General features: G+C 43.7%; 1 protein-coding gene across 1 annotated transcript; it reads right to left on the bottom strand.

Moving 5' to 3' along the window:
* Nucleotides 1–27,321: 27,321 nt before the first annotated feature.
* pcdh7b (protocadherin 7b) lies at nt 27,322–128,634 on the bottom strand. Its single transcript, XM_070930215.1, has 3 exons — nt 125,560–128,634; nt 79,444–79,639; nt 27,322–27,794 (listed from the first exon to the last, which is right to left on the bottom strand). Exons 1-3 carry the CDS (start codon nt 128,632–128,634, stop codon nt 27,322–27,324), a joined length of 3,744 nt encoding a protein of 1,247 aa, XP_070786316.1.
* Between the last annotated feature and the right edge of the window lie 15,545 nt (nt 128,635–144,179).

Below are 144,179 nucleotides of genomic sequence, written 5' to 3'. Positions count from 1 at the left end.
CAAATGTGAGCCTCATGGCGGTGCTAGAGGAAGTCAGGGGATCATCAAAGACAGTCTGGGCACCATGACTGACTTTACAAGATTTCATAGCAATACATCCACTAGTCAGGTCAAGACAATTTTATTTATATAGCCAAAAATACAAATCAGGCTACAATCTGTACTGCATATGGCACCTTCAGTAGTTGATGTCATTAGTAGTACTTATTATTTATATGTTATATTTGAGTCAAAGTGGTGGACCGACCAAGTGACCAACCAACATCGCCACCCAATGAACCATGCCACAAGCATAGCTTATAATTGTAGTGCACAAATATGACAAGCAGGTGTTGTGATGAAAAAACAAAACCATTACTGTGAAGATTGGCAATCTTAATTATATTTTAGACTTTTGGTTTGAAATAATTTCTGATAGTAAATGACTGAACCACTTACTAAACATGAAAAACATCAAAGCACAAGGCAGGGGCAGACCTATGCTCTCCACTCACTTCTCTCATCTGTTGCCTTGTAGCATGTATGAAGCCTCAGAGATATATTTGGGAGGACTTAAAGAAAATGTGGGTCGTGTATTACTGGCCAAAAAAATCTGGAGCTCTATCTTGGGTCTTCCTCTCTCTGCCCCCGCTCTTTCCCCTCATCTGCTCTCTCTTTCTAATTAGCTTCTACAGCGAGTGCAGACTGGACAGGGGCCTATAATGGAGCCAGATGTTCGAGGAGATTTCACCCCGCAGGGGAATGTTTTGTTTACTACAAGATGAAAACAACTCTCTTGCCCTCACTTTCCTTTTGGGGTTGTTTATATGTAAAACCACATTTCCCCTCCTGCTCTGGTTGAGTTTCAGATGCCAAGAAACCAGTTGACATAGAAGTTTTATTTTTTAATATTACTAGGTTGTTATTTAGTTAATTGAATGACTTGTCTGACTGAAGTGCTATTTCTACTTTAAAACATCAGAAAATTGCGTCCCATATTCTTTTGGATAAATAACACAGTGCACAATCTATACAATTGAATTCCATATTTGTCGTATCAGCAGAAAAGTCATCCCTTACCTTCTCTGTTTTCTCCTCATCCAACATAGCGTGACAACCATTATCCAGCTCAACACTTATCACCACAAAATTGACATGTAACCCATTTCTGGGATGATTAATTTAGCTTTGGTGTGGCCTGCTGGAGGATCAGTCTTAATCAGGTGAGAGAGAGAAAGCGGAGAGAGAGAGCCTGGGTCTATACATCAGCCACTGCAGAAAAACAAATGAAGACACTTTGAATCAACTCCATCTGCATCTCAGACTGATTCTTGGAGCGGGATTAGGAGGCCGGGTCGATGAGTCCGATGCAGAGTGTCACTGCTGGGTGTGTGATTGGACAGTAATACCCTCACACTCGTCAGCATCTTGAGATCCACTGAGGTTGTAATTGGGTAGTGCTGAAGACTCAAACAACTGATAAGGTTGATTAGTCCAATAGCATTGGAGGGCTTTATAAGAATCCGGCAGAAATGAGATGAACTCCTCAAGGGGATCCAAAGTTCACAGAAAATAGGATAATTATCATTTGAACAACAACATCTTGCATGTAGGCATTTGAAGAAGAGTGAGTAGGTTGCTCAGTCGTGCAGTATATATACTACTGTATTTTTCTTTTTTTTTTTTAAATGGTTTTGAAAGACACTCTTAATGAAAACAAAATCCAAAACCAAAAGACGAAAGCCATTGTTTTTAAAAGTAAGCACATCTGTCCTCAAGAAAAAAACTTTTCTCAGCAGAATACCACATGCTTGCTTTCTTTCGAATCTCACCCACCTCATTCGGGTTTCTGAGCATAGAGAGAGAAAAAGCACAATCACATTAGCATGAAGTCAAATCTGCCTTTTGTGAAATGCCAATCCAATTAGCACGTTCTCGTTTAGCTCCCTCTTCCTAAATAGAGCTTTTTGCATCTTTTACAAGGATGATGTGCAGTAAAAGGCACATTTAGTAAACAGTGCGGCCCCAGGCTTTCCTCTGGGACAATTCGAGCTAGGTGGCTAATGAAACAGATCCATAAAAACAGCAGGGGGCCGTGAGAGAGGCCATGTGGAACACAAGCACACAGTGGCATGGGGTCTCCTGGGAAGGGGAACAGAAAGAAAGGATGATTCTTGTCAATGGGCAAAGGTGTTGCCTTAAAGTTCCAACAGTATTGATTGTTGATTATTACCCCAGTGTGTGGTACTGAAATGGAGACCCCCAAATAAACTATTCTCCCTATTTTGTCTCTAAGTATGCAGCTAAAGAGTGGATTTGTTTAACATTTCATGGAATAGATGCATCTATATAATAACGCTTGAGGTCCCAATGTGACTTGGAGATTGTAAAACTAACTGCAGTGTTAAAAATGGAGTGAGGGTTAGGGTTACATTACATTTACCAAAAGGAAATGTTGAGATCTGGCAACACACTGAAGTCACTGAAGAACAAATTAGCCAGATTATCTCAACCATTTTATTTGGAGGTAAAACCAAAAGTGAGTGCACCCAAATTATCTGCAATAAAATCCCTAATGCACATTTTATTACGCACACAAGTAAGTAAGTATGGTAGGTCAGAGTTAATCCAGGAAGTCCAAAAACTCTGGTGAATGATTATAATGGACAGTTTGGAGTATGAGTATGAGCTTATTTAAAATCTATTTGACCATTCTTGTTTCTTGCCTCGTTTTACATCTTTTTAGCGCCATCACCGGTATTCAAACAGTGGTCATAAACAAAGCAGTAGAGGCCAAGATATCCTGACTTTTAGTCCCTTGTATTGGTCAAGCTCCAAAAACACAGGATTTCCCAACATGCAACCTGATATCAGTTTCATTAAGCCCTCCCTGCCCGCCCATGTCTTTCAAACTCCACATCCTTAGTTGATTATACAGGATTTTTTGATAAAAATAGGTAGTTTCTAAGGCCAAAGTGAGATAACACCACATGACATCGTCAGGGTTATTTTTTCTGATTTCCACCGAAGGTACTTCAGATCTTCATGTGTAACTTGATGAGCACAATCTTTTTTTAATACAGATAGAAATGATGACCAAACACCATGGAAGAACTGGGGGTAAAGGTATTAATATTCAGCACATTTTTAATCTTCCAAAAGTGTATGTGGTATATGTTTGGTGTGAACCTCCCACTAATGAGAAGCTTTACCGTGTCTGACTCTTGCTAAAGGCTCCTGGTCATTCATGTTGAACTTTGAGTTTTTTTACCACAAAGTTTCTGGAGTATATATGGCTGGGAGGAAACCCAGCAGACCTTTTTCAGGGTCTTTTCATCATTTCAGCTCTCTTGCACACCATTCCTTTACTCTTGGACATTTTACCCACAGTTATATCTGTTCTCGCTTGCACATTATTTTCTTGCTTTCTTCTTCTCTCCTTGCTCCGGTCCCTGCTTCTGCCAATTTCATGCCAGGCCAGTCCTTGGAGAATCACCAAGGGCATTGGAAACAATCAGACGACTCTTCCCTCTCCCCAAAAACAGACCTGAGTTCTTCATAATCAACCATTTACTTTCCTCTCTGTCACAATTAAAAAGAGCTGGATGGAAATTATTTTTAGACATGGCGCTCGTTTCCTATTTCGCATTTCACAGTTCAAGATTATTTATCTAAACACAGCACTGTGCAAGTGTGCATTCTGTGGCCCGCAGCTATTTTCCACATGGGCAACCGTGAAGTCATATTGACACTAAACATATGGTTGGCCCTGTTTTGAGATACACTTGCAGACTCCCAACGTTTCACTTGTCTTAATGAATAATACCATGGTGGATTCCGGCGTCTGGAATCAGTGGAATTTTTCAACAGCACCAACAGTGCTTTCATGCATGAATTAACGCTGTGCATTTCCATTTTTTCATGGTGCTGGGGAAACACAACGGTTTGTAATTTCATTTGCAATATTATGAGGGAGGGACTAAAAAAGAGACCCATCCCGCTTGTAATAAGTGGCCCATTTTATGTTGATTTCCATTCCAGTTCAGTTGAGTACATCCCGGCACAGTAAAAAGATTGAAGCATTTGAGCAAAATCAATGATATTTTACGGTACTAAACCGCCAATCCTTAGTGATATATCCCTTTGTTATTGAAATGCTTCTCTTTCAGAGGACCCTGGCTTCGTATCAAGACTGGAGCTATTCCTGTGTGCACTGAACGGAAGAAACCTAATACTAAGTGACAGGATGGGAAATGAAAATAATGAGATCTCATAAATATAGTTTGGAAGACAAACCGTCCACTGCTGCTCAGACAAACAGAGATATTTCTGTCCACAGGCCTAATTTCAGTGACCTCTGAGGTGTAGGGGTAGCTAGAGAAAGAGGGGCACGAGGATTTGTGTATTTGTGCGTGAGTACAAAAGACAAAAGTGTAGAGGCTTTCTTGTTTATGTTTTTGAAGGTCATATTGAGGAGCAGAACTACGTGGTTATTTCCATCCCAAGCTGTGGCTCTCAAAAACTCCCAACAGCCAAACAGGAAGTTTGCTCAAAGTCCAGTGCTTCTAATGAGGGACCATCAACAGTATTGGACTGAGCAGAAAAACAAGCCGAATGGTGCCAGCACACCATGTCAGAACTGCTTGTCGGGCTGTTGAAAATCTTTAAAACCCCCTCTCCCCCCTACACCTGTCCAATGGCAGATTTGGTAGGCTGTTTTCGAGAAATTGTGTAACTTTCTGAAACCAACAATCCAACATTCACACCCACTTCACAACATGACTGGCCATGCGTTAACTATGTTTGCCATCTTAGTTTAGCATGCTTACCATTGCTGATTAGAGCTAAGTGTAAAGAATTGGTCAAATTAAAATTTTGGCATGATGATGACTCGAGATGAAGTTGTTACAATTCATTTTTTGGGGGACATGAATGTGTGAATCAAATCTATCAAAATGAGACATTTCACATTCACTTAAAATGTCAACGTCATGGTAGCACTAGAGTAAAAGTTAGTGGATCATTAAAGTTATTAGGAGTTATACAATAAATGTCTGCAAATGCCACAGCAATCCGCCTGAGAGTAATTGAGATATTTTAGTCTGAATCAAAGTGGTGGTCCAACCAACATTACCACTCCACTCACCCCCACTCAAAAAGTCACACTGATTTTTATCTGTATGTTATTGAGTGCATGCTTGCATGTTTATATGAAATGAAAGACACGATTTAATACAAAATAATAGCTACAAATGTTTATGTGTCAAGTTGAATGTTTGAGATCTGGTGGGAGGTAAATTATAAATTCATGCAAATGTTTTTGTTTTCAATCTACTATGCATTATTGTTTTCAGACACTCCACAAACATGTTGACTTTTTGACAGGCTTCATAAAATATAGTCAAATTAGCAGCTAATTTGGTGTTGGCAATTTCAGTTAAGCTTGTATGTGACAAGAGTCTAAACAATGGAGGTTGTCAGTTTTTTTTTCACCAAATTTAAAATAATAAAAAAAATAGTTATTTTTGCCTCCATTTAACAAACACCTGCCCTTCTTGATGACTTTCGGTGTTTAATGACTGTTCAACAAACTTTCTTTTAGCCAGCCCAGCCAATAAAATTTGATGATGTCAGTGGATTGTGTTTTCCTTGATCTTGACGACTCATAAGTCCGAAACCTTATTAAGGTTGATTAGCGGTTTGTTGAGCTCATGCTTTTGTGTGCATTTCTGTCACACATAAATCTTGACAAATGGCCTCTTGGCTCACCACAATATGCATGATGTAGTACACACACATTTCACAGCTCTGCGGCCTCAGAGCTCGCTGATTAGCTTGCTGTGCCTGACTTTGGTAAACTTGAATGTTGCCTGACTAGCTCGCAAAACAAGAGTAGGAAAGTACAAACTGGAGATGCTAATCAATGAAAAGAAAAACCACTGTGGCAACTGCTCATTAGCTATTAAAAGCAAGTGAAATTACATTATTTCTGTCACATCTGACAAAATGTCATATTCATATACACCAAATGGTCTCTATGTTTGCAGAAACCAATCACCAAAAGCAATTTGTCATAAATACCTCACTATCTCTATTCCCAAATCACTACATCCGCAACCACAGTGCAAAAGTCGAGACATGCAGCTGACATTCACAGTTTAATTTCAACCCAGAAATTAACTGTCCAATGGGAGAAGTTTGATTTGCTGACAGGTTTTGAAATTAAGATTAGATTTACTAGATACAATAAATATAACAGAACATACACCAAAGGGAAAAGCACCAACTGATAGAATTAGAAAAGGTCAATAAAGGCTTAATACAGGCATAAAATAATACATCTTTTGATGCATTTATTAATCCAATAAATTATCTATTTGACTCTAGACTCGAAATCAGAATGCAAAAGGCGTCAGCTTAGCTCGCCCTCTATAAGTAAACAACCCAAAGACTTTGGAATGGCATCGGCCTTGCTCACCATATGCTTCTCAAAAGTTTCCAGTCACTCGTACCTGGCTCGACAACTCCAATGCCAACCGCAACTCCATCTTGAAATCTACTTCCGCTAATTAAGAGAGGATGACAGTGTTACAGTAAAGGTTCGAGGGACAAGGAGCAAACATAAAGGTGCAGGTTAAGTGACAGGCCAGATGGTCTGAGTTTCGAACCAAAGTCACTTTAGCTAGTTGCACTCTTTTCACCTTCCTCTGCCTATACTGTACTGCAGCTGCTGAATAGGCAAATAAAGCAAATTCTGATTGGAAAATACTGGATTGTACACTTTTTAAGGTCAGTTTTGGTTTGTCTGAAAATAGTATTGTTGGAATTGGGCATTTTTTGTCCTGTATGTTAAAGCCACATGTAAGAGTATTGGAGCACTGTGTCTCTATTAGGGTGGGCTACATTTGCAGTGGTGGAAGAAGTGCACAGATTCTTCAGTCAAAGTACCAGTACAACAATGTAAAAATACTCCATTACAACTAAAAGTCCTTCATTTAAAATACAACTTAAGGGCTCCTGTGGCTGATATATTATTATAGAATACATCTTTACATTGTTAAAATTACGCATCAGTGTTAGCAACATTTTACTATTGTAGCTGGTGTAACTACTTTATATATAGGGTCACAAAATAAATCTGGGGGTGAAAAATTGGATAATCTGACCTCTCAACAGTTACTTGCTGAAATGTCTCTTTGGTGGAACTGGTAATAACTCACAGACATCTGACAACTTAAGTGGCCGACTAGACAGATTTTTGTGAAGGGTCACATTACACATTACATAGGGTTTATGTAAAATCCTAGTCTCAAAGGTACAGCAACTATAGCTGTCAGATAAATGTTGCAGAGTAAAAAGTACAATATTCATGAGTGAATCTACTAAGTAACTTTTCACCACTGTACAATAGGTCCTTTTTATATTAAAAAACACACAACCTGTCTTTTTATTGCAGTGCCTCATATGCACAATATGCCTGATTTACATTATTCTAAGCTATTTTCCAGCATGTCCTTTCGATTTGTTAACATTTATTTAATTTCCCAAGTTTTAGACACAAACATTAAGCTAATAACTGGATCCTAAACCCCCTGCAGGTTTAGCCAGCAGTGAAGCCACTGATTATGAATCATGGTTGCTTAGAACATAATAACGCCATCCTGTCCTCCAGGAATATTTCCGTGCAGATTTATTAGTGTTGTTTCTCTCTTCTGTTGTGTTTTGATTGACGTCTGAGAATGCAGTTATGAGAAGTAACTCTGACAAAAATAATCAAAGGCTTTGCGCTCACACTGATGGATTACCTAAACTAAAATTGATTAAGTTTCTGGAAGTTTCATGTTTGTACAGTGTGTTTTTCTTACTGCGGAGAAACGAAATGGCTTGAAAACAGAGTTGCCTAACTACGGGGAAACACACACCCACAAGCGATAATGCAGAGAAGGACAGTCTAGACAAGTTGCAAAAAAACCCATAATCATGTTGGCAAGGTGCTTAGGATGCAGTAAATGGGAGGGCAGTGTCTTTAAAGCAAATGGTCACAGTGAAAACTCACTGTGCATATCAGTATTGAACACTCTCACCCTTTCAAACAAGTTAAGTGCATTTTATTGGCAAAGTTTGCTTTAGAGATGAAATCATTCCACTGTGTTCCTGTGCAGTGCAAGCACTTCACTATCTGCCTGGTCAGAGTGATGCATTCAACAAATGCGCACTCACACATACACACTCTCATGCATATAGGCTAGCACAGATGGATATTGATGACAGTGCAATACCAATTGGTGTAATTAATGCCCAGGTTATATTGGAAGGACATGGACAACGATGTGGGCCATTTATCACCAGTGGGCTTGCTTATTCTCGCCCCATTGAGCCATTGGAGTAGGCTGGCTGAGCAGAATCTTAATTGCAGGCTCAACCCTACACCCCCCGCCACCCCCCCATGCCTGAAGACAGGGGGACAAGACTAGAAAGTCAAATAGTCAGCCAACCCTCTCTCCTCCTTCTTTTCCCGCTCAGTCGTCATCGCTTCACCTCCGCACAGTGTGCGACGAGGGAGAGGAGGAGAAATACATGTGTGACAGTGAGAAAAGCACACACACACACACACACACACACACACATCGGCTGCTGGATAAGTGAGTGACAGCGGGGGTGGGGGGGGGGGGCGTCACACACGCGGCAGGACTCGGAGTAGATTACAGAACTCCTGAGGAAATATTTCTTAGCCCTCAAACTGACAGTGGAAGAGGATTGACCACTGCCGAGCCCCAAAACAAACATTTACACTTCTCCCGCAACACACAACATTATGTAAAGAGACGGGAAACGAAGAGCAGATCGAGCCTGAACCGCCCAAAAAAGCCAAATGGAAAATCGACAGGGAGCTAGCGGTCTGTATTTACCCCAATTGGTGTGAATGTCAGAGTCATTTTGGAGAAGATGTGCCATTTAAAATGTGTTTCGGCAGGAGAGCTCCTCACTGCTTTAAATGCACGGACTCGCAGCCAACATCACCTGGCTGTTTCTCACAATATTTTGGAGGAATTCCCGGGAGGGTGTTCCGGTTAATGTATCTTTTTTTTCCCCGTCTTTTTAAGTTTTTTTGTTTAATATAGAGGGTTACGTGGAGGGGCACAGGGCTCGTCAGAGGAGTGCCTAATTGAAAACATAAATGTCAGAGAGGAAGCAAGGCAGAGCGCCGCAGCATAGCGGAGGAGCAGGCGCCGTGGGAATACCAACGAGCACTCATTATCATCACTGTGTTTTCCGGTGTTGGGCCAGGCAAAGGGGGAAAGGAACTGTGGGGAGGAGACGAGTAGAGGAAGGGGAGATAAGAGAAATGAGACGAGGAAGGAGGGAGAGGGTTGACATGCAAAATATTGTAAATACAGAGAGGGAGCGCCTGGGAAATGGCAAAGAAGCAAAACACAGTTGACAGGTGGGCGCGAAGGGGTACACGTAGAGACAGATATGTGCACAAACGGTTGTGGAATGTCTCCAGAAAGTCCTTCCTCTGTGCAACAGTGTGTATATCTGTGCAAACACAGAAGCATGAGGATTTTAGCCAAATGCATTTTAAGCCAGGAAGGCAAACAAAAACAGACTCATGCTCTTCGCCTCACTCCACAGTCCCTCCTCTCTTCATTGTTCTTGCACGTCGTCACCATCTCTCTGTGTTATTTTATCATTAGTTCACATCTCCAGTGACTAACTGTCACCTCGGCCAGCACTGAGTAAAAAATGCAAATATTTCAACTGCACTCCATTATGATATGCATCGCAAACAAGACACCAGCCCCCCCTTCTCCAAACCACTTGTGTCAATACAGGGGAGGGGGTGAGATATAATGCAATATGATAGACTGCCGACCTTTCTCTGTGATCAGAGGTGTCAATGGGATGACAAATAAACTGTTAAGTCAGACGAGAGCGCTGACGGCGAGCAATAGTGAGGCCCCAGAGTTTCCACTCGCCTCAATCACTCTTAAACATGCTGAAAGAAGTTCAGTCCAAACACATACTGCTACACATACTCTACTGGGTATACACGAACATACACAGAGTGGAGCAGAAGCATCCGGGTCAGGTTCTTTATAAACCTAAGAACCTAAATTTAACAAGTTGTGTAGGTCACTGGCCCAGGCAAGAAATATTGTACATTAGCACATTTTGTTTCATTCTTACATCTTGAATTGTGTTGTGTTGTTAAACGAACCAAATAAAACATGTTAATTAGTGAGCTTTAGAGCAGTGATTCCCAACCAGGGGTACCTGTACCCAAATGGCTTCTTCTGCAGTTGCCAGAAAACAGAGAAATTGAGTTTTTCGCCGAAACACAAATTTGTGGATATTCATTATCAACACACAAATACGATTACAAATTTGCGTGATGCTGATCTTTATTGTTATTGTCACAGTAACTTGTCTGACTACACAAGAAATGCCTCAGTTTTCCACCAACCAGAGTCAATTGTAAGTTGATTAAGACTGAAGAAAGACTAGTTTGAAAAACAGACAACACAACAAAAAGCTAAAAGTAAAGATAAAAAAAACAGTTTCTGTCACTCTTAATGGCAGTAGTACAAATGCAAACTTGGCCAAAACTACTAAAAATTACCATAAAGTCTACATAAAATGATTATGAAATATGAATGCTGTAAGTAATGTGGATATCCTGCAGCATGTTCACCATGTGCAGGCTGTTCTTATACCCTGATGGGCCACATACCCGAGCCCTGAATCAGTTAGCGAAATGCTTCTCCACACACGACCTGACTGACGGTGTGTAAAAGAAGTTCGTCTCTTACAGCACAGCAGATGGGTAGAGGAGACATCTGCAGTGTGTACTGTGTGCACAAAAGATCTCCCTAACTTTCTCCCTCTCGCTCCCCCCTCCCCCTTGCGTCTGTCCCCTCAACCCTCCGGCTAAACACACTCCATTGTATTCCTCATGTTGACTCGCAAGAAAAACTGTCACCAGCGCTCCAGTCCTGTGCCATCATCTGGCTCCTCAGAGGGGAGTGGTGGCTCTGTGTGTGTCGTTGTGGTGTTTGCATGTGTGTTTGTGGGTGGGCTGCCATCCCTCCGTCTCTGTTGAACTGATTGGCATGGCAGCAGCGGGAGCAGACACTAATCTCATGTGCCAGGTTGGAGGCATCGCACGGGCTGCTATCACTTCCACGGATAAACAAGTTACTCTCACAGAAGTAATGCTGCTGCAGCGAGTACACTCAATAAATGACACTGAGGGACTGAGGGTTTTATGCAGGGGCCTTACACAGAGGAGGCAGTGGTCTGACAGAAGACGAGGATGTCCAGAGGGTCACAAGTTCAACACCAAGTGAAAGGCTCAGTTTTGTCTTGAGCAAAACCAGGACAGTATCACAGGGAATTACATCCTTTTTTGGACGTTTCTGCAGCGTGAGCGCCTAAAAGTTATGTTCATCTACGACTAGACGAAACATAATTGCTGCCAGAATCATGTTCACTGGCAATGTTTTTTTCCAGTCCAGTAGGTATTAAATTCTTGTACAGCACGGAAATCGTAGAGAAGAAGCTACAGTGGATGGTGAGTGTACAAAGCATTAGACTGAGACACCCGGGACAGAGGTTTGCATCCTGAGTCTTGCACGTAAAGATTATGGTTTTGGTTAAATATTGCTCGTCCTTTCTCATCTATAAGTTAGCTTTGACTTTCCCTAGCCTTAACCAAGTGCTTTAAAGCGGCTGTAATCAATATTTTTACAATACAACAATGTATGAAATTACAGTGTGACAATGTGAAAGGGGTCACTCGTACTGATGAAGCTACAGAGAATAATAACCCAAATCTGCAGCTCCCCTCGGCTTTACGGAGCTTTGTTGCAAGTTTCAGCTCATTGTTTAGCTGTCCGGCCAGCAACTTCACTGTTTTGGCTCACTCTCACCGCTCTCATAGTGTCGTTTTCGGCTGCAACAGGCAGCTGTTTTCAGCTCAAAAGCTCTAAAAACCCACTTTACACTACCAGCTCAGCAAGACGGAAGACAGACACAATTAGCGACTATCTGGTGAACAAAGTGGAGCATTTAGCAGCTAAAGAGCCAGATATTTCCAGATTTGATGTAGATTGGACCTACATTCACCAGGTGGCCAAAAACACAACTCCTTGACTGCTGGATGTGTAAATAAGCAACTGTTTGCTAACAAGTTAGTCAAGTCGACTCGAAGGTGATGATATGTTTCCACTGGCCAAAGAATCTCGTGTTTTAAGTTTCCTAAACCATAAAAACCTTATCATTCTTTATTCCAGGATATTGTGGATATCGTAGGGAAAACAAATGAAAAGTGCAGATAGGTTTTGCAGATATGTTTAGTACGAACATATTGTTGTATGATGCAAATTAATTGTAAGTATAATTTCAGGGGTCTCATGTAACCTGTTCTGACTGTGGCCACCAGGGCCAAATCTTTCTCCTAACGTTTCAAACCTTCAAAGAGGAAATTGAGAGTAAGCCGGGGTTTTGCAGAATCGTCCAGTATCCACTGCTGCCAGTGGTTTTCCCTGCATGAGGGAAACACAGTTTGCACTTGTACTGCCTGGTAATACCGCAGTCACACATACTAGAAGGAGCCTGGTGATTTTCTGAGTTGCAAAATCGACACATGAATTAAATATTTTCCTCGGCTATTTTCAGCGCAACCACAGCACTTTGGTATCAACAGCCACAGTTCTTAAAGTCAATGTAGTCTCACTCACCCCAATCATGCACACCGCCCTCACCCCATCCCTCCCCCGAATCATAAGACACTTGTTATTTATTCAGGAAAGCTTTACTTAGAGTTATATATTCTTTTTTCTGCAGCACTGCTATGCTTTGAATTCAGTCAGTGCTTTACACTCACAGCTCAAACTCACAGTCTTATACTCCTGGTAATCAAGCAGCAGAGGGGGGTTAAAGGTCTTGCTCAAGGGCACAGTGGCAGCAGATGTCAAAGGAGTAGTAGATCCCGCTGCTATACGAACAGGCGTTTGAAATAGATGATGAAACCTGACAGCATAAATCCTGCACATCCCAGCGGTGACACAGGTGGTTTTATCGCACATTTTATCACACATGCCCCAATAGCACAGAGATGGAAACATTAAATCAAAACAGGAATCGAAGCCCGCATAGTAGAACCGTGTGATTAATAAAGAGGATAGGAGTGTGGCTGCTGACATTAGGGTGACATTGTGCACATAAACATCTGTTTTGTTTTGTCAAGACAGGCTGCTCCCTGGGGTTCCCACTGCTTAGCATCCTCAAATCCATGTGGATTTAACTTGTGTGTATATTTGTACATGTGTGTGTACCACACATGCAAGAATGAATTTGTATGCATGTTGTTGGCGCTTGTGTGTGTGTGTGTCCTTATGTGCAATGGGCTAATTAACTGTAACTCTTGCACAACACACACACACACACACATACATACACACATACATACACACACACACACACATTTTCTCCTTGAGGGAGGAAAGCAGCCGGCAGAGGTTTTAGCGAAGGGTCCAGACACATGGTCCCTCGTGGGATGCACACTGTAGCTTCAACCCCCCCCCCCCCCCCTTGCTCCCTTCATCCCATTGGGTGCAGCAAGAGAAGGAGAGGCAGGAAGTAAACAAGGTGGCCATAGGGACCACATGGTTCACACCTGGATTATGTGAGTGTGTGTGAGAAAGAGAGAGGAGGACAGGAATAGGATGCACAGTCAGATCTAGGGGGGAGAAGATGCTTGTTATTCAAAATCGGACCTCTTACATCCGACCTAAAATTACCACCCCATCATAAGAGTGAATTTGAGTTCACAATGCAGAAAATTAGCATGTACAGCGACACATTTCCAATGCATAGAAGTCCTGCAGCCCCAATGCATCAATCAAAAACAACCAACCAAGCTGTGATCCGTCACATACTAACATCCTTTGATGTAGCACATGCAAATACCGGTATTCTTCTTATACGTCGCAGCTTCTAACCTAAATACCTCAACAACAAAATCCACCCTGTTCACAGAGCCATCATATTTATGCAAATGAGTAAATAAAACATGCATGCGAACATGCTTGACTGATTACATTTCTCCCCCCCACAACTTTGCAGTGTCTTAGCACAATCAGATATGTGGGATAATTATGCAAAGACATGCATGCAAAATGTGCATACAAGGAACCCTATCTACCCTAAAACATAAAAGACAAAGCGCCGTCCTTGTCAGAATAATGCATGCATAAACAGATATTTTTCATACATCACAAGAGTATTTTGTTTGCTGGTGCAGCAGGGATGCACTAAGCAAAATAAGCAGCTAGCAAGAGGCCACTGTCCCTGGAGAATTAGCCTACAGATCTCAGTTTCTTCTCCCGACCCTCATTCTGTGAATAGTATTAGCCCACACGGAAAGCCGAATCCATTGATCTTGGCAGAGGCTGAAATTAGCTAATTAATTAGTGCGGGGGACAGAGCGCTGGATGCAAAAGTCATCCACAAAACAAAGTCCCATCCTGAAGTCGTTCCCATGCCGGTGAAGGTTTCAGGTTGAGGCTGGGCTCTGAGCCTTATGTAAATATACCTGATGAATTTTTCATGAGCAAGTGTCATGGGCAGTGTTACTTTGGTATGCAAATGAGATATGTAAATAGACAGCAGCAGTGTTGGACCAGTGGTCGGTTTAAGAGATCACTGCGGGATCAATAGTTGAATGGTTTAGAGTGAATGCGTTTGTTTATGTATGTACATATGTTCATGTCAGATACTGTGCGTGAGAGCATGAAGTCAGTGATGTGGACTGCAGTGGAATAAAAAAAACGTTGTTGATGGAAATGCCCACAGACATTTTGGCCAAATGCGTTATTAAAAATAATTTTCGGTTGTAAAAGATGAATGATGCACAAAGACAAAGAATTGGCTTTTCACAGTTAAAGCCCCTAAAAGTCCACCCACACAGGGGTTTTCTCTTAGGTTCCCTTATGAGACCTCCTCTCAGGACAGGGTGGGCATACTTGTCTTGATTGACTTCTCCCTGGCTCTCCTGTTGCCACCTGTTAGGGCGGAACAACTTACCTTGTTATCGATCACATTGATCAGATTTTTGGACTGATGATGACTAAGAGGTCAAATCAGCCAGAAAGATAGGAAACACCTTTGTGGATGCACTGAGCCTTAAAGGGTCATCCTAAAATATATAGCTATTTATGTTTTGTCACTCACCTCTAGTGGTATAGACATGGAGATAATGTTGCGATTTTTGGACAGATTTTTAAATCTTTGCCTGAGATTTCTGGCAAAGATTTAAACATGCACATGCAGCACTGATGGGTGTGGTTTGTTGCACCTGTAACCACACCCAACAGTGATGTAACAGGGCCCTGGAGTGCACCTGTACATCACTGCAGCAAGGTGAGAAGTTTGGGGGGTGTTAAGTTACTTTTTAAGTTAGTCAGTTACTTGGAGAAAGCCAGGGATATGAAGAAAAAAGCCCCTTATCAGGATAAAAGGTTTGTTGTAAGTTTGGTTGTTTCTTCTTTTGCTGATGTTGAGATTGAAAGTTAATACTTGACAAAACAATCTCACAAAGTCCATTTAGTAGCTGTTCTGGAGCTTTCTCTTCCTCAGCACATTTTGTTTTCCCATTTGTCATTGAATTGCAGATAATGAAATTTCTATTTCCGATGACTGAACAACTCCATCTGTAGAGGAGGAACATGTAATATAATTGAAAGCTCCAGAATACCTTCTAAACAGGCCTTGTGGTGAGATTGTTCAACTATGATGAATGTGCTTCTTTTGGCTTTGTATATGTGTTCCTAGAAGACATCTAGGTGGATTTTCAACGTTTGACATATAGATAACTAATGATTAAAAAGGGCTACATACTATATAGCATTTGGGAACAGCACGGCGTCTATACATCTCATTTTCCCAGTCTGTGTGCCAACTTAGTGATTTCCTTTGGTCTAACAGTAATGAGAAGTGCAGCAGAGTGGCAGAGCTAGCGGGGCACAGTGGGATGGAAATGGCCTGGTGTCTATCAAAGTGTCAAAATGGAATATAGCTGTGCTGCACTCTGGCCTTGAGCCACAGGGTGAGTGAGGGATTCAACACACACACACCTACACTATAAGGTCAATACAATCACTGCTGAGTCAACCCCTATATTCGTGATCTTGCATCGAAGTGTGAGCGAGTGTGTCCTGAAGAGAGAAAGCGAGAGATACAAACAGAAAGACAACAGAAACATCTTGAGAAAGGGTTAATTCTTGAGCTAGAGGGCTCCTAAGACACACAAGAGTGCGCTTGCATGTGTGTGTGTGTGTGTTCTGGGCCTCACACACAGCTGCTCCCTACATTATACATCTATCCACATGGGGAATAATGAGATCACTAAGATCATTCTCTTAGAAAAAGAAATCCGTTGCATTTTCATGGCTGGTGCCCTGTGCATGTTAACAGCATGAGGCGAGGGGCAAACCTCTCCCTCCACGCGCCGCTCTCTCTCTCTCTCTCTCTCTCTCTCTCTCTCTCTCTCCTTTTTTCTTTTCTTTTCTCAGTCACTCTCTCTTTTCCTCTGGCTTTGCTCGATGCAAAACTTAGAGCACGTGTAGGAAATGCATGAGAAGCCTGTCTGTGGACAGGGAATAAGGAATAACAAAACAGAGAAGAGTCAAAGAAAATGACCGGATGTGAATATTGTCTCACCACCAGACTTTAGGCGAAGCTAAATGTACAGTAGTCAAATTCAGCTGTGATAAAACATTTCCATAAGAAGAGGAGCTACTGTACGTGATGGTAATGTGTGAATCCTAAACATGAATGTGGCGCGCTGGATGTGGAAAAGGGCAAAGATGAGATATGACTCCCGCTGCCAAAGTGCAAACAGCGAAACATTATCACCCAGGCTAGGTTTGCATGATATCACCCCATGACTCATATGTCAAAGATGATCCTCCTCACGATGCCTGCCATAAGTGAAGCATTCTATGTGGTGGCCTTTCTGCAAACCAATCAGCACCACTTTTTGATCGAATATCGAGAATTGTAAGTGTGTATTGCGAATGACTAAAGGTTTTTTCATGTTCCCAATTTTTCATATAGATCGTAGCTTTTGTAAAACCAATGGAAGTCACTCCCATAATTTCCCTCCAAAAATGTTGTCAAGTGTGGATGTTGAAGTATTTTCTGTTTATGCAACAAAACATTCAACTGCTACCCCCCAAAAATCTTAACATACGGCCCTGAATCTGGCTTTCAAAAAAACACCATGGCCCATATTCTGCTGAGACCCCCAAGCCCACACAATACATTTCCATGCACCTGATTTTAGACTGTAACCTTCCTCTACATTAACACCCGAAATAAACAAAAATGCCATATTTCCATCAGGTTTTCTACATTCTTTTCCACCGTTTGAACTTTCACTGAGGCACTTTTAATGACATCATCTTGTTGCGCCGTCGTCTTCTGCAATAGTTTAATGACACCTGACTGAAGAAGTTGCACCACCAAATGTTAATCTCTCCTGACAGAAGTGGAAGGAAATGCGCTTTAATTTGCATTTTCTTTTGCTTATTTTCTGGAAAATCAGGTAAAATTTGCACTCAGTCTGAATGGAAACTTGCGTCTCAGTGACTTCTTGTCAGCTTCTTCACCAGTAACTGCCTACACCTTATACCTTAGAAATAACTGAGTTGATCACCAGGACTGTAAATCCCTCATGAGAGTTCAATGCAGAAGAACAAAACAGGCTTCAAGTCAGTCAACAGCAAACCATAAAAGTTAAAGTTTCCATTTTGTTTGTAGGGCACGCATTGATTACTCTATTTCACAAATGACAGTTGGTGGCTTTAACACGCCAAGAAATATAGCAATGCGCCAAAAAAAGGCAAGTAAGAAGAAGACTGCAAGCTAATAAACATGGCTGTTAACAATGGGGGTTAAAGAATATTTTTAAAGTGATCTTTGCAAATGTTTTATGAGGAAGGAAATGCATTCAGCATTGTTAGGCTGTATAAGTGAGAAAGACTGAATGTAAACCCTTTGTTTACCATAAAACTCCAAGGGTACCTTTTATGTTTGATTGTTACAATGGCATTTGATATGTTGAAGGTTAAGTAGGGTATAAATTCCCCTGAACTTGCTTTTAATCACATTTACATGGCAAATCCTGGGATTGCTCTGAACGAGAAAAAGGTCTGCATCTGCACAACAAGCTATTGTAACTGCACACCAGACCCCCATTCAAAGAGCTTACTCTTACCTTTGTTCCAAACAACACCAAAACATGAAATAGACATAATAAAGCTCTCAGGATTTTTTTGCAGTCAATCATTTCAATGTGACAGCCTGGATTGAAACGCCACTACTCTATGCAGGTTTGACCCTTCAGATTGGACACTCATTCACACTTCATTCAGTAACCTTGAATTTCAAATCATGACCAGCAGTCTCAAAACTTTTTTTTTTTTGCCACCACATTTTCAACTGAATGTTTCCCTTTATTTAACATACCTGACGGTCATGTTGAGCGCATTCATAATCACATAATACGGGTTTTTGGGGAAGGGCCTTAAACTCTGAGTGTTGTGCCACAAATGCCTTGACAGAGATGAAGCCACTACAAAAACTAAGTATTATGTTTTTGGGTGTAAATTGAGGAATTTGGGCTCTCTAATGATGCGTTTTCTTTTCCACAACTTCCAGTCAGCAACTTTTGAAGCTAGAGTTTTGGTTGCAATAAATAAATGTATTAGTCATTTGTCGAGGCTTATTTTTTTAGAACATAAAGTCTGGATGCAAGGTGTCAGGGGGCGGGGGGTGTCGGATAGTCAATCAAGTAGTCACCTTTTTCTCAATCCCTTTCCCCCCACAGTCTGCTGCCATCTATTTGTCATTTCTCTGCCTCCTCCAGCTCTGTCTCCCCTTTTCTTCTCACCCGCTCACTTTCTCTTATGTAAGTAGTTGTCATTAATCACGGCCCGGCTCCGGCTACTAAGGCTTGTATGGATTTTTGTCAAATTGCTTCTGCCACATAAATCTAGCACATATAAATTTGTGTGCATTCAACTCACAACTGATGTGTGATTAATGGGTGTGAGTATATTTGCCTTTTCCAGTGCAGATTTTGGCCTCATAACAAGTGGCATTCATACCTCATCTTTGGTGTGGGATCTTGTGAGGTGAGCTCTGTCGTGGCTGCAGGTCATTGTGGGAAATCTATCATGTGACAACAGGGGGTCAGGGAGAGTCTTGTGGGTAATAACTAGTGACCTGCACACACTGGAAACATATCACTCATACCTCCCCTCTGCCAGTCCAGTTCATGCCTTCTCTGTGTCCTAGTTTGCAGGTGGAAACTGTTTGTCATGTGCAAGAACTGGAGGGATGAGAGCAACAACAATGAATGATGGATTAAAAACTGCTGGGATATGCTCATGCTGCAATCTCTTCTTCAGTGCATGTATGTTACAGGAGGTTTCATGCAAGGATCCTTCAAACATTAAAAAAGAAAAATTTATCTGTATAGTTTAAATGAGCTCAAACAAATCTGCCCTACAAAGGCAAAACCCGGTAACTATTTCGTCAAAATTCAGTTGTAACCCGTATCTGTACTATTACTCTATGCCATAGAAAGACAGCTAACTGGACAGCTAAAGTAAGAGAGTAACATAAAGGGAAAGCTAGCTTGTGAGTGAGATAGCCGCGGCTAGCCTTAGCTAAAACAAAAGTTAAGCAACTAATTTTCCCCTTTTGTTATCCATAAACAAAAAAAAACATCCATTTTGATGAACTGACATTTTAGTTATTCCGTTTGTTATTCCACATAGAGGCATGCAGCTAAATCAATTTAAAATGAAGAAGGAGGAAAAACAGCTAACTCCTGCTAAAGGTAGCTAGCTTAGTAGATCTCAGTAGCTGCCATCTTATTTTTTGACTCTAGAGAATTGAATGTGATTAGGTTAAGCTGCCTTTAAATCATATATATTTTGGTATTTCAAGATAAATATTAATAATAGCCTGGCCTTCTCGGACAGAGTTCAAGTGGCTAAGAAAGATGAGAGCATCCTATTATCCAACAATTATCCAAAGTACATATATGGCAGTGATTTTTTGGGTGAAATAAAAAGCCGAGAAAAACATAAAATGAAAGCATTACAACCTTTTTATCCCTTTTACAGTTTGCCATCCAGCCTGGAAACCTTTTTCTCAACTTCACTGCTTCTTTTGTAGTGAATTGTTTAGGGAATAACAAGTCCACCATAAACGATACAAAGCAACTGCAACAAATTCACTCGAATGAAAAGATTTCCATCAGAAAACATTGACTTTAGCAGATTAAGTGTGATCATGGGGTGAGGCAATGACTGCACTTTCTCTGTGTGTGTCCATCTCCGCTGTGAAAGCAATAAAATTAACTGTAATGACATCATCCTCAGGGGTGTGATGGCCGGCAAAATAAACGCTGATAGAATTTATGTGATCACAATTAAATCTAAGTTATTGCAGGAGTTTCCTTATGAACTTGTTTATTTGTTCCATCCACAACACATAAAAAAGTTAGCCCTCAATCCCTCAGCGCGTTCGTAAAATAAATATGAAATAGAAATCAATTTAACAAAGCCCTAACTGCTATTCCTCGGATGCCATTTCCTGCGGTTGCGCTAGAAAAATAAAATCCAAAGACAATAAAAAAAGTCATAAATTGTGGATATCAAATAGCTTCCTCTAAGGTTTATGGTCGAATTCCCCTCGCTGATGTGATTTTGAGTCATTATTTTGCACCAGTGAGCATAAATGGGAATAGAATTTATATTAAAATGGCATATCTCATGTTTGATGTTGGAGAAGTGATCAATGATTTCATTAATTGGCTTTACATATTCGAGCTTGGGGGATAGTACTTTTGATATTCTCTACATCGCTCTCTTGCCCTATAGCATACTGAGGCTGCCCCACCCCCCTCTGCTCCTGCAGTTTTATCTGCCTGTCTGTCCCACACTATCTTCTCTCGTAGGCTGGTTGAACACGACACCACTGCAGAATGGACCTTTGATTCAAGTGAATGCCCGATTATTATCAAGGCTTCACCTAGGGCTCGTATTCTCACAGTGAAACCTGTGTGGGAGGTCAGCGCTTGGCCGGACCTTTTTTTTTTAAGTGTGGGAGCCTGTTTGCTACTTTGCATAGAGACGGTTGATAACAGGGCAATGTCAGCTATGATTGCGGGTGATGGCTGCCAGAGGGCGTTTGTTGCTGCCAAAGAAAAAGTATCAGGTGCTTGTGAACCTGTTGTGCAGCACTTTGTAGTGATACAATCAGAAAAACAATCACAACCACCTGATGATAACCTGACCTGATAAGAACTGTTCCACAATTAGCACCAACAAATTAATATTTTTAGGATTTTAGGATACCATTTTAGGAACTGTATTATGGATGGTTGCTCACACCTCCCACTATCCAGTGATTTGTGCATAATGGCTCGTTTTCTTATTTATGTTATTCATAGTATTCAGTAACAAACAGTAAAAAAAATAAAGTAAAAAATTCATAATGATTCATTGGTATGCAGCGCCTAAACTTACAAAATTACATTCAAATTAATTCTAATTTGTCTTAATTTCCCTCTCTCTCAACAGAAAAATTAATAGCAACCGCTGATTATTCCATGCCAGGCAATTGCGTCCAGAGAGGACAAGAAAACGATATCAACATGATTCAAACTAGTATTTCTTAGAAGTGGCATCTTTTGAAGACAAACATGCAGAACAAACAAATGGTCACATTTCTGAATTTCCAATTGAAATCATGCAGAAGGAAAACTTCCGAGCCTTGTGGAAAGACAATGTTTTTCTGCCGTTAATAATTCGGAGAATGATATGATACAACACTTCTGCGTGTTGTGTTCTTATCGCACGTCCTCTACTATTCCTGCGACTGTTGAAAGGAAAGCTTTCTCCAAATTCTTGAACTTTGGAGATGTAATTTTACAGTGCATTGTCGTTTTCTCCATTCGTGGTTTTTAGGGTGTTGGTGAGGCTGCGTTGTGCTGTTAATCAGAGCGCAGGAGTGGAATGGATCTCTAATCACATAGTCTGTAATCGCCTCATACATCACCAAGACATACAGGCAACATAGGAAACACACTCAAAAACATATGAATATCTACACGTCAACACACAATATACATACATACACATACAACTGACCTGGTAGGGGAAAAGGCCAGAGTGACATGTTTTGGACATGGTTGTCTCACATAAATGTCATGCATAGACACAAAACCCATCATTTCATTTTCTCTGAAGGGTATGATCGCCAGTTTGTACCTTCTAAAGTTATTTTTGTTTACATTGATTTGTACCTTAAAGCTGCACTAATGAATATTTGTTGTGTTATGTGAAAGTGTTGCTCATAGTGACAAACCAACAAAAAGTTATCACCTACCGAGCTTTTAAGCATTGGCAGCTAGCGAAAAAAAAAGCTCTGATAAACCCACTGTACGCTACCTGCCTAGCGAAAAATGGCAGACAAAGTTAGCGGCTAGCTTGTGAACATAGTGAAACATTTAAAAGCTAAAATGTCTAATATTGTTCACAGGAGTTGGTTGAGACCAAAACAGAGATAAAGAGGGAATTAATATCTGACTTACATTCATCAAGTGGGCAGAAATATGACTCAAAATGAATGTTGCTCCGTGTCTGCTATCTGTGAAAAGGCAACTGTTTGCTAACGTGTTAGCCATTACTAGCTAATAAAGCTATAATTTGTCTGATTTTTAACTTGCCTTGCAGCCCCCGAGTGGCCTAAAACTTAATTAATACAACTTTCAATAATAGTTAAAGGAGAAAATAGATTCATATACTTGAATATGGTTAGTGTACTTATTATTGGATATTTCATTTTGAAGTGAAACTACATTATTACACGGTTTGGTAAACATACTGAGATTAATGCTGCATGTAAGTGGTTGGAATACAGTGTTTACATATGTACAACAACAATATAACAAGCAGCTAATTTTTGAGTTCAGTCAGATGAGTGGTAATTACCGCCAGGGACTTTAAAAAGCAAGTAATTAGAGCTGTTTACATTACTGTTTTAATAAGGACATTATTGTATTATGGTGTTGCTCTTTGAGCAATTAAAGCCTCTTGAATTCATATTTTTTTATTCCAAAAACAAGCATAAAAACCATGAAACCAAATAGACTGGAAAGACAGAATTTGTTTTACCATGTTATATTTTAATTTCTGCAGAGACAAAAATGACAAGCAATTTATTTACACAAACCTGTACAAAAGCAAATTAAATTATGTAAAATATCTCATAAATAGAAGTGGACTTGCGTTCAATACACTTTGCCATGTTCAGCTAAGCTGCGTGCATAGTGACTCATATTAAAACGATGATAAATTTGTTCCTCAATTTCTATATCAACATCCAAGTCGCAGGACAAATAGTAATGGTTAATATTACAAATCTCGTTACACACTGTGAAGGCTATATGAATAAAGGAGAGCACAGGCTGAACACACACCTCGGGCAGCAAGATACAAACATGTTGATGGCAGGTACTTCATGTTTTCTGTCAAATGTTACGAAAAAGATTCCATCATAATGCCACCTGCTATCGTCCAGATTTCTGCAGCAGTTGCCCCAGCAAAAATCTGAAAAATAAAGTCAGAAAACGAACTAGTGTACACTGTATTCAGTGTAGTTGCCAATGTCTAGCATTTTTTCTTTCATGTCTTCTCTTTTTGTCTGAGGCTCACACTGCAGAGTCTTTTGTTTCCACTTCATCTGATCTAGAAATTCAAAGCCTCACCTTGCAATATCATAGCAAACATCACATGGCGCTTATTTGTAGGACAGGGTTTCATCACCTACTGATATGCATATACTGAAAATCTGCATACGAGTGTTGTGTTGCTCGGCACATCCTGAGGTGTGTGTTCTGTCAGCTCCACTCCCTTGCAGCTTTTTTTTCTCCCCCTCCACTTCCAGTCCTCCTAGTAAACCGTCACATTAGCATTTTTATCTCTAGGCTCAATCAACTCTCAGCAGTCAAATGTCTCCAAGCTTTTTTTTTTTTTTCTTTTTTCCCCTCCCTCTATCTCTCTATGATTCTATATCAGTCCTAGAGCTTGTTTCATGCACAAAGAAGGTTACTTAACCTCAGATGTCATACATGTACATGAGTGGAACACGACAAAAAAATCCATTATATCATTATTACTACTACCAACAAGCAACTTTTGAATGTACCTGTATTCATTCGGTAATGCACTATGCTAGGAATGGATATTTCAACAAGATAATTGAACCCAGTGAACAATAGCCATTTGAATATTAGACTTACAGGCTCACTGACATTTGACTGGTTGTCCTCCAAGAAGCCTTTGACATCATGGGATTTCATCTAAGATATGCAAATGTATTTCAGTCCATTCTTAAATGCCATCCCATCGACTTTTGTAAGCATGTCAACTTAATTATTTATGCACCATTCCAAACCAACATTTAATCATACCAATTGGTATAAAAAGGCACAATTGCATATTTGCATTCACTCTAGTATTTTTTATGGTTGTTTTTTTTCTTACTTTTTTCAGAAGCACTCTAAATATACAAAGTGGCACCAGATAAAGAAAAAAAGTAAAACACGTAGTACATTGTCATGATCATTTCCACGGTTTTGACTGTTATCGTGTAACAAATCGACGTATGGGATTACAAAGTAAAATACAAGATGAAGATAAAAAATTGCAAATCTCATGGTATAAAGTTGATATAAATGAAACATGAAAGATATGGATTTTTGTGGTGATAGAAGAGACAATGACGACATTTGATTAAGTATGAAAAATGGAAAAAAATAATCAACGGTATGGTCTTAAATCATGTACTAAGTTGTACTACATGTTTCTTTAGGTATAACAAAAGCAAGCAACAAGGTGGATTTCCATGTTTACAGGGAAAACATTTTTTTTGTACATTTTGTTTTACAGTTTTTTTCTTCTTCCTTCTCAGTAAGTGAAGTAAGTTCCCATTAAACGTGCAGTAAAAAGTAAATATTTATGTATACAGTTGATAAGTATAGGAGCACTTTCTTTCGAACAACGAGTAGTACTTACAGACTATAGATTGCCGGAATGCAGAAAAAGCAGCTCCGGTCAAACCAAAGGGGTTTTGCTAACATACAAAAAAGTTCCATTGCATCTGATATTCTTTTGCTTTATTACAGTCATGAGATTTTGCACCTCTGTAGCTGCGAAAAAGAAACATCACTGTAGACAGGGAGGCACAACATCTCAACATTGTCATGTGTCTGTGTGTAAGTGGTCATTAAGCGCCAGCTCTGAGGATGGTAATTAATGGATGTTTTATTGAGACATCACATTCTTATCGTTCAGTCTCAATCCTTCATTAAAAAATCCTTCATGTAATGTGTACTTAAAGCAAAGTTCTCCCAAAAAGCTATTTTTGTGTGTAATGGAGGGGGAATGCTTCATCCTGCTTGCAAAGCTTTGGTTTCACTTTGACACCATTTTTCTCTGCGTGTAATCCAAAAACTTCCTGGTATCTGTGCGTCTTACAGACGTTGCTTTTTGATTGATCTCCATTGAGCTGATTCTTACATTCGTGCTCAAAGATGCCATCGCCATGTACTATGGAAAGCAACATCTACTAGTGCTGAAAAGAAAAAAAAAGGACTCTGGGACAGCCATAGTGTGGCTTAATGTCACCTTGAAGGCTTGAGAAGAAGTGAAAAAGAAGTTGATGCTTGTTGGTCACGTGTACATTATGATATTTATTGCTCAGTCTATCACACACACAAAAAGGAATAACAGTAAAAAGCTGTCCTTGCAGCTGTTTTAGGACAAGCTTGGCCATGTTTACGCCCTCCTAAGCCTATTATCGGTGTACATCTACAGTATACACTAAATATAGCCAAAACACACACACTATATACTGCATATCTGGCCCATACACACATACAATTTCAATTGCACCTCCATAAATCTAATCTCAGCATGCCACACACTGTGCTTACCCAGGATTTTCAGTCAGTACAGCAGCGCCACTGGCATCAGTTAAATGAATCTGCTTTTCTGCTTCTGTGTATGTGTGTGTGTCTGATTGACGAAAACAGGGCAAGTATTACAACTTGATAGAAACAGTAGCATCCCACTGAGGTGATCCGAATATGCACAGACATGTACGCGCATGCTTCTCCAGCCGATGCGGTGATAGGTCATGGCTCTAAGATTTTGCATCTCGTCAGAGGGTTTGGTCTCACCAGTCAAAGACAAAGAACGAGAGACTGAGGAAAGGTAGCAAGACAAAAGGGAATGAGAGCAGTAAGCGTTGTTGCTGTGGTCCAATGTTTATGTACAATGAGTGACTTTTTCCACCTGTGAAGAGCATACGAACTGGTAAGTTAGTCAGTCATCATATGTTCATCATTGTGTACCAGTGGGGTTGTAGTCTGAAGCAAAGGTGTTGTTGCAGCAAATTCCATTGCCTCCGATTTCTGTCCAAGAATCTCCAGGACTGAGACCAGTGTTGTTGTCTGGGCTGAGTATTTAAAGCTTAGTCTTTCCTGTCCTTAATAGATTCGAATACAGTCAAGTTTTGGTCTGCTATTGAGCAACTTTTATCACAAACAGTCAAGATGACAGCTCAGTAGGATAGAGACCATTATGTCCAAATATATTGTTGCAGCCACTGAACGCCATGGCCACGGAGTTGCACTGTTCGGAGAAAAAAAAAAAAAAAAGGCATAACCAGACACACTGCGAAGTCAAAATAGTCCACATGTACAGCTTTGTTTCTAGAAAAAACATAAACCGAAAAAGAATTGGTCTCTTTTTGTACAGTGTCATCTTCAGGGAATGGGGCCTTCATGGGGGACAGGGGGTAATGCATGCATGTACTGTATATGTAAAATGAGTTGATTATTGTACAGATTGACTGTCAGGCAGCAGATCATGTCCCAAGAGCCCGACTCGCCAGTAGAACAGCCTCATCCCAAGTCCCAATAATTCCCTCAACAGTTCTTCCTCCTCCTCCTTTCTTCCAGGTCATGGCCGGAATTAGCACTTTAAAAATGGTACTATGTTTATATATCCACTTAGATTTTTCATTAAGGAGCTGTCGTATAAGTCTTTGGGGAAAATTTAGTCCTACCTTGCGTGGAACAAGGGTGGCTAAAGAACTTCTAGAGCTGTAACGGTGGTGGGTAAGCAACTATGCTTAGTTTTGTATTTTAATGCCATATGTTGTGGCACAGCAGGTGTGTCTAACCCTCCCTGCTCACAGGTACACCTCCCGTCGTGTCAGAGTACCACAGGACGTGGGCTTGTACTCCCCAGTTGGTGCCAGAGGGATCTCCTCCGTGGGGTGGCCCAGCGCCTCCTCCCCACTTCCTGGCGAGCCGTAGGAAGGCGAGCCAAAGGCCTCATAGGAGGAGGAGGAGGAAGCCATCTTCTTGTTGAGCAGGTTGCGATTGCGGTCGCCCATCATGTGAGCCGCGGTGGGGTCTCCATTGGCCATGGCGGCCATGGCGAGGGTCTCTTGGCTGCCGGGCTGCTCTGCGCTGCTGCTGCCGCTGCCGTTGCCGCTCATGAAAGTGGAAAGCTTTGGTTGTTGGGGGGTGGTGGTTGACTTGGATGGCCGTCGCTCAGGCGACGTGCGCACAGGCATCCAGCAGGAGTCCGAGTGGCCGTACTCGTCGCATTCCCGGGTGCACTTGCCAGTCATGGCTACGTCAGGCAAGGGCCGGGCGTCTAGAGGAAGCAGAAGGAGAAGAACAAAAGTCAGTGATACTGTTTGTTTCACTTAAGTGGGATATTTAATGATAAACTAACACTTTTGACTAAATACATTTCCTAGCACTGTGTGTTTGGTGTGGTATGTGTCACATGATTTGGCTGTTATGATTTCCCTCATTAGATGCGTGAATTTGTGTTTTCTCCCTAATGAGGTCATCAACGCATCTGAATGTTAATGGAGAAGGTGAAAAACAATCAAAACTGGTCACGATGGTTACCAGGCACCTGTTGTCACATCTAATGTAGGTTCTGAATTTTATCACCAGTGAACAGTATTAAGCTTGTACGGATAAAATTGCATGTTTTCATGCAGAACCCATACCACATGACAGAAACGGTAACAGAAAACAACAATGAAAAGAAGACTCCACTGGCTACGACAACAGCCTCAAACTAAAAAACAGTGGCGTGAATCAGAGTTGAAATAACGTCATGCTTCAAAACGTGTTTGTGCTGAGAGAACGGACGGGAGGGGGCAGCGATGGAGAGAGTAAGGAGGAGGTCAGTTTGTGTTTTTCAGTTTGCCCTGATCTAAAATTTAAGATGCACAATTAGGCCTGCTTCAGTGTGTGTGTGTGTGTGTGTGTGTGTCTGTAATGTGTGTGGGTGAGTATGTTTGTGAGATGGGAGCACCAACAACACCCTATTTTCTTATCTGGTGATTGACAGATGGCAATCACATTCTGATCTAAGTAGCTTAATAGCTTTGTGTGGCTAAAGCGCCCTGATATCCTCTTAAATCCACTAATAGGGATCTTAACCAATTACCTAGCTGGGAGCTGGCCTCAGATTAATGTACTGTATTATTGTGGAAAGCAAATTATGTGCTTACAATGCTACACAAGGACAACAGGTTTGACAGATACCCCACTGTCAATGGCTACTGTCAGACAGTGCAAGAGTTTATTCCAGTGCAATATGTGAAAGATAATTATCCCAAAATACAGCAAACCAAAGCCGAGTAGCTGGCTCAGTATAAGACAAGAACTGTAAGGAGTGAAGGAAGGAGTCTACTCCAAAGCCCTGACCGAATGCTTGGACGTTGCACAGTGCCCGAGTTAATTAGAGTGCCGATGTTATAGAGATGCTATGTTAGATGCAATTTACCCATGACCTGATGCGAAGTATGGAAAACCAAAATCAAGCAAAAGCGAGGGTGAGTGCAAACCAAGCCAAGCATGCCTTTGCCCATAGTAAAAAAGAAAAAACAAAAGAGTTTGGACCATCGCTTACTTTTAATGCTCTTTTTCTCCTGTAAAAGAAAAAAATAGAACAGAAATCACTCTTTATGTTTTGCACTTATGCAATAATATATATTTATATTTATATACTGTATGACAACCGTTGAGTAGCATTGAAACTGTAACTAAAAGACACCAAAACAGAGTTATGCAGAGCAGACACATGACTGAGGACACAATGCAGCCGGGACGAGGACAGCAAAGAAAGAGGAGACAGAAAAAACAGAATGAGAGTCCACTGTAGTCCTACTGATTAGAGTTTTTAATCAACACACGAATCCCTTGTTTCACTATGAATGCCTTTCAGCAGAACATTCGATATTACTTCAAGAGTGCCATTCCTGTGCTGCCAGAAATCCTTTTTTTTTACTAAATACCTATTAAAATCCATTTCCATGTCACAAATTACCTTTTGCAAGGTAATGATTGCCAGTCAATATATATAGCCAATGCCTCAGGGAGCAACTGCCACTTGATAGAAAAATCAAATAACTGTTTTTTGTCATTAGTGAGCCCAAACAACTGAGCAGTTCTGTTTTAATGAAATGTAAATAGCTAAATAAATGAGAAGAAATGCTAGGAAATAAAGCAAAATAGAGAGATGCGATGGCAATCACAAACAGTTAACATGCCAGCTTATGCGGTGGAAATGATAACAGTGGCTGTGGGTCATGGCATGGGAGAAGAGACGCCTCTCCCTCCTTTCCATCTGTCTCGGCTCGACAAACACAGCCATCAAAGAGACAAGCGGATACCAGGTACTGATTGTCTCGCTCATTTACACCTATTGAGCCGTCAGGCTGCCCACAATGCACAGCGGCTCTCGCGAGGGCATCCGCCGCCCTCCTCCTGGATGCTCATCCAATTGCCTCCTCGGCCCAGTCACATTTGAGACAAACTAGTGAAAAAAAGTCAGCGGGGAGGCCCTCTCGCTTCCTCCGGCTCTCGTGGGTGAGCAGCCAACCTGCCCTGCACGGTGAGCTGCTGCTGAGGTAGTTAGCCGGCGCTCTGTGTGTTGTGTGCGCTGAAAGGAGGCTGATTATTTCCTAGCCATGGTCCATTGACTCTGCAGGCTTGCTAAAAATGAAGACATTTCCCGCTGAGCTAATGAATTGAGCTGCTATATCAAAGCAGAAACGCTCTTGTTTTTTTTTCTCTTCCCTTCTTCAAAACTGTCATCCCCTCCCCGGAGGTTGGGCCATCAATATGAGTACTTTAAAACCACTTAAATCCATCTGTCCCGTAGCTCTGGACAAATAAGGACGCTAGAGTCGGATTCAGCCGGGACTTTTTACCTGATGGTTTAGAGGTAGGTAATCCTAAATACATTTTAATGTCCACTTAACATCTATCAGATTATTATTATTATTATTATAATTATTGTTATTGTATATAGTCTAGCAAGAATAGAAAGAAACACCACTCTTTCCATTATCTTGTAAACCCTTGCTGGGTTATTTGATTCAAACTTTGCTATGAATTTAAGTCGGCAGAATAAAAGCAAACGCATTACAATATGGCTGAAAAATAATCAATTGTAATTGTACTCTATGGAGAAGACACGCAACATTGCTTCCAAACATATCCATAGGCCTTTTCAAGACCCAATTCAGAAATCAGGACGTAGAAAATGTCTTCAAAAAAAAGCCCTTAGAGCACATGCAGCACTGTAGCAGGCTTTTGTTACATATTCACAAACATCCCGCGAGCCCACACTATCAACCACAACATAACACAATACAAGTGGGTCACTCTGCCGTGTTAAAAAGCCTTGCTGCAACACTGAGAGCCGAACAAGGAGGCCCTCCATCCCAGGTTACGTTCCCCGGGGCTCAGGCCTTGTTATTTGGGGATCCAGAGCCAGAAAACAGTGGCACGGTCTGGGTGCCACAGGCAGCTATCTTCCGTCGCTGGGAGAGAGGAGAGCTTTCAGCCAAGCGGGGGGGCTGGTCTACTCATAATGGCCCACAACGCAAGCCATTAGCCCTCTTTTACATTTGCTCAATAGAGAGACTTCCAGAAGAGAAGGAGAGGTGGATCAGGGAGTGATTGGCAGATGAGTTAGAGGGGCGATGGGCAAAACGGAAGAGCAGCAGCCTTTCCCTGAGATGTAATTCCATACGGACAAAAGTCGTGTGATGATTACCCAGTGAGACGCCACTCTAGAGCACTGCTCCGAGATTTTTGTGCCTCATGCTGTGTCTATAGTGGAGACTTTATTCATTTGTGCAAGAAAGCAGGCTAAAAGTGGGCCAGTGGCTGCACTGGTTGAGCTGTGGCTTTTCTTAGCTGGCTTTAGTCAGCCACCCTATCAGCTGACTAGCTTACACTGTGGGATATTTCAAAGAACCTCCACTGCTGGGGTACAGTAGCAATTTGACGCGGTGTCTTTAGCCCTCGCTAAGACGTTGCAGTGGTAGGGGGAAAAAAAACGGAGGGTTAGACTGTCATCGCTTCTGGGCATATGCGCGCTAATGTCTGTTGCGTGGGCATTTCTGGGCAATTACAGTTTAGTGTGTTTGTTTGTGTCATAGTACTGTACACTGTGTTTTCACTGTAGCAATGTCAGCAAAGTCCACTTGCCAGTCCGCAATCATCTACGTCACCAGCGCTTTCACTTTTGAGCTGTGCCGTCCCCCGCACTTCTTCCTCTCCGTCCTCTCTCTATATATATTCCGTTATGAACCACCGCTACACAGACTGAAGCTCCGTGACCTTTTGCCCTCTTTTCTTTCCGTCCGGCAGATTCAACCCAAACAGCTGAGACATTGGCAGGAAGGGGTGGAGGGAGAGATGGAAAAAAAAAAGACTGAGAAGGAAGAGGACAAAACAGGGGGGGGGGATGTCTGCATGCATTTTTTGTGTATGTGTGTCCACGCTGTGTCTTTGACAGACATTGCAGTTGGCTGGACAGCAGATAGGGGTCAGAGCAGGAAGGGAGGAGGAGGGCATGCGGGAGAGGACGAAGACAGGGATGATGAAGAGAGGGAGAGATAGATAGAAAGAGAATAAAGGAGAGAGAGAGAGAGAAGGAAGGAGAGTGTATGTGCTGAGTATAGCAGGGTCAGGGCCTGGGAGAAGGGAAACAGCAGATTGAGTGGAGAAGACAGCATGGCTGCCTCTGGGCCGTCACAGGCCAAACACACTGCCAAAGAGAGCAGTGGAGAGGAGAGCAGAGTCGGGGAGACAGGAGGAGAGGAGAAAGAATTGAGGACATTAGGAAAGACAGGAGGAGAAGGGAGGATAGGGAGAAAAGACAGAAGAGGATCACAGGAGGAGAAGGAGTGATGATGAGGGGGACTTTGACAACAGAAGATGTGCTGTAAATAAATCCTGGTAACATGTGCTCCCACACATGCACACATTAACTTATCATTCCAATTGATTTAGCCTGTTTAAGGCTCCAAATTATCTCTTACAATGACGTCCTGTGTGCAAGTAGAGGCCAGCCGCCCGCTCACCTCTCCACTAACTCAATCTAAGACACTTCCATCACATTCACCACATTAAGAAAGCTTAAAATAAACACTTTAACTCTAATGTCATCTGAGTTACCCGTCCACATCTTCTCAATCAAGACGGGGAAAAAGAAGATTTTCAGGGCTTGGCCGAAAAAGGCACGAGAGGGCGCCTGTGTGAGAACAGTGAGTCTATCTTTGGAAATGGGCTTGTGATTGCCTTGCACCCCTCATCAAAGGCCTCCCTGTACGGGCAGATCTATTTCGCACGGCAGAGCAATCAGCGTGAAGATGACAGTGTACATTGCTGGGTGTCATACAGATTACTCTGAGCGGCTGAGGGAGGGAAAAATGAAATATTTATCCTGAAAAACCAGCTGTTGGAAATAATCACAGGCCTTCATGACAAAATGAGAGAGGAGAAAGAAGGGAGACAAATGCAAAACGATACAAGGAGACGGCAACAAAACGAGACAAGAGATAGGAATGAAACTCAAACCAAAAACAATACCAAAGAGAGCTGGCGTTCTCTCCGCACTTGCTCTGCAGCCGTCTTTCTTGTTTCTCCCTTTCTGCTCATTCTCGCCTCTAATAGGGTCCCACTTAATTAGGTGAAACTTGCCGACTAATTATGGTGTAAGAGCGAGTCTCCCCGTCTTTGGCTGTCTCGCTTTGCAGGGCCCCTGTGGCATCGCCTCGCAGCTGAGAGGTCCTCAGTATCAAAGACAGACAGGCAGACAGACACTCGCTGAATAAGACACACACACACAGCTAAAGGTGGCTGTGGGGAACGAAAGGAAGGAAATGGATAGAAAGAGGGAGAAAAAGAAGAAAGAGGGAGAACGGCCTGAGAGAAAAAAATAAGGTGAGGGAGGAAGTGTTCCTGGGAGAAAGGAGCGGCAAGAAAAAGAATAGGTGCTGAATTATTAACGCTGTGACGGCGAGTTCAGACAGAACAATATCCACAGGAAAAAAGTGATATTTGTCTTTCTCTTGCTGAGATGTTTGCCAGACAATTAAGGAGGGATGGAAGGGAGAGAGATACGCAGTGGCGCAGGGGAAAGGGAGAACAAACGGGAGTCCTGGGGAGCGATGACCTTTTGAAAAACGCAAGTCATGGCGTGCACCGCGAGCGGTGGCATTAATTGATGACATTAACGTCAGCGGTGGAAGTTTTTTCAGAGGATCAGTGAGTTAAATCCAAACCTCAAACATGTAACCCGTTTGTCCAGTTAAGGTACTGTAAGCGGGAGGCCGATTTGATTTTCCGTTAAGAAATGACTCTTTATCCTTACTGCTTTTATACAAATCACAGCCAGCTCATGAGCCTACATGACCCACATTTGCCCTCCTCCAACATTATTTCCCCCTTTTCAACACCAGCATCTTTCCACGTAATCTTTTCGCTTTGGCGGTGCTGCATAGGCCGGCTGGAGGAATACTGTTGAAAGTGGCAGCAGGTCATCTATTCTCTGCCTCCCGAGCTTCTTGAAGTGTTTACTGCCTGGCAAGGGAGGTGCAGGAGGGGCGCAAAGAGAGAAAAAAACGGAAAGGAGAGGTTATACAGAGCTAGAGACACAGAGATACAGAGCCCTGATGGAGCTTTGTAATAACCTGTCACCTCCTTTTGCCTCACTTTTGCGAGACCTTTGTGTGGAACAAAGACTCAACATAAAAAATACACAAGGCCATCAAGTACTTATGGGAGATATTTGCAAAGGCTATATGTAGGTGGATGATGACATCATTTTTCCTTTTTTAGCTGCTGCTGCCTGTAATGCTAACTAGCATTACAACAACACTGCAGGAAGGCATTGTGGGTATAATATGGCTGCTTTTCTCTTCCAGCAGGGTCAATACTCTTTCTAGAATAATGAATGTACTGCGGCCTGCTCCTGAGGTAATTAATTGAGGAGAGATTAACTAGCATAATTTCATTCTGGTGACGATCTCTCAGCCAATTATCAAATGCGGCATGCACTCTCCCTCCCCTCTGCACACATCCTCTCTCTCTGGGTCTCTGCCTCTCTCTGCCCGTTCGAACAGTCAGCACTCGTGCCCATAAGCAAAGTGTCCCGGCATGTCGTGCTCCCTCATTCATCTTGCATGCATGTGCCTGCAAAGCCCCTCGTACAGCAGGTGGTCGTCATGTTCACCGGAGGCACTCTCTCTCTCTCTCTCACTCTCTCACTCTCTCTCTCTCAGGTATGCACATGTAAATGCAGACACCACAGACCCACAGTGTCCTCAGAGCACTTCTGACCCCCGACCTCATCTATAAGTGGAACAACAGCAGGATGATGTGGAGAGGAGAGAAACGGAGTGACTCATCCACTCTGCTAATAAGAATGATGGTGCTGGCTTCCTGCCACACACGCAAGACTGCTGAAACAACGGCTAACTCAAAAATACCTCCTAAATATGTTCTGAAATCCACAAAAAAAGGGATTTTCGCATCAGATTTTCTTTGAAGCTTAACACTTACATACTAGCTACAACAACTCACATCTTTATGTAATTCATTTATGCCTAAAAAAACACCCAATTACAGAATAGAATAAAGCACTGTGTCTTTTTTCTTCAGCATGGCACTCTTAGCTTACACAGAACACTCTGGAAGACCTGTAAGGATTAGCATTAGCCGCTCTGCTATGGTGCACACATGCAACACTGCTAGCCACCGATAAAACAATATGGCAGTCTCAGTTCATTTTCACACCGCGCACCGACACTGTGCGGTTGTAGCAAACCTTACATTAACCATGCAGCGTGTGTGTGTGTGTGTGTGTGTGTGTGTCTCGATGCTCAGCATTCCCAGCCACAGACAAGAAGAGAAGCAGACAACATTATTTGATAAGACAAACACAGAATACGGATGAAGGGGTGGTGGGTGTGTAGAAAATGGTAGGGCTTACTGAGCTACTGTGAGCGTGTGAGCGAGGGGTTAAATCAGTAAAAGAAATGTGTGTGTTTTTTTTATTGTTTATTACTCCTCTAAATTCTCTGTCTCTCACACACACATACATGACCCCCCCCCCCCCCCCCCCCCCCCTCTCCAGTCTTTAGAAAAAGAAGTGTCATTGCTTCTTCTCCACTGTTACTCTTATCGCACACTCCCAGGCACACTCACACAATAGCCAGTTAAATGGTTATTTGTCAAAATACAATTTCGATTAAATCCTCGCTAAAATTAAAAAAGAGAAATAAAGGAAGACAGAAAGAATCTGTGATTTGTGCTTTTTACAGATCGTACTAATAAGAGGAAACATCTAACTCGTGTTTAGGCATACTGTAGGTCCACATGGGGAAAGAGGTAAGAATTGTCTGAGACGCAGAGTTTCGGAGATGACTTGGGGTAGTTTAAAAAATATGATAGCAACAGGGGCTTTGGTGAGCTTTTTCATCAGATGCTATTAAAATGAATGGTGACTGAATAGAAGTTCAAGTCCAGCACATGTTCAGCCTAAAGCAGCATATGAAGCTTTAACTAGAAGTATTATACCACTTGGCAAAGACACTCTCTCTCATACACACACTAGCAGCACATTTGCATCAGAATTTCATTATGTGTCTTAAATTTAGTATGACCTACATATCACAAAAAATGTTGTATTCATGCATTGCATAATTTCTATTTCAAAATAAAAAAGAGCACCAAACCAAGTCCTTATTTTTGCATTTGCAATAAAAGAAAACATAACAAAATAAAAAGAAATAATCCAGCAGTCTGTCCTCTCAATACAAAATGCTCTCACAGCACCTGATGTCTAAAACAAAAGGTTCCACTTGTGATAAGTAGCTAGTAAGCAGTGGCGGGCTAGCTAGTTAGCTTGTGAGTCAGCCAAATAACACCCACTATCTACCATGCTTGTCATCCTGAGAGTAGCAATTAGCTCTCAGCTGCTAGCGCATTCTGGTCCAGAGCGAGCCAGACCTGGTGAGTCGAGACCTTAATGGAAAGCTAGTGGTGGAAATGTGGTGGGGGTAATTATGCTGACCTCATGGGACATGCTTTCAGTTTTTTCGGCATGTAGGCTCATAAACAGGCACTGCGAGCTCCACTCCAGGGCAGGAAAGGCAAATTATCCGGGGGCCTGTGTTTTCCAGAGGGATTAGTTTTCTGTGTTTCAGCAGGTTCACAAAACATGATGGACTCTCGTGTTCTGCCTCGAAACTCTGGGTGAAACTGAGCTGATCAAGTCCTGTTGATTTAGGCGGAGAAATGCTTTCTGTTTACTTAGCCAATTCCTTTTCATGCAATTTAACTTTTGTGGGAGTTGTCACTATTATGCTTTACAATACAGGACCAAAAGATGTAACAGTAATCTGGTTGGACTATGGATTTAAGATGGACAAGCTGCCTGTCACCCTTTACTTGGGTCTTTCGTTTATAGTCTTGGTCATCTTTCCTATCATGTCATGATGACTTTTCTCACAAGGTTAATTATAAAGATATAGGGGATGTGACAACACTCCTTGACACGGCTTTACATTGCAGTAACCAGGGTAAACAAAGAAGCGATCAGACAGGTTTTGGAGAATTTTCCCTTACGAACAAACAGAACACCTGGTGGGAAGGTTAAAAACAAACTGCATCAAATGGCTCTGCAGAGTGCATCCCCTTGATGAAAGTGCTAAAAGGATGTGCCAGTCAGTAAATAGGTTCTCCAGCACCTCTTTAATGTAATCTTGAGTCTGGCCAGGGTGTCTCTGCTGTATAAAACCCCCCACAGAGCCTTCAGAAATGGAAGCATAGGCTCCTGTGACAGCATGAATGCCTCATCCTACACAGCAGACATCTGGCGAAGGAATCTTGGTCACCTCAATTTGCATACTAGTCATATGTACAAAAACATGTCCAGATATACTGCGAGGTTACAGAATTTCATCATATGTTGGGCTTGTTCCCGCTAGAAAGAGGCTTGGGAGCTCGGTGAGACTCGTGATCTTTGATTTCTTGAGTGCCTTAAACACTATCCAGCCACTCTTGCTCAGGGAGAAGCTCAGAGCGATACAGCCTGATAACGCCAAGGTGTCCTGGATTATAGACTATCTCACAGATAGGCCACAGTTTGTTCCCTCCCGGAGCAGTATATTGGATTTGCCGCTGCAGAGAGAGGCACTGTGCTGTCACCTTTCTTATTCGCTCTCTATCTTTGACTTGAGACTCAACTGTGGGTCACGCCACCTCCAGATTTCCTCTGATGATTCCTCCATTATGGGATGCATCCGTGGGAGAGAGGAGGAGGTGAATATGAGTCTGGTGGGGAGATCTGCTGCGTGGTGCAAGGAGGACCATCTTCAGCTGAACATTTGTAAAATGAAAAGGCTTACAAAGAGGATTTCTGATGGATAAGATCTTGTGACACCTGTCGTCCTAGAGTTTTCACTCATCTCTGTTTGTACATTGTTTTTCTTTATAACCTTATTCATACTTTTCATGTCTCCATCAGTGTTTTGAAGTTGACAGCATTAATATATTTTCTATGTTACCCTTGTGTGTTTGTATGCATACAAGGACATTCAAGCTGTGTGTGCACTACCCACGTCCGCTCCCCATCTCTAAGAGGTTTCGCATGTTGGGTGAAATTATGCAGAGTGAAAAAGCAAAAAGCCCATCTGAACATTCTCACTATCTTTTCCTCCTCGCCCTGCTCCACCAGCTAAGGGGGTGTCAGCGACAGTGGCACACCACATCTTAAACATTCATCAGTGCATGATTCTGTTTCCAGCAACAAATGCCACAGGGAGACAACAAGTCTCTTTTCAGTCATCACTCAAAAGTCTCTTCCCGTCCTTGAAGCTCCAAAATCTAGATTTGAATACAAGTGGAGACCGGAAAGCAAGGTCCAAGTTAGCATTCACACGTATCACACGGATGAACACAAAAGGGAGACGATTAGAAGTGAAAAAGGCCCTGGATTGGAGTCACTAACCATGCCCCTCTTTCAACCCACAACGTACACACTTCTTAACAGGCCGGTTTAGCAATATAGGAGTACAGCACCATGGCTGGAGCCATGCACAGTGTATTATTTAAAGCACCAGGGGCCCAATTTGTCACTCTGGCGGGCTCATCACAGGCGAACATCCTTTATGAAATGCACTTTTCACGCTGCCTGTCGGAGGGATCAAAGCAGCAACAGCCTTGCCCGTTTCTCCCTCTTCAGTTTCCCTGCTCCGATTCCCCCTAACAAAATGAGTCAATTTAAACCAAATGGATCCCCTATCAAAATAACGAGAGTGACTGAGGGAGATGGACGGGGAGGAAGAGATTCATATCGTGGGTGGGTGAGGTTTGGACAGGTGGGCAGTAACTAGGGAATATGGACACTCAGCCTCTCTTGTGTTGACTGAAAATGGTTGGATATAGGACATAAATGCCATCACTGTATTAGAGTTGAAGTCAGTTTTCGGCTAAATGGAGTAGATGGTCAGACGTAGTGCGTACAAATTCAGCGTGTGCTCGAAATAGTTCAGGTTCTCTGCTGTTTCTATGAGAACTACATTACATATGTGGCTTGTCATTAAGCCATTGTCTGATATATAAGTATGTGCACTATTTCTGCTCCAATCTGGTCATTTTGTACTATGGTTTTTCTTAAACATACCTTAAAGGTGAATTTCAGTAAAACAAGACTCTTCAGTAACATCTAGTGGAAGCTGTAGGAAACTACAACAACATTGGAAATCACTTTTCCCTTTTGTGAGCAAAAAACAATATTTCAGGATTACAATGTTACAGAACTTCAAAGACAAGACAGAGGCCTTTAATTTTAGTGTATCTACTTGATGTATCCGCAAAGCACACACTGACTCGGATGAGGCGGCATCACAACATTCAAGCTAGCAGTAACTTGAGTTAGCGCGTCTCAGTTTCATCTCAGTCCAAAAACGGTGCAATGTGCTAAATGTTAGCAAATGCAGCGTTGTGAGTGGACGTTTGTTATGTTGCATCAACAGTAAACATTAGCTGTTCGCTCGTAAGACTAACATTGGTGACATCATTGTTTATGTAAAAAGAGGTTGATGAGTTGCTAGTTCAGAGGGCATTTGGTCATGGGCTGGAAGTGGAGAGCAGCTCCAGCACATACAAGGAGCCGGTTAAGATTACCTGTTTCAAGTTTCTCAGCTGTCAAAAGTTGTCACGCAGCCCTAACCTGGCATTGATCATCAATACTTGAAACCTGCTGCTCATATTTGTTGCAAATACTGTTTGCACTTTAAAGAGACTGTTGGAGATGGTAAATGAATGCTTGATGCGTTCAAAAGCCCCATGTTCGCCTCAGTGTTCTGTACATTATTTCTGGCTCATATGATACTCAAATTAATTTGACATTAGATGACACCGATCAGTATGTAACATAGCTTCACTGTGCCTTTCCTGCTTTGCCTTTGAAGCACAGAAAACATGCTTCATTATTCACCCAGCTTGACAGGCCTACCCCCCCCCCCCCCTTCCTTCTACCCCCTCTACCACCACCACCTCCCCACCCCCTTTTTAGCAAAGCTCTCGACCAATTGATTTTTCCTCTTTCCGCTGTCTGCTTTTTTTTTCTTCTTCTCCCCGTCCTTGATTCTAATGCTTCTGGGTTGTGGGAAATATTTATTCACATTGATCGACGACGGAGCTGATGGGTCTTTCATGAGCGTCAGAACTCAAAACTGTTTTTGTCCCACCGATGTCTCCAAATATCAATCACCAGTGGGAGAAGAGCAGGCTGGACTACAGATTAGGGCAATAAAGCCCCAAAGGCCAGACTCAAGACAATAGAGAACAGAAAAATATACACCAGACACCGATAGTCTACTCGTGATGGAGTGTTTGTGTATTCTGTGAAGCGTCCTGTGAGCTGTCGCTGCTCCGACACAGTGTTTTAAGAGACAAATAGAACTTTGCCACGAATTATTGAAATAGCAGCTCCAGACACGGACGAAGTTCGGCCTGGAGGTGCAAAGTCGTTTGGGTGCTGTGCATGACGCGGTGCTGAGGGCTAGAGTCCTGCATCTGCGTGGTCTCCATTAAAAATGCAGCGCCCGACAGGATATTTTCCCCATCAAATTTTCATAGCACCAAGCAGTCTCGACAGCCCCGTCTTACACACACTCACACGTAACAATGATTAAGTTCTTAAAGCCTGAATGCAGTATGGCTTATGTATGAGGGATGCAGACAGGGTATCGTGCCATGGTTCATAGACAGTGGTTTTCCTCAAGGGCCTATGTGTGTTATCCCCCCAGACGCACACCTTCAGCACTCACATGCGTGGACGAACACACAACTTCACTGTTTACTAGCTCTCCTTTCTGCACATACACATAAACACATTGAGACTGGACTATTATTTTCACAATATTGACAGAAAAAAAGATCTCGATGCTGCCCGGGTGCCCAGTGACAGGTTGTCATTTACGCCTAGAGAACAACATGTATGCTATATGTTAAATGAGCAACTCGTACTGTATGTACATTTAAATAGTCAGCAGCCCACACTTACAGTACTGTACAGTCCACTGACATAATATACAGTACAGTTGGCAGCCAAACTAGTAAACACATTATGTCTAATCCTCATGAATATCACGACCCGATCTGACTCAACTGCTCTTTTCATATTTTCATATTCATACTCTGCTGTCACATCCAAGATAAAAGCACATCATTCCCGCAAAATAAAACTCCATAGCCCCGTTCCACCAATTGCAGCATGCAAGGTCATATGTTAATAGGCTTCCCATGCAGCAAGGGAGACAGAGGCATCACCACCCGTGTCAGCATCATAAAAAATGGCAAAAGTTGCGTTTGATGAATGCGCCTGGTTGCACAGTCGCACCCATTCCCTTGGCCTGAGCAAATCGTCTATGAGCAAATGGAGAGCTCGGGAAGTTTCAGCTCCTACAAAGGGGCAATGAAGACGTACACCCAACACACGGTCACTTCACCCTCATTATCACCCTCACAGTACATACTCCTGTGTTCTCTTGTCATTTTGGGCCCCATTAAAACTCGTATTGCGGAGGAAGCTTTCAGGAAAGAAGTTGTAGTTGTTGTAAAATGATATTAAACTAATAGTGCTGGATTTATCACTTTCTATGCACAGAGCTAGAGCATAAAAAAAGACGCTAAAAATCCTTTTGATGACTCCCAACTTAATCCTAGCAAAGCTGACAGAGTATTTGCTTTCTATCCAGTTCACTGGTTGAAAGATTAGTATTATCTCTGTCCTTTTGATGAAAAAGAATTCACCAAGAATAGGACGGAACAGTTGAGACAACACTGTAACATATACAGCGAGTGAGTGAAGTCATATGAGGGTCTGGTGCTGTGGAAGGGCAATACCTGATGAGCGTCACTTGAAGAAAAAAAAAAGTAATAATATGTATTTACTTCCTTTGTTTCCTCTCGAGAGACAAATGGGAGGGGGCTCGCCGAGCTACGGTGGAGTGTGCGACCAAATTAAGAGAGAGAGAGAAACAATCAGTGAGGGGTAGAGAGAGGGCGAGAGATACAAGTGTGTATGAGAGAGAGAGAGACTGGTAATATGCTTGGGAATTTAATAAGGCTCAGCGCTCCTCAATAATATCACCCGCTTCACAGAGTCCTCTGGGAAACATGAAATGTGCCGATAAAGGATGATGCCTCCCTCTGACAAACGGGGTGTGCTAAAAGCGCTGTAGGAAAAAAATAAAAAAATAAATAAGCAAATGCAAAACCAGCCACGCGCCGCCGCCATAGCTAGCGCACATGCTAATGTGCCCCGGGCTACACTTTAAAGAATTATTCACTTTCTTCTCCTTATGCTGCGATTCTCCAAACCCCCCCCCCCCCCTTTAAGGTCACACACACTGCACACTTATTCAGAATAATGTCAGCTTTATTCACAGAATTGTTAGTGGACCTGGGCGGTACATTTAGGAGGTTTCCTGTTTGTGTTTTTGTGTGTGTATGTGAGCGTCTAAGCCTGTCCAGCCATGTTGAATATACAGAAGAAACTGCAGCAGGATTTGTCATGGCACCACAGCTTTGCCTCTATGAATGATAAACTTGACCAAAGAGCAAGAAGTACTTGAAAATAACTGTAGGTAAAAACACTATATGCCAAAAGTATGTGGACGGCAAACTCTTACACCCATATGTGTTTGTTGAACACCTTATTCCAAAACCACAGGGCATTAATAAGCTACTATAAGAACCTCCACTCTTTCTGCAAGATTTTGGAACCTTGCTGCAGGGGTTTGCTCCCCCAAGAGCCTTAGCGCAGTCGGCCACTAATGTTGAGCGATGCTGTCGATGCTCCAATTCATCACAAAAGATGTTTGATAGTGTTAAAGTCGGGCTCTGTACAGGTCGGCCAAGGTCTTCCACACCAAACTCAGAGAGAAAAAACAAAACATTCCTTCATGGTGCAACAGAGAAGGGCTTTCCCCTTGAAAACACAGTCTAAAATAACTTTGTATCTTGTGACACAAATATTTCCCTTAACTGGAACTAAAGAGCCTAATGTTAGTTTGAGTAGTAGTCTCATGTTATTAGGCTCACGTTATCACTTTCCTTCTTTCTTATTGGCTGGCTTAACTTAGAGGCCCAGGTGTGTTAAGTGACAGAGGGGTCCACATACTTTTACAATATCAAATATCAAAAACTATCAGTTACATTTGATTCTATATTAGTGAATTTCTCGTGCATTACTTTTCCTGAGTTTTCCTGAGTTGCATTTAAGTGCAACCCTTCTCATGTATGTCAAATCCAATGTGTTCGTGTTGACACCAACGCGGCCGAGGAATGCTCCCCCTGACCTGTCATGTCCTGTCTAACAAACAGTGGAGGACAGTCTCTCACTCTGTTGAGTCCTATGACATTTACATACCACACTGCCTGGTAGTGTAGGAATCACCCTTAGGCTGTACCAGACCTTGAATTTAGGACGGGCATTTTTTCAGCCCCCACCCCCCTCTCTCTTGTCACTACCTCACCAGGACCTGCTCACGCTTGACAAAAAGAACCCCAAACATGTACCTTGCTCCACTGCCGCCCAAAACGGGCTGCTGGCTTTCAGACGGGGGACACAAAGCGTGAAAGGGAAAAAAAAATGGCCCATTTCCCCCCCCTTCTTCCCTCCCTTTCCTATCTGAGCAGACATTGATGTTTGACTTTCTTTCATGGCAACTCTGTCTATCAAGGCTCACCTGCTCTTTTGTCTTCACTAATCTGTTCTCTCACGCTCGCTCAATCTTTCTCCATTTTTTCCCTTCAATACCTTTGAATATTTCCTCCTTGTTGTCCCCGTAGTCACCCCCCCCCCCTTCTCCCCTCCCTTACCCTCACCCCCCTCACCCCCCTCCCCCCATTTCTCTCATTATCTGCCTCTGTATCTGCTGATCGGCCAACGACTCCCTATTGGCAAATTCATGAGATTGATCATTTTTACACGGGTGGGTGGATTTACTAAAAGGGCCCCCTCTCCTCTCTTCCCCGATACACGGCTCCTACACAGCGCGCTATGTGGCACCCACACCCCTGCCGGTAAGACTCTGAAGCCCTATCACTTAACATGCACTGGGCTCAACTCCCGGGAGGAGAGAGAGAGGCTATGGGAGAGCAGGAGAGAAGGAGAAGAAAGCGGAGTCAACGTCTGAGTGGAATACTAATAAAGTGCAGCACTCAAGAAAAAAGGAGTAGGGAAAAGACAGTGGCGGTGTTCTGGTGCTACAAAATTACCACTTAATTTGATTCAATACTGTAGCATCTCCGTTTTCTATCCGACTCGTGTTTGTGCGCATGAATGTGTGCCCACAGGCATGCAAAGATTCAGAGTTATAGAATTCTCCGCTTAAGATATTCATATGCCTTAGGGGACTCTGGGCACTCCATTCTCTTTTTACTTTAATGTCTGTGCGCATGCAGAGTGTGTGTTCACGCCGATATATATATATGTGTGTGTGTGTGTGTGAGAACAGAAAGAGAGAGGTTGCATTAGCATGATTAAAAGGACTGTAACAAATGACTGCTGTCTCACAGAAGCCATGTGACTATCACAACAGGATATAGGCCAAGTATATCAAGGCGCACACTCCCTCATGATTTGGCGTTCCTTCTTAAAGAGAGACGAAGTGGCGGGAAATGGGCAATGAGGGATGTGAAGAAGAAGCACGACGCAACATCTTATATGTGACAACTATGAGAACTTCCTTGATTGTATATGTTGTGTATAGTATTTTAAGAGCCTGTGCATGAGTGTATCTGTGTTCAGATGCATCAAATATTAATGGGCACATGGTCGCTGGTGAAGCCTCATTATCACAATTTCTTTTGGGGGAGGAATACAGAAGAGAGAGTTTCTTTCATTGCTACAACTGCTGAGTTGCAGGCAAAGGGGGCCTCTAAAAATAGCCTCAAGGTTTCGTGTGCCGTAAACCCATTTCCTCTCATACTAGGTGGAAGAAGTGGAAAAGCATATTTATATACTGGTTTTGCTCATTGCTATTCAACCACTATGCAGACTATTTCTCTTCATTACAGCTTTTAATCATTTAGCCAAGAATGACTTGCCTGGTGCTGGGAGGTTCATTGGCACAGCTTTCAATAATAACCATCCTGAATGGATAAAGTCATTAATTCCTGCCTATCACTTGGCTAATGGTTACCCATGGCCCTGCAATAAACCTCTGCTAGCCAAATGCACTCTTTTCCAATTCCACTCAGAATAAGGAAGATGCTATAACCTTGTTCATGTTAGCATAGTGGAGAGAACATGTTTCTATCTTTGCCCATGGCAGCATTCGGCTGACATTCATTAATATTAGAGGCAGAGGAAGAGAGAGAGAGAGAGAGAGTGAAAGCAAAAGATTCTGCGGTACATTAGCGGCCAGATTTATTGACGTCTTTGCGCCGTGAATGTGGCAGGTGCTCTTAGGCTGCATGTGAACGGCGGAACTCCCCTCAACTCCTGCCTCTGGAGATAAGTTTGGGAGGGGGGAAAAAAACACACTCACACCGCATTCTGTCAAGGTTGCTGAGACGTTGCAGGAACTTTATGAATGTTCTCTGTCTTGTCAGGGCACAGCGTGTAGCCTCTCACTGACAGCGGGCACAAAATGATGGAGGGTGTGCGCGTGGCGTTGCCAACGGCTGAAAATCACCTGCTGGACCCGTGGCCAGACCTTGAAAACAGACTTAGACCATGTTCGCGGCCTCTAAGTCATATTTTAAATCTTTCAAACAACTGTGAACGCTCAACTATGAATAGCCGCTTTGGTACTGAGCTTTCAACACGAGGCCACATCATTCCAGCTAAGGGCGTGGGAAGGACAAAGAAGAAGAAACTACCTGTGCGATACCTTAAAAGCAACACTGTACCGTTAATATAACACTCTTTTCTCCTCTTTTGATGAGGGAAGCTCATTTTATCAGTAATAAATCAGTGCTGCATAGCATCTCTCTTTATTCATGTTGACATTTATTTTCTATTGTCTTGACAGCACAGTTGGTAGAGTGACAAATCCACACAAAATCAGTTTTATTTTCTATGATAACTGACGTTGTAGCTTGTTTATCAACCAAGAAGCCTTTATTTGGCACTCATTGCACATTACTTCTGCCTGTGTCTCCTTACCTCACTATCCATGTCTGCTCTAACATTGATGAGGCTTAATTCAAGTCTAAAGGCCCATAAACATACTATGTCTTTGCCATTCAACCCAACTACACAAGACAAAAGCCTGTTGGGTCTCTGTTGAGCCACAGCATGCAACTCATTTATTTGTTGCTTTATGAGACACTTTGGGTTTTATATGGTTTCACCAGATGAATCTGCGACATCAGTCCTGTTCGAATTACAAGAGCAGACATGAAAATATAGAATTGTTAGCAGCAGATGAATGTAATATATACAGGCTCTATAATAGTCTTGGGTTTCTTACATTGGAGCGCCACAAGATTCATTTCTTGGCCCTACCCCAAGCCACAATCATAACCTTTTCACCCCAGCTCATATGTCTCTCCCAGGCCTGCGGCAAACAGCGAGCTCCATCAGTCACTGGATGGGAACTGATGTATGGAGCTACGCATCGGTTCAATACCATTTAATTGTATTAGGCCTAAAGTATGAGATTAGTCTTCAAATCTGTCCAGAAGAAACAGGGATGCTATGTGAGCGCCGGCAGTGGCATACTAAATTGATGTGAATCCGACACAGTCTAACGGGGGGGTGGGGGGGGGGCGACTCTGGTCTCAGGAGATAATGACTGCCTGGTTTGTTTCTGCAGGTCAGCCTGGCCGTTTCAGGGCAAGGGAGGTGTAGTCATTGATGTGTCAAAACTACCCCCCCCCCACTCAACACTAAATATCCCATGCAACTTGATTTTCATCCCTGTACCTTGCTTAAAGCTCACAAGTTGTCTGGTATGACGCTTGTGAAATAAATTAGAAAAAGGAAGGGGAGAATAAATCACATTTTCATTGGATTCCGTTGTGCGGGAGCCTCGGCGAGAATCAAAGGAATGAGCTTAGGCTATGAAACGCCATCTATTCTTGGATTGTGTTCGTCCTATATTTTTGGGAGTTACTGTGTTGCAGCATAGCATAAATAAATGTGCTATAGTGTGCTTTTGAAATGGTTTTGTGTCATATGAAAGGCCTTGGTGTCCATGGTTAAAAAAAGACAGAAAGGAGGACAAGCATTTCTCCCCAGTAAGCACACACCAACTGTTAAGGATGCAAGCTACTGTACATACAGTACAAGCTCATTTATCTGCCTCTTTATTCTCTGTACATTTTATAGAGCATATTTTGTCATCCTTAAAATTGCCCAAAACAAAGCCCTTTTCTGTTTGTGTGTTTGCATGTGTGGGAGTGCGACGGTATACGAATGCGCCGACCAATCTTCAACACTATGCACAGATTTTGCAATTCAAACACAGAAGCATTCGGGATGCTAAATCTCCACCAATCGATTGGAGCTGTGGATATCATAGCAAGGCAGGAAAAAAACCCCACCAAATATTTAATACACAACAAACATATCAGCCGCTAACAGCTGAGTATGGATTAGGCCATCTTCCTGAAAGTGAGCGCATATTTACTGACACAAACAAGCTAGGGAGCATATTACCGAGATACACATTGCTCAGTGCCAGCATATGAATGTTAAATTAGACTATATGGAGGTTTGGAATGGCTGTGGCTGTGACATTTCTTGCTAAAAAGAAAAATAAACAATACTGTTGCATATAAAGCTGCTCGGTTAGAGGTTATGCTGAGAAGTAAGGTTGATTTAATGACAAATTTCATTCTTATATTTAGATAGTGACTGTTTTGGTTCATGCATTTCTTGACTAGCAGAATACATTGTTATGTTGGAGTTTTAATACCAGACATTAAAGCTTTGCCATCTGTGCACCGAACTCTTCCCAACAGATGCGGAAATAACAGCATTTTCTCTTCACATTTGTTTTTGTTTGGGTTTTTTTATCCCCCTCACACTTTTTTCTCCTCGCTGTTTGAAGGCATTTTGATAGAGTAGCACCCGCCACTGTTAAACAGGAAAAAACAAATGGGCGCTGAGCTCATGGATGTAGATGGGTATTGTTTTTTATTGATTTCCATTGGCTGAGGAGCCGGTGACAGGGAGTCTCCACTCATCTGGGCAGGGTTATTGATTAGCTCGGGGGGGGGCTGCTGGGGTGCACAAGGGGTCAAGCGTGCAAGAGAAAAGAGTCGGAATGCGGCCTGTTGGAGAAGCAAAGGCGCAGCCGTGATCCCTGACACCAGTAATTAACGTGTGAAACGCAGTTCATTTCTCTTCAGGTGGAAAAAGTCTGTTGCAAAGTCAACATTTTGCTTGTATAAGGGAATGGTTTCACATCCATGAGCACTTAAAGGATTAATGTATCCTGCAGAAGGTGTCAGTCTAGCAGCTAAGTTGCAGTGCAAAGTCAGATAGGTGGTCACACTTCCTGTTCTGGTGCCAGTCAGCAATTTAAGAAAAACAAAGTGCAGCTTTTGTTGTAGGTATTGCACTAGCTTGCTATCTCATTAACAGTGCTAATAATAGCATTATTATACCTCCCCTAAATAGTAATAAATCCCATGTACCCTTGTCCCTTCAAATAACCACTCCTATGTTGTAGAAGTCTGTACTTAGAGGACACCCGTACACTCAGAGGTAGGTGAGACAGATGACATTTTGAACCCCCGCAAGGACTGAATCATTACAAGCACCTCCCCACTGGAAGTGTGGTGGGATCAGCAATATTTCACACTGACAGAAGGACCTGACAGCAGGCGTCCACACACAAGCCCGACTCCTCTTCTCCCTTTTATTTATTTATTCCTGTGTCTCTTTCTTTACCCCTGCTATTTATTTGGTTGGTTGCCAGATTGGATCAAAAGCGCATCGACTTCAATGTACTCTTTTACTCTATCACAAACTTCCCCGTTTGAAGAGGTATGCTAACAAAAAAGTGTTTGATTAGAAATCTCAAACTCGACATTCGTCTTTATGTTTCTAATCAGCATCTGAATGTAAATGTGTCTTTGGCTCCAGCTGGAGTGATACGACCAGAATCAGTATGTGTCTGCTTAACACCAAAGTGTTTAAAATGCCCGCTGAGTGCCCCTCTATCTTTCTCCCTCTCTATTCCCTTTCGCTCCTCTGACTTTGTTGCTGCTGTATACGCAGAAGACACAACATTAGGCCTTCATCAGCTGATTGAACCCATTTTCTGCAGACTCTTCGCACCCATTAGATAATACCTTATCGCACAACAGTTTTCTTGTACCTCTCTTACATCTTGCAAAGAAGATGAGCTCATTTGATGTGAATACCCACTTCTTAATGCATTTCATTCCTTGTGCTATTTATTTCTATTTGGGCCAAAGCCTTTCTTCTCCTTTAGGACTCATGAATAGTGCATCATTCTTGGCTGTGAGCGCTTGAACAAAAAACACAAGGAGCCTTGGAAGTCTAAGTTTGACTCCAGGGCAAGTCTCTTTCCTTGTCCTCCCCCTTTCCCCCACCCTCTACCCATGTACCCCTGACTCTCACCTCTTTTTTTTGCACCACAGAAATGAAACGAGTTGGAAATAACAGCTCTGTCTTTGGCAGTGCATCTGAACATTGTAATTCTCCAAACAATCGTGGCGTATTAGCTTTGGAAGCTGCTGACATGGAATGATGTTTGCTGACAGACACCACACTAAATCACTTAGGAGGAGTTCTTCTTTTGTCTTGTGTCTTGCCAAGACGAGGACACCTCTGCTTGGGTGGCCTACGTCGCCCTTTGGGATTAAGATATTCATCACCAATTGTCTTTCAAGTGTTTCAAGTGTGTTTTCATCTGCTAATGAGATATCTCATCTTCTATGTCTTATAAAACTGAACTTTATCCAGTGTTTTACAGATTAATTTGAGGATTTGTTCCTCTGTGAGCAGTGATTGTGGCATACAAACTGGCAAGAAGTGGTTCCTTGGGGATGAGTCGCCAAATAAATAAGTTAATTAATAATGTCTCTGATTTCTTTTGGTATTAAATCATAATTTAAAAATTTGCCAACATTCTCAAACATTCGCATTCTTCCCAGCTACTTGAAATTAAATGTAAACTCTCCAAAATGATACCACTATCAGCAACCATGAGCGGTGACTAATGCCATTTGCTGGGATCAATTAGGCTGATTGGCTTAGGCTCTGTCTTGGCCAGCCCAGGGGGTTGGCAGTTGCAGACAAGTTGTCCAATTAAGTGAGCAGAAGTACTTGCCAATAATGGCTGAATAATGGGCCTTAAGGGGAGCGTGATTCATCTCCAGTGTTAGGCACCAGGGAGGCAGCCATTCAGTGTGTAAAAAACCATAGATTTCTCTTTTCAGATTACAATCAATATCACCCCCCATGGCTTTGACAATGGCCTCAATGAAGGATTAGACTGTAAAGATGTTGGTATCCTGGGTTGATGCCAATATTTATTTTCAGACCCACTCCCCCAGTGTACAGTGCACAAATGTCAACATCTGCTCTTCAGAAAAGGAGTTGGACTCGGGTTAGTATTTGCAAATCATTCTTCTTCACTTGCTCACAGTGCCAGATGAATGGGATTTAACGCATTGTGGCATTTCAGTATTGTTAAAGTTCTAAATTTGACAGATAAACTTAGCTGTAAACGTATGTGCAGAACAAGCACTGCTCTCTGTCACTGAAATGGGAAAGACTGTTGCCATTATTTCGTGCTGGATGGATAAATATAAATATAAAAGGCTGTTAATGACAACGTAAGAACCAAAAGCTGCCATGGCATTAAGCATGTATGTGCACTCCAAACAAAAGTTACTTTCTATGAAGAGGTCGGAAGCAGTCACTGTTTTAGCATTGTTTTCCATTGCCCCCTCTTTCTCCCGCTTCCCTCTCTGAGTCTAGAATAATGGCCAATAAGTAGTTGAAAGGCTTTAATTTCTTCTGACATCACATCCAGCGCCTATCTCCCTCCCCTCTCTTTCACTCTCAGCATCTCTTTTGTTGACATGTCTAATACTGGCAGGTTTCTTAATGTCACATGTAAGCGGCTGTAATTTCATGCGTCGGGTGTGGCGTCTGACAGTCGCGTGTTTAATCTCTCCCTGTCGAATGCTTGTTAGTGCCACCTGATCATAGGCCCGGAGTGGGAGATGCCACCGCACGCACAAAAGGACCATTTGAAATGAGAGAGAAAAGATGGAGATGAGCTGCAGAATGGCTGCCATCTTTGATGCATTCTTTTATCCCTCTTGTTTCCGGTCCCCATGGTTCTCATATATCTTATGTGATTATTCAAGATGTGACTATGTAATAATGAGCAGAAGAGGAAGAAGAAGTAGAGGCAAATAGGATTGGCACTTTGCTAGTCAGTAATATCACACCTTCACTTGTGCATTCATTTCAAATGCTCCCCTCTAACATACCCCTCACTCTGCTTATACAGTTCGGCGTTACTCTGTTGATCTCGAACGCTGTTCTTGTGAGTTGCTACTCGGTGCACCTTTCCGACTTATTTTTCCATTCCTTTGCTCTCCCCGTCTCTATCACAATCTCTCACTGCTTTGAGTCCCTCTGTGCGCATTGGCTGAAGGACCTGGATGTTCTCTTTCTAACATTTTCTTTCTACTCTCTCTCTTTCTCTCTCCCCCTCCCCTATTTCCTCTCCTCTCCCAGGTGGCTGTCTCTGGCCAACCATGCACACAGCACATAGGACGACATTAACAGGGGAATGCACACTTGCACATGTGTGCGAGCACACCCGTTCCCCCATGCACACATTCCCTCGCTGATACCAAAGCTGTCACTCATGATGGCCTGGGAAATGTGTTCTTCAGGACAGCAACAAGCTAGAAATAATACAAATCCTCTATGCTGTTGTAGGCGCCCCTTCTTCCCACTATCTCCTCTTCCTTCCCTCCATCGCTCTCCATCCTCTCTACTTTTTGCCTCTACCAGACACTCTGTCCCTCGTCCTTCTTCATCCTCCTTTCGGAACATAGTATAATCCCTCTATCACAAGAGGGTACTTGTAAGAAACAAGCACCTACTATATTGGTTGCCAGCAGATAATTGTTTGGAAGACACATTGCCGTTTTATTTAAGATTTAAAACTCCGACACAAGGGAGAGAGAGAGGCAAAGCAGTGACATGTGCAGCCTGAATCTCATTAGATATATTTGAACATCAGGGCTGCATGAGATTTCACAGACCATAATGCCATACAGTTACCAGCGGGGCATTATGGGAGAAAAAGCAATTTGCTGCGGCAAGGCTCAATGGCCTCATGAATCAAGCCAATATGGACAAGGCGAGAGCAGTTAAGAGACCAGTACATGCTGCCTGGAGATTTCACTTAATGCCGTTCTTCTAAAAAAAAAGGTGTCACACCTCGTAGTACCTCAACCCACAGGTTAATGTCCTTTTGTGTTGTCTCATTGTCACCTACAACAGTTTTTGTACATCAGGTTTTGGCGGTTTGCTGTGAAACTTTATTAAGGTACCTGCACGGGTCAAGGAGCTTGTAAATAGAAAGATGATCCGTAAATCCTAACTGTTCGGAGAAAACGTGACACAGCAAGAGAATGCGCTGGCTTGCTTCCAAACAACAACCTGTTGGCTTTGGGCTGTCAACAAGGGCTGAGTTAAAACACCTGTCATACCCCACTGCCAACCTCTTCCTGGTAGGTAGCTGCACTGCTCAAGCTGCTAATGATAATGATGGCAATCAAAACATTGGCACTAATGCTGTTAATAGCGATGATAGCGCTAATGAGGGCACTACCTGGGAGGCTGTTTGCTTAAGCTGTTTTCCTGGCTCACCCTGTGGGACCAGAGAAAGAGGACCTGATATCCTGTTGCAGCTGTCCCCCGGTGGTCTCCTGGATGTCCTGAAAGGCCCTCATCTGAGCCGGCTAACTGCTAATACGTGCTGCTAATTACAAACAGGGGAAATGAGGTAACAGCAAGAGAGCCTCGCGGGGCCTAGAGATACACCCGGACTCCGTTCCTTCCCTGCTACAACCTCCCTCACCCTCCTTCCTCCCTGGAGGGTCACGGTTTACAAGAAGTTTCTAAACAGCATTTTTTCAGTCCTCTGGCTGTTGTGAGGTGTAGTTAAAAACACACAAGGGTGAGCAAGTAGGAAGAAAATAGGCATGTTGTTATTCTCTCTAGCTCTCAACCTCTCTGTGCAGCAATTAAAACCTGAAATATTAGTCTGCAGAATGGCTGGATTAATGATCAATGTGGCAGAGGAGAGGCGAAAGCAAAAAAAAGAGACAGAAAAGAGCTCTTAAGCTTGTCTGTGTTGATGGAAGCTATTTATATGCTGTATTTTCTGTCTCCTAACAAAAGTATGAGGGAGGACAGGGGGTGGGGGATTATATTGTTGTGGGACCACCTTTGTAATGCTAAATCCCATTCCTAATCTGCCAGTATTGATTGGCCATCACAAGCATCCATTTACCAAACAGAGGATTGTTTGGGAATTAGGGATTGGGGGGGGGGGCATGGCAACACAAGGCACTCCCAAATGGCCGACACTGGATAAAACCAAAGCCAGCTTCACTGAGCCTGCGCAGAGAGAAACTAGAAAATCGAGGATAATGCTTTCCCTCTCATCTACTGTTTCCACCCGCCACAAGCACAAGGGAGAGCATAATCGCCGGAGCAAGACTGAGCTAAAAAAGAAAAAGAGAGGGAAAAGGGTAGAAATGAGCCCTCCTGCCTCCATTTTGGCTTGGATATCTGGCAGTTGCCCTTTAAGAGTCGTGAGAGTCTGCAGGGTCCAATTGGAGACGGGAGCCCAATCCCCTGTTCGGTCATTAAAAGCGGTTTCTAGAATGGCATCCATCTGCTGCTCCCTCATTACTGCTGTGAGTGATGGTGGTAATGTTCCTAAATACGGTACTGGCGAATTGTCATTGTGACCCTTGACTCAGGAAGTGGACACAAGCCGGCTAATGATGCCAGTGTGTGGACAGAAGTGAGCTCTGGGTTTCCAAGTTGGACTCGATGCAGGTGGTGCGCGCGGTTGCATCATTAAGCTTAAATGACTTGTCCTTTCAGTGACGCGGCTTTGCCTCCGCCACTGTGTTTGTGCCCCAGGTCGATTGCGCAGCCACCTGCATTAACGCGAAGGGGTTTGCCGGTGCTCAGCCGAGGATTGCTCATCACCGCTGAGTGTCAATCAATGTCGTCTGGTTTCTCTTCCCCCTGGACCTGATTCTTTTCTTTGCTGCCTTTTGACAGACGGAAAACTCAAATGTGTGAAATGAGTAATAAAGCGTTGCTAAAGAGCTAAGCTGTGACTCAGCAAACAGCACATTCACTGAGGATAAAAGCCTTTTCCACGGCAGCCATTTTGATTTCACATCCACAACGTCAAGTTGAGGCTGGCGTTATTTTCCTCCTCAATAGACTGAAAATCTCTCCACTGCTCGGGATTTTTTCTCAGCCTTCCTCTAAACTAGCCCCTCCCGCCTCTGCTCTCCATCCGTAGCTGCAGTGTTCACTCCCATTAATTACCTGCTTACAGAGGCTCTGCATTAGGCCTGCCAAGACACCAACAGAAATAGAGCAGGAGTAAGAGTGAGAGTCACCCATGTTCTTTGGGCTTGTGAAGAATGTCTTACCACCCCAGACACACACACACAATCCGCTTCTCGTTGTTTGCTTCAGACAAACACACACACACACACACGGTGCTGCTAACAAACAACTTCATATGCATGCATGCGGCTATGAATCTAAATATGCAAATAGATACAGTGAAATCGAAAAACAACACACACACACACACTTGTATGTGCATGCACACACACACACACACACATGGATATTACTCATCACTCCAAGGTGTGTGAGGAGGCACCCTCGTGTTGAGGTGTATTTACCTGGAAGAGAGATGGACTACACAGTTCTCTAAGGACTAATGAGCTCATTCTCTCTGCAGCCCAATCCCCCAAGCATAACACACACACACAAACACTCTCACACGTAAGTCCCCCCCCCCCTCGTCTCTGTTGCTTCCCCTTCTCCAACACCCCTTTTGTCATTTTTTGCAATTCCTCCCTGTGCGTCTCACTTCTCCTCCCTCTCTCCTCGTCCCGTTTTTCTTCTCTCCTCCCTACTTCCCCTTTTCCTCTCCCTCCCTGAGGCGTATCCCAGGGAGCCTGACTGATCCAGCGGCTGTTTGTTTGGAGTGCAGTTGATAGGGCACATGGGTACCTTGGGGGCACAAAGAAGGGAGGCAGAAAGAGGCATATGAAGCGAAGGGAAGAAGGAAATTGGGGCTGTGATGCTGCAGTAGGTGCACAGACTTGGAGGGAGGAAGTCGAGGAATGTCACAGGACTAAGCCGTGTGTGTTTACACCATGAGGTGGTGACTTTTTACCAAAGTTTTGGTGACAGGAGTGCAGCCAGAATCCTTGAATCCTCAGTTTTTGCCACAGTCTACCCTGGAGCTACACAAAAAAAGTATCAAAATTGGCTCACAGTCAAGGAGACCTAATGTCACTATCTCTACTGGAAAAATCCCACTTTTAGTGGATAGGACGTGGGAAGTTATTTAAATGTTGTAGCAGCAAGCAGCCTTCTATCACAATATCTTATCTCATATGGTAATACTGATATAAATTGTCATGAAGTGCATTTTCAGGGAAATCAATTCAGAAACTGTTTACTGGATAAAATAGCTGAATATGATTGTCTGTTTTTGGATAATCCAGCAATTGAAATACCTGACAAATCAAGCTACTTCATAACATTGATGCAAATCTATAAAAATCCAATATTGCTGTCAAACATTCCTGCTCATTGATTTGCAACATTGCCCACAATGGCTAAATACATCTCTGATGAGTTGGCAAATTCATATAATACCATTATATATATATATATATATATATATATATATATATATATATATATCACCATATTGCCAAACCCTTATGTAGTACATATCATAAGGTCCTTTTAGAAGTACGGTCAGTAAGTTTAAGATGACTTGATTTCATGTTTCAGTCTTGAAAACGACTTGCGGTGTGAGAATTAAGGGCAAGTAAACAAGTAAATAACAAGCAGTATTTACAGATATTTTACCTGACTGGCAAGCATCAACCAAGAGGCTCCATTTAAAAGCTTTTATTTATTCTCAGAATAAGCACACAACGACCAGAACATTGATTGACAAACAACAAAACTCCGTTGGACACTGATTTGTCACGTTGCTAAGGAAACCCAAACCCATACACACAAATGCACACTAGTTCCACATGACAGCGACACAATAAAAAGGACACTCTAATCCCATAAAAGGTGTCTTTGTGGTATATGAAGCTGCTGCACTGCAGTCTACTTCACTTTGCTGGTAATTATCACTGTCTGCCTGGAAGACAGAGACAGTAATGCTTCATTACAAAGTGCAGGAAAGACTGAGGACACTAAGGAGAAGAGAACAGACCAGGAGGAAAGTAGGAGATGAAGGGGTATCATTACTGGCCCATTTGTCTGAAAACACAGGGAACAGGAAGGAGAGGAGTTTGAGGAGGAGAAGGTGCACAAGATGACTAGATGTGTGAGAGAGAGACCCTTCAGAAACTGATCCAGTTCAGTCTCATGGGGCTACTGCCTGTCAGTGAGGACCAATTGGCGACCGCAAAATGAACCAAACCCAGTGTAAATGTAGTAGACTCTCCAATTCAATTTCATTATTCCAACTTTAATTACTTGCCCAATTTGGGGCTATAGCATGCCTTGATTAAAATGGACACCATTTAATAACCCCAGCCCCCTCAAAAAGGAACGCACCTTGAAGATGGAATAATTAAAGCAGCGGTGAGATAAGATTCATATCGTCCCTCTCTAACTCCCCGCAAATTGGATGTGCTCTGACGGGAGAGTAGAGTGAGCCAGCGAGGGGAGAGAGTAACAATGGTTGGGGGGGGTGGAGGTGGGGGTGAATGAGCGAGTGGCGGAAGGATTTGATGGACAAGTAGCAGGGTTTGGGAGACAAGTGAGAGGAGACGTGAGTGAGAGACATATGGTAAAAAAAGATGGTTTGTGGAAACAGAGAGCAGGTGCTGATGTAGTATTGATTTAGCCAATCTGAGGCATCAAACTTGCAATGTTTTACACTGCTAATACTAAAAGTGTCTCCCGTGTTGTGAAGGGTAAATGGGCTGGAGAATGTGGCTGGGTTAGCAGGGTTGACTTTGCATGTGTCCAATGGTGCCCCCCCAAGGGAAAGGCTATTTAAAGCAAGGGATGGACAGCAGAGTCTCCCTCTCCACTCTCACCAAGAAACGAGGGGAGAGAAGTGGGGCAGGACAATTTCAGCGTCCTCCACGCAAACACACACACACACACACACACACATTCAGACCGAATGTGCACAAGCAGCATCTGTAGTTCTCATTTTGTTTTTTAAGGGCTCTTTGCGTTCAGAGGGAACTAACCGGACATGTTCTTAGCTGTGCTTAATCATACCCAGTGGGCCTGAGGTTATGAGCCAAAACACTAACAAATGCGGGAGTTTTGCACTTCCTGTCGTTGCATTTTAGAGTTTGGAATCAACACGAATTTTGCATCCATACTTTATCAGGCGAGTCTTGGTCCTGAACCAGACAACAAATCTATTCTTGACATTACAAGCATGTCTGCGGGCTGTGTGTGTGTGTGTGTGTGTGTGTGTGTGTGTGTGTGTGTGCGCATGAGCGAGAAAGGTTGTACCCCCTGTGTGTTTTGTGTGCCACTGTAACAGCTACTCACCTGCATGCCCTCATGGCCTCACCTAGTGAGGGTGCCATGGCTCGTTAAGCTGGCAAGGATGATAGGGCCTGACATCTATTTACTGTAGCCACGCAAACACACACAGGCACACACAAACGGTCCACTTTGGCCAACAGCATCCCCTCCGGCCATTTTATGACTCTCACTCTTTGACTCTTTTCCTTCCATTACACCCCCGACCCCCCTCATGTCTCTTTTTCATCCCTTGCTGCTTCCATCTTGGTCTGAAACGATTAGTGTCATACCTGGCTATGAGGTTAAAACATGGGGGAAGTGTACTTTTCACTGCCCTACAATAGCATTTAAATACATACACTGTAATCTCACCTTGCGAGATGGCTTTATAGGAATAAAATATGGGGTGTCCAAAAATATTCAATGATTTATAAGGTGTGGCAGCTTCACAGACTGCATATGAGTCAAAAGAACACGCACTGCAATGCTAATATGCACCTCAACATGCTATCTTTTCCCGACCTGCCCAGGCCGACTTCACGACACTTCATCACATCACCAGTTGATACATGGGGCTCATCTTCGCGGATGTGTCTGTGTGTCAAGTGCTTGCATTCAAGACTTCACTTGAGCAAACACATACTTCTAACACTTGCAGAGGCCTTGCAGATCTAGCATGTGCAGGTACAGTAAGGCTTGCTCTGCTACAGAATACCCAATCTTCCCTGGAGATTTCTGCAAGAGCAGGATCCTGGGTCTTTGAAAGCAGCAAGTATACTTTTTTTAAAGCATGGTCCAGGATTTCAGGTTTTATTAATACTTTAAAAAGAGTTCTTATGTTTTTAAATGGGACTAAATGTGGAATCACAATCCAAATAATCAGATACATGTTCTGCATGTGTAAAGCCTGTGTTTGTATGCAGTATAATGTCCAAAGAAAAAATATACCTACATCTAAGCTAAAGATTTAAATTCCATACATGGAATTAAGCCAGCTTAAGCTTTTAAAAGGGCTGCTCTCAGAAAGTGATCTAAATGAATGAAGCAGGGAGAGAGACTAATGTAGAAAGATGGCCGGAGAGAGAGAGCGGGGGAAACCACGGCATGCTACTCTGGACTCAAGCAGATCAGTGCCGTCTAGGTCAGCACATTTGAAGTTAAAGTCAGTCTTAAATGGGTCTTCAGACACCCTCAAATAAAGCCGACAGACAGCGCTGACCTTTACAAACTACTGTCTGCAGTGAAGAGCGAGTAAGAGAGGGGGGAGGGGAGGAGATGGAGCGCAAAAACCCGCCACGGCTCAAACTCCATCTAATTGAAACTTTTCAACTCTTTTTCGGAGTTGAACTAAACTCTAGGGAAGGGAAATGAAAAGACGAGCAGGTTCTGTTTTGACTTGTTCTTTTTCAGCACAAGTAAAGGACCCCCCCCCCCCCCACCCCCACACTTCCCAATTTTTGCAATGTGTTTATGTTTGAATCTAGGTTGCTGCAAGTGCGGGAGCGGGAGTGAGGGTGTTATTTGGAGCTCACGTTTTTCCCCTGCACTGCGCAATTAAATTTAATGACACAAGCGCTTGTCTAAATCGTTTGAAGTGACTTTGCTTTTTTTGCTTTCTTTTTCAAATCAGAGCAGGAGAGGGGCAAGGTCGAAAGGCCCGAGATGTCATATTTCTCCCCGTGTTGCATAATTTAGTGACCCAGAGCGTCGGCTTGTTAATTCATTCATTCCAAGGGTTCGTGATTCAACTGAGACATGGAGCAGGAGGAGAGAGGAACCCGGAAGATGTTGGTGGAAAGAAAGTTTTATGGTTGCAGAGAGACTGTCCATCAGTGCTCACTTGTGCAAAACCAGGTGCTTCAAATTTGATTGTTTTGGCTGATTTGAGCAATGGCATGGCTTGCAATTTGCCAGAAACTATCCTTATGTGTCAAATTAGTTTTACCTCATTTGGATGAGGCGTTGCTTTGCTGTAACCTCAGCTCATCTCCCAGACTTTACTAAGCTATTAAAGGACCGGTTTCTGTGAGGGATGGGGCTCGATCGGTCCCCATAAATCTCACCCATTGTGCGTGAGTTATTTGTTTATGCGTGACATGTCTTGGCTGGGAAATGTGTGTCAAGTGAGCAGGTGGGGCGGTCATCAATGAAGACAATTAAACACCTCGGAGGCACTCAGCCAAATCTTCCCTCTGTCCCTTGTTTCTCTGTACCCTTCCTCCCGCCCTCCCCTCTTCCTCTCTCTGTCTCTGACAGATGATAATTCAGTGGGAGTAAGGGGTCACGGCCTGACAGAGAAGGGCATCATCAGCTGTGATAACCATCGCTGGACACAGACAGTCAACAACAAGTTGGCAGCTGAAAACAACAGACGTGGAGAGAACTTTTCAAAGGCACACACAGGCCCCGGCTTTAGTTACAACCTCAACCACTACGGCGCTCTTTGAAATGAGCGTGTGCTTGCATTAATGCTGAATCGGCGGGTTTAGATGAAGGGTGGTGCAGGTACACTTTGTGCTGTGGCGGAGGCACACTGCTTACTCATCCTAACTTGACTCCCCAGTGTATGCCGAGACCCAGAGACACACAAACACGCAGTGAGACACAAAGCGTATCACTGCTCTGCCCCCGTCGAGGTCAGAAGCGCTCTCAGTTTCTCTTGCATCATCTCAAATGCTCGCTAATTACAAGGAGTTGATGGGTATTATTGTAGCCTCTCTAATTGCTGGAATATTCTAGAAGGACAAAAAAATACTTCTGTCACTTGCACACCCTCAAAGGAGGGATTACAGTCCCAAACTAGAGTGGAGAAAAAAAAAAGATCTGTGTCACAAATGGGGATCGACTGTCAGCCCAGCTAATTATCCCCGTTGAAAAGAGCAAGCTTCATTTCCTGGACTTACGTCGAGGGGAATCATTTGTGGCGACCTCATCCCCGACTTTATGAAAAGAAACATTACATTCATAATATCACCAACCCCCCACACCACTCTGCCCCCCCCCCCCCATTCTTTCCAACTCTCTTCAGTGTGGCTCTCATTTTGACGGCTAATTCCGGTGTTTTCATTTCAGAGGCATGAGCTTAATTCTAATGCATATTAGCGCATTACAAGGGGGTATCCACGACAGCAGCCCACACACATCACACTGACACGTGGGATAAAACATGTAAGCTCTCGCAACTCTGCGGTCACAGCCGCAGTCAAATGCGCCAACAGTCTGCTTGAGTGATAGCTCCTACATGGTTTCCACATATTAGCGCTTCTTTAATGCACTGACACTGTTAGCCTTGCGCCTGTAACTGTTCTGTAAGAGGTGCAGCTTGGCTAATGCTACAGTGCACCTCAATCCAAGTTCAGAGTGAATGCAATGCAGCAAGGTCAAAGCCGGGGCACTCACATGATCGATGCTAACGTGATTAGCGACACGCCATAGCGTTCAACCAGAGGCTACGCTGGCGCTTGTGAAGGTGCTAGAAATGCGCTCTCTTTCCCATCACAGAGGCGCATGTGAACCCGGGAGAAGACATGTGTGCAGGCTAACATGGAGCTGCCCATGGACCATAATCCATTTATGACTGTAAACACAGAGGAGGGGGAAGACATTTACTGTCAGGCAGCACTTGCCACAGCCGGTATATCATCTCCCTGTCAGCAAAGCATACACCGCTGGCCTCCGTGAAATCACTGCAGCTACATTAGTGATATTAGTTATATAACCTTCAGGCTTCTACCTTATAATCAATTGTAATTAGAAGACTCATCATTTTTATTCTTGACATATTTTCACTGAACATACCAACATTTTTAAATCAGTTTAAACAGATGTTTCACCGACTCAAAGGAGAGTTCTCACCCACAATTTTGCCTTTTCAGTTTTTCTTTTTTTTAAATAATCAAAAGTAGTGGCATTTCTATCCATGAAAAAATATATCTTTCTTATACAATATACAGCATGTAACCACAGAAAGGACTGCAGACCAAGACTTAAAATAGCCATAGTGATACAGTGGGCTCTATTTTTTGTGATGTCCATAGCTCTGACAGTTCAGTGTTAATCTGCTGGCCTTATGTGAGGTGAATAAGGGCACAGTTTGGCAGCCAAGGTTAGAGACTTGTTCAAGAAAGGTTGACATTTACACACTAAGGTTCCTAAGCCTTTGGACTCGCAGCAAGTCATTCAGCAGCTTTGTGTCCTGCTGCTCGTGTCATGGCATATGGATGACACTTAAGCCAATGTGATATACAGTATGTGTGTGTGTGTGTGTGTGTGTGGGGAAAGGGTTTTAGATGTGACATAGACAGAAATAGAATGAGACAAAGAGTGTGTTTTCTATCTCCGTTTCTGATGTGCGCACACAGACAGACAATGACACACACTCTCTTTCCCATTATGCAAACACCTCTTCTCACATTCTGCCTTGCTCCCAGACCATAACTTCTATTATTAGAGAAGGGCTCTCCACGCTACCGGTACTTCCTTTTGATTTTCATTTGTGCCAGCTTCTCTGAGCAGGTGCAGCGGCCTTGCCTGCAGAATCCGCTGCTCTCGCAGGGAACACACAATTAACTAGCTCACAAACATTTAGACCAGAACAAGTATGTGTGTTTGCTCTGGCAGGAGAGAAAATACATCATTAATGATTTTTTTTTTCTGTGGCGGTTTGTCTATTCAGCCAGACTGAGACAACTTTAGGTCAACGTATAGCACAAATACCTGCCCTCCGACAGCCAAGGTTGTCTGCAACGTCTGGATCGATATTTCTCCTAGTACTAGCTGCTGGAACATGGGGTGCATTGGCTGCAGAGCAACATAAGCAGTGGAGCACACAACTCTCGGCATTCTACCTACGTTTCCAAAAGGAAAAGAAGATGAAGTGGATAGTCAAGGATGCGGAGAGACATGGGGTTTATGCACAATGTGAATTTTCAACGCTGGAAGTAAGAAGTGAAAAAATCTAAAACTATTTGGCTGCTTGTTTTTCTGCTGGATGAGATTCCATCACCAGTAAGAGCTTGATAAACAGAATAATAATTACCATTGGCTCTTCAGTTAGTGATTAAAGCAGAGGAACTAAACCAAGACATTGTGTTATTGGTTAAAAGCATATTTATATATGCTGGTGTAAATAATTTAAGATCATCCATGTAGCCTGAAATATGCACAGACACACATCTCAACCAAACACACTTGCAATAATAACCGAACTTTCCTACATTGCTGAACATCTCACGGCAACATAACACCGTTACCAGACATCGTCAGTTATTAGTCTATTATTAGCTGCAGTAGCGGCTGCCCTCCTCCTTCCCTCCCCTCCCTGCCGACGCAGCGCTGTCATCATAGATGACTGGCTTCTAATTGGATACAGAGGAGGCCGCATCCATGTTTCACACGCTGTGAACGGCCATCAAGTGGCGAGAGTCATATTTTCAATTAAATAAGCCCCAAAATGCCAGAAATAACATTTCTTGGGGAGGTGGCAAGCTGATTACTCCGTGAATCATACTGAGGCTTTTTTGCATAAACAGATGATTACAATGAGATGTCTGAGGAGAAGAGGGGGGGAGGGTGGACAGAGCAGAGACAACAAGGAGGGGGGGGGGGTTGTGGAACAAAGAAGGACCCTCTCTTCTCTGTCTCTCTGCGCCTCAAACAGTTGGCACCTACTTTTTGTTTTTCATTTCTGTTCACATTGGGTAAAAAGAGAAAAGATAGTATGCAAACACACACACACACACTCAGAGGCACTCACACACATACATATACACACACACACACAGTGGGAAGCGGGAGAAAAGCGAATGTGAGGCAGCTGTGAAAACATTGCTTCTCAGTATCAGAGAGACTTGAGAGGAAATATGGTGCAATTTTTTACAGCTCTCTGCCTGTCAGGGTGAGTAAAGAGAGCCCTGTCCAGTGGACCTTTACAGTCTGCACACGCATAAACACACACACAGACACATCACGCTCCAAAATCAAAACCCTGGTGTCACCGAGTGGGTTGTGAACATTTGCCTTTTGCCTGATTTGAAGCAACTCATTGTAGATTATTCTCGCATTCCTGCTGCCTATCTTTTTTCAGGGGAACACATTAGTCTGTGGCCTCGTTTTCACTACAACATAAACAAGTGGTTTCACGCGAGCAATAGTGGGAAACTTTGTGTTTTTTTTTGGCCTATTTTGGCAGCAGACGCTCCACAATTAACTTCCTGTTTTCAACATGCGGTGCCTACAGATTGATGTGTTGAATCCAATGTTCATACATACAGAATCTTCTGGTCCTGCTGAATTAGTTTCACAAACACAATTTATGAGAAACACAATTTAGCAAGAGAATGCAATTGATTTCTTTTATATTTTATCTGTAGCAGCTCCAGAGAATAAGGCTTAATTTAGTGTGTGTGTGTGTGTGTGTGTGCATGAAAATTACATTGCATTTCATTAGGGGAAGTGCTCTCCGGATCTTAACTGTGCATTCTTTGTTTCTCATTATTTTTGCCCTATTCACATCATCAGCACTTCAGATTAAACTGACACAATCTCCTGCCTGAGTGTGAGGGTGCACACACACACACACACACACACACACACACACACACACACACACACACACACACAATTAATCACAAGAAACGAGGAAGAGTCTGCTCGGGTTGCATAACACCTTGAACAGAATACAATCGCGTCTACACACTCCCACATTCGCTCTCTCTGTCTCTCGCTCCTTCCTTTCTCCCGTCATCACCTTTGTCAGAGGATAAACTCTTTGGCTTGCAGGCTTTCTATCAAAGCCCGAAACCACAAAAAGGAGCTCACTGTCTTTATTCTTGCAGTCTCTCTGCAAAAAAATCTGTTTATACACTGTATACACTTTCACCCCTCTGCAGCTGGCTCTTACATTTGCCTCCTCAAAGACCCCCCCCCCCCCCCCCCCCTTTGCTCCTCCTCCTCCTCCTCCGACGCTTTAGAAACAAATTGCTTTGTCCTCGCACAGAGTTCAGCCAAAGAACATGAGTGTTGACAGCTATGGTCTTTTCAAGAGGAGAGCTGGATTACTGCATGTATGTATTGAGGTGGATTAAGACTTGTTGACGCTATTGAAAGGTCCCGACAGGAGCACTTTTGGAATTGGTCAGCGAGTCTTAAACCCAGCTAATGCGTTCAAGACCCAGAATGAAATCACCAAAAAAAGCAGGGGTAGTAATAATCATAATAATAATAACACCAAAGGAGGGAGGGAGAAAAGAGCAAACAACAATCAAGAAATGTCTGGAAAAATGCAATTTTCACTCCGAAACCATCTGTTCTTGCTGCTCATAATCTGCGGTTGATTTTGATTAAGATTAAACCTTGCTCAAGCCCCGTGAGCTATTAAAGGAGTGCAGCCTCTTTCTTTTTTTTTTCTAATAAAGATGAGTGATTTGAATGGTGATTTGGGGAGCTCTCGAACAAGGTGAGGTGTGTGTGTGTGTGTGTTTATATGTGTGTTTATATATGCATAAACGTGTGTGTGTGTGTGTGTGTGTGTGTGCATGTGTGTGTCCTTGCGCCGTCTGCAATCGCTCAGGGATTAAGATGATTTATGCTGCCCTGGCGTGACTTCAGATTCACAACGTGTGGGGTGATGGAACCATCATTCATCTCTCCCTCTCTCTCTCGCCCTCTCTCTCTTCCGCTCTCACTGTCAGTAAAAATCTAACTCGTGGACCCGATTCCCCTGAAGCTCAACTGTCTAAAAGTTTCAATTCTTATTAAAATTCTTGCCATGTCTGGTATTTAGCGAACTGTATTCATCTTGAACACAAAATATATTTTTTTAATGCCTTAAAAGACTTAATGTTGCACTTCTGTAATGCTGTTGGACTCAAGATGGACAATCAAAATCAATGTGGCAGAACCAGAGATATTTACTCCACACATTCTTCTTCCATGTCAAAACATGGTGCCTACATTACCCACAATGCAACTCAACCGCTGCGCTGTTCAGTCTGAGATTCGGGTGTGTTATGCTAGTAATGGCAAACGCTGCTACAAGCCACTACAGAGGTCTAGTGAGCTCACTTCTTTCTAACTCCACACCCCCAGACCGTGTGTGTGTGTGTGTGTGTGGCATGCCTGATATGAGACAACTACCCAAAGAGTCGTTTGAGAGCGAGTTCATCATAACAGCTATAACTGGATAATGACTGTAACTTGTTTCCCTGCGCAGTGTGTGAACCCAATCTGTCACTTCCAGAAGATTTTCAAATCCAAGGCGTACATTGTGTGTGGGAGGCAGGCTAAACAGTGCCTCTCTGCATCCTACAGCCGCTGTGTACATGCAAAGCGAAGAACACAGTGGCCTGGTGCAACCAAAAAACACACACACTCCAGAACTGGTGTTGATTTGAAAACAGTCCAAACAGCATGCATTTTTCTATATTTCCCATTCGGCTTTTGCACTTTCAGCACAAAGGATTCCTTCTTGCCAGTGTACAAGCTCTTGGTTTGCCAGAGGTAAGCCTCTTCCCAGTAGCATCCCTCCAACGACTGCACAAACCCATTCACTCACAGTGAGATGAAGGCGATCTAATGTTTGCAGATGCTGCCAAAAGCTGATCTCAGGGCATTCACTTAAAGCGATAGAGGGAGATTATTACATGTGCTTAAATCTGGCCCTGAACATATGTATTCATGTGTGTGTTCTTATGAGTGTGTGCAGGCGTGTGTGTGTGTGTGTGTGTGTTATGTTTGCGGGCATTGTGAGCGGACTCTCAGGCACGTCATCTGGATTAGGATGCTCTGTTTTGTCAGCCCATCGGTGGCGGGGGCGCGTGCAGGGGCGTCTTTTTGACATCACGTCAGTCTTGTCCTGCTTCCTTCTCTCTTTCTCTCTCCTCATGCTTGATAACATTGGAAGGGTTCCTTGGTGCTTAGACAATGCGTAAAAAAAGTCACAAGAAGTTTACCAAAAGGAAATAGGAATAACAAGCAAAGTGCATCACTTGTGAAGCAGAAGGTCTTCAACTTTCCTTTACACAATGCCTCAGCTCTCTGTTGACCATTGCTCATTAGTTTTTCTCCACTTAGATCTAATCCTGTGTGCCCTGTGGAGGCACTTCTGTGACTAGTCCCACAACCTTTGCTAAAGTGACTGCCTGAGGGTCAGCTTGAGCCACAGACAAGATAAATGCTATTGTTTTAGCCTTCGAGGCAGCCATTAGTCTGCAGGCGAGACCGCAAACAAAAGGGCAGGAAGCAGACAAAGAGTCCCACACTTTGCCACAGATGCACAAAAACAGGTGTGCCCCTATTGCATTTGTTCAAAGGGTTAATCTTTTTTGTAAACCCCCCCCGGGGAAAGAAAAACAACTCACCTGGCTTTACCTCATCAAATCCCTACCGCATTTACCTCCATTGTTTGGTTTCAGTATCATGTTACTTCACTCTGATTGTGTCCGCTGATATGTTTTGGCTCTTGGGTGCTTTTCTATTGTGGTTTAAACGGGAGCTTTTGACTGCCACTTCTGGCTTTCCTCATCCGTCACAGGAAGTTGTGCTTAAGGCCTGAAGTCATCAGAGACGTGCATAGTTGAGCCGGAGCCTTGTGAGGTGATTGCTGCCTTTTTAAAAGGCTTGAAAAGACAGCTGCCATGGTGAATGGCACACAAAAGAGAGGGATAATTCTTTTTTTTGCTCCTTGCTTTGTGACCTTGAGGTGGAAAAAAAAAATCCACACCTGAGAGAAGGGAAAGGAAGGGAAGGGTGGGGGATCTGTGCGTTGCTGTATGTTTGGTTGCACGCTTCCTCGCCTTCACGACCAGGTGCGCAGAAATTACAAACAACACATGGAGAGAGAGGGAGCGCTACCGCGATGATGGAAGGAGACTCGGGTGAAATTTGTCAAGTCACGGGCTCAAGTTGATGCGGTACTTCAATTACTGGCTGCCGATGCATATTCATCCCAGCGTGAGGGGGAAATGGCGCGTGGTGCCCCAAAATCATTCCCGAGCTGTCAGCGTGTTGTTTTATTCCAGGACGAACCCCGGCAATGTATTCCCTGCTCCGGGTAAGGGTGATGGAGAGGAAGAAAGAAAGGAAGAGAAGGAGGGAGGTAATGTACTTGTGAAAAAAGAGGAGAGAAAAACTAAAATGGTATTTTCTTGTTAGAAAAAAAACATCTAAATACATTGAGTTTCTCCTTTATGTGGCTTCATGCAGGTGTAAACTGCTCACATTGTGAGCTAGGAGAGACAGCACAATAGCGAAAACGCTAAAGCCCTTAAATGGGTCAACAATGCATAAGCGAGCAGCTTCACACTCACAAGAGAAAAGCGGGGAGAGTGCAAATATTAGCAGCACACACCCATACATACATACATACATACATACACAACTTCCTCCTCTTAACGCACACGCATACACCACACCAATTTCACGGCCGCGTGAATGGTTCGCCGAGTGTTGGCCCTAAGTAGGGTGAGCTCTCGGCCTTCATAAAACATGCATGATGCTAATACTGACTGTTATGAGAGTTCCTTGCCTCGCAGTCGCCAGGGAAACCGGTTCGATAGACTAAATGGACAAGCCTTTGTAAAAAAAAAACTATCTCGGAAAAATGCATTAAGTCACTCAAAACGCTCTGTGACGGCTCGGACAAAGCCTTCCGTCTGTTCTCTCAAGACTTCTGAGAGAACCGCAGAAGGACTGTTCAGGGTTAGAAAAATAATGAGCATCCCCCCACACACACACACAAAATAGAAAAAAATAAAATAAAATAAAAAATATATATATATATCACACATCTACTTTGGGAGGGGATTTCTTTCACTAATGCATATATGACCCTGAATAATTGTGTCCATGAGCGTGGTTCCTTGAAAAACTGCGGCCAAAAGGAAATAAGAGAGAAAATAATGAAATTCCTCAGCTAGAGGAACTCAGGAGGATAATGTCCCTCCAGGTGAATGGATGGTGCACATGTGTGCAAGCATGCATACAGCTGTGTATAGAGTTTTTTTGTGAATGCTTTTGTGTGTGAAAGCCTTCTCATTGTGTGCCTTTCTGTTTGGAGAGATGTGTGTGTGGCATGTTATGAAACCCTCCGGCGTCCCCGGTGTCAAAGGTCGCAGTGTGTGCCGCTCGCAGACCTCTAACACGGCTTTGCCACAGGGAGGCCCGAGAGCCTCCTTCTGTAAACCGCGTTGGCTTTTCATTCCAGTGCTTACCCACCCTCCTCTTCATCTCCCCCACTGCTTCCTCCTGTCCCCACCCTTCCTCCATATGAGACACATTATGTGTCCTCAAAGAGAGGAGGCGAGAGAGAGAGAGGGAGAGAGGATAACCCCCTTCTTCCATTGTTACACGCTTTCATCTATTTTTATAAGGCGAAGGAGCGCGGTGGGCGGGGGAAAAATATGTTCTGGTGGGCCGCGGCAGTGTTGTTGCACCACTGAGAGTATGATGCATCTCCGCTTGGATACATGCATGCTCGAACAGCAGTCAGTATTGATCAACACCACTTTCTGTAAATTACCTGATAGCACAAGAAAACACTTTACTTTAATCCTCTATTTAGCATTTAGTATCTGTTTATAAACACTTCATTAATGGATTATAATAAACACATTTTATGAGTTGATTAATACAATGATATCTCCTCCAGCAAGCCAGCCCAGGAGTTCGTCGTGTCAACAGGTTGCTTTTTACACAGCTATAAAGTTACCTTCAATTGCCATGCCAACGTGTCCTGCTGTATTTTACGCCATTGTATCAGACTCCTTCTTCTGAACAGCCGTGCACGCTTATCTGCATTTGTAGAGGTAGGGTTAACAGCCAATAGGAACGCCCCCTCTCTCTGAAATGACCTGTGATTGGCCAAAATCTCCCGTCACGGGCTAGATTTTCTGAAGCCTGAAAACGGAGCCATGAGGAGGTGCAGAAGCCTAGTTTCCTCTCAGACCACTTGAGTTACAATATACTGAAAGCTTATTGTGTATTTATCATGTATATTGCCCAATGACGCCAAAATATGACTGCCTACCCCAGCTTTAAGGTGTCCTTATGTCTGTTTAAAACATCACAGTGCGTCATAGTGTATTTTAAATAGTTTATCACATGTGTAAATGCAAAAATTGAGGTTAAAATAAAGTTAAAAGAGATTGACACCTGCAGCTGGCCCCTCCCATTATTGTTAATACTATTAATATCACTATGATTGATATTAAAGCAAATGTATTTGATATGAGGACAGTGACTTTGAGCCTGTTGGGTTACACATCTGTAGTGCAGGAATGTGTACCTGAAGCTACTATGCCCCCCACGAAGCCCATGCACCCAACACACTGAGACCATCTCCTCACACTGCAACACACACACACACTGATTATCATTAGGTTTTTACTTAATGCCTGCAGCAAGCACGCATTTGTTTGCCTGTGTTTTGACAGTTTTACAGCATTTAGCGGTGTCTCTGAGTCATCAAACCACCCTGATTGAAGGCGAACATGATGTCAAATTCCTAAATAATACGAACTAATTGGTATCAATTAGTGGTAGCAGCCGAAGCTGCTGGCACAGTGAGGAGTTTCCTGACAAAATCCCTTCCCAGAAGGAACGCCAGTTTACAGCCATGCCTGCTGGAGATGTGGCACAGCAAGCTGTTCTGTAAATAGGCTCAAGTGGGTGAACCCAGACAGGGTGGCAAAAGAAAGTTACAAAAACAAGAAACTTTGTAGACTTCTATTTTGTATTGTTTATCGCTAGTTTAAATCTGTCTTGGGGACAGAGTTGTGGGCGGTCGAAGAGCACAATATGAAGAATCGGAATTGTCAAAGGTCAAGCTGCTGGCAAGCCAGATGCCACACATACATAATGTGTAAGATAAACAGAGAAAGGGCTAGAACACGTGTGCGTCAACTGATTCACAAACACAGCCAGAATTCTTTTTTACACAATTTGCAATTCCTACCTTAAAGGTCAAAAAGAGTGTCACTGCTTATATTCAAACTGCAACACACACACACACACACACACACATACACACTCAACATGAGGATATCTCTTACCAATTTTGGCAAACCTTCACTGAAATGAAGTCAGATTTATGTATATTGGCTGTAAGCAGGTTACATCTGGTTCCAGTTGGGTTTGGCAAAAACGACTTAATTTTTTGTGCTTTTCTCGGAAAAAAAGAGTCCTGTAATCAAATAAATGTGATGTGTTTTGTAATGAGCACAGCATTCCTTGTGTGCGAAATGAAATTTGCCAGCAAGTTTTTCAGACGCGTGGAAAGAATGTGTTGAGAAGGAGAAAAAGAGTTCCTGCAGAGTTATCAGGCATGAATATGTGTATGTGCCTTAACTGTGAGATATGAGGAGGGGGTAGTGAGAGACGGTGTTTGCACATAAAGTGTAGTATGTTTGCCGGCTGCATGAATGAATGCATGAGCGGGCCCGGCTTGGTGTCGGCCTACAGAATGTGTGAACACCTGAATGTGTTTTTCTGAATTCTGTTTGTTTGTCCTTTTTTTCTGACAAATTCCCCGAGGTGAGAAATAAATAAAAAGAATGCCTTCATTCTTTGGGCTTTCTCAGTGTTCCTCTCAGATATGCTGCAGGTGTGAAGTTGTCATGCTGCAACATATGCACATACATATACATACATACGCACACTTGTCCCTTGCAGTGGTCTTCTATGGATGCTCAGCCAACGTTCAAGGATCAGAAAATACACAAATAAATAAATAAGCACTTGCAGCGAGCGAGAGAGATTATTGGCAGCTAGCCCCTCCCATGCTATAGACCTCACACTGGGAAAGACATGGCACCTACTGTGTCCCAGTGCTGCACACCTGATGTTGCAGCAAATGTGATCGCTCGCTCTGCACAACCTGTTACAATCATGCACAGAATCCTAACGTGTGCTTGTGACAAAAGAGAGGGAAGTTAGAAGGAGAAGGGAGACCGGGAGGAGTCGGAGGAGGGGGGGAGATCCAGGGAGGAGGGAAAACAAGTAGAAGACAGAGTGCCTGGGAGGAAAGGGGGGGAGAGAGTGGAGGCTTTGGCTGAGTGCCTTGGAGGTGTTTAATTGTCTTCATTGAAGACCGCCCCACCAGCCCCCCTCTTCCCAAACGTTACACCTGACACACATACCCTAGCCAAGGAGTGATGATATCGTGAGAGAGGTGTGGGTAAGGAAAAAAAAAAAAAAAAGTGTATTCCAAATTAACAGCTGTCGGAGAAAGTGATTTTATTCCGAACATAACAAATGCCCGTGCCATTTGGAGACAAGCCAAATTGCTAGTCACCGCTTCGTTGCACCTAAAAAGGCACAAAATGCACATGTCGGCGTGTATGACTGTAGGCCCTCATTGAAAATACAGTCATGCCTCCGCAGTGCCATGAGAAACCATTCTGCTCTCCTTCTCCTACAAGTGCTGGCTTGTGCTTCATCAGCCGTGCATCCAGATTGCAGAAGACAATGCAGAAGTACAACGGACCCATCTTTTGAAGTGGAAATCGACGCACGTATTCCGTCCGATACAATATGGCCGCCTTACTTGAGTGGGGCTTTTATTGCAAGTGCTTGACATTAACGCCATTAAACCACATTAGCTGCCCTTTTTTTGTGTGAGTAAGAATGGCTGATATTCTGTACGTACACGGTCTTGAGCGAGATATAAAGTGGCTGCACTTTTTTATTTTTTCCTCTCTCAAATCAAATGGCCATCGTGGCTGTGTGATGCCTCTCTGCGTATCAGTGTTTGTAAGCTGGCTGAATGGCTTTTTTAATCTCTGTCAGGAGTGGGTGTCAGTCCGCCTCTAGCTACACAAAACACCACAGCAACAATTCCATTATCCACACTCGGACCTCCACAATATGTGTGTATGTGAGTGTGTGTGTGCGTGTGTGTGTCTCTGCACACCACATACATACATCAGCTCTTGTTTATTTCGCAGCGAGTGTAGTATTAGAAGCAACAACACATTTTCAACAATTCTATACCATCTCAATTGTCTTCTTCAAGTCTTCACAAAATTCCTCTTCAGCTTGTCTCCTCCCCTCCTTCTACATTATTACTTACTGATTTAAAGGGTCGGTTCATCCAAATTGCCAAAAATTTGTCCCTGAAATTGTGCTGCTTAAACATACACCTACAAATTGCTACCCTTACTCTAATTCAGTGGTTCCAAACCTTTTTAAGCATGTGAGACCTGAAGAAGGAGAAGTAGTAATTTTGGGAACCACAGCTCTGGATAATCCACAGACTAGGGACTATTTCCTCAGTAGAAAGTAGTTGCAATGAAAACTGTCCACAGTGAGGTCTGCGGATCATCCAGAGTTACCTGGACTGAATTTTAAGAAATGTATCTTCTGCAGTGCTGTGAGCATCTCCACTGTATTACTGCAGGATCTAAGAGTTGGCTATCTCCAGACCCGAATAAATACAACCAAAACTATATGCATGGCTGGATACCAATAGAGAAATAAAAAAAACAAAAAAAATAAGCAGTCAGTGCTTTCCCCACAGCTTCCTCAGGTCTCTGTGCTTCATGTTAAGAGCAGGTATCTCTCAAGCTTAATTCTGTCAGTGTGCTACGGGAGTTAAGACTGCACTGGGGGGGCTTTACTGTCCATGTGTGCCCATGTGGAGAGACAGAGAGGAAGACAGGACGGTGGATGTGACACTGGGATATGATTTGAATACCTGCCTGCTCTGGCTGAGCAGTGATCAATCATCTCTCTGTCAAGTGCCACTCCCTACTGGCAACTTCTCCATGCATGTAACCCCGCCCCTCACTTTTTTCCCTCTGTTTTTTTATTTCATTAATTTTTCTCTCCATCTCCTGGTCTCTCGCCAACCTCCCCGTCCTCTGATCCATCTCTGGGCTCCTGTGCAGTGTGTTACTCATTTACTCTGCCCTGCCACGCTTCCCTCTCTTTGCCTTCCCCTCTGTGCCTTCTCTCATATCGTCTCACCGGGTCCTCTTGTTCTTTCTATCTCCCTTTGCTGTCGCCTTGCCTGAGGATATCACGAAAAGAAATCAGGGGCGTGGGGTAAGGGACAGATGGAAATGAATGAGAGACACGAGGCAGAGGACTGCAGGCAACAGGCACAATACAAACCCTGCTGCAAAATGTACAAGCATCCCGACCTTTAACACACTCTTTAGATGTAGCTGATTATCATTTCTTTATTATTCTTTTTCTGTTCTGATTTACATTTTCAAATTAATGTTTTTAACTCGTGTGCACACATGGACTGTGACCTTGGGGAGGGCGATGAGGGGGAAAAGCGTGTGTAACATGCTGATTGATAGCGTGAGCGCCTTCCACTGGGTGATTTTTCACTACACCACTCTCCACCGAGTGGTGATGGACACACACACACACACACACACACACACACACACATACTCCCATCCCTCCACCAAGTTGGGGGAAATCAGACCTAAGACCAGTGCTGCTTCCACTCCGCTCTTGAAATATGAATGGTTTTAATTAAACAAACTCGCTTTGCCATCTGGCCCTACAATTGGGCTTGCCTAATGAACAGAGTTGCACACAAACACACGCACACACACACACATGCACATTATTAACCAGGCTAAGCAGCATTCCAACGGGCAAAGCTTCGTAAATAGAGAAACAACAACAATGAAGTGATCTAGTGAGGTGCTTCACAGAGCTGGAAAATGATGCAGTGCCTCATTGTGCTAAATGAGAAGTGTGTGTGTGTGTGTGTGTGTGTGTGTGTGTGAGAGAGAGAGAGAGAGATGGTTAGAGCTTATTTGTTTTCATGTGACTGAGCATGTGTGCACTTGCTTAACATGTGCATTTCCCTGTGTAAAATTGTGCATTTCAGTCCGTCTGTCTTGTGTGATTTTACACTTCGAGCGTGTGTGTGTGTGTTAGCACAGGCTCAGACAGTGTCTGTACTCGCCGACTACCTGTCCTCTCTATTTGGGCCGGCTAGCCAACACTAAACGGCGGTACCCCAAGATTTCTCAGCAGGAGAGACAGGAGAGAGATAGAGTCTGTTTTGTGTGTGTGTCTGTGTGTGTTTGTGTGTCTGTGTGTGTGTGTGTGTGTGGGGGGGGGGGGGGGGTGTCTGGCAGCCAAAGCACAGAAACGTGGGAGGCATGCTAACGTTAGCAGCCAGTAGGACGTGCTATTACTCTCTTAGAGGCTACAATAAATTTGCACTATTCATCTGTCTTTGCAGCCAGCATAAACGTAATCAGGCATCAGCCTCTGTGATGTAGTGGTAGATAAAAAGTTGAGTAAACTAATGCACATCCTCCTGTCTGTTGGTAATCATCATAAGGCACAAGTAAACCCTGCAATATGGAAAAAAAAACCTGTCCTTTTTCAGGAAAGTTTTTCTCCTTAAAGCTCATAGAAAGTGGATACTCTATTCTGACACACTCAAGTCTACATAGCATAAATTAGCTTTGCTTTCCTGTGTATAGCATTAGCCACAGGCAGCACAGCACATAGTGTTGTATTAATTGAATACAAGGAGATGAAGCTAAAGTAAAAGGTTAAAGTTACATACATTAGCATTTTCTTTGAAAAAAAGAGTCACTATATGATGATTCACGGATGAAGTAGGATAGATCATAGGCAGCGTGACCTACAGCAACAAGCACAGCGCACTGCACTGATGCACTGAACAATGATATTACATCTTTGGTGCCGGGAGCTGGAGCGCAGAGGTTTCACATGAAAACGCTTTGCACACCTCAGACACCTCGCTCATGATGAAAGGGCAATATGGAAGCATGTTAGTCTGAGGTGTACTTGAACTAACACGGAAAGAATTGAGAAATCCACCGCCCCACCGGCGATGTGGAGATCAATAATAGAGCACTAGTCTTTGACCCACCGATAGCACCGTAAATCTGGACGGGGGGCTCTTTGACATCCATAACGGTCTAATCGGGTGTTTGACTCCAAACACTCAGCGTTTATGAATATCGGATGAGCACCGGGGTAAGCTTATGAATAAGTGAGGGGCCCAGCTGTGCATCAAAAAGATCAAGACTTCATGAAAAGTGCCAAATGCTGTTGCTGAGCAGTATATGGAGCTGTTCAAGAATTATGGCAACATTGATATATTTCTTGAACCCTTTGTGCACTGTTCAACTGAACAAATTCAGAAACATCTGTAAAGATACAGCCGAATTCTCATAGGTTCCTGACATGCAGCTTTTGACTGTCTCTCACTCTGGTGAAACAAAGTCTATGAAGGCGAAAGCTACAGAGGAGGCTTGTCTGATACTTTGTAAAGAGTGGAATGGGTCAAGAATGTGTTCATATTCCCGCAGTGACCCCAATACTCCCTGTTTTAAGTCGGTTCTGGAAGAATCTGTCTTGGATGGAGAGGTTGTTTCTTTCTTTTTTTTATTTTTTTATTTGACACTCCCCATGGAAAGAAGTCAACCAATAGAAAATAATAAAGTTCGAAACTCGACCTTGATGAAGGAGATGAGGAAAAGAAAACACTGTCCCCCGGCACATCTGTGCAGGGTGGAAAGAAAGGAAGGATGAAGAGCGGGAGGCAGAGAGTGAAAAACACACTGTGTGTGTGTTGTCTTCACGTTTGTTCGTCTGGGTCCGTGTTAGTACGGATGCTTGCATATATGTGTGTGTGTGTGTGTGTGTGTGTTGTGGGGGGGGGTGCAGTCCTTGCGTGCGTGCAGTCGTTGCGTGCGTGCATTCATGTGTGTGAGACAGACGAGCAGCTGCCGTGGAGGACGATTGTTCCTGCACATTGTGTGAACATCGATCGACAACAAGCGAGTCCGAAGCTATAAAAAAAAAAGCACGGAATCAAAGAGGGACATTAGCCTTTGTCCGCGTTTCACCCGGACACAAAGCAATGGCAATCAAACGCGATGTGTCGCTAACGTGGTGAATGAAAGACAAAAATCAAATCCTCAGATTCAAAGTTTTCAAACTGACACTCGTGCTTCTAGCCCCAAGGTCGAGATTTCCGTCGTCTTGAATTCACTCCAACCGCCTTTTTCCTTTCATCTACACACACAGACACACGTCAAATGAAACCGACACACACACCGCCCGACAAAAAAAAGAAAAAAAAGCAGACTCTCGCCACGAATCACCGTCGCATTACGCACGTAAATGCCTGCAATTACCTGCCGCTAATGATGCCCATGCCAGCGCTGAGCACCACAGCAAGCCATCTGCTAACTTTTGTTCTCCCTCTTTTCTCATAACTCCCTAATTTCCTAAAAGGGGCCGGGGCTTCATATAGAGCAAATGCAGCGCTGATGGCGTCTGTGTGTGCTCTGGCTACAACACGACGGGGAGTGCTAATGACTGCAGTTAGCATCCCTCCAGAGGCCCGCAGCAGTTTGCCAATATTTGCCCTAACCTTAGATGATTGCATTTACTTTACGCTTAGGTGTTTAGCTGATGCCCTTTTCCAGAGTGACCTAGCATAAGTGAGCGAGCAGGGGCTCAGTGTCCTCCTCAATGACACTTTAACAGGAAACATATAGCTGCTTTTGTCTGTGATTGAATGACAGAACCTAGAACCTAATTACAGTCTCTCAGACCACAAGGCCACCCTGCAGCCTGATTATATCTCCTCATAGACTACCAGAGCACAAACTGTATTAACTCCGAATCGTATAAATGTGCTGCAAACGTGCGATTTAGAGGTTGATTTGAGATTGAAAACAATATGTTGAACAGAACGGGCAAATACTCACATGTACTCACTGACTTCCAATCTCTCTTGTGCAGCTGCCTTTCCATCTACACACACACACACACACACACAGACACACACCAGTTCAGCTGATCTCACTAAAGATAGCGAGCAGCAGCAGAGCATGTTGTTTCTCTTGGATGGAGACTGATTCATGAATTGACCTTGACTCTGTTCCTCCAGCAAATCTCCTCTAAAGCTCCAGTACACTTTGCAATAGTCCCCTCTGAAACCGTGGAAAAGGAGAATTAACAACATGTGTGCAGAAATTGATGAGGATTATATTACCACATATTTTGGGTCAACGTGCTAATTGTAAAATGTTTCAAATTGGGCCATATGTTATGAGCTGTTTGGTATTCAATATTCCGTTTTTGGATTCATTTGTTTCGATGTTTTGTTCTCAAAGTGAATTTGATTGACAAGCTGATCACACTTTTGATCTACCTGGGTTGTGTGCTATCGGCTATCCCCGTCCAATTACTTTAAACAGAGGGCAAATTGAAATGAGACTTTTAATTGGGTCTAATTTGGCCAGTAAATGGGTGCCTATTGTCTGCAAAAGAAGATTTTAAAATATCCACAAGGTAGCCCTATCAGCTCACATTAAAAGTGTTTCAAATCCTTTTTAATCTGCAGTCAAGCCAACATTCGAGAAGCTCACTGTGGACACCCGTGCAACTGCCCGTTTGATGTGCACACACATAACTAGATATTCCCTCAAGGTAAAGCCTTGTTGTCTTGTTGTCCAGGCTTCACCTTAGTGGAACACTGTATTGACTGCATTGATCTGACATAAGTTAAGACATCATCTACAAAACAACTCCATCTAAAAAGAAAGGATGTGAATCTTTAAGCCATTTGAATATCCTTATCCTAAGCTGCAGTGGGGGAGCCTCTGCACTTAGGCTTAGCACTCTCAAGACAGCTACTCCTTGTTAAGCATCGCCTCAGACTCCTAGACTATGAATGGGACCATTACCCCCATCTCTCACTGCACACCCAGATACACACACACTTGCACATATTTTAGCCTTGGTAGGAAACTAGCTCAGAGTAGCTGTGGGAAGGTTCTGCAAGGGAAGATACAGTACTGTATCAAGGGACTGCCTTTACAATAGGCTCCATTGCTTTCCATTGCTCCCACTCACTCTCTCTAGGCTGCAGTCTTTTCACATTACAACCTACAGAACATCAGTTCTATCTCCCAATTGTAGGAAAACGAACTCCTTCATAAGGCCCTCAAGCCAAACACACATTGCAGATCAGTACAACAGTTATCTGTATAGCTTCTAAACAATTCAAGTTGGGTATTAACCCCCCATTGTTACTCCTCCTTTACTTTATGTCAAGGAATACAGGGAAGATATAGAGATCTATCCTCAGTCAAGCTGAAGCCTAGATGACAAATGGAATTCAACAGGAATTGTAAAGAAGGAGCTGCAAACTAAAAGGAGAAAGACGTCTGAAAGGTGTTGATCTTAAAGAATGTGTCTGTTACATATATTCCCTCGTGCATCCCCTTTGATCAAATAAGCCTCAGGTTTCTAAAACCATAAACCACAGGTTTTATAATAAATCCCAGATCTTGTCTTCACATGATGTACATTAAGCTTTCGCTTGAATAAAAGTTGCAACCGCTACTACATCACAATCTCAAACACCACATCACACCTGATACACTGCAGAACGAACTAACCATTGCCAAAACTCTACAAGCAAAAAAAAAACACCTGAAGGTCTACTTGATAACAAATATTAGAAAGGACAGAACCTCACGTGTTTTTGTGTGTTTGTGAGACTTTCTACCATCGGGCTTGCTACGTGAATGCTCTAGGCAGTATGTGAGTGTGTGTTTCCTGTATCTTAACGTTTTCTCAATCTCCTTTCAGTGTTTGCCCCTACCATTTTCCATGTGCTCTGCCTCACCGACACTGCCATCCGGCGTTGTCCTCTCGTAGCTGTCCTCTGGCAGGGGAAGGGCGCCCAGCCGGGGGCCCGACGAACTCTTGCTGCTGGGCGTCTCTGACTCGTCCAGGCCGCTGTCGTAGCAGCTCTGCAGCGATCCTTGCTGGTGAGGGTCCTGGGGCTGGCTCACCACCGAGAAGGTCACTCGGCGAAACGGCTACAAGAGAAACCAAACGGCCGGGGGTCACTATAAAAGGGACTGTTTTACTTTTTTTTCTTATTGTTTGACGATAGCTAGGGTGTTGGATCCTCTGGATTTTGGAAAGGGATTTAGGGGCAGGATGGTAGAGAAATAGGTAAGGAAAAAAGGGGGCAAGGGAAGAAGTCTATGCTTTAATTGGAGGGGTCAGCAGGAGTCGTAGAAGTGTGCTAGCCAAGGACACAACTATTAAGGCTAACTTAAATCTCCAAGCTAGCCAAAAATGAGACACATCTATCTGCTCTATCATAATAGCCAACAAATACATTTTATTACCACAAGCAAAGTCCTGCCTTTGTTTCCCCTTGAAAACTTTAAATAGGAAGACCTTGTAATAGGAATATGGAGGAGGCTGTACAAAGGAAGTCTTTCATAAGCCTCGCTTGAAGCTCAGGGGGACATCCAAGCAGACATGGCAGCTGACTAAACCTATGTGTTAAATACAACTAAAGAGGGAAGAATGCACCAGCCTCGTTCACTTGTTTATGTGTCCACTAAAAAGAGGACAAGGTGAACAAGCGTTCGGCTCTGCAGGAGGTCAGATTCAACGCCACAGAGCGAAAGCACAAACGCAAAGACGAGAGCATACAAACAAGCACACCTACTCGACTGCATGTGAGCACGTGCACACACACAAAAGCTTTTGCCAGATGAGCTGTGGGTTCACGCTGTCAATATGTGTAGCCTGCTTTAACCAACTATTGAGCAGCGTCCTGAGTTAAGCAGTAACCAAAGCATGTCGTTAAAGCCGAGGCCTCTTTCTCACTGTTTCCCCTCCTCAATTTACATCTCTCAATCCCTGTCGAGTGTACAAAGGCAGTGGCAGAGGGGGAGGGGGGGGATGAAAGAGGGAGAATGAGCATGAGACGAGGAATGAAAGATCAGGCTTGGTCATTACCAGAATAAATGGCATAACAAATGGCTAATGCCATTCATTAATTAGATACAAACACAGTCAATGCTTGCCTCTGTTGCTGCACATCTTCTCTTCCAGCCCCTTGCTGGACCTCATCACTTGCTCATGTTCTCCCCCCTCCCCGTCCTCCGTGTTTCCTTGTTCCATCATGGGAATATTACACGGGACAGAGGCCCATTACTCAAACATTTTCTCTTTCTCCCCTCCCTCTCCTTCCCTTTGCAGCCCAATTGTCTCACCTGATAAAGTAAAATCTGTTATCAGCCTCTGTGGTCGATAACTGCATCTTTAATTTCTACGTCTATCCATAACCCGTCTAACACTGTCATTCCTTCTGAGAGGCAGACGCCAAAACGCCATGTCAAGCTCTTACCGTTTCAACAGATATTTGGTATGTGTGAAAGTATGTCTACATCCTTAGAAAAAGAGTGCCCAATGAAGCGTAAACACACGCAGACATAGGGAACATTCTCGGCAGGTGTTGACAGGTCACCTTATAAAGGTGAGCTTTATTTATTTTGTCATTCTGAGACATTTACTGTAAGAACCTCTGAGTCTCTGCCAGGCACATACTGTGCAGGATTCTCTTGTTGATAATGAAATTTCCCACAAGCCACTGGGAAAACATGGTCTTCCTTTTTGCGTGTGTGTCTGTGTGGAAAAGATTTGCATTTATTTATATATTTCCGCCCGGTTCTCTTTCTCTGGCTGGCTGGCTAACACAGCAATCTTGGCAATAAATCATGTTTCCATGTAATTACAATCAACACTCAACAAATGAATTGGTATAAATATTCATGCAAATTTCACTTGGATAGTCAAACATTTGTTGCATAATTAAAATCGGGGCCCAGAAGGAGAACTGCTCTCTATAAGTGTAATAACACTTGAAGAGATGTTAAGATATTAAATTGCATTTTTTTTAAATGGTTTTTGTTTGTTTGTTTGTTTGTTTGTTTGTTTTTATTCAACTTCTCCGAAACACTTGTTTGGTGTGAGGTGTGTGTTAACAAGTCCCACAGCTTGTGTGTGGTCGAAAAAAAGAAAGTACTGTGTCTGGATCAGATTTAGTGGAGTGCCATACTCCTTGGGAAACACGGTTTTCTAATGATACAAATTAAACGACTGTTGCCTAATGAATTGCTGGCACGACCGCTGCAAAGAAAAGAAACACTCCAGCAAACCCGCACTGAGGGAAAATTGAGTTTGGGAGAGAGAAAAGAAGCTGACGGGAAGAAAAAGAAAAAAAAAGTTAAATGAACAAATAGATTTTATTCACCTGAATTTCCCCTTATTTTCACTGGAGGGAGAGCGAGATAGAAGGAAGAAAAAAAAAGCTAATTTGTTTGCAGACCAGAAATGGAGTTCATGCAGAGATCGCCGGAGGCTTTGGATTAGAATCTGCAGCAACCATCGTCTGCACAGCGACCTTCGCTCCCTTCATTCTGTGTCTTTTAAATAAATGAATAAAATAAAAAGCGATTCTTTCTTAGTCATTCTTCCCTTATATTTGTGTGTGTGTGTGTGTGTGTGTGTATGTCTAGGTGTGTGTCTCTGTAGTAGCCTGGGAAGAAAAATGAATTGTCCAGCATGCCATATGAAATCGCATATGGCTTTCTGGTTGCCACAACCAATGCTTTTTTTTTCTCTCTCTCTGTCTCTCTGTCAAGTATTCAAAGGAAAGACGATTTTGGGACTCGTCACATGGCCAAACCACAGGGAAAAATTAACAAAATTATCTGCCATGCACACACACACAATCAGGGTTGACGGCTGGGGATTTGCTGCCCCGAAGATACTTTAATGCTTGAGCGATGGCAAGGGAGATATTACATTGTGAGAAATAAAAGCAGGCTGTGGGCGTTGCAGTGAAAGTGTTCCCCTCGCTGTCTGTCCATGCTGTTATATGGCACAGAGTTGACCCCCTCTCACCAGATACTGGCCATTTTCAGACCCGGTGTGTTTGTTAAGCCTGACTGAGTACATGCCCTTTGATGCCGGTCTCTCTACCTCCCACCCTGACCTCCTGCCCTCGTGGTCCACTCAGCTGCCAATCAATCTAGCAGTGACCGAACCGGCAATACTAGCGCACACACACGCACACACACACACACATACAGAAATCCATTAAAATGTCATGACCCCAGTCCGATTTCATTTTTAAAGGAGAGCCATTTTATTTCAATTCAATTACTTGGGAGCCAATTCAGTTTATTGAGTGTCCATTATGTGATTTTAAAGCCTTGGATTCAGAGATCATCATAAAAGAATTCACAACAAAACCTCATCAAATAACACTTACACACACATATCCATGCATAAAGTAAAGCTAAAGCCCATGCTGTGCCCTGCCAGAGAGTGGCCAAGCTTTCAATGTATGGCTTTCATTACAAGTTAGCACTAGTCTGCTTTATTTTAACCAGATGCTGGGACCCCTTTTCAGGTCCCGACAGCGGAGGGCCTCTTTGGGGTGTGCCTGTGATTGAAAGCCAGCTGTGACAGCCACGGGTGATTGAGCAAATCCGTCATCCCAAAAAATGAAAAACGCAAACAAGCCACAGGTTTATTGGGGGCTCTGGCCGAAGCCTGGCCCGGCCTATTTCCTGGATGCTAAAGGGAAAACACATGGGCTACCTGACTCAAGCGGAGCTAGAGCCAATAAAAACAGGACCGTGCCACTCATGTCAATAATGTGTGACCTCTTGGATTTGATTTTCATTTCCTCCCTCCAAACTAAACGTTTAGCCAATATCAGCAGCACTCTGTTTGAGCCGTACTTCTTCTTTTATCTCCCAGAATGGGTAAAACATTGTTCAGAAGTAGAGCACTCTGCCTTTGCATGAAATCTCAGAGTTGTTCAGATCAATGACACTAGTTGAGAACTCAAGGTACATTACTTAAGGCTGTACAGTAGCTTTAATGTCAAATATTTCCAAGTAGTTCCCATTATCAGACCTCCAATCATCTTCCCATTTGGCATACCTAATGTCACTCATTATGTGATACAGTACATGTACAGAACACACAAAGGTGACTGTGTTTATGCTCTACTGCAAGTCCATATCCATTGAGAAAGACCTTTGAAGCACGTCTTTCGGGATGTCTGGATTTATAATTAAGCCCACCTTCACCAGAGCCTGTGGACACAGTGAGAGATAATGGAACGATGGAGGTAGACCTGGTTGGAAAACACAGTGTGTGTAATTTCAGCTGTAAATACCTTTGGCGGATGGCAGTGACCCACCACCGTGAACCACAGGAAGTAATTGTGGCTGGGCTGGACTTGGGGCAAGGGGAGCAAACATAAACTGCAGGGCCAGTGTCTTATTGCAGTCAAGCAAGTGAGATGGAGGGATAAAGAGAAGAGAGTATGAGTAAGTGAGATGGAAAGATGGATAAAGAGGCCAGTCGAACAGGAGGGAAGACAAAGAGACTCAGAGAGAGTGAGAGAAGGCAGTGACACACGAGTGCGTCCATGATTGCCAAAAGTGCCAGTCGGTAATTAAGAAGCTGTGTTTCATTTTTAATGGGCAACCGGACAGTGACCTGTGATACGCCACCTGAGATGCTCGGGAAGTGCCAAATAGCCACGGTACACCAAACAACATACTTGCTGGGATCTTAACTTGGCTTCACCCAAACGCTTGCTTTGCAAAGCTCAAATGCAGGTGAAGCTTGGTGTAATTCCAGTACTGTGAATTAAAAAGATCATGAGACACACGGATGCCGAAGCGATAAATGAGACAAATGCCCTCAAGGTGAATGTCTGACTGGAAATCAATTGGAATCGGATCAGGGTGGATTCAGGTTCTATTTGGGTGCTGCTCAGTTGCACTTAATTACTATGTTACAGGCTAAGCAAGGTACAGTAGGCTGAGGCTGCCCGGCCTCAGCAGTCAAAAACAAGAGGGTCGGCCAAATGTGGATGGTCTCTCAGGTGTGTCAGGACCCCCATGAGTGACCAGGGGAATTTCAAAAAAAGGTTTTGGCCATGGCCAAGTAAGTTGTGGGATTTTTGCTGGAGAAGTTGGCTGCAGCTTTGTTAGTGCAACCGCCTACAGAGTCTCAGGTATCATGTTCTAGCCTAACTGATAGCTTTGGCCCTGTCAAGCTCCAGTGCTCCTCTTCACTTCCTCGCATTCCCTGTCTTCTTCAAGCTTCACTCCTCCGCACACATTCCTCCCAGGTCAGTCTGGATGAAGAGCAGAAACCGGGGTAACATTTCCAAAGAACACTCAAGACTCCAGGAGGAAAGAAAGAAAAACAACAAAGCAGAGATAAAAGAGGCTCCTGCGAGTTCAGCGCCTGGTTTTTCCAACATTATCTTCTCAGCCAACAAGCCAAAACAAAAAGAGTGTTTTTTTTTCATCTTGATGTAGTCTGCTGAGCTTGTTGTTTGAGTCTTGAGTTGTTTTTTTTCACATCCTTTAAAACAGCCAGGCTCACAAGTGCATCCAGCTGCTGGTTCCTCACCTTAACTGTGCACACAATAATGGATTTTTATTAAGAGATAGTTAGGTTAGATTGATAGATTTGAATCCAAACCTTTAATTTAAAATTATTTAAGAGAGGTCATACAATCCAGATGGTTTCAAAGCCTGATAATAACATTTTTAAACACCTTTTAAAAATACTTTTATTACAGGAGGTGCAGACGTTGTGGGCCACACAGCACAGTCTCGTTAAGAGTTGATGATGCTATTAGCACTCTCATGTCGATGTTTGAAATCGTGAGAGTATTTTTTGCCCTTCCATTTTACCATGTGGTTGTTTTACGATCTGACAGCACACCGATCAATTGAATGTCCTTCAGTGCTTGTCCACTGGTGTTCTCTTGAGTCTTTACTGACCCTTTATTGCAGTCTTTGGCAGAAGAAATAGCTGTATAAATATATGTGCTCCCGTAAGAAAAGACTATTTAATAAATCCAAAAGGACAGCAGGAAACCCAAAACATGAACTCCCTGATGCTTCTAACTATTGTATGGTTGGGGTTGTGCCACGAAAAAGTTGTTGCTAGGCACAAAAAGTCCTCCAAAGTAACTCTGGGGGGATGAATTCTTAGTCTCAGAGCTTGTGCCTTGGGAACCACTTTGGATTGAGAAAAAGGAAGTGGAAATTGAAGTGGGGAAAAAAGATGCAAAAGTTGGAGAGAGTATAAGAAAGGAACAAAGAATGGGAAGGGAAGGGAAATAGATGATAAGGAAATGAGAAAGTGGGTGATCCTTCCATCCCTAGCTCCATTTTCCTCCTTCATCCACATCCCCCTTTAGTCTTTTCTTTTCCCAGTGTGTTTGGAATGCCTTTGGACGAGTGCCACAGCTAGCACTTTCCTATTAGCATGCACCCCATGCACGCAGCCGGAGAGACAGACCCGCAGGAAGAAAAAAAAATTGAGAGAAAAAAAAGATCACACATGGTTACTTTCTTAAAGTCTGGGCTAAACTTTTAATTGCTCTTCAAGTGGCGGATTAGGCCACTGGTGTAACAGAGATACTATTCTGAGGGGATGCGTTTGAACATCTTCAGAAGCTTAGCCCAACCCCTGACCTGCTCTGAATGGCAAAGGAGAAGTTTTTTGTTTTTTTTCGGATGATGGAGTTGGGGTGGAGATGGGTTGGGGAGGGGGGCGTTGGTGTTGAGTGGCAGTGGATTAGCTTCAAGCTGACAAATAACACCCTTTGTGGCGTTCTGCTGCTTTTCTGCTGGGCTGCAGGAACACCACCATGGCAAGCCTAGTGTCATGTAGCTGATAGCATGAGGCCACAAATGATGTAAAAAAGAAAAAGGATAAATGAAACCTTCATAATTCATAAAGGGGGGCTTGTCATTGTGGACAAAATAACTCATGTATTTCCATTTATGCTGTGGTACATTTTTTGCGGATTTCCAGAGCAACATCCGAGGCTGTCAGTCGCGAATTATGTTACATCCTCTCATTATGAATGGATGGGGCCTTCTCCTGTGTCGCCATGTTTGAGCCACCGCTGCTGACACAATCTCTGGCAGACACTGGGAATGAGCGTCAACCAAACCCTGACCCGGGTGTTGCTTACATAGAGTCTGCCCTGCAAATCTTGAGATCGCATTTCCTACTTTTTCAAGTTCAGCCCTTGTTTGTACGCTGACATCTGAATGGCACACCATTCACAGTGCGTGTGCACGTGAGCACATGTGTGCACGTATCAAGTGAAATCGTTCCCTGCGCACTCAGGCATGCAAGTGCCTCTTGTCTGTCTGTGAGTGTAAGTCAACGTGTATGTGTGCGTGTCATGTCTTTGGCATTGTCATGTCATTTCACATGTCAACCTGCCATCAGCTTAGGTTCCCAGTTCTGGCATTGGGGTGGGGTGGGGTGGGGGGGGGATCTAGGTGTTGTGTGTGGGGATCCATCACAGCACTGGCAGCGCTGCATCTGACCAACGGCCTACTACTGTCAGTTTGTGACAAGCCTGGGGCTGGCGCTAACGTTAGCTTGTTGTGACACAGGTCTGGGTGTCAGCAGAAAGCATGACATGGCATCAATGGAGCCCGGAGTTGGCGCAAAGCGGCCAAATGCCAGAGCTTAGCGTTCACTGCAACGGATATGAGAAACAGCAGCTCACTTATTTTGCTACCTGTCCCGCACAAGCACAGATGGGAGATTTAGAAGCCTTTAAATGCTATATCTAAAGAAATGAATGTCACCAAAAAATGCAGTGATAGGATCTACAGGGATAGACAGATTGTGGAGAGAAGGATAAAGAAAGAAAAAAGACTGAGATAAGGGAAGGAGAAAGAGACAGGCTGATAAATGATTCTTTATTTTCCATCCTGAGTCACTGATGACAGATAACCTGCATTTAGGGGATCAGGGCTGCCATCCAAACAGGCAAAAGAGAGAGGAGAGAGATAGATTGGGGGAGGTTAGAGAGCATATCCAGCTTATCCGCTAATGAGGCATTCTATTTGAGCATGATCATGCAGGCATGTATCATTCAAGTGGGATAAGTAGTGTGTGTCTCCCCGTGCCTCTATATGTGTGTGTGGCCTCATGTCATCTTTAGAAACACCCACACTTCCCTCATTTAGATAGCACCACTAGGTGGCGCGTCTTTGCCTTGATGAAATGAATGCCAACTGTACGTCCTGATCATATCACACACACACACACACACACACACACACACACACACTTCCCTTACAGGTCCCATCCACCACCTGTTCCTGACAACAGAAGCATAGGACAATTACGATACAAACAATTATGAAAACAATTATTACAAATGAGTAATTAAACCCTAATGTCAGGATAAATAAACTGTCGGTGAGAAGGGAGAGGATGAAGGAGGATGGAAAAAGCCCAAGGCAAGTGAGGGAAGGAATGAATAAAGAGCGGCGGGATGGGGAAGGAATTGAAAGAGATATGTGTAGTAGCTAACATGCTACACTCTGCTGGTGCAACACGAGGATTATGAGAAATGGAATGGCTTCACACACACACACACACACACACACACACTCGCACATTTAACAAACCTCGAAACTTGGCAGTGAAGACATTTCTCCCCCACACATTTCTTCCTGTCATGTTCCCCATCCCTCCATCCTCGTTCATCATCTCAACTCAGCGCCTTATCTCCCAACTTCCCTTCTTCCCTCTCTCCCCTATCTCTGTCTCTGTCACTCTCGCCCGCTCCCTCCCCACCTCGCTATCTTTGTAGAGATCACGCAAGGTCAAACCTCCCCGACGTTTGATGGATGAAAATGGAATTAAGATGAAAGCACACTTTCAGATAATGAAGATATGCGGCGGGAGATTAGGAAGCTGGGGAGGCTGCAGAGGTGCCGACCAAATTAATATTGAAATTTATGTGTGTTTGGCTCAGGCCCAGACAATCCCCATGTGTTATTTCCACCAGGGGGCCAAAGTGGAAAACATAACAAAAATTTTAATAGTGTTTGAGGGGGGAAAGTGAAAAGGCGGTGGCTTTTTTTTTTTCAGCCGACAATGTTCATTTTGTCTGACGTAGGAATGCAAAATGAAGTAGCTGGAGAGCACAATGCAGCCATTCAGGAGCGGAGGAGGGATTGTGTTGGAAACACTAAACATGCACACCTGTGGGGCTTTTCTGTGTGCCGTTCAAATACTAAATATCTTGAATGTACCTGTGATGTTTAAAGGTAGATGAGTGTGTGTGTGTGTGTGTGTGTGTGTGAGCTTGCTTGGGTGTGTGTGAAAGCTTTGCATATTGACATGTGCCTTTTCAGATATTTGCATTGACTTTGAAAGGCATATGATATGCTTTACAAAAAGTGACACGCGCAGGCACATGTATCTTACAATCCAATCTTCCCCCGTCTCAGCAGTTCTGAAGGGCTGGATCAGTGTATGTGTGTTTGAGGAGCGTGTTACAGAAGATAGGCGAAAGGGATAAGGCCCCGTGCCTCAGAAGGCATCAAAGATAGACAGCCTATCAAGGCCCCGTATCACTGTCTGATGACGGCGATATGCACACTAATCCGCATGTAAAATAGTCCTCTCCTCCAAGGCACTTCTTCGAGTGCACTTAGCTAACCGTGTCTCTCCTCTCCGATGCTTTCCTCATTCTTGCTTTCTCTTTGACACTATTCCCAGTGGCGGGGAAAAGGCGGGGAAGATCCACAACGTTGCTCTTAAGGTCTCATTTTCGGCTCCAGCCCCATTAGATCTCATTACTCAGTTGTTGACTGGGCAGCCATTTTGGGCAGTTAATGGGAAATTTGATAATGGCGTCAGGTTGTTTTGGTCCCCACTGTCACAGCTCTCCAGCACTCCGCTTGCAGTGGCACTTTGTTAAGGGGGTACAGGAGTGTCGAAAAACACAATTAACAGTGTGGCTTGTTTGTTCCCTCTGGTATTTCTGCCCAATAAGTCAAAATAATGCAGAAAAACATTGGACGAGGAGTACAAAAGAAATTCATGCGTAGTTCAATTTGGCCTTGTTTTTGTCCTCTCTAAGCTGCAAGCTGTTCCCCCTTATTGAATAAGAAGGGAGAAAAAACGTGGTCAGGTTACATAGGAGCTTGCCAACAATGAAGCTCTTTGTTAAGACATTAAGTAAACAGGCAGAATGCAGAAAATCTTATCTGTTTTTTTCACCTTAATCAAAGAGTTCCAGAGAGGTCAAACAGGCATGATTACCGGACACCTGTGCCTGCTCTCCGGTGAGCTGTGTACCAGTGTACCACCGCCCCTGTGCCATCAATCCCCACCTACAAGTGTGTGTGTGTGTGTGTGTTTCACCTATCACCTTACAGGCAGCTGGTATCCTAGGAATAAAAGAATCGTCAGTGAGATGGCCAGCGGAGGCAGAGAATGAAGGAGGATAGTGGGCGGGAGAGTGGTGGCTGTGCGCAGGGCTAGCAGATGGAACGGATCCTATGTCTTGTTGAAATACCCCCCCCCCCCCCCCCCCCCCTCCATGGTGCAGGTGAAAGCACCTAACTGTATGCATGACCCCCCCCCCGACCCCCGCCCATGCCTCTAATCAAGAAAAGGACAGAAATGGGAAGGTTGAGAAAGAATGGCTGCTATTGATGTAACCTAAGCTAGCGGAGAAAGATAGCTGCCATGTGGACACATCAGACGGCGGTCACGCAAACACACACACACACACACACACACACACACACACACACACACACACACAGTCTCTTCAGTGACAGCCCTTGTTGTGCTCACTGGCTCCATGAAGGAGCTGGTGTTGGTGGTGGTGGTGAGTGTGTGTGTGTGTTTGGCGGGGGAGGTCAATGACTCCGAGATGGTTATTGATTTAAAGGGACATCGGCATGACAGATAATAGTGACGAGGAGTAAGAGCGTCGCAGTGCATCACGTGCAGCGCCGTCAAGGGTCCGTGACGCCGGATCAATATGGAGGCATGAAGTCGGGTTAGCGATATGTGTGTTTGTGATTGCTATGAATAGGCTTTCCCTGCGTCCTTGTGGATTTTCAGGGAGAACAGAAGAGGGATGTGGTTCTCTCTCATCACTTTTGCTTTTCTCTATCTTCCTCCCTCTGTCACCCAGCTACAACAGAACCGCTTGACAAAAAAACAAAAAAAAACAACAACCCAACATCAAACCTCAAGGCCAGAATTGAGGCTGTCACATGAAAAGACAAAACATCTATTTAATTTGAGCTCGTATTACATTGCCATTTTTTCTCTCTTTGATCTAAGAACAATGACCAGGATTTGCTGCAGACTGGGCTGCCTCCAAACCTCGCCGTTCTGCAATTCCTAGTTCCTGCTGAACAGGTTTTCTCCCTATTCACACTCTTCATGAGGCAAAAGCCAACTGCTAGCAGTGTAGCACAGCACCCCACCGCAATAATGATGGCCCTCATCAGGCTGGCTAATTTAACCCCCGGTGTAAATTGAGAGGTAGAGGTCATGGGGGGAGTTGGATGGGGGGCTGCAATTCATCTCAAGCTGAAGCAGCTCTAGCTTAAAACAATAATCAGATCTCTAAAAGAAGGGAGAAAAAACAGCCGCCTGGCCCACATTTCTATGCTAACAAGAAAATTGGGTGTGTTTTATTTATCTGCAGTGCAGACCACATTATTATGAATTTGGGGCATTGGAAGAGTAGTTATTTAGAAGGCTACAGTTTCTGTTATTCCCCATTACTTTGCGTCCCCTGCTCTCTCCCCCAGCCCTCCCTCCTCCCATCACTGCGCCTCTGGTCCTCTTCTTCGGCCAGAATGAAAAGCAGGTCAGGCATAAATGACAACTCAATAAGCTAAGTATAATACACCAAAAAACTGAGTGGAGGCCATAGCTGTTAGCATGCAACGCAACACCACTGTGAGGCAAAAAGTGAAAAAATCTGTCTACGAATATTATTGCAGGTGCTGCAAATCTGCACGCGCCGCCTTTGTAGTAATTCTAACCGCTGACATGCTATCCCAAGGGAGTGGGTTTTGAAGCGCTTTGGGTGTGAGGTGGCTGTCCCTGTTTCCCAAGATGCATCTGCTGAGTCTTTTTGGTACTTCAGTGGTATTATAATGGTGCTTTAACATCTGAAGACAGCTGTAGCAGCTGACTCACACACATATGTATGCAGCAAATGGCCTCTATTTTTTGCAGTACACGGTCCTATATCACATCGCCGACGGTTCTTTTGCCGAAGTTGTCAAGCTGTTGTTAAGGAGTCATTGCGTTTTTTTGTTGTTGTTTTTTGTTGTTTTCATAACTGCCGCCCGCCCAGGTATCAGCCCATCCAGATGTGATCATCACCATTAGCGAGTTTGTTTTTTCAGCACCAACAACTTTTCATTTCTCATCCATCTGTCAAGAATATTACCCACGAAGTCATCCATCACACTCAATCCACTCCCTAATTCTCACGTCGCTCGCTCTGCTTATCTCAGTACTTTGGAGCTGAGGCGTAATACTAACAAGGTAGAGAAAGACGAATGGCTTGTTGGGTCGTAAATCTGCAGATAAGGTGAGTGGTATGTTTCACATTACGGTTTTTCAGTCCATGTTAGACCTTGGTGGAGCTTCCTGATGTCTCCATACACTCCACACGCTCACACTGAGCACACACACATGAATAAAGGTCCCTGTCATTCTTCCCCCTCGCCACTAATGAGTTCCATTTCATTCCCACATTCCTTAACATGACCCTATCAACCTCAGCCGTGTTGAGTTGCAATGCCACCGTCTCTCTGCGTCTTTCAGGGTCTCTCTCTCCTTCTCTCTCTCCCTCTATACAGTGCTCTCTAGTGCCGCCGATCTCCGTCGAGCCCTACAATCTAGTTAATATTTCATCAAGTGGGGAATTTCACATCTGTAGGTCACATTCTGGGCCTTGGCAATTAGAAACTCAAACAGCGACCTGGCTTGCTTCTTTAATTCTCCTTCTTCTTCTCACCCTTTTTTTTCAAAGGGAATTAACAAGTTGAAATTAATTTGAGCCCTCGCTGAAGCCCTTATAGCGCAATCGCCGAGAGTGACCGGGAGCAGGCGGTGGGCCCGAGAAGAAGGGTGGGGATGGGAGGGAGGGAGGGGTGGTGGCGGTTGATGAGCGATATAGAGACAGTCAGAGAGGCAGAGATAGAGAGACCACCCGAATCCACATGAATAAAATAACATTCCGGGTTTTTAAAGTGTTGCGCAGCTAAATCAGAAGCGACCGCAGCCATTTGCCGGGTGCAGATTCTCTTTAGTCTTTGGTCAAATTTCCTCGTTTAGGAAACTAAGGACGTGATATCGCCATGGCTGCTGGAGACACAATGAACTGGAAACCATGGCTAATTATAGCAGCGTTTACACCAGTTTGTGTGATTTAGATAATTAAATATTTTATTGTGCAGAGATAAATGTGTATTTGTTCGTTTCAATAATGAATTTGCGAGTGTGTGCCTTTTTTCTTTTTGTGTGTAATTGCAGGCACGCGCACTAAAGGACATCTGTGCAGGCGCATTAAGTGTGTGTTGTGTGGGTCGAGAGTGCACGCTGGATGCTGGGGGTTTACCCTAGATACAGTATCCGGACTGGATTAACAATGCCTCATTCATTGCAAGATCTTTGATTAACCCCGCCTATACCTCACGGCGTTAGGAGGCTTGACGACAGGATGCCCGGCCTTAGCGTGTTCACATCTATGATAACACAGGAACAAGATGGTGTCAGCGCTGAGTAAATGTAAAGAGGGGATCCTCACCATTCTGCGGTGTTGTGTAATTCAAATGTAGGACACGATAAGAGATGTGATCAATGAGCCACTCGCTGTTCTTTCCACTAGGAAGTCAACACAGCGACTCTGGAATGGATTTAAAAGGATCATGGGGCCTTTATCTGCTTAAGATACTGAGCAGAGTTTACATAAACACAGAGAAGGGCTCATCATGCTTTTATAGACCACTAAACTATAAACAATGTTTCCATTCAAGGCCTGTTTAATGATTTTGACAGGCGCTGACGTAGGTCAGGAGTCCATCTGTGCTGTAGAGTGATTATTAGCAATGACCATCCATAGCCCTGACCTGCAATACACTCTAATACATGACCTCCTGACCTTCCTGTTCACTAGCCTGCTTAGAGCTAATAAGTACTGATCAGTTGTTTCGCGAGGGGAGTGTGTGGGGGGAGTGAGAAAGATATATGGACAGAATTAATGTTAGAATTTGACCAAAAAATCACTCTGGCAACTACAGGTCCCTGCTGGGCTAATTTAAGCAGGCAAACAAGAGAGGCAGCCCAGCAATCTGGCAAAATAAAAACCAATGCTCCCTGCTGCAGCCAGCCAGCCAACCAAGGCCATCACACAGAGAAATGGCTAAAATCCACTGAATCTATCTCAGAGTTGCAGTCTCAACCAAACCTTTAGAATGCAAGCCAGCGAGTGCGGTATTAAAATGAGAGGACGGAGCGTGCACCTTTTTTTTTTGTTAGGCGCAGCCGATACCGGATGAAACTTTGATATGAGCCGCGTATGATCCGGTGCGCGCCAGACAAGACACACCCATCCCACACGCAGCCCAGATCTGTCCATCAGCCATGTGTTTAGCCAACCTTAAAAAAAAAAACTGCCCCAATCAACACAGAAGCCGAGGCTTGTCAGTCACACATTAGCAGCCAAGTCACCACAAGGCAGAGGAGGAGATGAGGCTGAATGCTTATTAGTGGCTGTGAAATCTTAGCCCCAAAGCTTCTCTTGCATTCACAGGCTTCAGTCAGAAAGCACCATTGCTTTTCTGTAAGAGGATTTTTTTTTTTTTGCAGCGTTTCTGTTTTTGCACAAAATTATGCCAGAGTGAAAGCTTGGGAAGGACGAGACAGAGAAGCACCGTTATGTCCAAGCGCACGGATATCTCCCACTAACTCGGACTGTTACTGTATGCATAAGAAAAGAAGTAGTTTGATATAGTATGTTCCCAGAGATTAGGAGGCTTCACTTTATCCCACGCAAATTTACTCTGCAGCACTGCAGGAATGCTGATTGGCTATGTAGACTTTGGCCATCAACTGGGAACATTTGCTGTACATTTAAATCCACAATTAAAGTCAGTGAATGGAAATTGTACAAGTTCAACTCCCACAAGGTGGTTAGGCTGTGGTAATACTGTTCCCTCTCTAATGCTGTGGCCTGCTTCCATCTCTCAGCTGTGTTTTCTATTTGATCCTTCGTTATGCGAAGAAAAAATTGCTTGGACAGCTCAGAGACAAGCCACCTTCTCACACGAGGCAAAGAATTCACATCTTTAGAAAGAGCCCACACGCACACACACACACACACACACACACACACGCATGCATGAACATTCATACATTAATAAAAGCGTACGTCCACGCAAAAACACACACCCCCATATGCGGAAACACACATCTGCACGCGCTCGCAGCCGATGGACATGGCGTTTAAATGGATGTGACATTAAAACAGGCAGCCCTGTTCGGATTGCGGCTGGTTCAGATTCACACACTCCCTCTCGTCTCTCTCGCTCTCCACGTCAACGTTGGAATAAAGATGTCTTAACATATTTGTCAAACAGATGCAGCTACTTTACACTTGCTGGAGGAAGATGCAATATGCAAAGCTTTATGTGATTCTGTTTTCAATAACGATGCACAGCATGCTGTCAGTCAGAGCTTGACTGAATTTCAAAACATACTCCCACTCATGGGTCCACTCAATAGTTGTTGTGAGTCACCGCTAGAAGCAATTACTGTGTTAATAGACAAACAGAAACAAATTAGGGGGAAAAAAACTCCCTTAAATCAGATATAAGACCAAAGTCAGGCAGCATGTTGCATCTCAGATGTCCACATCCAGATCAGGTTCTTGCAGCAAACTGGGCAGTGTAACGGAAGAACAAAACATATTTTTAGATTTGCTTTCACAGTCTAAGCATATGTGCTTTGGATTGCATTCCACAACAAGCAGAGAGGCGCGTACCCCCACTAGCATGTTTTACCACTTCATCCCGCCTCTCGGTGTGTATCAACCCGAGGATTGACCATCAATCGCACACCGTCCCTGTTCAATCTGCTCATTGTTTGATCTCAGCAAGGCAGAGCCAAAGAATAAACAACTCTATCACAGAAGGATTTTGCATACAAGAGAAAGGCAAAGAGATACAAAGCAAACAAATAAATGTGCCAGCCCGTATGAAGAATTCTGGGCTGCGTAATTAGGCAACATTCATAATACATGACCGGAGGGAGAGAGGGAGGAAGGGAGGGGAGGAGAAAGAAAGAGAGAGAAGAAAGGTAGAGGAGAGCATTTGAGTGTGGAGGCAGGGGTGGTAATGCTTGATCCGCTGTCATTGATCAGATGTGTGTGTGTGTGTGTTTATTTCTGGTTGTTTCCATCATGTGGCTGTTCATGTGTCTCTGCACCTGTGTGTCCCAGTGTGTGTTTGTTTGTGTGCACGGTGTGATGGAGGCAGAGGGCCTGTGGCAGGTAGAAAATGGCCCGGGCCTTTTCATTTGACACCGCTGCGCCTTCAAACAAACTACCTAGGGCCCCTGCGCACACCCATAATCCATTCAAGGTAGCAAGCAATTTTCATTATTGACTGGTGAGAAACACAGGCAGAGAAAGAGAGACAGGGGGGGGGGGGGGCGGGGTAAGCGAGACGAGATGGAAAACAAAAAGAGAATAGCATGGCTGAGTGGGATACAGATTGAAAGTAGTAAAGAAGGGAGAAGTGGAAGAGATAGCAGGGTATTGGCGAGAAAAAAAAGAGGTTGAGTAAAGGAGTGAAAATAGATTACAAATAAAGAAGGGGCTCAAGAAAGGGGAAGATGGGAGGAGAGCGCCAAGGAGATAGATGTGATTGAGAGTGATGCGTCTGGAGATGGAGAGAGGGTGGAGGAGAGTGGAGATGAAGGGGATGCAATCATAGAAGGTGCTAATGTATGGGTATAAATGCCGGAAGGGGGCTTACATGCAAGTGACAACATGTCACTTTATATACGAACTCACATGTAGACGTACACTCAAACACACTCTTTTACAGCAGAGGTTTTCCATGATCACCAGTAAAGTGAGAGGGGTGGAGCACATTTGACGGTATGCTAATCCAGACCTTGTAAAGAGGGCCAGGGTTGGGCAGCAGACATGGTCATGACCATGAGCTGATGGATGGCAGAAGCAAATTGTCTACATACACAGACACACACACTCTCTCCTCACTCCCTCTTCCTTGTGCTTTTTCTCCTTAAAAAAACCCTAAAAATCATAACACACATTTCAACCCAGGTGAAACTCTACCACCACTTATCATTTCTCCGCAGTTTTACAGTATTGGGCTTTAAAGATCTGTCAAGAATATTGACGGGGCGTTTTGGGATAGACTCATTGAAATGCAGCGCAGCAAACCACCGAAGAAGAAGCCAAGAGAGACGCAGATAGATAGAGAAAGGAAGGGTGATGGGAGTTTTTAATGCTTGAAAGAAATCCCTCTGCACATTATATAAAATCACAAAGATTTGTACGGTTTAACCCCCCCCCCCTCCATCCACCAATGCAACCTTTTTTAAAGTAGGCTACCTCTCCAGGAAACATTTCACAATTTGTTTTATGATCGGGGTTTCAGCTGTACATTATTCACTGCAGGCCTGGTGGGCCAAAACAGCAGTCGACAGGGAGCTTCCTCTGCTTTTATACATAGAGGGTAGTTGTGACAAAAAGAAGAAGGGGGTAGAAAATGAGGGAAATGATTGATATTCCGTCCCCGTCTTGTTCCAGTCAAGTGACAAAATTCCTCTCGCTGTGTTTTTCTATCTCTCTCTCTCTGTCTCACTAACAACCTGAGCCAGCAGCCAGGAAATGAGCCTGTTTTGTTTTGTTGGAAGCTTTTTTATTTCTTTTTTTTTTATATATATTTATATTCTAAATAAATAATGACAGTTGATTTGTCACCCTCTCTGCAGTATTTCCACTATGTGTTTGTTTGCGCTGTGTTTTGTGTGTGACTCCTGCAGCTAAAGAGTGCAACCTGCGAGAGAGCGAGGACGCCTCTGACAGAGGGAACATAGCAGGGGGAACACGAGCCCCATACCTCGCTGAGAAGGTTAACATCACTCCCTATGGTGGGTGCGGGCGCCGAGGTGCGCGTGGCTGCGCCGGCTTCCAACCTGCTGCAGCATCCGTTAAAAACCTCAACAAATAAGCAATAACCGCACCGATCACAGCCAAATTTCTCCCTTGTTTCGCATTCATAGCTGCACTCCCCACAGCCACTTCCTGCTTCCAAATCCCTTACGCTAACGTCCCGGTTCCCTTTCGCCTTATCTTCTCCTCCTCATCCTTTCAGCCTCTCTCCTTTTCTCTACAGTCACATCATCTCTCTCTCTCTCCCTGAGACACACACACACACACACACACATTACACTTACAGGGAGTGTGTCTAAGATTATGAGTCTCTCTCTTTTCTTTCTTCTTTTTTTTTTTCTTTACGACTGGGGCCAGGGCCTGAAGTTGCCTCTGTCAGCACAATAAGGCCCTATAATGGATGGTAATCATTCAGCGAGCGTGGCAGCTACGGCTAGCCTGAAAAAAAAAAAGAAAAAAAGGGAGAGAGAGAGAGAGAGAGAGAGAGAGAGAGAGAGGGAGAGAGAGAGAGAGAGAAGCCTGGCTCCTCCGCTGCTAATCTCAGCTAATGGCTTCTGCAGAGCCAGGAGAGAGCTATACGCACTAATAATGCAGCGGGGGAAGAAACGGAGGGATTGGGCGTGTGAGGTGGAGAGGCTGGCGATGGCGAGGGTGGTGAGGGGGTCAACTGTGTGTTCAGTGGGAGGGGGGCGGAGGGGTGTAAAGAGAGAGGAAGAGAGATGGAGGGGGGTAAAGAAGGAGGGCAAAGGAAAGCAAAGTCAGCTTAAGCGTAGGGTTTAATAGCATCATTATTATGGGGAGGCACCCACTATGGGATTTAGAGCCAAACACACACACACACACACACACTCACTGATATGCACAAGTCAATTTAAAGATGTGTTCACCCGATGCTACCGGGCCATTCATCAGTTATGGCTAGCAATGTTCAGGTATTTAAAACATTATCTTAAAGTCTATTTGTTTGGGCAATTTTGCCTTTATTTAACAGCCAGAAGAGAGAGAGACAGGAAACATGGTGAGAGAGAGAGAGGTACGACATGCAACAAAGGTCCCCCAGCCAGGATTCAAACCATGGACATGTTACGCACCTTAACCTTAATTATGCCACCAGGGGTTTTCTCATTTTAAACTAAATGTTCTGCATTATCAAAAGAATAGTTCAATATTTTGGGAAATATACTTTAGTTGCTTTCTTGCCAAGAGTTAGATAAAAAGGTTGATACCACTCTTGTATCTGTCCGGTGATTTCAAGGCTACAGCCAGCACTTGGTTAGCTCAGCTTAGCATAAAGAGGGGGGAAACAGAGAGTCAAAACAGCTTGTCTGGCTCTGTCTGAAGGTAGCAAAATGTGCCGACCTGCACCTCTAATGCTCACTCATTAACTTGTTGCGTCCCATTAGTTTGTGCCGTAGCTTCAGCAACTGCACACATAGTTAGCTCCATAACCCCTCTAAAACTTTTAGTTTGAAGTTTTTACACTGTTTAACGTGTTCATTTCTGAGCTTTAGGTTCTGGTAGCTGGATTTTGTTACCTTTGAACAGAGCTGGGCTAGCTGTTCCCCCCTATTTTCAGTCTTTAGGCTAAGCTAAGCTAACTGGCTACTGGCTGTCGCCTAATGTTTAACTTACTAACATGAGAGTGTGGATTTTCTCATCCAACTCTCCACAAGAAAGTAAACGTAGTAAGTATTGCTTTGTGTAAATATACCAATGTTCTTAAACTTTATGGAATCAAAGTAGCAGCAACCTTTGCTGCGCTCACAGATTGTGGAGATACAGTTATTTGTACTGTTTGGAAGATTTTAGGAGTCACTGTGAATTGGATGTAGCTCCATACATACTTGTAGCAATCAAACATAACATCTGACATTTTTTATTTCTCAAAAGAAAAGTCCAAAGCCAAAGCCCTGTAGGAAGAAAAGAGAGTGAATTAAAAATGCTACGAGAACTAGATTTATCCCCCCCCAAAAAACAGATCTAATATTTAAATATAGGACTTTAAACAATCATCATTTGACAATGCAGTATACTGGCTAGTGTTGCAATGAGCACCATGCTTTGAGGGATTGGACGTTTGTCTAAAGGGATTAGCTCAGGGGATAAGCAGAATGTTTCCCATATCTGTTTAGCCTAACCGAGCAGAGAGACAGCAAAATAGCACTTGTTTGTGCCTGGCTCATTTTCCATTTCCGAATATTTATTTATCCTTTTATCTGGTTTTCATCATCCACAAGGTTATGCAAGCATGAGCAGAGACAGGGCTACGAGGTCGAACGTATGAAAGGCTGATACCAAATTACTGTTGTCCAGAGCTCATGCACATGCACAAGGCCTAAGGCTGGGGATTGGAGGAGAGACCAGCAGGCGTTTTTCTCTCATTACAACGCCAACAGACACAGATGGCCATGGCCAAAGCAGGGGATCAAATCCGTTGGACAGCACCCAATGGGTGAGCCATGAGCCATCCCATGGTCACAGGCGACTGTAATTGGGAGAAAGAAGCTTGAGGGACATAGCAAGAGCAAAGAGTAGGGAGTTCAGTATCTGTAGTGACAAACAGTGACAAACTTACATGAGCTGTTTCTTTTGAGAAATAGCTGCCTGTGTTGTCAATGTCATCTCAAATCGCAGACAAGCAGTGGGTTTCACTTGGTAATGATGGGAACATTTATCCATATCAACTTGGTCAGACATCTTAAATAATTCTCACAGCGGGACTCAATAGATGACGCGGTGAGGATTTTATACAATTTTGTTTGCTAGACTGCCCTCCTTTCAGCAAAAATGGGTCAGATTTTAGCATCCAGCCCAGGGACAAAACCGACGTCTTCTGTACTGTGTAAACATAAAGCCACACAGAGGACAGAGAAGAAAAAAGACTTTTGTCTGTCTGTGTGTGAGTGTGTGTGTGTGGGAGTTGTAGGGATGACTTTAAAAAGTGATACAGAGATAAAGGAAGTATGTGAAAAGAATGAGATAGAAGAGATGGAGAGTAGATGGATATGGAAGAAGAGGAACACAAAGGAGCTTACAGAGCTTATAGAGGGATGTGCGTCTTATCAGTGTGTGTGTGTGTGTGTGTGTGTCCAGTGGGACTGGTCCCCACTTTCTAGCCATACTAGGAGCTCTAGCTTGGTACACTCTCTACAACTACATTCATGGTCCCCAGAAGATGAAGGCTAAAGACTTTGGTCATCCCCTGACATTTCCTCTAGCTCCACCAGCAGTAGGTTTTCACATATTCAGAGAAATAGCCTCATATCTACTGGATGGATTGGCATCACATTTTGACCACAAGATGAATCCTACTGACTTTGGTGAGCCCCTCATTTTTCCTCTAATGCCACCCAGATGTTGACATGTTGGGTTTTGACTGAAATATCTTGATAACCCTAACCCTAACCCTAACCCCAAGACCCATAGAGGATACATACTAATAACTTTTGCGATCCCCTGACTTTTCACCTAGTGCCACCATGAGGTCAAAATTTCAATTTGTTCAATACTTTGACCAAATACCTGCAAAACTAATTGCATGCACATCAGCCTCAGCTGTATGAGTGCTAACAAGATGAGATGGTAAAACTGGTAAACACACCTGCTATGCGAATGTTAGCATTGTCACTGTGAGCCTGTTATCACAATGTTAGCATTTAGCTCAAAGCATTGCAGCACACTCTTGTTTCACTGTGTTGCAGGGCTAATCGATTACATCCAGTGTGTCTTGCATATATTTTTGCAGAGGGCCGTGGGGGGTTGGGCAAATTTGGGATGGGCAAATATCATCTGTCCTTTTCTGCCCCTCTCCCCTTTAGCTCCATTTCTTTCTTCTTTGTCACCCTCCTTCGTCTTCATTTCCTCCCTACTTTCTACCTCTCTCTCTCCCTCTTTCTGTCTGCCTCTCTTCTTCTCTTTTCCTCCCACTCAGCTTTGCGACTCTGTGAAGACTGATGTACGCCTGTTTAAGAGATGGAAAAAGAGCATTCATCAACAAAGAGTTGCCTCGTCACTTCATTTGAAGTGTGTGTGTGTGTGAGTGGATGGTGGTGTGTCTGGGTATAAACACACCTCCTTGAACCTACTTCCACCTGCCGTGACTGACTGGAGGCAGTGTGTTGAATGCTTCCTGCTTCTTTCTTGTTGCTGACATTCAAACAGTGTTGTAGGTTTTGTTGCTAGTGAAGTGCCAGAGGTGGAATCCATGTGGCATTATAAAGAAATGTGTTGACAAAAGAGTGCAGTTCTGAAATACAAGTACAGTTGAGTGTGTGTGAACATCCATGTGTATGTGTGTAGGACTAATACCCACATAAGAGCCATGAATCATGTTTACACCCTTGGCGCGAGACCTTTCATCCATCACCGCGGTGTGTTTGTGTGTGCACCTGTTTGCGCGCAGGTTGCTCCACTCCTAATTTGACCAGAGAATGAGAGAATGTTATCATTTTCCTGCCCTTGACCTGTTCCCGCACCAGTAGACAGAAACACCAGATTGAGAAAAAGATTGAATGAGGGGACCGGAGAGAAAACTAAATAAACAGCAGAAAGAAGAAAGGAGGAGGGAAGAGAGAGAGAGATGCTGCTTCAGGCATCAAAAGTACAAGACTACGGGGGAAGAATATTATAAATAGTGAAACTGTTTTATTGTCTACTGAGGTTTTTTCTATCCAAGATGGAAAATCTCATTTTCAATAACACAGCATGTTGCAAATATTAGATCTTCTCCAAACCCAGGATGTCGCCGTCCTCATCACAAAGTGTCATCAGAAAAGAGTTATCCTCAGCAGATGGATTAGCTTCAGTCTTCCGCATGCAGACTTTGACCTTTAGGTTGTAAATTGCAGATGGTTATCGGGAGACAAGCAGAAATAGAATGACAACCGAGGGGAATTTGATCCCTCGGCTAAAACTTTGGGTCTGTCAGAGAAGTTTGAACCCTGAAAAGTTTGCTAAAATGTGTCCATGTCAAGGGTTTTTTATCTCTTTTCCCGTCAGATTTTGACATTATCAGGTGTTCTAATAGGATTCCGGCTGATACACACAGACGTGCGCGTGCCCGAACGCGCACTTCACACGGCTTTTGATTTGGCTCGCACTGAGGTGACATCCCGCTGCCAGTAACGAGGCCCGCTCTCGAGGAAGGAGAACCTGAGGTCAAAGAGGCAACTACAATTCCACAGGCTTTCATTTAGTGCTCAGCTCAACCACCCCACCTGTCTTTGAGCCGAGATTAAAGACCTTCAAAAACAGACGAAGAGAAAGAAACAGAGGGGTGAAAGAGAAAGAGCGGAGGAGAAAAAAGTTCAGTGACAACAAAAAAAACCCTCAGCTGTCAAAACTCAATGTCATTGTATTTCAAAAGGGAATTGGTAATTGGCCGGGAGAATAGGGGAGAGGGGGACTGAAGACGAGAAGGGGCAGGGGCGAAGGTTCTTCAGCTGTGTAACGCCGTAGAGGTATGCTGCTCGCGTTGTCTCTAGCCCCAGGCAGGGGGAGGCCGGCTCGGCAGCAGAGGAGCTGCGCCTCAACAGCAGATTTCTAAAACGGTATTGATGTCCAAAGGGGAATAAAACTCAACGGCACTTCCTATTGTTGTTGGGTGCATAAAAGACAAAGTGGTCGCCCCCCCACTGCGATGAGGGAAAATGATGCTGGCATGAGTCATAAAGACTCGCCACTAGCTGCGCAATGGTTAACCAAATCACTTGCTGGGAACAGGGGAAGGTGTCTTATGAATAGAAACAGAAATATTCCAATGCAATTCTGTGGTCAAAAGCAAAATGTGCCAGGAGAAAGAGGCACTTACTCTTCGCAACACAATGGTGCTTTTTTCATTTGCAAGGGCACCTGTTTGGGGGAGATCCATCCAAACCTCAGCGGGATGTTCTTGTGCAAGACAAAAATTCGCCTACAAAAGAACTCGAATATCTTCAAGAATGCTTAATTGCCCCATGGAGTAACAATAATGGGTGACGGCCTCTATTTGTCCCTGTTCATTCAGCCTGTTCTTTAATTCCCATGTTATGTGTAGTGCGCAGAGTATGAATGCATTGAGTAAAGAGTTCAAGGGGGACCAAGTCGAGCAGATCAAAGGGCAGACTGAGGGTAAGCATCACTTCAAAGGGGCAGCCCAGTTGTATGGAAGCAAGTCGGACAATGGCTTAGCAAAGAGGGCACTTAACTAGCCTTGCGACATACTCGAAGAAGCCTTTTGATATCCGAAGGTTTAACTAAAAGCTGAACAGCATTCCACTTGGTTTGCAATCTAAAACATTTTGATTTCTGAAGCTCAGTTTAGACCACAATCCAAATCCATTCAGAATTAGGAAGTGATACGAGCAAAAAAACATCTCAATTCACTCAAGGACACATTCCCAAATGAAAAGCCAGACTCCAATTGCAGTAAAAGAGCTTCATATTTAGTGATCATCAGCGTCGCTTTGGCATTCCGTTCCAAACAAAGCGACCCCCGCTGTCTGTGACAAGGCCCCTGATTAACTTTTAAAACAGTGTAAAAACAGTGTTGACATGAAAACCCGACGTCGTCTCGCCAAGGCCTTAGCTCTCACTCAACCAAAACAAAGGAGCTTGTCAAATAAAACATTTCATGATTAATATTTTAGCATCAAATGCAGGCGGGCTGAGAGCCACATTCCAACAGTGTCTTCACGCTCAGAACGCCAGATTGTTTGGGTTAAGCCAGTCACTCGTCTGACCTCCCACATAATACTTCACTGGTAGATTTACTTTCTTTGGCCATTTGGATATATTACTAAATCCTACATGGTTTATCCAGATGGTCACTATCCAGTATGTGACAGTCCGAAAAATGCAATAAAAGGCAAAGAGAGGATTCACCCAGATATCTTTGCAGCACTCTGCCTTTAATATTTCAAGGTTGTGAGCATAATACTTGCATGCTCTGGGACAGAGAAATTCACTTCAAAGGAAGGGTGTGTTTAACCTAGAAAATATAGCAATTCAGTAAAATGGATGGTTTCAAAGTGTGTGTATCTGATTCTGTGTGCACAGCCTAGGGTTTAGCTATGAACCCGAATTCAACTCCTATCTGTAAGAGGAGGCAAGGTGAGCACATGACAGTACAGCTGTCAAGGAACTGCGAGGGATGATTTTTTTTCCCCCCCTGCAATGTAGGGTACCGGCAGCATCTTTGCATATGTGAATGCGCACATGTGTGTGTGTGTGTGTGTGTGTCGATATAATGACACAAACACATAAGCTCCGCTGCCACTTTTCAGCAAAGATGTTAAAATGATGCGGTCTGTGTGTGTTCCCTTTCTCTCAGGCCCTTGCATTCACTGCCTCATCTTTTGTGCCTTTGACACGCTTGTACGTTCTGGGTTCTTTTTTCCACGGTGCTATGTCATGATCAATTTACCGCTCGGCTCATGACGGCCCCTAGCGCCTCAGAGGATTTGAAGGACTTTGTGTGCAATCCCAGCCTGCCTCGCTTTCTCTCCCACATACAAAACGGGCATTTGTATTTTTATCCCGCTTTGGCCGCTGAGCGAGATTGTGTCCCAGCTTTTGCCTCTCTGATTCCAGGTTATTGTTTGGGAGGGAAATCGCACCGAATCTCGCCGAGCAGACACCAACTGGCAGCTCCTATTTTGAGGCAAATCTGGCTCATTTCCACTATTTTTTTCCCACTCTGTTTCCAACTGTGTGAGGTCGGGGTCAGACTGGTAATCTTACCAAACTCTGGCTATATGCGTGTACCTGTGTCTGCGTGTGTGTGTGTGTGTGTGTGTGTGTAAAGAGAAAGAGAAAGCACTGAAGCATTTTGAAAACATCAGGCCCAATCAGTGCTTATTTGTTCAGGGACCCTGAGAAACCGAGCTCATTGCCTCACATAGTGACAGAGTGGGAAGGAACCAGTGACAAGTGTTGTTCTATGCAGCTACAGTTTATTTGTGCACCTACCTGCTTTTCAATGTGCTTCTGCCAGCACCTGACACAAACACGGCTTGGCACGTGTTAAAACATAAAGCTACAACGTCTCCTATGTTTCATACTTCAATTTTCCTCATCATTCAAGCTCAAGAAGCAGCCAAAAAAAAAAAACGGGGGGGGGGGGGCTTTCTGTGGCGAACGTGTTCGTTTTCAACATTTTGCTTTTCACTCAGAGAAATAGAGTAAAATGCTAAATAACTGGGTTAATAATCCACCGAAGCAAGAACATGCTGTCGAGGACATTTGCAATTCAACAACTGTCATCAGTGGTAATGCATGCTCTGCCAATCCAGCCAAAATATTATATTATCATTCTGCTTTCATATGCAGGTTGGTGCCGCTGCCACTGGCAAGGCTATGGCTGCCTGTGTGTGTAGGTGGGCTCAACATTATTAAGCTGGCTGGGACTGAATGTATTCACGCAACCTGCATCATGTATTGCGTTGCTCATTCACTTTGTCTCCCTCTACCATTCGCCGCCTTTCCTTCCTCCATCACACCACCATCATTCTTCCCCGTCAATCCTTTCTTTTCTTCTTCCCTGATCCTGCAGCCTCCTGGCGAGTGTCCCACGATGGGGACTTTTACAGCAGACCTTTCTTCACTCCTCCTTCTAATTGAATAATGCACTGTGGTATAAAATCCCCCTCATTAAAAGGGCCTTCTACGGATTAAAATGCTGAGGCGAACACATTTTCCGCATGCAGAGGTAACTTAATGTATTCGGTTACCTCCAGTAATGAAGTGAAAATGAGGGCTGACCGATGGGCTCCAATTTATGTGTTTGCTAGAGACGGCCAGGGCTGGTGGCGCACTTCAACCTGATGGTATATGAGCAGGGCTTTAGGACATGTAAACAGCATTGCTGAATGATGTGGTTTTATGTGTGTTTGTCGGTATTTTTCTAAATGCAGCATTTACAGCCGTTCATCCTGTGACCTTTCAAATACACCTCCAAGCACAATCTACATTAATGTTTAAAGGACTATCAATATGATCAATAAATCGTGCTGTGTTTGTTAGTGCTCTCGGTATCCAGGTAACCAATCCAGAGCATCCCCAGGTAGTACAATACAGTACAGAATTAGTAGAAGTACAGTACGGTTACAGCACAGTATGTTCTGGTAGTATTAGTGCTTTACAGAAGAAATGTTCTCTTAATAATTAAAGGTGGTATCAGTTCTCTAATTGGTTCAGAAAGGCTCAGAAAAACATGTGCAAGCAGAACTCAATGCATATTTCTCTTTATTTATGTTGTTTGTTCACTCACATTTTTTAATAAAGGGGGGGGGGCTTAATGTGTGTTGGCTGTGCTGAAGGATCTAGGTGCTTCCAGTCATTCATCTTTAGTGTTAAAATTACATTTAAATATAAATTCACATTAGGTCACCCTAAGCTCTTACCCACAGCAGAAAGCAAACACAACTAAAACTAGAAAACAGACAGATTTATAGCAACCTGTGTCCAGATTGGTGACCCCAATACTGGCTGACCTGAGACCAGCTACAAAGCAGTGGCAGCTGCTTCCTTCCTCTGAGACCCACCTCATGACAGAGACAAAGACTGAGGCTCTATCCTTCTCTTTAAGCCTGGTTAAGCACATCCTGACTGGGCACACACCAGTTCCCTCTCTTCCCTCCTAAATCTACCAACAAGCTTAATATCATTTATTTACCAAACCGACACGGGCAGACAGAGAGCAAAAAGCCATGGAAAGGTTGTCGGCCCTGTGGACTCCATTGATAAAGTTTGTTAAACAAACCTTTCTGGGGTTTTTTTCATCTCTTTCCTTTCTTTTTGCCTTCTATTTTGAAAAGGGAGACTGTAAACCCCGTGGTATAATTTCAAATTAACCAACCTCATCCTCGTATGGATATGAGATTTCTTCGGCTAATATTGATATGCAGAATTTTCTCATTATCCCAGGCGAATGAAACCGCTACAAACAACACCCGGGCAACCGTGTCTCATGCGAGGCGTGGAGAGAGAGAGAGAGAGAGAGAGAGAGAGAGAGAGAGAAAAAAAGAAGAAAGAAAAGTTAATGTTTAATTTGTGAAAACAACGCCCAGACTAATGAATTTCCTAAGTTTGTTTCCTCGCTTACAGCTCCTTGTTTGGCTTTGTTTTAATGGAGCATGCAGATTTAGAAAAATGAGGGGCAGCAAGAGCAGGAGCGGAGGGAGAAACAAGGTGTTTGTGCAGAAAACACCTTATTTGGTCTTTTCTGAGGTGATCCGACCGTGCTCTGCCAAAATGAGATGTTGGAGCTAAGTGTAAGACAAGAAACAGCTTACGTGAGGAGTGCATTGCCAGAGGCATTTTAATGATCTGGAGGTCTAGAAACGTGAGCAACAAACGGGGCTCCTCTGAGGCTCAGACATGAACTGAATTATTACTGTATACAGAAGCCAACATCTCCTTGTAACATCGCATAAATCAAGAAAAAAAAAAAAAAAGACAGGTAGCAGAGTGTCATGGTGGCCTCAAAGATGTGAGGATATGAGCCAAAAAAGAAGACAGGTTTCGTCTGCTGTGGAGTTCAGCAGGAGTTCATCGGCCAGTTTTTCTGGAGTCAATGTGAACAATCGTTGTTAGGTGAAACCTCAGGCAGTAAATGCAAGGTCACAATAGCTAGTAGCAATTTATATAAAGAATATAATAATCTCTCAAGGTTTACTAAGAAAATGTGTTCAAATGAGAAATAAATCTTTTTTTTAATAATTTTGTAAGAGTAGATATCATTACCTCCAGATGTTGAATATCTGGTTTTGGAAGCTGACTTTATTTCATACTATTATTTCCCTTCACTTAAAATATGCAGCACCAAAATTTATAGGTGACTCACACTTCCTCTGCGACTGTACCTTTTTTTTTTTCTTTTTTTTTTTGAAGCAACCTTTACAAAGGCGAAGGAAATGTCTGGAATTAAAAAAAAAACACTGTGATATGAGCAGCCTGCCTGTTCCGTCTCCTCGGCTTTCAACTCCTCGCTGATTCTAGTTACTAGAAATACTGCGGCTCTGAAGTGGAATAACTTTGCCGAGTGCTGTGACTTTGTTGCACTCATGAAAAGGAGCACTCTTAGAATTGCACGCAACGGCAACCCAACGCAAGATATACCAACGAGATGCGCGCACACACACACTTTGCAGAGAGAGGTTGAATGAGGAGATAAGAGGGAAGATATCTGAATAACTCGGGCTAACCATGTGCATACCTTCAGACCGCACGACAGAGACAGAAGCTGTTAAATTCCATTTTGGCAGCACGTCATTAACACAAACAGGGTGGACACACCCTCTCAAACACAAAAACAACTGTAGCAGTAAACGCTGTCTGTCCACTTTTTCATCTCCTGAAGAATTGATTTTAAGAGAAAAAAAACCGACTTTGTTTAACGTGACACCCAACTGTTTTCCTCTCACTGGAGGATCCAGTAGATCATGTTATTAACCCAAATTGCACCACAACCGTTGCAATAATGATCTGCCTTGAGCCTCTGAGGAGAGAGAGAGAGACAAAGATTTGAGTCATCCTCTTCCTTTCCAGTTATGCTAGGTATGCTGAGGCGTGCGTTCTGGGAGTGGAGCTCACGAGTGAGGTTTAGCGGTTGTGGCGGAGTTCCACGCTTCAACCTGGCAATGAGCTTGGCCTAGTTAGGGCACACCGGTGCCCTCGTCAGCACCCAGCGCACCCTTCTGTCAACATGAAAGCATCCTCGTTTATTCCTATCACACTTAACAGCTCGTCATTCCAAAATCGCATGCTAATGCATCTTCTAGTGGGGGGTTGGAAATCACTGCGAACTCCCAGCAACATTCTTAACTTTGACACAATTCATTACTTCAAAGACGTATTGCGTATTAGTCAGATATCACTGTTAGTTTAGTCAAATAGAAGAGATTTATTTCCATCCACACACACACACCCACACACACACACACACACACGAGTCCCTGGAGGATGAGAGGAGTGTGTTTGTTCCAACTTATCACAATAAATGTAATTACACTGGGTATTTAATGTTTTTTTTCCCTCCTTTTGTACTTTTTTAACAAGAGCCCTGTCAGTCTGTAATTAGTGATCACTGAGAGGAATCAAGAAATACCAGAAAGACTTGTTTTTGTTTGGCTCCTTGCTTCTCTCCGTCTTCCCTTTCTCCCCTGAGGGGAAGATACCTCACACGCAATTTGATTCAGAGCAGAGTGCCGAATCCAAACTCACTTGACTTCAGACAATGTTAACTCTCGGAGACTCATGCCGTATATTTACAACCTGCGACATTTGCTACTAATAAAAGCAGACGTGTCCATGGGAAGGATGAGACACTAAATCCTGCGGGTGTTGTTGATGTCTTAGTGCTTCCTTTTGTCAACCTGAACAGAGCAAAGACCCGGGCGACTTCCATAAGTGTTCAAAGGCCTTTGTCTGTGCTTTGATACATATCGCTCTCCACAGAGGTGACACTGACGGAGGGCCAGAATCTTGAAGATGCATATAAAAAAAGCTGTGCTTCAAGGCATACAACGATATTTTTTCATTTTACTTTGTACTATATTGAATATTTGATAAATGAAACAACAGGGTAAATATGTCTTCGCTGTATTCGACTGATCTTCCCCACTTTTCACCTCGTAAGAGTTGAGCTAAACTCCTGTAACTCTGACAGCCGGCTCCTCCTGGAGATGTTTCTGGCCTGGGTCACTGTTTATTAAATCCAGATCCTCTCAGAAACATAATGAAAACAACACTTTTTGGACTGTTGATGTACTAAAAGGTCAGGAATGTTTCACTGCAAACAAAATAAGGCAGAGAAAGAAGTCCTTAAAGATACAGTGAGGGGCAAGCAAACAGCGAGAGCAATGAGGCAGAACTCCTGCTTTGTGAATTTGCACTGAAGTGCTGTTGACACACAGGATCGGGACCACATGGGTGAATGTTAGAACTTACATCAATCTCAGACAAACACGTATATTTAAAGTTTGTCTCTCTGTCCTGTATAGAGGATTCTCAGTCATAAGCTACACGCGAGACTGACAGGATCAGCCGTCTAGACTGGGGGTGGGGGGGGGGGGCGGTTGGGCAAGAGTGGAAAGGCACCGCAGAGCCAGGTGCTCTTTATAAACACTCCCATTAGAGATTGGAACTGACGCTTGTTTGAATAACTTTCAAATACGGAGGCCTGGTGTTTATCCACCATTGATCCCCCCCCTGTCCATTACACCTTGATGGGAGGCCCGGCCGTTGTCAGTAACCGCCATTACAGGAAATCTATACCTAATACTCTTCTTATTATGAATGCTCATTTTAAAACTTCAATAACAGAGGAGCAGCCGCGTGGGCAGTTATCATTATTCCTTCAGTGGTAGGTGAGGATAAGTGATTCTATAGAGGTTGCTGTGTTGTTCATATTATTTTCCTTCTTTTTTTTTTTTTAAATAAAACCCCTTCAGTCAGAATATTGGGATGCAAACAATATCTCAGAGTTGTAATATGCAAGCCTACATATATGCATAACTTGTAGCTCTGCAAATTGTAAATTTCATCCTCATTGATATTCTGGTGCAAGGAACCCAACGCATCTCATAGCTGCAGGGGATCCTGGGTTGTGACTGCAGCGATGCGGAGCAAAACAACATCGCCAAGGGAGCAGGAGCTTTTAAATTGAAATGTACATTATAGATGTATAGATAGACAGACTTATACGGTCGCAGCGAGCCCTGGAGCCATTCTGGGCTGTGATGAAACAATGACCCAGGAGCTGCCAAATTTAGAGGCGAACTGGGTCTCCCAGGAAGCATCTCCATTTGGGCTGGAATGGCAAGTGTGACCCTCATCTCTCTGCTCCTCACCTCCTACTAATTGAATCAGGCTGCTGCCCAGGATAATTCTGTGTGTGTGTGTGTGTGTGTGTGTGTGTGAGAGAGGGAGAGAGAGAGACTGTGGAGGTATATGTGTGTAGGGAGTCTGTTAAACCAGGTTTAAAATCGTTAAAATGTGTCTCTCTGAGCTGACCCTCGCTTCAGATAACCATCCAATATATTTCACACGTGAAAGGATGGGAATATTGTGTGCACACACAACCCACCAGGCCTTATGCCCTGCTCCTACCAAACCCCAGAGGGCAAATATATATAACTCTGCTAAAAAGTCATAAGACTCTCTTTCAGAAAATATGTATTAAAATCCCTCATGGACATTCCCTGGGAAATTATGCATTATAAATTTGTCTACTCCCCACCCCAAAACCCACTTCTGATAGGCTTATTACTCTATTCAGATGCATGGGTTTAATTAAGAAACAGTGGAATAAACATTAAAAATGTATGATTGGAAATTGCCGCAAGTTCTAGATTCCTTTTTTTCTCCTCTCCTTTTATACCGCCTTCTGTTGAATATACCAAAACAATGTTTAAGCACTCAGGAGTTCGGAGCCTTCCCGGGCATTAATTAAAGGGGTTTTTTTTCGGTATGAAACACCAATAGGTTCTGGCGGAGACTTGGCATCATCAAGGCCAGACATGGACACAAAGAGGGGATGCTCGAGGGGGAAACACTCTTGTTAGGTTTCCCGTCTAATTTCTAATGCTCGCTCACCAGCCACGACACCAGCTCTCTCATCAGTCTGCGAGATTTAAACAGGGGCTTTGAGGAGCCTTATAATTGTGCCTTATAATTAGTCGGTAGTCTGCTTTAACAGTGTTGAGGTAAACAGGGTTTAATTAGGAAGGGTAGAGCAATCTGCGACAGATGTTGTGCAAGAGGGATCACGCTGTGACAAAAAAAACATTCTCGCTATTTCAGAAAGACAAAAATAACTAATTGTTTCAAACAACTTCCTGCGCGCACACACACACACACACACACACACACACACACACACACACACACACACAAAATGTGTCTGGAGTTGCAAGTGTGGCCTTGTTGTGTTATTAAGGAGCTTATGTTGAATATGGTGCACCCATGAAAACACAACGGACAGAAGACAGAAGCAAAACAAGATATTCCAGCCAGTGTTGTACAGAGAACTGTTGATAAATGTGACAATTTTACTTGCGTTGTTCTGAGAACTGTGTGTATTGCTGTAAATCTGTATCTTAGCAGTTAAGAGCTTATGCCCACAGCCCTGCAGGGTGTGTCCCTGACAGTTTTCCTTCGGGGTAAAGGAAGGCAGGGACAGGTATCCCGAGAATGTCTTTCTGACTTCCCCGCTAAGTGGCAGCTGTACTACTTAAAAACCTGCTGATGGGATCGCAGGGCTCCACCTCGGCTTAAGTCGCCACTAAACCACATGAAACTCTTCTCTGACGGGCAGTGGCTGAGCAAGGATCAACAGCTAACAATGTGGCAGTCAATGCACCATTTTGGGAAAGTAACAAAAGCAAACACACCTAAGGCGGGTTTTATGGATTCTAAGCCTTAAATAACCACGTCCGCTAAGCTGGAAGAACAGAGGAGGGGGAGGATAGGAGTGTGAGAATGAGAGAGAGAGAGGGAGCAAAACACAGAGGAGAGATGGAGGAGGGTGTGTTGGTGAGAGAATTGGGTGTTAAAACAGAGATGATGAGAAGCGAGAGAGAGAGAGAGAAAAAGCAAGCTTTGAGGGGCAGATGATGAGGATGACAGCAAGTGGTGGGAGGGAGGGAGAGAGGGAGAAAAAAAAAAAATCACGCATTCTTGACAGAAGCAACATGGCAGGATCACACAGCTATTTTTCATTCACACTCCTCTGCATTCGCACATGATTCCAAAGGTACCCAAGCCCCAAGGAAGCCTTCCAGCAAACACTGTTTGCCAATTTTTCAAACCTGTCACTCCCTTTCAGTGTATCAGCTTGTGCTGCACAAAAGGGCCTCCTCCTGGTGCTGTCGCTATTGTTGTTGTCATTGTGCCGATGCGAGGTAAACACGTGAGGCAAGTGTTGTCCACCCCCCCACCCCACAATGCATCACTCTCAGATCACACTGTAAGGCGACAAAAACATTACTGTGGGAGGGACGGTGAGTGTTTTTTCCCTTGCACCCGCATTTTGACAGCACCACAATATCTTTGCGCCGCATTTCAGTGGGTGTTGAAAAATCACATGGATGCCTGAAAATACGACTTGTGTAAATAAGCGGTGATGGCTCGAGCAATGCATGAGGAGAGGACAAGGGATTGTACACATTGCCTTGTCAGTTCAACAGTGGAAGTTTGAAGCGGTTGTTTGGTAACATCATTTTTTTTTTTGTACCTCTGTCTTCCTCAGTCTCAACCTCCTTACACCTCCTGGCTGTTAATGAAAACAGCTGAGCCTCAGACACTGTCTCGCCTACAGTGAGTTACTCGCTATAAGCCGTGAAAGCAGACCAGGCCGCTGCAGGCAGGCAGGCAGGTAAGAATGTAGTCAGTAGTGACTGTTAGTGTGGTTGGCGCCTGAGGAACATGTCTCCCACATGCACGGACACCTTTTTTTCTCCCTCGCTTTATCACACACACGGAGGTACGCAGCATTCACTGCCCACAGTGTTCATTATGAGCTTTGACACAAAGTCTACAGAGACGCTGAGGCTAGCTATCAAACAGGACCTAAAGGCAGCCTGTCCCTGCTTTAGACCAAGGTAGAGAATATTGTGTTTAAAGAATATTCTCCAGGCTTCTACTGAGGCCCGGCGATGCCTTATGAAGTTCATATATACAAGGTTAACATTTCATGTTTGATCAAAATTTGCATTCATTGAAAAATAGATATCCCTGAGCATGACGCTAAAATCCTACCTGTTCATACTGGGTTGAGGGATGTAAGCTAATTGCCTGACATAGTAGTGGAAGTGCAAGGGTTAAAAGAGTGTTTACTGCTAAGGTGTACAAACACGCAGAGCAAACGCGCTAAAAGCCCCGCAGGCAATCTCGCGGGCAATTCTGCAGCAGCTTACAATCAGATGCATTCATGTCGTCACATAGACGGAGTACCACTTCATTAGGCCACATGTGTGCCAAGAGTCATTACGGTGAGGAGACGCACTCCAGTTAGATCAACACACACACAATCACACACAGTCACACACACAATTCTCTGAGTTCATTCCTGTCATTCATGCTTCTGGTTTTAAGCTGCGAGCTGATGAGTTCCCCGTATACCTCTGAATACGATAGGGCACATTTCACTACCCTCTAATCTACACTCACACACACACACTTGGTCATTTGGTTTATTCCTTATGCATAGGAATACTTACTGTATTTATTCAACATTCCTCCGTTTTGATCCTTGACACCAGCTCCTTTAATCTGTCTGAAAGAATTCATTGCTATTCAGCCGTCATGCTCCTCAGATGAAATATAGAGGACTTGTTTCATCTGTCTTTAAGATTCATGGCTATTTGATACTCTGGAATGTATGAAAACACTTGATTCCTACGTGGCGCATCACATCAATAATAGACCCGACCTTGCAAAGGCATGTCTTTTCTCAAAACGGGCGGATGTGTGACTCAAATCTTTTTAAATGCTTTTGTTTAGCCACATCAAGTTCAGTCTCCTCTCCTGGCTCGAAAAAAAAAGAAAAAAAGTATGGTGCACACATTGAAGATCTCTGTAGTCCAGTTTGAACAATGTTAAGAACATTTCCCAGGCAGGAATAGATGTGGGAAATAGTGAACCAGCGAGCAGACTTGAGGTGGAGTCAAAGAGCAAAGTATTGTGCCGCCACTGATGTTCGCTCACTGTCTAATTTGATCTCATGAATCAAGAACTCAAAGTGGGAAGGGCGGTAAATTACGGGTCCCTAAGGAGCTGTGACACAGGGAAGAGATGAGCCCATTGTAGTGAAGCAACTGCTGCCAATTTGGTGTTCAGGGACCTTCATCTTTGAAATGCTCCCCGCTTGCCCAGGTGGCTTTATCAAAAGAGTTTAGTGGAACATGACGTTCCCACGCCTCACCCTACTCCGGGCCAACGCTGATAGAATGCTGTGACTTTTTTTTTGGGAGCACGTTGCCCCTGAGCTCGACTTTTGGCAGGGATGTGTCTGAATTACCGGGTACAAGCAAGATGAGAGAGCAGCGAAAACCTTTTAAAACAAAACAAAAAAAAAACTCCAGGCATGTGGCCATGGGAGAAGTTGCAAGTGGGTGGGGGGCGAGCGCGGCGGAGGTATATTGCCATAGTAACAATGGATAGCCCACCAAGGATTCCTGAGCAAACAACAGGCATACGGTTTAAACAGCGACTGAGGACCCTCGCCAGTGTGCCTCCTTGTTCAAACAGGATCATGCTGGCACAGATAGCGCTGGCATTTTAAACATAAATTACAAGGTCTCCAATTGTCATGTCATGTTCCCAATTCACTGAGAGAAGAGGCTGCCTCAGCAAAGAACAGCCTATTCAACGAAACTCAAAAGCGCAGACAGACACATGCACACACCCTGACGTAAATCTTTCAAAATGTGCACAGGGAAGGAAAGGGAGGCAAGAGCGGTTTGCATGTTAAGCACATTTGCGTTGACATCAAACGATCGCCGGCAATTGGCTTCACAGGGGGACAGTAATCTGCGCTGCTCAAACATTTGCCGCAGCACCCGCAGAATTCTGATGATTATTAAACAGAAAGTAACAGTCTTCCCTCTAAGTCCGGCTGGGGATCTCCACCGCACACTCGTAAATGTCACCCGTGTAGGCACTTAGCTGCTTGTCAAAGTCGCTATGAGCTCCCCTCACGTCACCAGTTCATAAGAGCTCTTCACTGTGTGATAGGCTTCTTTTATGCACTTGTGTTCCCAGCAGTTTGCCTCCTTCCACTGCAGTCTGTTATTAATATATCATTGTGGACGGATTAAATGTGATTAATCTGACATTAAGTGAAGCTTATCAGGCAAAGGCTGGGTTTGGAATAAAGTTGAGGTAAGAAAATATGAAAAACCTGGTTGTGTTTAAGCAGCTTTGTTTACCATTATTCTAATCATTTTACCGCCTCCAGACATGTCAATTTGATTGATATCCTTGCCTTTCCCCCAATCCCAGACCTCATCAACTTAGAAAAACGCAGCAACAAATGTAACAGCATTCCCTGTTTTCCCCGCCTCTGTGGGCTAGCTCCCCCTCAAGGCACTTCTCACCACTGAATCCACTCTGTAATTTACAATTGGCTATTGTGTCCCAAGTGTTGCATTGGACCAACTCAGAGCAAATGAACCATGTCAAAGACCAGTCTTTCAGTCTTGATTACATCCCCCTGTTTTCCCCCTTCCATAATTGCAGCAAACTGAGCAAAAGCCACCGCTCAGAACCACGCCATTATTCAAGCACCTGGTTCGCCCACTCGTTCACAAACCAAAATGGGTGTTCTCTGCCAGTGGCCAGTTTGATTGAATGTTTGTAGTAGTTACTAAGAATGTTGTTGCCGGGGAGAGGGAGAAATAAGGAGGAGGACTCCATCTCCTGAGATGCGGCGAAGAAAAAGAGTAAAAGGTGAAACCGAAGCTAGATAATAAACAGGCTATAGGGTGAGGTGCCGCAAATCAATACCTGAAACCATATTAAATGTCTGGAGCTCCTCAATCCACAGTAGAATTTGTCTGACTAAAGCCAGCATTACAGTCATCTCCACTTTATTTTGCAGCTTCGAACAGGGCAGGCCTGTGGGAATATACAGCCTGTGTCAGACTATATACAGTTTATTCTGCCAGAGAGTATATAGAGCTCTGCTATAGAACAAAACTTTCCATCTTCATGTTTCTTAACTACAATTTAGTCTTAAAACCTTAGTTTTTTCTTTGAAGGAGTAAACTCTGCCACTGATGTATCATCCAACAAGGTATGATCACTTGGTCCAACCAATTGTTATTGTCAATATCGATGCATTTAGAGAAAAGTAGTGAAAAAATGTCCCAGAGACAAATGTTTTTGTCCCCCAACAAGATATTCAGTTTACTATCATTTATGACCATGAAAAGCTTAAAAAATGTAACATTCAAGGAGCTGGAATCCAAAAAATGTTGACACTTCGGCTTGATAAATGCCTGAAATGATTCATTTTCTTTCGATCAACTAATTGATGGATTGAGTAATCATTCTAGCTCTAAATATTACCAAGACAAAGTCGTGCAAGCATAGAACAAAAGGACAAGGATGGATTTGTCCCACTTTTATTCAGTTTACCTCCAGTCCTTTTAAGGATATCTGGAAGATTTTCTTCCTCCCTTTCTATATGACATTAAATCATTAGTTGAGTAGTGGATGTAAGATGCACAAAAATACTTAAAATGTGTTTAAAAAAATCCAATCTATCAATTTTATGTAGAAAGTCCATGTGCTGCTAGTGCACATCTGTCATCATCTGCCCCGTGGTGATCACAAACTATACCAAGGCTGTAACCCCATTCATATTCCAATTTAATCCTACATCTCCGTACGCAGCGTGATGAAAGAGCGGGCAGAAGAAAGTACACACCAAGAACAAGGCAAATTGAAAAATTAGCATTTTCAAAAAAAAAAAGAAAAAAAACCTGGCTGGACTTCATATTTCAGTTGATTTGATAGCAGCTACCTAGCGAGGCCGCTCGTAACTCCAGCTGCCCTGTGACCTTCATTCTTCAGTGGGCAGACAGACTCTTCCAGCCTCTGACAAGAGTTATCGGGCCCAGCTAATAGCCTGCTCTCTGCCAGGTAAGGCCTCATCGATACAGGGGCCTGCCACCGCTTTGCTAATGAATATTTCTGGGGGGTTTTGCATAAATCTGCAGAGTTTAATACAGGTACTGCGCGCATGTCTGGACTGAACACACGTTATTAGTCACAGCAGTGTCCCAATAAATAGCTCCGTTGGGGGCAAAGGTGCGCCCGGTGCCTGGCTCGAGGGCAATCGCGGGTTACTGAGAGTCAAGAGGAGGCGTCACATGATCCACCCACACTGCACCGGCTTGTCATGAGGTTTTTAACAGTTGAAGATAAAGTATTGCTCTCGCCTCCAGGCTCCATCTGCCTCTGTGCGCATGTGTGTCGAGAGTGTATGTAATAACCAGACACACATACAAATATAATGAACTGCATTCCTTGGGTAAACACAGCAGCACACGCACACACACACACACACACACACACACAGGATATTGAAACCCTCTCAGGCATGTCGCCGCGCGTGTGCCTGGCGTGCAGGATGATGGAGAGGCTGAACTGTGGAGGCCCCCGTTTGCTCTCCTCTCCAGCCCTCACAGGATACACACACACACAAACATACTGTACACCTACACACTTTATCACACCCTTACACACAAACGCATCCACACAGTGTGTGTACCCGCTGAGTACACATGCACAAACTTTCACACAGGTCCCCCCAGGCTTTGATGGATGGTCGGTGAGTGCTCTACCTCCTGTTTCATACACATATAATCTCATTTGGGGGCCACATGGTGGGAGTCGCACCAAAACAGGGCTAATAGAAGCAGTCAAGCTGTCCTATTCCTCCCCTTCCCAAGTCAAGTCATATCCATTACACTCTGCTGCTTAGCAAATATGTATGACTGCAGCCTGTTAATAAAAAGCTATATCCTTTGAACGAAAAAAAAAAGAGCAAAGCTTTCAGATGCATTATTTATCCCGGACAATTCTTAATGTGTCTTATGCAGTCAGGAGATCTCAGCGCATCTTAATATTTTAGCAGTTTCTCAACACAAAAGAGGAAGGTCAGAGTCAAAGCATGTGGGAGGAGAGAAAGAACAGGTGCACGTCTGTCAGAGCCTTAAAAAAAATTCAATGTGAACCTGAACCCAGGGTGAAGGTTGTACCTATTAAATACATTTCGATTACACCGCTGAACTTTTCTCCGGTCAGCACACACACCTACCCATCGTCTTACTGAGTCTTTCCCCTGTCCGTCTGCGAGACAACGTGTCAGTTAACGTGTCTTTTTCTTCACCTGTCAGTCCACTTTGCACTAAGGAGCTTTACAGTTGGCTGCCGGAGCAAAAGGTGGCACTTAATGGTAAATTATGGATCAACATGTCTGGCTTTCATGGCTCTTATTCTCATTTTCACGAAGGCCGCGTGTGACAACATAGCTGATGCTGGATAGGGTTTAAATTTCCACCCCCTGACTGGGGGGCACGGACCCTGTTGGCAGTTCCCTTGACACCCTGGACCCATGTGAGCAACACTGACAGGCAGTGATTCATCTGATTCATCACAATGTTTCCTCCACATCAGCGAGCGAGGGGCGGAGAGAGGGAGCACACAAACATGCACTGAACAGAAACTTTGCTCACCCCCTCTGCCACCTGTTTGAGTCAACATCAAGAGAACAAATGGCCAGCTACCTTTCCGGCAACACAACAACAAAAAAATCATATCATTACGGGACTGACTCTGCCAGACATGTTTGCAATTTTGATGAGGTACAGTGTCACAGCAAACAAAACACTATTGTTTTGCCTATTAGTCCCACAAACAACAAGCCTCACGTCTGATCCGTGTTGTGATCCAGCTCGTCGACAGAGAACTATTCCCCAGGGCTGTGCAGCAGTAGAGCTAAGTGATGTTCTCATTTAGTTGGTTCTGGCTTCTACAGTCGATACCAGAGGACAGCTATGGAGAAATCAACAAGGCTAGCATGGCATATCATAGACCTTGGGAGCCTTGTAAAAGTCAATTTACTGTACAAACTCCTCCTAACAATTGCCGTGAAAAAACAAGTCTGCAATATGGTGAGTACGCGATGATTGATAGTGCCACAGGAAAGGCAAATCTGCAAAAATGAATCGGCTTTATCCTGGTGAGCCCTATCTAATGCGATCGCTGCTGAGTATGAAATGAAATTCCATTTTCGATGACATCAAATTGAAAGAAGCGGCGAGAAGAAGAAGGTGGCATTCCCGACACTGCCACTTACAATCAGCAGCGTGGAGAGCAATCAAGGTGGCATGCGGCTTAAATTTCTGTCTGTTTTGTCCCTCAACCCCCCCCCCACCCCCCTGTATTTTGGCATCTTATCGTGACAAATGTTTTGCGGATGAAATAGGGCTTCTTCAGCTTCTTCAATCATGAGTATTTAATGTGAAGACGACTGAGCTCACTGCCACATTTCATTGTATGTAGAGCAGAGAGGTGGAGATAAAGAGGAAAGGAAAAGAAGACAAAGAAATGTACTTTTCATGGTTTCCCCTATAGGTGGAAGAAGTGAAAACTGCCCCAGTATTAACATATTATGCAGATTATATGGCAGAAACCGTAGCAACCAGCTAAAGCAAACTCTCCGACTTACTCTCTTGGTCCCCACCATTTCTGCCGGCGTATCAGGTAAGTCTAATCCTTAGATTAGTAATTGCCTTAGAGCGAATGCATTCAAATCACCAAACCAAATTATACCAGAAAATGCTGCCCGCTGCAATTTCATGAGTATTACTGTTCACTCTTATTCCCTCCATTTTCCTTTCGGAACATAAACAACAAAAGCCTGAGCAGCCATAGATTGAATTAAGCCGTAATAGATCCAAAAACAATTTTGATAAAATTAGCCACAGTCGGCGGAACACAGCACCACACAAAGGACAAGCGCTGATAATAATGTGGCAATAAACAAACCAGCTCATTGCATATAATCTCATTTCTTACTAAATACGAGATTTCCAGATTGTGTTTTTTCACCTTTGGCTCCTCAATTTCAGTGAAGTTGCTGTAAAAACAGTTTCCATATTTTGATCTTCTAATGTGAAAATCAGCTGATTGCTTGCATGACTTTGCAGCTGATTATCCTAGAAAACTTCTTACATGAATTGAGATTTAACGCTAACGAAGGAAAGTTTGACCATTTTCTTTATGGCACAACTTGTAGTGAAGCAACAATTACTTCCTCCAAAAAGAAGCTGGCTTGTATCAGGGGCCATGGAGGGTGGGGGATGACCAAACACATTACAGCTCCTGTGGAACCTCTTATCAAGTAATTGCCTTATTGAGCTCACGGATAACAGTTTCACAGATAAAATCATCAGGGGAGTTTGGCAGTCATCACCACTTTTTTTGCCGGCACCAAAGAAAAATACACACAGGATCTGATTGCTTAATCCTATGTACAGGTGTTCATATAAAACTGGAGACGCCTGAATGCAGGGACACTGGGGCTTTGTCTTAATTTTCAGTTTGGTCAGTTGTGGCTTTTCTTAGGTGTTTAGGCAGCTACATTTTGTAGTTTAAAACAAATAAGGCCGGAGGCAAAGTATTGCATTTCCATATTGGTTTCCATCCTCACATCACATCCTATGTTTTGGCTACAAACGCAATTCAGGCAACGCCCATTTGCATGGTGATAGTTTGTCCTGTGTGAGTGTGGCGGGGTGAGGATTCGTCCTATGCAAATCAGATGCTTCACGGCTGCATTCAGAGAGGCTGCTGCTACGAGTAGGCACAGGAGGAACAGCTGGCCAGAGCACGGGAGGTGAACACTTGGGGCCTGGGTTAAGGGCAACGTCCAGTTATGCTTGCCGCATCAGCCCTGAGGCAGGATAACCTGGTATAAGTATGAGGACCGGGGCTTTGCCTGCCCTGAGGGGCTGCGCTGCGAGAGCATAGAATACAAGCTGCTGTGGCTCACCCCTGATTAAAAGTGATCCACCTGGGCACGAGTGGCGCTTTGAAGTGCAATGATAAAACAAAAGCTGATGGCTTGTGCTAATTCGATGGCTAAGTGATTTCATTCCTCACCGTATTACGGTCGGACAGCATTATTTTCTGGCACTGGATAGAACAGAAGCTACTGCCAAAAGTAATAAAGTTAAGTGTTCTGTTAAGTGCACGCACTACTCATCAGCCTTCAGATATAAGGATTGGACACAGGTATGTAAGGAGTATAATGCAAAAAAACAGGGAAAAAATATGAATAACATAAGTGGCATTCACTAGAGACACAGGAAGAGATGAAATGTCAGGTCTGTTGCCCCTCCTGTTCAAGTCCTCAACAGCTGCTGGGTGACACGCTGGCTTCTCCCTCACAGTTAGCTCAGCGTAATGACTGTTTAAATGTCTGATGGGCTAAAAAGAAAGGCTCGCCTCACCGATAAACTCCCTCAGTTGCCTGGTTACCTGCCCGAGCAGGTTGCCTGTGCAGTTATTGTAAGATTAGGTAGGTGAGGAGAGAGAAAGACGGAACCCGATACCTTCGAGATTACTGTCAATGGTCGGCACTATTCTCTCTCTCTCCCTCCCCGTCTCTCTCTCTATCCATCCACCCGACCCCAAGTCCCTTGTGAAACAGTAGGGGCCATTCTCTATACCTCTAACAGGGCCGTCTTTCTTGTGCCTGCCTCTATCTCTTCCCACAGACGGACAAGAAGAGAGGGAGTGGTAAAAGAGAAGGGTTTGTGGTTGAGGGCGTGTACATGCATGTTGTGTGTGTGTTAGAAAACACACACACACACACACACGCACACACACAATGAAAAACATCCCTTATCGTCATATGTCATGAATTCTAACCATTAACAGCTCAAACTAGTCATTTGTGGCCAAATGTGATGAAAAGGTCAAATTTAAATATAAACTCGCTCATTTGAATAGATTTAAAAAAAATAAAATAGTGATACCTTATTGTCTAAGAAAAATATAATGAAAATGTAACGTTAATGGTATTCACTGATGTCAATATATTCTACAACTACTCCAGATCTTGCACAAATTGTTCCCTTAACTTGAGTGTTTTATTATGTCTTTAGCTGTAGTGGCACTCACAGAAAAAACAGAATATTTTTAGAAGCAGCGTCCCTAAAATCAAGAGCATGACCGCTTCACTACTTAATCTAATATAGAGGTGGCTGTTTAACGCCATAATTGGAGCACATGAACACACACCTTCTCTTCAATTAGCTCTCTTGTGCAGCCATTAAATTACACCCTATTCACCCCAACAGAATTTATCAACAGTGAGTATTTACCAAGCCCATGGGATATAAAAGGCAATTTGAATACCTGCTAGTTATTGTATATTAAATACCTAACCGGCTACAGCACACAATAAACATGGTGATATTGCCCAGTAGGCCACTGAACACTTTCTTTACTATTCTATTAAAAAGTTAAGTATCCAAAGTGCCCAAGAATCACAGGAAAATACTCTTTGTGCATTATGGTTTTGTCCATGACACTGTATTATAACAAATGCACAGTTCATAAAAGTTACAGCAGCATTAATGTAGAGAGTAAATAAATAATTATATAAGTGGAGCATAGTGACACACAATACATGCTGCTGCCGCAGCAGCAAATAGAGTGCCCTTTTAATTATGCAGGAGACATCCGAAAGCAACAGCACTCCTCACACTCTGGGAAGCAGCTCAGTGAATACACCATATTAGAAGCTGTTAGAGACAGAGCAGGGGAAGAGAAGGGATAGAAGTAAAAGGGGAGAGAAATGATTTGAGAGAAGTAGCAAGAGGGAGGGGGAGAGAGATATAGAGAGATGAGAGTGGAGATTTAAAAAAGAAACCACTGCAAGAAAAAAAGGCATGACGGAGAGCACCATTGTAAGGGGTATGATGTGGTGGAGGCTGAAGTAACTGAGAGAGAAGAAAGAATAAAGAGGGAAAACAGGCAGCAGGGGTGGGTGCAAGGCATGCAAGGATATACTGCACAAGGCCAAAGAGTTTGAGGGACAGTGAGCTTAGAATATAAAAAAAATGATATCTAAAGGAAAAGAAAGAGAGGTAAACTAAACCAGAAAATAAAAAAAGATACAATCCAGCTGTTTTCGGCAGCACTCCAGAAAGGAGTAGTGCTGACACCACGTAAATTAAAGATCAATAATTCATTAGACTGCCACAGAAAACACATAAAACAATAAGGTTCTTTTTCCTGAAAACGCAAATCAGCTGACTTCATTATGTATTAACTTTGTTTCTTGCTGTTGTTGCACATAACGGTGCAAAAACAGCCGGAAAAAAATACAAAGACTGAACTGATAAAAGCACACATTTCCTGGAATTTTAATATCACATCATGCCACCTACACCGCTTTCAAGCTCTGCAAACGGATGAAAAGAGTTACTGAGAGGGGGGAAAAAAACAAAGGAAAGTAAAAACAGAAGGGAGGTAAGACTAGCTGGAGGGTGGATGAGAGTGGAAGACAAGAAAAGCTGATAGAAGATGGCAGACATTTATATATGAGGACAAAAGATAAGGGAGTAAAAGAAAGCTGAGGCACAATATGGGAAGTGATATTAAAATGTCCAATTTCACTGCTAGGTCAATGAATTGTTGCAGACCCCGAAGTGCAGAAGAATGTTAATAGGACCTCCTGGCCAGATGTTCCTACTTAAGCCGAGACTGTAAAACTGACTCACAAACCTAACAAAGCCATGTTTGTGCTGCATTCACCCTACATCTACCTTTCTCTCTTATCCTCTTTTGTTTTTTTCCCTCCCTTTCACCAGAAGACAAGGCAGCCTTGTCACAGACAGAGGGCAGGGCAGGGCTTGACATGGCTACGGGGAATGTAGCCAGCCCCTGCCTCGCTCCCCTCTGGGTAAAAATAACTGCAAACCAAACCCTTATGTGAGCTGTCTACAGCACTCCGACACATATTTGCCAAGGTTAGTAGTTGTGACACCCCTGACGGAAAAGGCAGCCCCAACACATGCCGTGATGAAAGCGAAAAAGTTGGACACGTTTGGTTGAGTGGTAACAATATCCCTCCGTACGCTAATCTAAACCTTTCTCTTCCTTTTCAATATTACATGTGAATGGCACTCCAAACCAAAACAGATCAATACTGCTAACTTGACACACATTAGCACCATAAAGGCAACAAGACTACTGAGACTAGCCCTGTCAGAAAGCATTATGGTAGAGAGAACACTAAGAGGAAGAAACAGAAGACATTTAAGAGTGGTGGAAGGGGGGGGGGGAGAACATGGAGACGTGTCTTCTTACCTGTTTGTTGTACTTGTTGATAGTTTGACTGCTGTATTCAGAGCAGTGGTCAGATCCAAGGGAAATGTTATCTCCGGTGCCAACAAAGGTATTGGCAGGGGGCAGGTCCTGAACTGCCTGGTGCTTTTTACCAGCTGTGGGCGACTGCGGGTGAAGCTGAACAGTAGGAAGAGGTGAACTTGACTTGTAGTGCCGGGCCAGATCTGGGCTCCCCGGCCCTCCGTTGACTGAACGATAGCGGCCCATGCCAGGACTGTCCGACAGTTTCTCGTTGACGCCATCATAGCGCTGCCCGTTGGGTTTGGAGGCCTCTACGGTGACGATGCTGCTATAGAGTGGCTGTTTGGACTTCTGTTTTTTCTTATCTTTCTTGGGCTTCTTGGACTTGTCGTGCTGCTGTGGTGTAAAAAAGTCTTCGTGATCCTTCTTGCCAGCCTCATAGCCATTCTTATTTTTGGGTCGGCAGTAACGAGCCATGACGACAACTAGAATAATGAGGATGACTGTCATGATGCCCGAAACTACTCCAATCACAATGCTTAACCTCTGTTTGCTTAGGTCATAGTTGGGGTCACCGGCAATGTTGGTGTTGAGAGATGTGCTCAGGCTCTTAGCCACCTGGGCCTCCACAACTGTGGAATTGGAAAGAGTCTCGTTAACATACACGTGAACTAGTGTGGTGGTGCTCTGTGAGGGCTGACCACTGTCGTTCACCTGGACCACTAGTCTGTGGAGGCCATAGTGCTTCTGCTCCAACTTCCCCACAAGCGAAATGACCCCAGTGCCCCCATCAATCTCAAACAGCTTGAAAGGATTTCCCCCAATAATGCTGTAGTTCAGGTCAGCGTTGATGCCGGTGTCGGTATCAGTGGCTATGACAGTTCTGACTACAGTTCTGATGTTACTGGAGGGAGGAAGAAGGGTGTAGGAGCTGTTAATTGGGAAAGTGACCGTTGGTGCATTGTCATTTTCATCCATGACAAAGAGTGATACCGTGGCGGTGGCCGATCGAGGAGGGTCACCGCCATCCACAGCTTTGACACGGAAGGTGTACGTAGTTTTCTGCTCTCGGTCAAAGGACAGGGTGGAGAAAATAGTCCCAGTGTCATTCTCAATAGAAAAGATCTCTTCTTCTTCCTCAATGAAAAGACTCATCTCTGCATTTTGGCCTTTATCTGCGTCAATGACTGTAACCATGCCAACTGGGCTGTTTGGCTCAAGGTTCTCTTTGACATAGAAGGTGAACACATCCTGCATGAACTTTGGTTCATTGTCATTCTTATCGGCCACAAGGACAACCACTGTTGCAGAGCCCTGTAGGGTGTTTATGCCCTTATCTTTGGCTATCACTTTGAATTCGTAGCGCTCTGTTTGCTCTCTGTCCAGAATGGTGTTTACTCGGATGTCTCCACTGTCTGCATCGATAGAGAAAATCCCATTTACTGATGAGTCCAGGGAATAGGCTATTTCAGCGTTCTTCCCACTATCTGCGTCAATGGCTGCCACTGTTGTCACCCTCTCGCCAGGGGCATTGTTTTCTGGAAACGACACCTCTACTATGTTCCTGCTGAAGACAGGAGGGTTGTCATTAGTGTCGCCCACTTTGACAATAAGAGAGTTATTACTTGCCAGACTGGGGCTTCCAGAGTCCACAGCCACTATGACCACGTTGTATTCCTGTGTGGCCTCATAGTCCAGCGTTGCAGACGTGTGGAGGAAATATTTCTTTTTATTCTGCTCCCCCTCCATCTCACTGGCTGGTTTGAGCTGAAAGGGCACATCCCCTACCACTGTGCAGGTCACAATGCCATTTTCCCCCTGGTCGCGGTCTGACACCTGAACTAAGGCAATGGGTGTGTCCACCACCACGTCCTCAGCCACGTTGGCTATCCCATCTTTTAAGAAAATGCGTCCAATTTTTCGTATCTCTATTGCAGGAACGTTGTCGTTCTCATCCTTGATGTTCAACACCACAGTGGCCTTGTCCATTTTCGGTGGCTGGCCTCGGTCACGGGCCATTACTGTGAACCTCAGTTGGCTCACTTCTTCACGGTCAATGCGGTGCAACACACTCAGCCACCCTGTGCTCTCATCCAACCTCAGTAGCCTCCGTACTGACTCTGTGGCTGCCCCGAACACATACTCTATTTGACCATTAACCCCCACGTCTGCATCAGCCGCTTTGAGCTGTAGTATGGGGGCACCAGGGGAGCTGTTTTCTGGTAAGTCAGCTTCATACACGCTCTTCTCGAACCGAGGGCTGTTGTCATTCACATCAGTGATCATCACCCTAAGAATGGCCTGGGAAGAGCGAGGGGGATCTCCTCCATCCCTAACACGCAGTGTGAGCTCATAGGAGTCTCTCTGTTCCCTATCAAGGGCCCCTTTAATGATGAGTTGAGGCTGCTTCTCTCCATCAGTAGTGTCAGCAACTTGCAGTTCAAAGACGCTGCTCCTGCTTGCGCCTTCCTCAAATCTCCTCTTCCCCGAGAACGAATCCCCAGAAGAGCCCAAGCGCCTTGAGTTCTCCACATTGTCCTGGATAAGCTCATATCTCTCTATTCCATTTCTGCCAAAATCTCTGTCTGTGGCTGTGGGCAGCAGATAAAGGGTTCCAATGGGTCTGTTTTCCTCCACAGACAGTGTCAGGACAGGGGAAGGGAAGGATGGGGTGTTATCATTTATATCTAATATGATGACTTTTCCCTCAAAGAGGTCGACCCAGCTCTGGGCTGGTCCAATCACTGACACTTCAAAATCTATAAAACACTCATTTTCATCAAATATCATTTGGCACTGCTGTAATTTTTCACGGTCTATGCGCCTCTCGTTGGTGGTGAGCTCACCTGTTATGTTGTCTATTTTGAAAAAATCAGAGCCCGATTCTAGCGTGAATGTCACCTCGCCGGACCCGGCAACAATGCCCAGGTCTCCGGCTACGTTCCCTACTCGGACATCGGCGGGTCCCTCCTCAGCCAAACGGTACCGGAGCACTTGCTTGGCGGCGGGCTGATGCAGAAGCTGCAGGATGAGCATGCAATAGTACAAATAGTCCACTGCACCAGTAGTCCTCATTGTTCTCCCCTGAAAAATGTCCACTTAGATTTGGAAAAAAAAGAAAAAAAGAATTTAATCACTACCTGAAAGTCCGAATATCGAAAAGAAATATCGTTTACATTAAGAGCAAAGCCCTCTGTTGCGGGATACGTGAGTCTTCATCCTCCGGACGACTTCCTACATCTCTCCTGCTGCAGTGAAAAGCAGCAAGTGCACGGGCTTTGGTCTCTTCTCTGCTTTGCCTTCTCCGGCACTGGATGTTAGTTGCTCTTTCCTTGTTTGATTTATAAAATAAAGAACGCAATTATATCAAAAGACACACCAGGAGATGCTCCGTGCGCTCCGGGCGGTGCCACAAATTTTTCAATTTCATGCGCGTAAAAGCCAAAAAATGTTATTGTCCGAGCATCATATCACCAGAAAGTAGATTCAGTCCGTATCCCGCCGTTTTACTCACAGTTTGTGCTTAGAATCTCCTTTTTGGGTGAGGCTGCAATATTCCTCTGTCCTGATGATATGTCCACATATGTCAGAGGATCATTTAAATGCCCGCGCAGTTTCCAAACTCACACGGCGAGTGTTGGATGCGCGGAGCCCGACAACTCTCCGATCTTGAGGATTGTGAATATGAAGCAAATTACCTGTCCGGCTGCCTACTCTGCTCTCTCTCCCCACAAGTCACTTGCAGCCAGCAGCAGACAGTATAGTTCTCTCTCCTTTTTTTGCGAGCCAACTCCACAATGCACAATCCCGCTGAAAATTCAAGGTTGTCTGAGAAAAACAAAAACATCAAACGAAGAAAAATCAAAAATGTATATCCGACGCAGTTTTTTGGGAAACGTTGGTTGAATTCCTCAGTGTGTCCAGCATATTCAGCCTGTTCCCTCACCTGCAGACGCGCCGCATGTGTTGGCAGCCCCTATCTGCAGCACTGTGAGAGGGATTCACAAATGATATTGCAGTCCCCCCCCCCCCTCCCCTCCCTCTCTCTCTCTCTCACTCTCCACCTCCCTCCAGTTTCTTCTCCCCCAGCAGCGCACGTAAACAGGGTCGGACTTGGTCTTGATCGCCGGGTCCAGACACCAGCAGACAATATTTGACGAAATGGGACAGAGAGAGAGAGACGCTTTAATATTGTCTTTTCCAGCGTTATTTTCTCGAGACTGTCTCGGCACTTTGCGAGCACAGTTCGGATGCTTCATATTTATGCCTAATGTTCCCGTGGGCGACATATCTGATTATAAAAAGAATGATTTGAATGTCTTTTGTATCATTCTGCAGTCACGTTATTGCATTTCTCGCCTGTGCAGTGTGGTGCGGGGATGTTGGCTTTGCCGCAAGAGATTCCTTGTGTGACAAGAAACCGCAAATTCAAAGCACAACTTTTTACGCACTCTTAGGTCGACATAAGTTATCTTTTTTTATATATATATATGATATGAAACAGTTCCACATCTCTGTGCAGCAGAGTCAGACACAGCCGCTGCAGGACAGGCGAGGCGGGACGGGGCTGGCTGTGTGCGCAGTGCTGTGGTTTCCCTGTGGTTACTAATATGAATGCGTGTGGTCGCCAGTGGTTGTGCTCTCCGGCGCAGCGGGCTCGGTGTCTTTCGCCTGTGCGCCGCTCAGTCCACTCAGCATCCAGGAATCTGACACTGTGGCTATGAATTAATTTGCGTAAAGGGGGAATAAAGACAGCAATCACTCCTGCGTGCCCCCCACCTCACACGATCTTAACAAGGGTTTCTTATTCGGCCACTGCGCAAACCCAACTCCCTGTGTAAGATTAGTGTGCGCGGTGTGTGTCCTGCCACAGCTGCCATCCAAGTCCTTGTGATGGGTACAGTGTTGAGCAAACATTCATGTGATACTGGCGGTCATTCTGCCTAGAATCATGCGTAAATTCTCCCAAAGGGCGCACTGTGTAAGGTGGGTAAACGAGCACATTTACGGTGCTTGCGTGGATCCATATCTACTACAGCACGTACGCGCATTTGCACAGCTGTGTTAAGTGCAAAAAAAAGGGAAGAAACTCTGGGTTTTGTGCTTTAATGCGCGTGCGTGAGGATATCCTCCTTCAACTTGGATTTGGGGATGCTCTCCTGTTTTAATATAGGGACAGAGCGGCGCTGGTGTCTGAAATTATACAGTGAGTGAGTGAAGAAGTGAGGGGCAGAGTGGGGTAGAGGGAGTGAGGAGGAGGAGGGGAGGAGGAAAGGAGGCAGCCAGTCTCAGCAGCTGCATCTTTCTCAGACGGCTGTCTGAATTCCAGCAGAGGCTTTATCCTTGCTTACTAGCGCCCTCTATCGTCAAATTACAATCAAACCCCCAGAAAAGGCTGCAGCAGGAGTGCAGCACATAGAGGGAGAATGTACTGTGGGCAGGTGGACGTGTTATTTGTATCATTTAGTTGATTCATTTCTCTCAAAAAGGACTTTGTAGTACAAAATAGTAACAACATTAACATACACAATAATGGCTGATTATAAGTAGGGTATATCTTTTTAAACATGGCTCAGTATGTGAATGTAGGGAGGAAGTTGTAACGATCAAGGGTTAGAAAAGTGTGCTATATATAATTTAAAAGACTTTCCTCAGAATGATAAAATGTTATGTAATATAACCTGAACATAATGACATATTGTATGATTCATGAGGAATAAGGTTAAAATCTACACACTAAAAATCGATCCAGTTTGGGACTATATAGTAGGCTACAGATGCTATACTGCAGCCTACTATTCTGACCCAGTGTCAGACATAACCAGCTCATGTTTTACCTTAAAACTGTCACAAATGTATTGTTAGTAGCACAAAACCACAGGCATATGACATCAAAAACAGAAGCGGATACACACATTATTAACAATCATGAACAAATAATGACATGAAAATTAAAAAATAGCAAGTAGATCATGACAATTTGCAACCATTCCATATTTTACAACAGCATTTTGGGTAAATAACCCAAAACGTAATATAGAAATAACACTGGGTGAAAACAGCCCCTTGTCTTGGGTAAAGTAAACCCAGTATTACGTTGCTACTATATTGATCCAAATGTTGTCAATTTTGACCCAGTGATTTTTAGTGTATACATGTCAAAACATAAAGGAATCACAGTCTACTCTTACTGAAAGTCTAATCAACCCTAAAGGCAATTAAACAACTCAAAACTTCCAAAGATTCTCATTCAGAGCATGGCTCTCTCTCTTGACAGCCTCATATTCAACAGCTAGTATGAACCCACTGGATCAAAGAAGTCTCACAAGAAATAACAATAATAACTCTGTGTCCCAAGGCCTTTGGAAGAACCAGATGCAGAGTAGAATTGAGCTTGTAGGCGATTCGGAGATGCTCTTTACTATCAGAACCATGAAGATCAAGGCCCAGAATCATCACTGAAAATCATTATCATAGTTGTGTGTAGCAATCGATCTTGCTCTCGAGTGGATGAGTGGTCTAAAAAATGATGCCAGGGAAAGCACTCGACGCCGTTACAAAGACCCCCTCAGTGAAAACGAGGTGTTTTTGAAAACGAGATGTTAAAAAAAAAAGTGACTCACACTCCCACGCAATGACTGATAGCACGAAATTAAAACAAGTTCTGATAAGAGATGATACATCAGTCCCTTTTTCTTTTTTTCCCAAAAAAGTAATTTTCTGACTGAATCGTTTGCATATTAAATATAAAATGCAGCTGTTACGTAATGACCGGATGGCAAAATGGTTATAGCTTCAGAATAATCACGATAAAATATTTCTTTCTTTTAGTTTTGCTTATTTTGCTCACGAGCCGCAGACAGTCTGGGAGCATTCATGAAATGTGGGGAAAGAAAATGAAAAACTTAAGATGATTGCACAGTCAGATGAATTAATGGTCTCCGTTTTATAAACATAATAAGAGAAGAAATGTCTGCCTGTCCTTATTGATGCTTAGAGCTGTGTCACTGTGTCCAATAAAAAGTTGCAATTATGTTGGCTGCCAACATTGATTTGTTCCGATAGGGCTTTTATGGACACAACCATCTAAGTCCTTGTTAGCCATGTAGTAGTCATTGCACAGTTTGATTGTTTTGATGCTAAATAGAAGAACATGTATATCAGTTTTCTACACATTCTGTCAAAATATTGCTGCAGCCATACTGCATCTGAAAATTGCACATTTATATTAGGCTCTTTAACAGTAAAATGTTCACATGACAAATGTTGCAGTTCAAAGTGATTACCCGACAAGTACTAAGTGATCACACTAACAAATAATTACATTTCCAATCAGAGCAGAGGGTGTGACTATCGTATGAATATGAACGGAGCAAAGAGCAATAATGTAATTTAAGGGGTTTTACCAAGTTAACCTGGTAGAGAACATATTTTACACCTGAGCAGGAGACGTTGAGAACATGTTGTTTGTAGCATTTTATTCACACATACAGGGAGTCATAACTGCGGAGGAAGTCACTTGTACTGACTTTATTAATGTTTTAGTCCTTTGAGGTTCATCGGGTAAAAAATGATTATGGTAGTTAAAGGCGTTCAGTGGAGTTTTTTGTAACAAACCTGTTGAATGCATTTCCTTCTTCAAACATTTGAAAAATTATTTTAAAATGTGCAGTGTTTACATGTGCGTATGCTAGCTGACAGTCTTCATGCCTTTGTTGGTGTTTTGCTGGTAACTGTCACCAACTGTCAGTTAAAGAAATATGGTGAAACCAGGTGCCCAGGTACATTCACCAAACAAAACATGAACCCATTCATAAAAACATTGCTCCATAGCACTACTAGTGGTCCAAAACTCCACAGGATACCTTTAATAAAGTAAGCACAAGTTTTTCATCCTACTCACCTGTCAATAGGACATCATGGTGTGCAAGAACTTGGTCGAAATAGTAAAATGCTTCATGCTTTTGCTTTGAAGTAACTACCATCTCAAACACTTCTACAGCACCAGTTGTATCAGTAGTATCTAAGTGAAAAGAGTGAATTTATGAACATAATGAATAACTGTTGATAAATGCCTAATTATATGGATGAGCTCGGAGATGAGCAATCTACCACCTCTGGCTTGGCCGCTATCATTAGGACTCTGCGTGGAATCTTGATGCTGGTGATGATGGAGGAGCTGGTGGTTGGATGTTGGCATCAGGAGCTGGAAGCTGCTCTCCGCAGGTGCAGCTAAGTGGATTGATAAAGGGGGTGGCGTTGAGTGATTGGCTTTAGGTGAGAGGAATATTAGCTTAAGGCTGACTTGATTGGGTTGTTTTAAGCAGGACGAAGTCGCCTCTTAAATTTTTGATTATGTGAATGGACAAGAGAAGTGTGGCTTCTTTTGATGATGCAGTTTCTTCTCACTTGAAATCCAAAAAAAACCAAAAAAACCCCAAACTTTTTTGACTGATGCTGCTCTTGAAATTTGAATGCGAGTGATTTGGCCACCATTGAGCTTTTTACATGTCTCATGTTGCTTTGAAAACTCACATTCAAACTGTGTGATTGTAAGTGTTCCTTTGTGACAGAAAAATCCTGTTAATTGGCATTCAGCTGTGATGTAGTTACCACAACGTTAGCAATTTTCCAGCAAGGCACCAGGTATTTTTGTCTATTTTTCAAATGTCAGGTGACACTACCAAAATGGAGTTCTTTCAAGAGCAACTTTGAAATACTGCATGTTCAAGTGTTTCCACATAAAAAATAGAGGCTTCACATAATATACAGAAAAAAACAAGAAATTAAAGATACAAATTGCATAAAAGCTGATATCTTTTTAAAAATGGATTGTGGAACCTTTTGATAAACATAATTTACTGTTGGTGTATCAGGAGATGATGTTGATTTCTATAGAGATCTCATCTGAAAGGAGGGCAAGAATTTCCAATTAAGTTGGACTGCATAGCAAAGCTACAGCCTGTGTTGTTTGCTGTGTTTACTGCTTTGAAGTGTGAAAGTAAGTTTTGCGAAATGTGAGGAACAAAACGTGAGTGTAGCTGTGATATCAGGTTTACAATCCACGGGGAAGCTGTGACTTTTAAAAAGGTGAATGTTTGGTGCCATCTTCCATCAAGTCTGTATTTTCAGCCCATTACGAAAGTTGGGAAAAGTGCTATGCATGAGAACAATTAGAATATGGACTCAGGATGCATACTTCCTCGATCAGCTTTTATTTTCAGCTTTTTGTACGTGCATTAACTGTCGTCATTCATGTTGTGTCTGTTCTTCAATCCCTAAACATTTACAAAGAAATCCAGCGCGTTTTTCTCTCTATTGGCTGAGTCGCTCGGACTATTAATAACACAGTAAATAGACTGTGTGGCTTTGAAGTGGGTGTTTGACTGATCACACCGGTGTGTGCTTTTTTCACTGGTGCTGAGCCACCAGGTGTTTGGGACTCAGGGGCAAATGTACTCAATTAATTATGACATTGCACTTTGCAGCAGCAGCAAGGCTACTTTTAAAAGAAACTCAAGAAATAGACACGTTTGTGTGTTTATTAGAACATAGCAGATGTTATTAGGGGTTGTGTTGAGTTCAGCTGCACATGTTTTCTTATTGGACTGTAATTAACAATTCACTCTTGAAGCTATGTGGAAAGTGGGGATATTTTAGCTCTTCCAGTGTGTATCTGTGAGCATGAAATGGAAGCAGAAAGATGTGATGTGGTTGAAAAGCTTTGGACGACGCCTCTTATCAACGTTCTGCCGACACCCCCTGATGTTACAGGAATGAGCCTGACCCTTGACATAGCATCTATGTAGGTTTGTGTCCTTATCTTCCTTCCTGTCTTCCTGTGAGTATCCTTATGCATCTTCGCATGTGTGGGTGCAAGCATCGATTCACACTTCCAATACGATGCCTCATGCGCTGCTGCGTGGATGTGTCAGTCAGTGTCCCCAGTTGAGCCTGCGTGGAGCCCATCCACCCGTGTACTCTCTGACCGCTCGGCCTCCGGAGAGAAATACAACCATCCGTCAAGAACGTGTAAAAAAAAAATCAGTTGATGGCAGGGCGGGCAGCCAGCCAGGCCACTCTTAGGCAACTCTTTGTAGTGCTGCCCGAGAGGTAATATGTCACGACATCCTCCACTTTGAACGTCAGGGAGAAACATCAACAAGGAGTGACTCAACAGCGTTGAGAAGAAGCGTCCAGTACTGTGGTGGTGTAGCTCAGCGAGCCTTTTTCTCTCCAACTCCCTCTGGCAAGTTGCTATTTTGAGACTCCCAACGCCTTGTTCTGCCCCCCCCTCGCCACACACACACACACACACACCCTCCTGGGCTTTGTGAAAACTGTTGGATAGATCACAATAGACAAAAGAATTGGTTCAGAAACTTCCAATACCGCCCAGATGATTCAGGTAGTCACAGGGGTAAAATGGAGGGTGCCTTGCTTTTAAACATGAAAAGGAGGTAGTGTGCCTTCTTCTCCTTCGCTTAAGAAACTTGAAAGTGAAATCCAATGAGATCATTGCAGAGTCTCATGACTCATATTTGCCATTGATTTGACTCCATGAGTGAGACGGCTTGTTGGTTTGTATTATTAATCAGCATATCCATGAGTATGCTCTGAATCTGGAGGCTGTCTTCAGTTTAAAATGTGTCAAACACTTTGTGTCAAAACAGTGTTCATCCACCCAAACACACACACACCTATGGCGGGGGGAGTTAGCATGTGGCACATTCACATAACCATTGGGAGAAATAGGTGTCTTACTCAAGGACACTTTGACATGTGGACAAGAGGAGCTAGGGATTGAACAGTGGACAGAGACGTCACTATCTGTATCTGTATTGGGATTGGAGTGGGCGTGGTTTATACCGGAAGTCACATACAATTGGGCAAATGTATTGACAGATAATTAGTTATGAAATGTATTTCCACATCCTCCTCTTATTTTATGTATTTCTTACATTTTTTAAATTCATAATTAAATTATTACTTTTTTTACTTTATTTTGTTATTTATTCTCGTAATTGAGAGGTTTCAAAAGAAGTGAGTGCTTACAAGTGCTGGCCCCTTATCACTCCCATCAGTACAAGGGGCATATACATTGTAGGCATTAGTCACCCCCCACACCCAGACAGTCAGTCACCCTGTCACAACTTAATCGCTGACACTAGTGACACAAGGGACACCCTGCTTTTCAAAAGCCCCTCAAACATCAAAAGGGGACGTTTCAAAGCAGCTATTCAGAGGCCTTTCTTCAATGGGACGAGGGTCGCTGTGGCCGCCATGAATGGATTGATTTGGAGCAAATGTGGTTCGAGGCGACTCGTATTGTGATAATTCCAGTGTCAACACTCTGTACTCCTCCCCTCCACCCGCGGATCCTCAATGAGCTCGGCTCTTGTTGTAGAGAAAGAAGCCTTGAAAATCTGACACTTGAGAGGGGACGTTTGGCACAATAACGCTACTAATTCCACACCCCCCCTCCTAAAAAAGGGTGAAGAGGAAGAAGAAGCTGGAGCATGCAACACTAGCCGCATTATTAGGATCTGTTGAGGGAATAATAAGGATGAATCACCCCTCCCATTGCTGTGACCTAAAAATCGCAGAGCATACTAAATCTTGCCCCCGTGTCAATGGCTGCCTGTTATTTGCATGCATTAAAGTGAAAATAGCGGCTGCTTTGTGACACTCATTTTGTGTCAGTGTAGCTAGTCACAGATTGTCCCCCTCTCTCGCGCCCTCCCTCAGCTTCAGCAGGCGCGTGGAAAAAATTATGTGCGAAGGGTAGTCATTTCCAATGCATATACTTCTCGAGTGCCGCTGCTGTGTTTATATGTATGTGTGAGTGTGTGAGTGTGTGTCTGTTTGCCTGTCTGTCTGGTCTGCGGGTGTGTTTATCTGTTTATGAACAGCGACGGAGTGTTTGTGTGCACTGTCCCACTGTTTCGGCTAGAAAATAAGAAGACACCTGCTCGGCGATTCGGAGCTGGCTGTCAAAAACAGGAAAGAAAGTGTGGTGGGAGAAAAAAAAAACCAGGCAGCCCAGAGATATATCTATTCTGGCTCCCCGCTTCCCTCAAGCTGCCGGTAGGAGACTTCAAAATGGCTCCACTCCCCGCCACAGAGTGGGCTCTGCCCTGTCAAAATGTCTTTGAATGGAAAATACAGACTGAAAAGTTTCCTCCTTTCTCTACCTCTTCCTCATTGTTTTTCTCTCTTGCTCCCTCATTCTCTCTTCCTCCACCCCCACCCCCACCCCCCTCCGCTTCTGTCCATCCTTCATCGCACACAGAAAGGGCATCTCATCCTCTCCAGTGAAGCTCTCATTCAATGCTGCCTTTGCTCTGAGAAAAACACTCTCTTCCTCCCTCTCTCTCTTTCTCTCTCTCCCTCTGTCTCTCTCCCTCTCTCTCACTGGAGCCCCGCCAGAGCTCTCTGTCTCGGTGAGGTATCTGCCAGTCACTCAGAAGTCCATTCTTCACTAAAACATGATGTCTATCTCCTGGGTCCTGTCTGTAGAACAGTGCAGGTCTTGGTACCTTTTGTCAGAAGCGATTATGATCTGTGTAGCCCACAGAGTTGCAAACAAAACTTAAGTGTGTGAAATTAATCAGGGTCAATTAACAAGGGACATTTGAATGTTTTGGAGCTTTGCTTGATGGCCAAAAGTATGCGGACACGCTTCTATAACAGCCTCCACTCTTCAGGAAATCTTGCCATCCACAAGATTTTGGAACTTGGCTACAGAGCTGGAATCACTGATACTGATATCAATACCTTTTTATCATTACAAGTGGATTTATGAAGAGAATCCATCATTGATAGGCTACTTCTAAATTCCACAAATTAGGCCTTTCTTTTTACTATACTATTTAAATGACTTAACCACATGCATTTTAAAATACAAGATCTCACAAATATGCCTGTTGTGTGAATTTTCTGAACTAATGAGCTGATCAAGGGTGTTCATGAGTCCACAGTGTGATCTAATGCAAGACCAATTTTGGGGGTTTTGGCACTAATGATACTCAGAACAAGACTTATTAGTGAGATTGGGCACTGATGTTGGACATGGCTCACATGCAGTCAGTATTCCAATTCCTTCCAAATGTGTTGGATGGGGTTGAGTTAAGGGCTCCGTGGAGCAGGGAAGTTGTACACCAACCTCAGAGACAAAACACAAACAAACAAAAACATTTCTTATGGGCGTTGTCATGTTGAAGCAGAAAATGATCTTTCCCACAAAGTTGGAAGCACTGTTGTCTATGTAAGGAAAGAATGTTTTTGTTCTGTCATAACTTGTCATCATCTTGCGACTCCTCTGGTTTGTCTTGTAATCACCTCAGGACCCCAGTAAAGGATTTGAGAATGTGTGTCTGCGTAATGTCACATGACAAATATGAACAGAATAATGTTTAACTATACTGCCATTAAAAGTGTCATTACATGTGTAGCACATCAATCACTTAAGAAGCCAATGATCATTCGTTTCATGGTATGGACACTTGAGAAATCTATCTACTGAAATTTGATCCCCAAGGCATCTTACATTTATGGTTAATCTAATACTTCCCCTATGACCATGTCTAAAAACCCATTCTGCCTGCGCTTTCCCCATTATTTCAGGTGGCTTCATCACCTGTGGCCAGAAGGAACTACCTAATGGCCATTTTCATTTGATAATTGGTTATCTTGACATTTCAAACTGGCTCCATAATTTGTTCGTCTCTATTGTGAGTGGCTCGTTAATTAGAGTGTGTCTGTGCTTAGCTCATCATTTCCGAAAAGGATTTGAGGTCATCGTCGAATTACACGGTTGGCATTCTTGGGACACGTTCATTAAAAAAGGCAGTTTCGCCTAAACGGCCCAACATGAGATCTTTTAGAAAATCTGATAACCCTAACCCTGAGGGGGAGAATGTTAATATCCAAAAGACCTGAGGAATTCAAGCAGTTTATTTATTTAAATGCCGTCAAATGTGCATCTCGTCCTGCTGCTGCTGTGAGATATAGTCTTCAGGACAGTGGATGATATGTGCTCTGACAGTGGTGAGAAAAAGGGAGATCCGTGTTCGCCGAGTTAACTCCGAGGGAGACGAAGTAAATGTCCTTGTGAAAGTCTTCAGATGAGTGATGCCTCAGACTAAGCCTTCAATCTCCCCACAATGCTCATCTCAGTAATAATTCATTCTGCATCCTCAGAAATGGAAAATATTGATTTTCAATGAATAACACCCTAAACCAGCATGCAGCCCTAAGATTGCCAGTAAAGTAAAAAAAAAAAAAAAAATAGTATGCCCTCTCTCCCGAAGAGGCTCGTCTCCTGCATCCGCTCCAGGCGTCATAAAACAGACACATGCGAGTCGACATCCAGACGAGTTATTGTCATTACATCTAATTAGGAGATAAGTCCTCGTTGCGTTCAAAGGGGCTGAAACTGACGGATAATAATTGCTGCAGTGTTCATGGACGCTGTTATTATTGTTGGTGTGTTTCACCGAAGACACAGCTGTCAACAAGAAAGTGGCAGGATCTGGTTCACAATGAAATTCTGGAAAGGTTGAATATTTATTTGGCGTTCATACTGAATTGTCGTCGTCAACAACCTGTTTGTGTCGTTTCGTACTGGCTCAAACAGCAAAAACATGCTTTCTTATCCAACCATGTCTGATTATAGTGGAGTGATTTATCTCCTAATATCAGTAATTACCTATATAATTTGATTTCTTTACATCACAGGTATTGTTAGGTATTGTGTCCTCCTTTGAAACCCCTGTACTGTACAGTAAAACTCACATTGGCATATATTCAGCTCTGCGGGTAGTAATCCATTACGTGGCTGCATCAATGACAGAGATTAGCCAGGATTAATGTGATCATCAGGATTGATCAATAGATTATGTTAGATTAATGTTTCAGTTCAAAGCATTACTCCTTTCCATACACTCTGATTTGCCTCCGGAAAGATTGCAAACATTATCAACTGTACTTTTCTGGAACCACATTAATCTCAAAACCTTCACACCAATTGCACCTGTTTATCCACAGTGCAGCGTACAGCACTTGGTCAGCATCAGAAAAGAGGCACCCACCGCGTGATATGAGGTTGCCTTCTTTGAAAAATAGCAACAGGGATGTTTTTTAGGGATAAAAGGCTCCAGCTTTACTGATGTGATTAGAATTAAAAGTATAATGCTTTAAATCCCCTCCATGATCTCTTTTGTTTCAAAAGCATGCAGAGATGACAGACGGATTAAAGAACATTGTTAATTTTTTGTAGATCTGTGTGCATCAATTACAGCCAGGACTGCTTTTATACCGTTTAGCATTAATACATAGACAAATCTGCACTCATCAGTGTTTGGCAGGCGGAATTCAAAAATCTGATCCTGCGTGCACTTATGGAAATTGGCATCCATGTAATTCACACTTGAAACGAAGGAATGCAGTTAAAATCAAAGAGCTGGATTTTAATCAATTAGTGTAGTGTGTCAAAAACATTTAGTAAGTAGTCATTATTTTGTTACTGTGGCCAAGTTTTTTATACTTGTACCTTGTATGCCTTCACTTGAATCTCTCCAGATCCACTTCTCTTGCTGTTCTCCAACGTTTCCTTATTATGGGCTACTCAGAGTGTTGGGACTGCCAGGCCACATCCCAAAGGATGCAGAAAAACTTGCAAATGATTGTGTGCTCACAGTTGCTGGTCTCCACAGATCATTCTCTAAAAGTTTGCCACCCACACTGAAGCATCAAATCTTTAGAAAAATGCTTTTCTTCCTCCTGTTTTATTTTAATACTACCAGGCCAACAACAAAATGGTGAGTTTCAAAGTTCACTCTTGACCTTGGAAACTTGGAAAGCAGTTGATGAAACAATCTCACCTCCAGGTCCAGAGCTGGAGTAGCATTTCTAGTGCACGTCCTGGACCAGTCTTTCTGCTGAAGGCACAGAGAGCAAACTGATATCAACCCTCCATCTAACTCCTGATAAGACAGCAACCAAGCCGATCCTCACTTACTCCAGTTAGTTTTCAGAGTAAAGCTCTGTTCTGTCACCTCTTTGTGTCTCTTATTTTGTCTTTCAGTCTAACATACAGTAACTTCCTGTTCTGGTAGTCAGACAAGTGAACAAATAGAGCATATTGATTTCAGAGAGAGTCTAAATGCAACCTGCTAACCAATGATACTCCTTGGGCCGTTTGCATTGAGACTCTAAATAAGATTAGTCGATTCATAGAAAATGAAGCAGCAATATTTTGATCAATTAGTAATTTAGTTACATTTCGAGGGAAAAAAAAGATAACTACCAGCTTCTCAAAAGTTTATAATTTCTTATATTGTAGTGGAAAGAAAATGTTAGTTATAGCCTTACTATTAAATATGTTACAGTTGTACAATCATCTGAAAAGCTAAATTAAAAGACATGTCAGTGGCAATACTTAGTATTGTAGCTTTTTTACATTGCACATCAGCCATTTTGTGTCCACCAAGACCAACACTTTCAAACTAATTTTCAAAAAGCTCAGTTTTTAATGGTCAAAAATACACGTGTATATTGGGCAAAAATGATGGAAACATTTGTCTGCATTACAGAGGACAAGGCCTTTGTGGAGAAACACCAGGCACTATCCTTTTAAATGACTTCCCAGTGTGTGTGTGTGTGTGTGTGTGTGTGTGTGTGTGTGATCTTTCTCCCTCCTTTGGCCAGGCAGTGTCTCACTTCATGCCCGCTCAAATCACTCAACTTGTCCCTGGTTCCCGCATTACCCCCCAGCCCTAGTCTCTTATCTGTCCCCTCTCCCCTGGCCTTTGATACACCCCTCTAGCCTCCACCAGTTCCCCAGGAGTGCAATCTGTTGTCCACTGGTATTGATCAGACACACAAGGTTTTGATTAGCACACTTGGCTGGATAACGGGGGCTTCACTGCATGATTGTACTCAACCATTCTACTGTCTTGTTCCTCTATTGGCCAGGGAGTACTTCTATTCATAGGAGTCAGTGATTGGACGCACCCTGCCCCCCCCCCCCCCCCCCCCATCCACCCTCTGCAGTAAAAGATCCAAGAGTCTTATGCTTTCTTCACTTGACTGAGTGTTTTTGTGTTGGTTTTGACACATGAAGGCAAGTTTAATGCAGGCAGCAATGTGCAACCGACAAGCGTTTGCTGCGGAATGGATCTCGGCTCCGACCGCGGAGGTTTACATAGATGAAAGAACTGATAGTGGTCACATTTGGCAAAAAAAAAAAAAAGAAAATGAAGCTACGGCCTCCACGTTCAATAAAGAATTTCACAGGCGATTCGGTGAAGAAAAGCCCCCAAACAAAAGAACGGGCATGAGGGGAGATGTGAGGTCGATACGGATGTTTAATCAAGAGGGACGTCCAAGCTTTTTCTCATTTGCGGGAGAAAGAAGGAGACAAGGGCAAGCGGTTGGCTGGTCAGGCATTCTGACATTGCAGCTTAAGAGTCAGCCACCCATTGGCCTATTCACTGGTCAGCCAATTAGGTCTTGGCGGTTAAGGTTTAATACCTACTGTTAAGGCTACTATTGTGTGCCATATAATGCTATTTCAGGCTTTCACTCACTTTGGAAGCTTTCATTAAATCCAGAAGAATGCCAGGGCTATTCATACAGGGGCTTGAGTTAAAAGCTCTGCATTTTCATATTTCCTTAACTTTCAGACCCCCCCCCCCCCACACACACCTCCCCACACCTCCCCACATATCCCCATTTCATGCAAAGACACAATCCTTCAAATAAAGTCACTTGTAAGAGCAAAGAACGTTGATTTTCCAGGTTTGACTCACTTTGAAAGTTTTTCATTTGACTTTTCAGATTTCAGCCATTCTTGTCAGGTGTTTTGTAGGGTCAGGATGCTCTCACCGTATTAAAGTTTCACAAACTTCCTGCTTCTTTGAGAAGTCGCTCGCTCGGGATCTTCATGTGATTCATTGACTTTCTTCCTCAAATGTCAGAAGAGAGGTTGGAGCGTGATTTCTGTTTCATTTGAGAGGTTTCCACAAACATTTCACGGTCATCTGACTTGATATTTCCGCTCCTTGTTCCGGACTGAATCATTGTAAACAGTGCCCCTATTGAGAGTGAAACTTATCAAACAAAAAGGCAGGGGACGGGCACTGGCACATTCCTTCAGTTGTGTTCATTAGTTGCACGCTTGCTGTGATGCATGCTGGGGGGATGTTGGCTGGGCTTGGCCGACCACTCGAGCACTGAGCGCACCGACAGATGTAGCGTAGCCTCTCCAAACGGCGGGGATCTGACTCGCTCAAACTTGGCCAGGAGTCTGGGGAGTTGTCGGTGGAGTCAGAGGGAGAGAAGAGGACGAGGACAGAGAGAAGGATATGCAGAGAAAAAGGAAGAGAGGGGGTAGAGGGAGAGAGGAAGAGAAAGGCTGGAAGATAAAGAGAGACAAACAGAGAAGGGTGGGGGCGGGAGGTGGGAGAGGAGCTGTTCCCCAGAGGGATCACTCTTGGTGTCTCACTCCACTGGTCCTTCTAATGTGTGACGCTCAGAAGATTGACAGACTGTGTAAAACTCAGCCCACAGGAGAAAACAACAACAACACAAGTCAGACACTTGAAAACGGCAACTCG

Source organism: Enoplosus armatus, chromosome 23, assembly GCF_043641665.1.
Source record: "Enoplosus armatus isolate fEnoArm2 chromosome 23, fEnoArm2.hap1, whole genome shotgun sequence".
Classification (NCBI taxonomy): domain Eukaryota; kingdom Metazoa; phylum Chordata; class Actinopteri; order Centrarchiformes; family Enoplosidae; genus Enoplosus; species Enoplosus armatus.
The sequence above is the reverse complement of the archived record's forward strand: the minus strand, read 5'-3'. Positions and strand labels throughout refer to the sequence as shown.

Coding starts and splice junctions, on each gene's coding strand:
- pcdh7b (XM_070930215.1), bottom strand. CDS start 128,634: ATGAGGACTACTGGTGCAGTGGACTATTTGTACTATTGCATGCTCATC. Junction 79,640..125,559: donor TCAACAAGTACAACAAACAG/GTAAGAAGACAC, acceptor TTTCTCTTGTAG/CCGTTTCGCCGAGTGACCTT. Junction 27,795..79,443: donor AACGCCGGATGGCAGTGTCG/GTGAGGCAGAGC, acceptor TGCTTCCTCTAG/ACGCCCGGCCCTTGCCTGAC.